This window comes from Thermobia domestica, chromosome 5 (assembly GCF_964235325.1).
Source record: "Thermobia domestica chromosome 5, izTheDome1.hap1.1, whole genome shotgun sequence".
NCBI lineage: Eukaryota > Metazoa > Arthropoda > Insecta > Zygentoma > Lepismatidae > Thermobia > Thermobia domestica.
Genome location: NC_137458.1, coordinates 19,250,870 through 19,372,765, shown reverse-complemented (window position 1 = coordinate 19,372,765; position 121,896 = coordinate 19,250,870). Strand labels below are relative to the sequence as shown.

At 35.2% G+C, this 121,896-nt stretch overlaps 1 protein-coding gene across 1 annotated transcript; it reads left to right on the top strand.

Annotated features, from left to right (window-relative positions):
* The first annotated feature begins 24,762 nt into the window (after positions 1–24,762).
* On the top strand, positions 24,763–62,235 carry LOC145684972 (glutamate receptor ionotropic, delta-2-like). Its single transcript, XM_081757320.1, has 7 exons — positions 24,763–24,927; positions 26,737–26,837; positions 38,381–38,530; positions 50,459–50,697; positions 54,740–54,957; positions 57,677–57,933; positions 61,334–62,235. The coding sequence occupies exons 1-7, from the start codon at positions 24,763–24,765 to the stop codon at positions 61,611–61,613; spliced, it is 1,410 nt and encodes a 469-aa protein (XP_081613446.1). The 3' UTR covers positions 61,614–62,235.
* Positions 62,236–121,896: the final 59,661 nt, after the last annotated feature.

Sequence of the window (121,896 nt, the reverse complement as noted above, 5' to 3'; positions counted from 1 at the left end):
GATACAGTAGCTGCTTGACTGAAAGTCTAAAAAATAGCCCAAAAAGCCAGGATCCCCAAAGGGTTAAAGGTGATTATTGTGCATCATATCAACAACTAGCTAATACTGATTGGTATAATATTTTGCTAAAACCAGATATAAATGAAACAGGTTTGGATCTTGAAAAAGTAATTGTATGAGCTATGGAAAAAAAATCCGAAATCTAGGCCTAGAATATCTAAACATCCTTGTTAGTGTTCCAAAGAATCTGTTTATATATATATATATATATATATATATATATATATATTAAAAGCTAAGAATTTAGCACATTAAAGGCATAAAATTGCACCAAATTATGAAGATTATTTATTATTTGTCAATTACCGTGAAGCCTTTACGACTCAACTAAAAGATGACAAACGTATTTACTATATTAAAATGAAAAATCAATTAAATAGTAATGCTGAGAAATTTTGTATATATATATCAGTGTTGGGAAGTAACGTAACGCAAGTAACACGTTACTTGTAACGCGTTACTTTTTAAGTAACGTTTCCTAGTAACGCGTTACATTTTTTCCAAAGTAACTGTAACGGTAACGCGTTACAAATTTTTAAGTAACCTATCTAGTTTGCGTTACTTTTTTCGCGTTACATTTCGGATGAGTAACTACAATATATGTATATTTTTTTTTCGGAAACAATCGAGCATGAACTACGTATATCAGTGACCGACAGTCACAACACACAGAGAAACAGATACGTTCGTAGTGTCACTTGCTGTTTTTTGAAGATGAGGACAGCCTTAAGGAAATCACGTGTACTGATTGCAAGCACCTGGAAGATTTTGTCGTAGATTTTGACAGCTCCAAATCAATACATTTAGTGAGTAAACTAGGAGTGCAATGATGCCGGTAGTTTATTTACTTTGATTGGTGTTGTTTTTATAAAGATGAAGAACGAAAATATTTTACCGTTCGAACATATTAATTAATACTTTTTTTTAATGTATCTCTCTCTCTTTCTCTCTCTCTCTCTTAAGAGCTGAGGATGATGGTAGACAGAATTTAAAAGTAAAGTGTCTGAAGTGCCCGGCGGAAAATATTTATCAACAACTAGGGTGCCATAATTAACGATATACAGTAAGGGGTTAATATGAATAAACTGTGTTTTGATGAGCAGGCCTACTTTATTACTAGAAAATAGTTTGCAGATGGTATGTAATATTGGAGTTCTTTCAGATCAGTTTGTTTATCCTAGAGTCCCGTTGATTATAGAGTAGTGTAATGTTTCTCTATATTCTTTATTTTTAATTTTACATAACAACATTGTTATTATTATATAATTAGTTTAGCAGAATAATAATAAGCAACCAGTTTTTCTAACGCATAGGGATGAACACGAGTCAAGCTAAAACTCGACTCGAATCGAATTCAAGTCGAATTTCGAGTCACGTCAAGGGTAATATCCTCGAGTCGAGTTCCGAGCCGATTCAGTTTTTCGCGTCGAGTTTCGAGTGCAGTCGAGTTTGATAAATGGCTCGTTCGTTTTAAGTCGTCTTGAAATCATGGCCTGATTACACTGGAAAACGAAAGCCATGGAATACTTTTAGTGTTGCTCACGAGAGAGGACACTGCTCGCATCTCGTCTCGTCTCGATAACGAGAACACAGGAGATTTTTTATAACAAGCTCAGCTCGTCTTGGCTCAACTGAAAAGATGGCTCGAGCCGGCTCACTTGGGGTAAACCATCGGCTCCAGCTGGCTTGGTAGGGATGAGCCATTTGCTCGGTTCGTCTCAACTGAGCCGAGGGCTCTAGCCGAGTCGGTTGGGTGAGCTGTTGGCTCGGCTCACTACTCGGTTCGGGTCTATAGTGAATGAGCTGTGAGCCGAGCTGCTCGAGTCGTTAAAATTCTAAACCCGGGCCGAGCAGTTTTGAAGACATTTGGCCAGTGCCCTATAACTTTTAACAGTGTTTGGCTCGAGTGCGAATACTCAACCTAGACCCTCAACCCAAATTCAGAAGCTCGTGAACAATGTCCTTGACTTCTAGACTTCACGACTACCGAGGTTGACAATCAACTAGGTTTTTAGTATTCAAATACAAACCGCCTATCTTTCTTTTTATATACAGTGTTGTTATAATTAATAATAATAATAATAATAATAATAATAATAATAATAATAATAATAATAATAATAATAATAATATAAGTTGTAGTAGCAGTAGTGTCATTGATAATAATTATACTGTCTATGTAATATACTTGAAGAATATCCTTGAAACTACACACCGCATTTGGCTGGAGTCGACTCGGAACTCGACCCCAATTCGAGTCGAGTTCTCGGGTCGAGCTCAAAGATGTCTGTTTCTAGTCGAATCGAGTGTCAAAGAAAACTCGCTTGAACTCGCTCGTGCTCATCCCTACGAGTAACTCAGTATGGCATTTTATCAATATTACATTATATGAAAATGTTCATATATCAAGTAAAAATTTGTCCTTGCATTTACATAAAGCGATTCAAAACGTGCAATAATAATAATAATAATAATAATAATAATAATAATAATAATAATAATAATAATAATAATAATAATAATAATAATAATAATAATAATAGCGGTAGTAATAGTAGTACGGAAAATTGAAGTCATAATTTTACTAACGCGTTACAAATTTTAAGAAAATGTAAAGTAACTTGTAACGCGTTACATTTTTACAAGTAACTTACCCAACACTGATATATATATATATAGGTTACAACAAAGTTGCATCTGGAATTGTTATAAATAATTTATTGATTACTGGCTGTGAGTTGTTGGCAAATTTATTTGCAGAGTACTTTACATCAGTTTATGAGACATTTCCAACTACTAGTAATATAAATAATTATTTAACATCACCAAAAACTTTCTGTGAGAGGAAAGCACTTCTTACTACAACTAAAAATGTAATAGATGCTATTAAATCCTTAGAAACCAAATCTGCGTCTGGCATAGATGGAATACCTGTTTTCATTATAAAAGGAGTGGCTGAGGTAATTTCACCAGTGTTAGCATCTTTGTTTAATTGGAATATAAATGAAAATATTTATCCTGAAGCTTGGAAAGTTGTAGCCATAACACCTATATCCAAGACTAAAGGTGACAAAATCAATGATTATAGACCAATTTCTAAAATGAATGTTATTCCTAAAAGATTTTAAAAAATAATGTACAACTACCTGTATAGCTCTGTCTGTGATCAGTTAGACACAAATCAACATGGGTTTATAAATGGTAAATCAATTATTACAAATTTGGCAAGCTTTGTTCATAGTCTGTTTTCTGTTATTCGATCTGGTGGTCGAACTGATGTTATTTACTTTGATTTTACAAAAGCTTTTGATAAATTTCTTCATCATTTATTAATAAGTAAGGTGTACAAGTACAAATTGTCAAATCATAAAATGGCTAGATTCATATTTAAGTAACAGGAAATTTAGAGTTTGGTATAATAGCTATACTTCTTCCATTTATAACATAACATCTGGTGTAAACCAAGGTTCCAATCTTGGTTCCTTGCTATTTTTACTATATATAAATGACCTACCTGAAAAGTTAACTTGTAAATATTTTATGTATGCTGATGATATAAAAATCTTTAATGAAATCAATACTGTTCAGGATCAAGTTACGTTGCAAGAAAATATTGAAACATTAGTTAAATAGTCAAAAAATAATTTTCTGCCTTTGAATATTACCAAAACTCAAGGTATAACTTTTTCAAGGAAAACTGATCATTTCTTTTATAATTACTCAATTGGAAATCAGGGAATTGAATTTGGAACTTATGTTAAAGATTTAGGGATAATATTAAACAACAAATTATTGTTCCAAAAACATTTGCAGGTAATGATATCTAAGGCCAGAAAAAACTTAGTAATGCTAAAATGGCTTTGCCGTAATTTTTCAAAATATTAATACTTGTAAAATTCTATACATTTGTAACGAGCGTTCTCATTTGGGGTATGGCACAGTAATTTGAAACTATGAAGCCAAGTACTTTGTAAATGCCATAAAATATATTCAGAATAACTTCCTAACCTGGTTACGGTGGAAATTCAAAGATTTTAAAGATATCAGCTTGTGTATCTAAATAACTCCAGCTGTTATCTTTAACTGATAGGCGTTATATTTTCGATCTGAAATTTTTTAATGTTTTTCTTTTATTGATGGCTTATTTTACATAAGAACTCCTTAACGTTACATTAGAAATGTTGTTCCTTTTGTTCGAATGTTTCTACTTTGAAATGTTATATGAATAAAACTAAAGGTACTGCAAACAAATATTACTCTGTTCTAGATATTTTCCAGACTAACTTTACCAAACTCCGTTCAGAACTTATTAAATTTCTAAAGGACCTTATAATGTTTAAATAGTAAACTTAGTAAGATGAAATTTGAAAAATTTTCTTTTTAAATCTTGTTAGGTTGCTATTTTATTCATTTATCTTTCATTTTCCTATCGTCTTTTCTTTTCTTCTATGCTTAAGTTATTTTTTTCTTCGGATACTTTCTTTTTTATCTTAGTTACGAGTTTTTATTTACATGTCATATGTAATCTTTTTACAGTTTTGGTATGTTCATTTTATTTTTTGTTATTATTACTAGTGTCTTATGAATGAGTGCTCAATTTAGGAATATTTATTTTCAATCTGTAAAAGCAACTACATATTGTTTTTAAGAAAACTATTTTTTTTCTTTTAATATTTTGTAAACTGCTTCAACTATACTGTGAATAATGATTTATTTTATATTTTATGCGGTATACCTATTCGATATGGTATACTTATTCTATGTGCATGTTATTTATGCTTATATTTTTTTACTATTATTTTTGTATTTCTCAGCTTGTAATAGATACTGCATGTTTTTATGTTATCTTTCTTGAACCAATTTTTTAAATCCATTTCACCTATTTTTGTATAATCAATTCTATGTTATTAATTCTATTTGCATGCGCCCTATGCTTGTAAAAACCCTTTTCTCTTTGGGACACTTAAAAGCTGTAATGCTGTTTGTTTCCAATAAACATGTTTCAACATTATTATTATTATTATTATTATTATTATTATTATTATTATTATTATTAATTTGATGTGCAAATTATCATTAATAGAGACTGTATATGTTTATGTCCCTACATGTCAATAAAAAAATTGAAAATTTTTAAATGTAATCCTATTCTCAGAGATGTCCCAGCATATAAATGTTTGACAAATGCTAACAATTACATTTTATTTATATTTTTACTACTGATTTTCTTTCTATTCAGACAATTTATAACCTATCACTTGTTATAAATTCATTCTCTTTTGCATGCATTGATTTGTATTGGTTCGTTTTTGCCTTACATTACTGTTTTCCGTGCATGACTCTTATCATCATTATGGCTGTATTTTTTATTCTGACTATCTCTATTCTGTATTACGTTTTACTTAATGTGTTTTTGTACCTTTAAATTTTTATGCTTTACGATCTCCTTTTTTTTTTTTAATTGCATGCTCTTTTGTTTGTATTGTTAATTCATATATTAGTACTTTTTGGAAATTATAATTGAACTTTGTGTCTGTAATTTCGTGACACCAATAAAGAAACTGATGCTATTATTATTATTATTATTATTATTATTATTATTATTATTATTATTATTATTATTATTATTATTATTATTATTATTATTATTATTCCTGCGAGCCGAGTATTAGCCTTTGAAATGATATGAATGGATAAGGTCATATGATACAATCCATTTGTGATCTCGTTTTGTCACTTGCTTCCCCTCCTCCTGTCCCCTGTATTGAAGTTCTTTTTTTATATTTACCCTGTCCTCTGGTAGTATTATCTACAATAAGATATTACCTCGAACAGGTGGTTCAAGATAGTTCAAGAGACGTTATCAATAATTTATCAATTTATCTACTTCTTTAGACAAAAACAAGCAGCCTCTACAGTGTACGTATAAAGCAAATTTTAGCGATGAAAAGACAAATGACAAACGACCAAAAGGAAACAAAACACAGTCGTTTTTGGAACATTATTTACTTAAAATATTCACTTGTGAATAAGTAATGTAGATACAATTTGTCAGAATCCTAAATTAGGAGTTTTGAAATTAATTTAAAGATGGAAATAAATTGTAAAATATTTTTTTTTCTTTTTTAATTCTGTCAAAGGTGATTAATATCTGTATAGAAGTTACTGGAACAATAATATTGCTTTCTGTTTCCCCTACATTCTCCCATTTTTTCTCGGTACACCTCGCAGACAGTTCAAATCGACGACGTCGGTTGTAAACACGCAAAGGTTTTGTTACTAATATAGTAATCATTATGGCATAAATCAATCATAAGGATAACAATCAAAATAATTCTCTAGTAACCTTCAGAGTGTATACAACTCTTTTGTTTATACTAAAGGCACTTGCTGCTGTTTGTCTATTAGATTAATTTTTCTTATATGAACATTATTATATTCGTGTCTTGTTGAGAACAAAATACAATAAAACGACGTGTTTCACCACTATGTCTGCGACATTCTATTTATTTGGAGTGATATTTCTCGTGTACAAAGTTGAATTTTCATGTTCAAACTTTCCACATCTGCATAAATTTATCTTAGATGTTTTCCAGTACTGGAAGATTCGACACTGTCAAATAATCGTTCCCGACTCTCAATCAAAAGGTAAGTTTTTTTTTTTTTTCAAAAACTAGAAGTACAATTCATACAAGTACAAAAACTTGAAGTACGAAGCAACGTTTATTTAAAAATAATAAATATGTGACGTCATTAGACTTCATCAGACTCTGTAGCTACTTTTTAAATAACATTATTATTTAATTTTGGCATTACTGCTGTATCGCCGGACCAATTTGAAAATCGAAAACAAGTACTAAAATGTACTGCATTCGATTATATTTGGTTGGATTACATTACGTTACGTTAGATTACGTTATTAGGTATGTAGTTTTACTATACGGATCCATAATATAAGTAGGAGTAGGAGTAGGAGTAGTAGCAGCAGCAGTAGTAGTAGTAGTAGTAATAGTAGTAGTAGTAGTAGTAGTAGTAGTAGTAGTAGTAGTAGTAGTAGTAGTAGTAGTAGTAGTAGTAGTAGTAGTAGTAGTAGGAACGAGTTAGAAGCCCCGCAGGGGTTGGTTGGGTTCTGTTCTCGATATGAAATGGGCAAATTAAAGACTTGCCTAAATTTTTCTGTACATTTTACAGTCTATGGATCCGTATAACAAAACAAGTGTACCTCTCCGCGAAATAGTCCATCCGCCTCCACATACAGTGCTGCTTACATCAAAAATAATCAGCAAATACAACCACTTTCTTAACTTTTATTAATTACCCTTACCTGACTTTTACTCATACTTCCTAACAAACTTAAATAAATTCTCCAATTGACCCGGTAAATTTCCTAAAACTTGTCCGGCGATACAGCAGTTAACCAAGGGCGCCGATTTCTCTGTAAATGGGGGGGGGGGGGCATTCAGATGCAGAAGGTATATATGCAAGGATTTTACGACAAATTGCATTCAAATTATGCCAAATATTGTATATTCATAAATACAATAAGGGGGGCCCACATGAGCTTTGGGGGGGGGGCTCGGGCCCCCCGGCCCCCAGGATCGGCGCCCTTGAAGTTAACCCTTAATTTTTATAACTGCATTTTAAAACTACTTCGTTTATTAGAAACTAAATACAACTATTATTCAAAAAGTAGTTTACAGGATTCCAAGACAACATGATAGGTAATCAAATGCAGTTGAGTTCGTTCCTCTAGTCTTTGCCTTAACTTAGATTTTGGGGAAAGGTTATTCTGACAACGCTGAAATTTCTATGGATGGCAACAGTGAAAGTTCTTCAGGTTCATATCTTCTGTTGTGAAATAACATTATCTATGATTGTGGTAAGTTGTATTTCATTATCTCCTTTCACTTATGAAAAACAAGCAAAAGAAAAATGGTAAATTTTGTATTATTTTTAGTACGTTAGGCTCTTAAACTTCTGAAACATAGTAATTGTAGCCGTTGTTGGACAAACTGAGCAACGAGAAAAGGACAAAATAATTATTACGTTATCAAAGTTCCTGCTATCCTCCTCGTTGTTTTTGTGCAGATTAGTACTTCCGTTTTTCTCATTCCGTTTCCTCCCAGTTATTTACGCGATATGAGGACATAGTAGAATCAATATGCAATTTGTAAGTGTGTGGGTGTTCAAAAACTGTATTGCAACGCTTCCCACTTCAAACAAATTATTTTGTAGTGTTGTCAGGAAACGAAAAAAAAGTAACCAAAAATGGTAATGAGAAATATAAATCCCTAAAAACCGTAAACTTGGCTACTTCTCTAAGTTGCCCATCTATCTAAGTTGCTCCTGTGTGTGTGTGTGTGTGTGTGTGTGTGTGGTCTGTATTTTTCCATAAGACTAGCATTAGGATTAGGCATTAGGTTTCTAAGCTTTCGGCATCTATGGCCATGTTAGCCCGTCACTACGATTAGGATTAGGAATTAGATTTCTGGGCTTTCAGCATCTACGACCATGTTAGCCCGTCACTAGGATTAGGATTAGGCATTAGGTTTCTAAGCTTTCGGCATCTATGACCATGTTAGCCCGTCACTAGGATTAGGATTAGGAATTAGATTTCTGGGCTTTCGGTATCTATGGCCATGTTAGTCCATCACTAGGATTAGGAATTAGATTTCTGGGCTTTCGGCATCTACGACCATGTTAGCCCGTCACTACGATTAGGATTAGGAATTCTATTTTTGGGCTTTCATCATCTACGACCATGTTAGCCCGTCATTAGGATTAGGCATTAGGTTTCTAGTCTTTCGGCATCTATGACCATGTTAGCCCGTCACTAGGATTAGGATTAGGAATTAGATTTTTGGGCTTTCAGCATCTATGGCCATGTTAGGCCAGCACTAGGATTAGGATTAGGAATTATATTTCTCGGCTTTCGGCATCTATGACCATGTTAGCCCGTCACTTACGATGGACGACGTCCCTCGGCGATCACACTATCCGAGGAAAGGGAAGGAGGAAAGGATTGGGGAAGGAAAGAAGCAACCTGGGACCTGTATGTTAGGTACCATCTCGGCATTTGCCTAGTGTGAATGAGGAAAAGCCAGGAAAACCTCATTCAGATGGCTGGTATAGAAAAACGTTTACGCTTTTTATACCGTCTCACCACTGGGAATCGAGCTCGGGAACGCTCGCACTTCCCAAACACGTATTACTCTGTAAGTTACCCATCTATCTATCTTGGCAATTTTTGGACAATATTTTAGTTATAAAGATTTAATGATAGTTTTAAGGCTATTTCTAATTAGCTATACAACAATATATTGTCATTTTTGTAAACGCTATAATGAAGAACATTTAAAAGTATCATTTCAGTAGCATGTCTTCGTACAACAACAATTTAAGAGTTTGCAGATTAATGTTGTTCATGCATTTTCTCGTAAACTACTCACTTACGGCTTTAACACTCATACATGTTACTTTCTTCAGTGCATTAAGATTAATCGATTGGTATATGTCTCATGTTTGGACTTTTTGTTTGTTTGTTTGTTTGTTAAACGCTAAGAATATGTAGAATTTACAAGGTACAAACTAATACTCAGCTCTAACTAGTTACTCTAATAGAAAAACGTTTGTTACAATCTATAATCGTTTCTTTAATTCTAAATACATTTATTTTCTGTTAGTTGGCTTACTTTGTAATGGAACCGAAAGTGGTTAACATAAAGAGTCCGCCAGAAAAATGTATCCACTCTTTGTCATTCTGTATCAGGATTTTGGCATTGACAATTGTTCTGAAATTTAAGTATGTTGTAGTATGGTTTTTCGCCCAACAGATGTCGGCATTGTTTTTTGTTAAAATTATGTTGTAGTACGGTTTTTCGCTCAACAGATGTCTATACTGTCAGCACGGTTAGTGAGATAAGAAAATGGCAGGAGCACGCTTGACGTTCGAGCACTGTAAGTACGTTTTGAAATGTTTTATCAGATTTGGGAATGCCATCGAAGTGCAACGTCAGTGGAGAGGTGACTTTGGTAGTGAACCACCAATCTGCCTAAGAATCGAACGTATTGTTGGCAAGTTTGAAGCACATGGAACGGCGAGCGGTTGCTGCAGTTACAGCAGTCAATGTATCAATAGAGACGGTTGCCTCTGTAATCTTGTGGCGAAGCAGTGTTGCCAACAAGTTAATACAAAAAGTCGCTAAATAGGAGATGAAATGACTCCAATTTTGGGTGAAAAGTCGCTAAAAAATTTGTCGTGGAATTTTGCCTCTTTCATACACACACACACATATATATATATATATATATATATATATATATATATATATATATATATATATATATATATATATATATATATATATGTGTGTGTGTGTGTGTGTGTGTGTAAAAGATACGTGATCAATTCAATTCAAACTATAGTACTATCTACGCCACAGGAACATATATGAAAGACATATATAATTAATAATCATTTCACTTTTATACATTTTTAACTTTATGATCAATTTTGCTTCAGCGAAATCAAAAATGAGTTTGGAAAAACGAACAAAATTAAAGGTCTAGAAAAAAATCTTACACACTTCACTTCTACTCTCGGTTCTACAGATAATGGGTAATATGCAGAGTCGTTTTGACGTATGATTAGCGTCATACTAAAGGCCTGACTACTGCAGGAAACATATGTTAGTCGAACTCTTCAGTATGGCACTAATAACGCGTCAAAACAACTCTGCATAAGGCCCATTCTGTTTGTTATCGGCAATGTATTATTTGTGCCTCTAAAGGAAGCTCTGTAAACTAAGGGGCATTAAAAGCTGGGATTGGTCCCCATGAGGAGGTTAGAGATAACAGCAATCAAAGTGGGAATATAGAGATAAATGTTATGCGCTTTCCCAGCTCGTCAACACCTGCAATTGATTCAAATAAGCAAAAGAAAATAAACATATAGGCCTATCTGAACTGATTCGAGCTAATAGTACTTATTTAGGACAAGTTGTTCGTAGCACGAAAGTCTCTAGATTTGTAGGTAAGTCGCCAAATCGTCATTTAAAAATCACCAAAAAAGTCGCTAATCGGAAAAAAATATTTTTTGTCGCTATCCTGGAAGGCGAATCCCCTAGATTTAGCGACTTTTCCCTCAAATTGGCAACACTGTGGCGAAGGTTCTCGAATAACCCAACTGAAAACATTGACAATGCTGACATCTGTTGGGCGAAAAACATTCTACAACATATGTACAGTGAATTTTAGAACAATTGTCAATGTCAGTATCCTAATACAGGACGACAAAGAGCGTATACACTTTTCTGGCGGCCTCTGTATATAGCGTTACGTCTGCATTTTTTAACGTTTACCCGTTTAAAGGGCTGCGCCCTTTCTTCGGGAAGAGGCCCAAGGGTATAGGAGCATTTATTGCATCATGAGAGGGTCTAGGTGTTGTTTAGTCATCTTTATTTAACATTTTATTCAGTTTACTCAGAGGGATGGGTAGCAATTAAGTGATGGCAATCTTCATGTTCAATCATAGGAATAGACGGCAGTCAAGACAGGAGGAGTGGTAGATGTCATGAGGGTGAAGTGCTACGACGCCACAACACATGGGTATTATTAGTAAGACGAATGCTGTTAGCTTCTGTTCCTGGTGCAACTCAGGAACTAATGAAGGCAAAGACAGCCCTGTTAGTGGGTGATTTACTGTGCATGAGATGGATAGATGAGTGGTGAAACTGTGCCAGAATGATAAATGTCGAAAACTTCCGGATCGACGTTCTCGCAGCCGATGTTCAAATGATACAAGGTCATCAAATGTTGTAAAGATGTCGGATAATAAAAATCAGGAGTATCAAAGTCTCTATCATAGCGGAGAATGTTCAGGAATACTGGATGAGCAGTTTCAATGTGTTTCTTAATGTAGTTTAATCGGAGAGCCTCAAGATGGGCTAAGACCAGTGGAAAATGAATAATCTCATAGAGTAGACGGGTTGGGTAGGGGAGCTGTATACGAAAGGCTAAACGAAAGGCATGGCGTTCGAGTATTGCTAACTTTTGGTAGTACTTAGGAAGAGCTGGCAACCAAGCTGTGAGACCATAAGTTAAGACTGGGCGCATGAAAACTTTGTGATTAGAAGGAGATGCGAATGTAGACCCCACGTGGTACCAACTAGTCGTTTGAGTAAGTTGAGTCTGTTTTTGGCTTTCTCGATGACAGTGAGAAGGTGCGGTGTCCAAGTAAGCTTGGAATCGAACACAATGCTTAGATACTTAAGAATGTTATGGATTGTGACTGCTGGGTTATCAACATAAAGTCGTAATAAATGAGGATTTCGGTGTACTCGAGATCGACGTCCAGATGGTAAGAAGACGATAGCTTGCGTTTTAGTAGCATCGATTGCCATACGCCAAACGTCGCACTGGTCAACAAAAGTGTCAATTGCCAGTTGAAGGTGATATTGGATACCAGTAATTGTCCGTCCGACAGCGAGAAATGCAGTATCGTCAGCCAATTGACAAAAGTTGTATGCCAGGAATGGTTGGTAAGTCGGAGACATATAGCAGATATAACATTGGAGAGAGACAGAAGATCCTTGAGGAACGCCAGAATTCAGGAAAATTGGAAATGACAGAGCATCATTGATCGATATGCAAGCAAGTCGGGCTGTGAGAAAGGAGTGGATAGTTCGTATGTAAGAGAGAGGAGGTTGGAAAGAGTATAACTTGTATATAAGATCCTGGTGCCAAACTTTATCAAATGCCTTTTCAAGATCGAACGTAACCAGACTTGTTGGATGACTCTGGTTGAATTGATTGTATATAGAGGTGCTAAAACGTAACAGGGGGGTCTAGAATGCTGAAATTGGTGCGAAACACAGCTTGATGAAGTGGAATAATAGCGTTAGTCTGGAAGTGATTGTGGAGACGACGCACTAATATACGTTCAAAGATTTTGCTGAACGTGGACGTCAATTGTATAGGTCGATAAGAGTTAGCGTCAGAGGATGGTTTATTAGGTTTAGGAAAGAGTAATACTTTTGAATACTTCCAAGTGATGGGGAAAAACAGTGCGGAGTATAAATGTATAAATAAAGCATAGGATGGTGAAGACAACATGAGGAGAGTTTTTAATGAGAGTATAGGTAAGCCATCAAAGCCTGGTGCTGTATTTCGTTTCTTAAGGAGAGTAGCCTGGATGTCTGGTTGTTGGATGGGCACTGTGAGTGCATTATTTAATTGCAGAGCGTGACTATGATGTGGTTGCAAGTGTGCTAAGTTAGGATCAGATAATCGATCGACTTCTGTAAGTAAACGTTATGGAGTATGCCAGCCAGGTAGGGGAGTAAAGATATTTTGGAAGTATGCGGCAAAGGTATTGGCCTTGTCCTGATCAGAAGAGAGTGCTTGCTGATTTACAACTAGTGGGTATGGTGTTCTTTGAAATTTGCCAACGAGTTGATTGAACTGTCGCCAATATTTGGTAGAATGGGATGTTTTGTTGAGCTTATTACAAGTTCTGGTCCAGTGAAGGCATTTGTATGCGATTATGTAGTTATGAGTGATGCGAAGATATTGTCTATGGAGGCGAAGTGCTTCTAAATTACGGCTGCGGGTATATTCTCTGTAGGTTTGTCGAGCTGTAGTTATGAGAGAAAGGTATCGTGGAGGAAGTTTCGGTTTGTGCGGAGTAATGTATGCGGTTGGAATGTGTTGATCAGCAGCCGTATGTAAGGTCCGAGTGAGATGGTGAAAGGCAGTGTCTAGGTCATGTTGTGATATTAGCTCTAAAATATCAGAAAGTGCTAAGGTGATGGTCGTTTGGTAGGCTGGCCAGTTGGCCTGATGATACACATGCACTTTTCTCTTTGATATGGTATGGTGGAGAAGTGTTGGTAGCAAGAGACAGCTTGATTGGAACATGATCGCTTCCCAAAGAATGTAAAACATCAATATTGATGTGAGAGTAGAGTGTTGTAGAGGATATAACGATATCAGGTGTGGTATTGCTAGAGGGGCGAGGAAGTACTGTCCCCTTCAGAGGAGAATACAAGTGCGGGGTGAGGAAGTGGGGAGCAGAGGGTATAGTTGTTGCCCTCTGAAAAGTTTTACGATAGTTTATTATTATCCAAAAGCAAACTTTTTTTCAGAGTTGCCAGGTATATGGTGAATGCCATGTTTGTGTAGAAATCCAAAGAAATGTTCCCTTCTGATCATTTGGAGGGAGGAGATGCTGTAAATCAAGCTTCAGTGACACCTGACACATGGCTAGCCAGCAGTTAAAGAGCAGAGAAATTCCGTCTTCCTGTTAGTCTTTAAAATGAAGGAGAAAAAAAAGCATTTGAAAAACATCAATGAATATATTGTATTTGAGAGTAAATATGCTACTCATTTCGCTAGTTTAATTTATTAGAGTACAGGGAGAGTCTGGAGAGATTGTTTGAAAAAATAAATACAAATTATTTGACACTTTTTTCAGTCTCGATACTTCCATAGTCAGAAAATAAAATTATAAATCAATTTACCTCGCATCACCATTGAATTTATACTTCTTGCAGCTAGCATTCATTATCGACTCGAACAACTTTATTATTATTATTATTATTATTATTATTATTATTATTATTATTATTATTATTATTATTATTATTATTATTATTATTATTATTATCTCATATTTTGGTTTAAAGTAGTTTTAAACTTAAAAATTTGACAGGATCTGTGATTACTGTCCTTCTTGGTGATTACCCGTTTGTTAATTTCGTAGCTTTCTTCCTGAAGAAGAATATCATCATGGTTTATTACCTAAAGGAATTAGCTGTTATTCTTACAGTTCCCAAAACTTTCTTACAGTACTTACGAACATTAATGATGGAAATGCAAATCGGGATACTTTATACAAAACTGAAGGGTAGTTACTGGGATACATATAGTATGTAGTTGAAACATGAATGCAAATGTTTGCTTTTGATTGGTCAAAACAGGAAATTGTCAACAAATGTTTATCTTGTCGGTGTAACAGCTGCCTACAGTTTTTAAAGGAAGTTTTTCCAAACATTTTTTTAAAAAAATAGTTTTAGTTTTGTTAACAAAATTTCACTAACTAATTGTCAATGGTTACTCAAAATATAACTTCCTTTCTTTTTTAGTATCGTATCGAGATACTTGTAATTACGGTTATGAAACAGCTATCCAACAACTTACCAACGTGAGCAATTTGATCCAAAATTATCCATTTCAATTCCAGTTATGCTTGGCTAATAAGGGCAAATTTAGGGGCACTTGATCAGATTTGACTCGGAATCTGAACAAATTTCACACTGATTAAAATCATATACATATTAATAGAAATACTTATCAGGCATACAAACAAGCAGTAGAATTTAGTAATAAACGGAGTGAGACATTCTGAAAGATTAGTGAAAAACAGAAATTAAAAAAACTCGAGCAGAAACAGAAAGGTAACAATCAAATGATATTTCTGTTCATACTCTAAATATATGCACTTTAACGTACAAACTATATATTTACAACATTCGCATATAAGAAATAAATTACAAATTAAGAGTACTTTTTAAAAATGCTCACTTTTTAAAGGATGAGCAAAGAAGGATTAAGAATGGAATACAATGCAAGCAATTACACACATTATAAACCACTCCACCCACAGCAATAAAAAAATCTTTCTTTAATTTCAGCCGTCATATCTTAAATATATGCCTCTTTATCTTAAATATAATATACACTACTTTTTTCGATTATGGAGTGGTGCTTTGATGATGATTAACGAAAAGTAATTAGAAAACTTTTTCGAGTTAATCTTTTTAGGTTATGTTGTTTCAATTTGCCGCTCACATAAAACCAAAGAGTTCTTCAACTCTAGACTAAATCATAACTAAAGGGAAAGGCCAGGCCGGTAGCCAGACCAAAAATGTAGGGGGGGGGCGGTAGAAATTACGGAGGCCCGACCCAACCATATTATAATTCATCTACATATTATAGTTCATTTGCAAACCTATCGTGAACATTTTAGGGGTCCGGCCCTCCTAGATCCCCTTGGATAAGTGTAAAATAACTAAGAAGAACTTACGATAGAGCAAAACCCGTGCAACAATCTGACGGACAGCTATGTCTAATAAGTGCAATAAAAAGAGTTCTCTAAAGAACTTTCTTACCACACGACCGGGATCAAGACATACTTTTTTTTTTTGGGGGGGGTCTTAGAAAATGTTTTGCATTTATCTATTTCAATTGCGTCATAATGCTTTTATGGATAATAGATTTAGCTGAGGACATTATTATTAATTAATATTCTTATGTATAAGTTCATATGTAGATAGGTGAGAAAACTTGCGATTGTTGGACATCAAAATGCCACTAGACTAAACTTCACATTGTTTCCTTTGTTGGCATCTTGCACGTATACTTTTATCTCAAGTCTAAATACCTGCTTGCATTTTATGACATAAAATGAGGAAGAAAGTGGTTCAAGCTTTTCTAAGTGTCGGTCCCAGTATTTGTCTGATATGAAAAAGGAAAACAGGAAGAGTTTGGGCATTTGGTATCCAACATAGAGGCGGGATCTCGGCCAAATGAAACGAAAAAGTTGCAGTTAGTATTCTTAGTTTTTTCTATATTGTAGGATACTTTCTATGGATGAATTGTCAATAAGTGAGAAGATAATCCTTTATCTTGAAGCACGAATGGATACACACTTAAAAAAGTTCACTGAGAGGACTTAAAACGAGTTCTAAATTATCGTGAAATGAGAGTATTCTTTACAAATGTGAACCAGTAGCCATGTGATAAATGTGAAACAGATTGTGTCAAGTGCCATGTTGAGAATGGACAATGCACACACCTAACACTATCTGCCCTTCCTTTGCTTCGTTTTCTCCAAGACCCTTCCATTTCAAGAAATAGAGTTAGTCGTGTGTTTGTATATATAAGACTGGCCACCCTGAAAAAAATCTTCACAGCCGGGAGTGGGTGGAGAAACTCAGCTGGAAGGGTCGCGAAGATCGAATTCCGTAGACTTGCAACCTCCTGAGATGCGGATATTACATGGAAGTGGCCGGTCGTATTAAGAGTGATGAAATTCAAAAATCGTTGTTTTTCGTGTTGAGGCCGGCTGTGAAAATTGATGTCTCCCATGATAATGAATTTACGATAGGTGTCAGAGAGGTATCGAAAAAACTGATATGGTATATCCTGTCTCGGCCTGACATAGATGGTTGCAAAGGCTATGGTATGATCTTTCAGATATAAGAGAACAACATTGTATTCGGACAACTGAAAAGCAGGAGTAGGATAAGAGACCGGTGGGGAATGCGAGATTGCAGGCCAATAGCTGTACCTCCATGGAGGCGAGCGCCGTTAGGTCCATCATGTCTGTGAAGAACGTATCGAGGAATATAGCAGGGTATATTGGGAGCCAGGAACGTTTTGTTGAGAGCAAAAGCGGTTATGTGTTCCTCCAGAAGAAGTTGTTGAAACTACTTGATACGTGATAAAAAATCTTATGTTCAAAAATAACAAATTGTAAGCCATAATGGTTTTGACCAAAAGCATGGAAATAGCACTGATACTTCTGAACATGTTAAAACAATCGTTTCAATGGGTTGTATTTGGAAATGGACGTTGTATCCACTGTATGTAGAGTGTAATGTGAGATTGTAAAGAAGTTTAGCGGAGTGAATGATTTGATTGAGGACGTGCTGGCGTTGAAATGGCAGGATGTTCTGTAAAGTAAGAGTTATGAATCGTAAGAGGTCTTCTACTGTGACAGGATGTGTCAGTGAGTTTGCAGGTGGGGTGCTATCATCAGAAGTTCTGACGGGTGCTACCAATTCTGTCTTAGGTGCAGGTGTGAGCTTGGCACAGTAGCGATAACTGTATGTAGGGTGATTTTCAGGACAAGTGGTGCATTGAGGAGGTGCGCTTGAATTTGCACAAGTACGGGTTAGATGATTTCCACTCCTGTGCCCGCATTTGACGGTATTTGTACAAGTATGGGTGTAATGATCGTTGTAAGTTTGGCATTTCTCGCATTATATTGTGAGAGGTGGAGGCGTGCGAGAAGGCTCTACCTTGTAGCGGCGGTGATATATGTAGGCACCGTTAGCCAAAGGATAATCAATTATTTGCTGCTGGTCGGTCAAAACACGCACAACGTAGATAGGGCCACTGTTGTTACAAATTCTAATACATTTCTTGATTTCTAGGCCCTCGTATCGCAGCTCATCAAAGATCTCATCGTCAGTGAGTTCGGGTTCAATGCCTCGGATAACTACTGATAGAAGTGGTGGACGACGAGGTGGCGGAGGTGTTTTCCGTTGGCTCGGATTAAGAGGTGTCAACACAGCCTGTGGTCCAAAAATTTCAAAGGTAGCTTTGTTTCTAACATGAATATGGAAGTTAGGATTAGGAGATTTCAAGATTATTCCATTCCTAGTAGGTATGATTTGATAGACATCAGCGCGCGGAATATATTTATTGAGTTGAATGAACATGGCGCTTGCAGTCCGGTGCTTAGTATCGAAGTTCTTTACGATGAAATTATACATTATTTCTTGGTTAGCCCAGTGCATCTCGGTGTTTCAAGCAGTCACTGAGGCAGTGGAACGTTCTCCACCAGAGCTAAAGTGCCTTGGTTTCTTAGCGTCTGATACCTTGGAGTTCCCAATTGGAGATCGTGAGCGAGACCGAGACTCAGCCTGTTTTGAGGTATTTGCTTTAGTGGTCTTCGTACCAGCAGAGTGACCCGGTTTCGTGGCTGTGCCCTTCGCTCCCGTCGGAGAGGGGGCCATGATGATGATTTAACCTAACAGAGTATGTAACTCAGATGAAAGTGTATGATGAAGTATGACAAGATGGAGATGAAGTATGATGCAATAACTAGCCTCTCTCGGGTGAAACCCTCTGCCTCGTTGCACCACTACCCCTGTAGCAATGACTGCCTGGTTGCGTCCACAACTCAGGGTCGGTCAAAGCCTAGACTTTATACGTATGTACACTCATGTCCAAAATTATTGTCGCATATCTATAAATATGTTGTTGTAGGAATATAATTTGATAATGAATTCGCCTGGTATTTCTTATGTTAATATGCGTATAATCGGCAAAGACATGTGTGGCAAGTTTCATGTCAAAAGAGCAGTAAATAAGAGCAATAAAACTTTCTTGTCCATTTAGCAACATTTTGTTTTACTCGTTCTAATTTTCGTATTTATAATTCTTTTCCTATGAAATTTACCACAAATATACATTTCCCGATTATACACATAGTATCAGTATTAAAAGTGCCCTGCAACATCGTTATCAAATTATAGTCTTACAAGAAGACAGTTATAGATATGCGACAATCATTTTGGACAGGAGTGTACCTCGGCCGGAGAGTTGAGAGCCAAGTGAAAGATGTAACGTTTGCATTGTTTCAAAGCAATAATGGCTTTGACGATATGAATCTTAACTAAGTGCGTCAAAATAATAATCAATTGTACGTTCATTATCGACAATAGAGGCTTTGTACTACTCTTTCCTTCTCTGTCTCTGATAAGGGGCTCCCCAATAGAGTATAAGTCCTTATTTATGTAGTATATACCGTAGATCGTTGTCTGGAGTATCCCATGCTTGGGCCTTTATCGCCATCTATCGACCAACAAATGAAACAGTTTCTTTTATTTATAGATTGGAAAAGTTTTCACGAGATGTGGACATTAATGAAAGACGTCATCGAAGGTGAAATGTTTACTTCTGTCTTAATTAATATCAATCATGTTAAGAAGAACAATTGTGCCAAAGGTATTTCCGGAATTGGAAATGTTATATTATCGAACAGAACAACATCAATACGAGATATACTTTTAAAGGTAAGTGACCATGTATATATTCATGTGCGCCCGCTACCTCCCCTTGGATTTTCAAAGGGTGTTCAGTTCTTAAAAGTATTTAGCAAGACATAATAATCTGCTTACTCATATAGTATGGTACTAACTAAATACATTTATATTAAATAATGCAGTATAATGTAACTATTATATTAAATAATATAACTATTACATTATAACTATTGCATTAGATTGAATAACATAACTACCTACAGCAAGTATAACGTTAAAATTTCGCTCAACTTCAATAATCAATTTATTGAAGCCAGTAGACTCGTTAAAGGAATTATTACTTGAGGACGTTTATTATGACTTCAATTGTGTTTATAATAATAATAATAATAATAATAATAATAATAATAATAATAATAATAATAATAATAATAATAATAATAATAATTATTATTATTATTATTATTATTATTATTATTATTATTATTATTATTATTATTATTATTATTATTATTATTATTATTATTATTATCACTTAACCTTTGCAATTTTTATAGTCTTCTTTGTTAAGTTTTCAGCCAATGTGAGTGAGCTCCTACACGGAGTCTAGTGATAAATTCGGCCCTGTGTTTGCAAATGGCAAGTGGATTTGCAACATTTTTAAACGCAATTGTATAATAACTAATTCCGAAAACTTAAGAAAGCGCTTTCGCTTGTTTTTTTTGGATTCATTGAATGCTTTTTTAATTAAAAGATAGATATTGTTGGCCAGTAGTGACAATAAAGGCTTCACAGTCCATCAGCAGAACCGGATGTGGGGGGTCTCTTTTAGTATGTGCAAAGTAAAAATGACTGTTAATTCAGCATAGTGGTTGTGTTACCCAAACTTGTTAAATTTTTACATACGTCTGGTGCTCCTTTGACTTCATATCGGATTTTGAAAAAAAAAAAAAAAAGTTAACATGGTACTGATTAAATCTTCTAAGGGATATGGTTACTCGGAGCATGGAATATTAGTGAAACATCATTGATATTTTGAGTATAGTTGGCAAACAACTGTTTACCAAAAAAAGTCTCCAATTCAACGGAAATGACTATTATAAGGGGTAATAAAGTACAGGGTGTCCAATATACAATACAACCCGGAGTTTGAGATAGTAGAACTTTTAAACCTGAAGAGATACACAAATAATGGTTACACCAAAATGAAGCTTTTTTCATGCATTTATTTTAAAACAAAGAAGCAACGATTGAAGTACACCAGGAACCACACAGTGTTACCAGATGTAACCGAAGGTGTAAATCTTTTCTCTCTTTTTTTTTTTTGCAAAAACTTTAAATTGACACATAACTCATACGTATGGATGTTCTCTGTCGTTAATTTTCAGTTTGTTTAGTTGGAATAGCTTGGAAATTAAATTATGGATCAGAAAAAGAATTTTTCATTTCCATCGATAACTAATCGGATTAGGCCTCTGTAAGGGGGAATTAGAGAAATCGTAGTTTTCATAATTTAATACTCTGAATTGGCAACCCTGCTGATGTTTCAGTGCCACAAAAGGTATGTTAAGAGTCTGTTTACATTATGCAATTCCTGAAAACAATGTAAAACAAACTTTCAAATTATCATGATAAAACTTTTACTTGCATGCACCCGGCAACACTGCTACTATCAGAAATGAGTTACTAGCTCTACAGCAGATGCTGGAAGTGTCCCCTGTTTTGATTCAAACACTGATTCACACGTTTCGCCAGGTTGGCAACAACTTTACGAAGATTAGAAGTGTTATTATTCTTAATGGCACTGCGAATTTTCGTTTCCAGGTCTCGAATAGTTCGAGAAATGTTCTTGTACACCTTTTGCTTTAAGTAGTCCCATAGAAATGAATAGCAGCGTTGCCGAGTGCATGTAAGTAAAAGTTTAATCATGATAATTTCAAAGGTTCTTCTCCATTGTTTTCAGGAATTGTATGATGTAGACACACCCTTAACACACCTTTTGAGGCACTGAAACATCAGCAGGGTTGCCAACTCAGAGTGTTAAATTATGAAAAGTACGATTTCCATAATTTCCCCTTACAGAGCCTCATCCGATTAGTTATCGATGGAAATGAAAAATTCTTTCTTCTGATCTATAGTTTCCAAACTACTCCAACTAAACAAGCTGAAAATTAACGACAGAACATCCATACGTATGAGTTATGAGTCAATTTACAGTTTTTGCAAAAAAAGAAAAAAAATATTTACACCTTCGGTTACATCAGGCAACACTATGTGATTCCTAGTGTACTTTAATCGTTGCTTCTGTAATCGCCTGGTTGCTGTTCGTGGTTCTGTCCTCCCTTGCCCTACCAGTGAGTATTTTCCGTAGACCTGGACTTACCTGGGTAAGACGTTGAAGGACATCTCCAAAAAGGGATTACAGAATTGTTTCCAAATTGCTCGTCGGTCTCAATGATAAGATGAGCATTAGGCACCGAGAGGTTCAGATGTCTCGTCTCGAAAACCTCACTGACAATCAGACTTCCATCCAGACCATAACGCACACAAACGTCACTCACACACACAACAAAGACACACTGAGTTAAATGACACTATACTTATTAGAATACTATTAAAAAGAAAAATAAACAAGAGAAACAATCACAACACTTAACACTATATATATATATATATATATATATATATATATATATATATATATATATATATATATATATATATATATATATATATAATTATTTCCATTAATAAAATCACGCTTTACTTTCTCACTGCATTATAGCCCTTGGTCACTTTGTATATTAGAATTGAAGATTATGATAATAATTTCACTAAATATGCTTTTCTGACACCATTAATGCACTTGGGGAATTAGCACTGGGGAAAGTGTCGCCGGGATAATCCTACGAAGTAAAATAATTGCTGCTCCAAACAATCCTGAAGAGTCGACACGAGACTTCAGTGAAATTCCGTAGTCTCCAAAGTGGAATGATAAAGTTGGAGGGCGCGTTATAACTGATACGCTACGCACAAGGTGTGTGAATCTGGGGTTTACTAATTGGGGCTAGCCGTAAGAAAATGTCCTTCAGAGGCTAATAGTTTTTTGCCCCTTAGCACAACATTATACTTGATGCTCGTCGCGACGTGCGTGGTTGCTGCCTTGAAACATGGAGTAACACTCCTCGAAATTAGAGGTTCGAGATACGAGCTGCATTCGTCGAAAAATCAATGTTGGCAGTTCATTTTCAGAAGCACTCTTGTTAAATCACCTGTATGTACATGTAAATAGAACATAAAAAGGAGTTAACGTTAATTTTAATCCACTGGCCACGACGCACAAGACATTGCTATAACTTGAATGTGGGAACATTCAGATAACGAACTGGTAAAGCGATGTGGCTGGCGACGTTCAAGCTGTCGAACATCTCTTTAACTAGTATTTTCATAAATGATTGAAAGATCCACTTAATTCAGTTCCAAATAGCCATAGAATATATGCTGTGCATATTAATAAGTCAGGTAGAAACACTGAGAAATTTCGTCGCTCACTGAAACGTTCTCACCACAAACTAACGTTTCGGATATATATATATATATATATGAAAAAACGATGAAAGACTTCTTTGTTCAATTGCGTGGGAAGAGAACAGTTCCCACCGAAGAAAGAACTTATTGGCGTCGCAGAATAACGTATAAATCGAAAAATAATTACTGTCTTTCCAAAATATACAAAGCGTCCACAAAAAATACTTCTATAACCTGGTGACGGTTATACTTCCTAATTTAAAAATATATGCATGAACAAAGCTTAATTTGGGTATAACCGTTATTTGTGTATCGCTTCAGGTTCGTAAGTTCTAATAATCCGAAGTCCTGATTGCATTGTATATTGGACACCCTGTATGTGCCATAAATATTTACGAACGAAATATTTTGTAAATATTCGTGAAATATTTATTTGTTTATTTATAAGGAACGAAATTAGTCGCCGAGGAAGAACATCACAAGTGAATCATAATGTTGAGACTTGGTAACCACACTTTTTAAATGAAAGAACATCGGGAAATGACCAATGAAGTAATCAAACGCGGTACCAAGTGTTCTTGGTTTAGCGCCATTTTCTAGAGTCTTTATAAGTTGGAATCCATCAAGAACAAGTAGAATATCATAAACAGATGGCAACACTTGAGTGAATGTAAACTCGGTCAGAGAAGAAAGAGACATGCTCTTACACACTTATTTTCGTGAAGATTACAGAAAATGTTACACGTTATTCGTTATTTTGTATAAATGTCAAATATACAAAACGTAAAACTTTGTCCACAGCTCAAACTAAGAACAAATACAAGTTCTTAATTTACTAAGATATTTTATGGCTCCTGCAAGACAGTGTGCACGTTAAAAATACGATATATATGCAACTGTCTAATACACAGAATTTTAAAACAAGTGCATAGAAATTACGTTATACGAGTAGATGTATCTGTCTGATACACAGAATTTTGAATCGTCTGTAATAACTTTACTAAGTCATCGTTTGTAACAAATAAAATGCTTGTCTGATCATTCAGGGATAATGGTAATTATCGGTACTTATACCTGAATGTAGTGTTCTAGGGTGTTAGTAACAACAAAGGGTATATATTGAGAGAATACTTATTTCCTTATTTTGTCATATTTGTTCACTGAATATATTTTATTTTCATAGATATCACAGGAAAATTTATTTTCAGAAGATATTATTTGGTTGATAGTTTTATTAGAAGAAGATATAAACATTAACGAACTATTCCATGGGTTGTGGTTACCATTTCAAAGTTCTATTGGTGTGGCAACCACTGGAAGTGCTCCAAATAACAGTGAAATGTTTAATGTTGTGGAAGTATATCAAGTTGATGAAGAGAGCGAAATTATTTCTTCACCTTTAGGACATTGGACTCCAGTTAAGGGTTGGGTGCAACCAAGACTTAAGAAATGGGAAAGAAGATCAAATCTAAATGGAATTTCAATCAGGATCACGTCTGCTTCTGTAAGATATTTATTTCTCTTGTCTCTGTAGCTTGTTCACTCTTTACTATTTGATATCAACTAAAGCAAACTAGATATATATTGTTTCTACGCATAATTAACGAAAATACATTGATCATTAGAACTTCAGTTCGTTATAATGCATCCCAATATGTTTAGATACACCATTTGGAATAGCGATTCATCCAGAACTAATTAATAAACGGAAGTTAATTATAGCACCATACGAGGTCTGTCTGATAAATAAGTAGTAGTAATTTAATATGTCGAACTATGTTATCTTCCCTTCAAAGTAATCTGCTTCAATCTAACAGCTCCATTTGTCTAGACTCTGCTGGAAGAAAACTACTTCATTGTTCCGAAGCTCCGTCATTACGGACTTTTTGATAGACTCCACGTCTTCAAATTGAGGAGTAAAGAATACAAGGGCAAGATCTAGTGAATTTCGGATTTGATCTAATTTGATTATGTTCTTCGCTAGAAACTCCTGAATGATAAGAACGTTGTGACTTGGCGCGTTGTCGTGATGCAGCAGCCACGATTTGTCTTGCCACAACTGTAGTCTCCTTACGCATACTAAGCAATGAAAACAATACAGGATTTCGTTTTAGACATCCTGATTGATCGTCTGACCATATTGCAAGATCTCGTGTTGAACGATAACTCACACGTCGAAGAAGGTGACCCATAAGATTTCGTCTTGGTTTCTTCGGTCTCGGCAACGGAGACTTCCCCTGACAACTCTAACGCTTGGATTCTAGGTCATACTCAAATACCCGTGTCTCTTCACTGGATTACTCTATGAGCCAAGTTTGAAGACGTGCGATAAGTTCTGACACACCTCCATGAGACACTTCCTTTGATTTTCATTCAGTAGCTGCTGCACTATTTCTGTGCAGATTTCCTGCATGTCCAAATATCAATGATGATGTTCTAAACACTGTTCCTTCTAATGCTCGGCTCACTGGCGATCATTCGAACGATCACCACAACACACCTCCGTACTCGTTTCATGTCAATGCCAGTGATAGGTATTGAAGACCTCCTGCTCCTGGGACAATCCTCCACTTCCTCGCGCTCCTCTTTGAACCTGTTATGTCACACAAAAAAACAATTGTCTCTGACATGGTGTTCTATGAAGACATTTGACGAATCATTTGAAGTGATTCTGATGGAGCTTCCTGCAACAGTATTAGAAATGTCAGGGTAATTCATTGCTGCACGTTCCTCAGTAATTACAGTTTAATAACCTGCAGAGAGAGGTGTAAACAAAAGCATCTTTAAAAAAACTGATTAATGGTTGCATACAACCGACGTTACATACACTACCAATACATCTTATTACATAATTAAATAATATTTTTTTTCTCCATTTCATCCACCGATACACGCCATTGGCGTGAAAACCATGGGTTCTCCCGCCGGAAGATCATGTGGTTTGGATACCAGGTTAAGTTGTAGGTCTATGTCTTATATAGCCTCGCTGCTGAAAGAGACGATAAATTCAAAAATCAACACTCAACCTACTGTATTTCGCCCATAACAGATCAAGTCCGAATATTTTAAAGACAGACCTCGTAGGAATAGCATCATATGTTTGATTAATAATAGACTATTTATTACAATATAGACCCTAATATTTTCCGCTCAATTAAAAAGGACTTTTTATGTTTGAGCTATTGTGGTAATTTCATCAAAAATTTTTGACGTTTTAAGAACAAGTCCTTCATTATTTTTTAGTTCGCCGAATAAAATTATTCTAGTGTTTTAATATTTTTTATTCTGTTACATGTTTAAATTTTAAACACAGGATCCTCCAATGAGTGATGTAGATGTTGTCAATGATACATTCCGAGTAACGGGATATTTTGGAAGAATATGGAACACTTTGGAAAAGAGGTTAAACTTCACGTAAGTTAAAGGTATTTTGGATTTCGAAAAAAAAAATATATGAATTTTTCGATTGTTAGTTTCTCCTTCTAGCATCAGAAATTAACGGTGAGGGGTACCTTCGCCATATTTATTTCTTAGTTCATTGATTTATATGGGGAATTACCTTTTTTTTTTTCTTTTCTTTGAAATCAAAAGGAATTTTAATGGAAATGATGGAAATAAACGGCATTTATTCCAAAGTTGGGCGTCCGCTTTCGTCAAGTTTTTTCGCTGTTATCTCCTTTCCAAACTTTCTGCAACTTGTTATTAGGTTCATTAATCCGTGCTCTTCACAAACTTTTAAAAGATTTTGCTCGTTATCAACGTATTGCTTCACAAATGTTAAAACTGTTAGTTAGTTCACAGCCCTTGTATATACATCCGCCATGTTGATAACATAAAAGCTCGTGACGTTCCCACAATGCAACTGTTCGGTTACCTTGCGCCAAGTATTTCCCTCCGCTCGCCGTATAGTCCCATGTTTATAACCGCTTATATATAACAAATAAACAGATTTTTCGAGACTCTTATATGTTATCAAGCACACAAACGATCAAATTATCCATATCTTTCCTGTAAATTTTAAAAAATTCGCTGGAAACGGACGCCCAACTTTGGAACTTAAGCCATATAAACTCTAGTTAAACGTACTTTGGTTTGTCAAACTGAATTCCCAACATTGTGTATACACTTAATATGAAAGGGTGTCCCATAAGGAACACAACTTTTAAAATGTCCGCCATTTCTGTTCTAGTAATTTGGGGAGCACTGAACGTCACACGATTTTTATCTGTTGTCCTTGTGGTTAATTGTCACGAATGATTGTCATCTGTTTCCTGTACGGATAGGAACAGTGTTGTCAGATCTGAAGTTATAAAAAGTAGCAAGGTTGTGCTCCAAAAGTAGCGGATTTGAACTAATTGTAGCCCAAACAAAAATAAATTATTTTGCAGCTATACACTTTTACTTATATGCTATAGATTTAATGGAAATACCTGAGTTGGATGTCTGCGTTCGCAACAGTCGGGCGGCGAATAGGGCCAACTCCATACTACGTCAGTAGCAATAGAACTGCAAATCTACAATGAACTGTGCTGACGGTGATAGTATAAAATGGACGACCTTTCTGATTTTCAAGGAGATTTCTGATTCGCTTAAGTCAGTTTTGGAATACACTTTACAATATTTATAGAGTTTTCTTTGCCATTTCTCACTTCTTTAACTAGTTCGCTATTTTTATTTTTATCTGGGAGCCATGAATTCTGGAACTTTTTGCTGTAACTCATGTAATTCGGATTCCACATCAAGTTGTAGGTACACGTTTCATATAGCCTCGCTGCTGAAAGCGAAGCTAAACTAAAAATCAAATCAAATGTGGATAATACAAAACACAATTAAATTTGTTATGTTCACGTTCACACAGCTCCGTACAACTAGTTTAGATCTACACATTAACTGAGAGCAGCAACACGGTCTGTCATACTGCAATAGCGCAAACTCAACGGAAGTCTAGTGTTTTCAGTCCTAAAACAAGAATTGAACTAGTATCGATCATATTAGTTTTATTAAAACTGCCGTAGCCCTACTTTCTGAATGGAATACTCAACAAATACTTTTATTGTATAATATAAAACTTTTGTGATTTCATATATGAAAATATGAAAGTAGCTTATTCTAAAGACTTATAGCCTGCAAATAATTGAAAATAGCCCTAAAAGTAGCGTCTCGCCCAATTTAAAATTTTGCTACCGAGAACACTAAAAATGTCACCGAATTCGTTACTTGTAGCTCAATTTGGCACTCGCAACGGTGACGTGAATTAGCCAGCCAGATCTTGTGATTTGACATAATGTGATTTCTTTGTGCCAGAGTATTTGAAATCTCGTGTATACGTCAACAAACCACAATCAAGCTCAAGGCCGAGATTCAGCATGCAATTTGAGAACTAGAGGTGCTGCAAGTATGCCGAAAAATTGCGAGAAATCATCCGGCCATAGACCTCTCTCTATTCCCATCGGTACAGAAAACAGATGACGATCATTCGCTAATCGGCTTCGTGACTTCTCACCACAAAGCTAACATGTGAAAATGGTGTAATATTCAGTGCTGCCAACTTACTGGAATAGAAATGGCGGACATTTCAAAAGTTGCGTTATTCATGGGACACCCTTTATTTAAAAATTAATTTGATTATTAATATTAAAGTAATAACAACATTTATTTTCGCGAAGTAAGGGACATACATTTAAATAAATTTGAGGAAGAAATTAATAAAATTAAACCACTAACATTCCAGTTTATTTCAAAGAATACGGAAAAGTAGATCCCCGTTTCAATCAATGGTCTAAAATCAAAGATGGCGCAGGTATTTGACACCGTTAAACAAGTTAGAAGTAATAAAATTTAAATAGAAAATAATGTCTTACATAGGGCTGATGAGACGAAATTTTGTTAAAAGCAGCCGTCCGGCTTTTCTCCAGACATGTGTAAATACCTGATTTCTTACAAACTTCTTAGTGCAAAGTAACCAAAAAAGTCCTTGTCGTTTTTGACATCCTATTAATCATGTCCTCATACAGAGGAAACGAAATGACGCATGTGCCGGCCATGCGATCAACCTTTAGTAATACAGGCACGTTGCGCACATACAGGACAGCAGTCATAGTTCGTCCAGTGTCGAAGAGAAATGGAGGTATCCAAGCAGTTTGGTCTCGTGTGTTTGTTATATGACTTTAAAGTGGGCCTGCCAGCTGCCGCATATGCCAGGCATTTGGGAAGAATGCCGTGAACGAAGGCACCGCCAGGCATTGATTCTAGAAATTCCTTTTGGGAGATGTGAGCTTTTCGCACGAACCTCGCATGTATTGGATGTATTGGATGACGAGGCCCTGAAAGCAGCCATCGAGAAGACAGTGGTCTAATGTGTGATGAACTTGCAAAAACGTTCTATGTTTCCGCTGAAACAATCAGATTGCACCTGCATGGAAAGGAAAGTGATACAACTTAAGCAAGTGGGTACCCCATACATTATTGGCAGCCAGCAAGGAACAGCTACTAACAGCCTGTTTGTCTATGCTCACTCGGCACCTGAACACACCATTGTTGGTCGCTTGCTCACTGGTAATGAAAAGTGGGTCCTCTATGACATTCCCAAGCGCACCAGACATGGTTGTTGCCACGTGACCCTCCATACAAGTATTGCATTACGAGCTCCTTTCACCTGGTCAGACCATCATTGCTCACCTTTACCTGTCAGCAATTGCAAAGGCTGCACCCTGCATTACGGAAGAAGGAGCTGACAATGGTGAATCACAAGGGTATGGTGTTCCTGCTCGACAATGCCAAGCCACATGTGGCAAAGAGTACCCGGAAGACCCTTCAGCAACTTGACTGGGAGACACTGTGCCATGCACCATATTCAGCGGACCTTGCGCCAACAGATTACCACCTATTTCATTGCCTTGACAACCACTTCCGTAGGAGATCTTTTGCAAATGACGGAGACCTGCGGAACGCACTCACGGACTTTTTTGTATCCACGACCGCCAAGTTTTATCACCAGGGTATTGTTGAGCTGCAAAAATGTTGGCACAAGATGTTGGATGCTAATGAATATTACTTCGAAGCCTAAAGGTACGTACTGTTCACTGTATTGGTCTTTGTTTATCATTGCTCGAGAACAGCAAGAACTTTTCTTGTTACCCTGTAGTACTGCTTGGTCGAGGCTAAACTATAATTGAAAAACATGTTACACTTTTGTTTTGAGTTAATAGTTTTCAAATACTTACAAAAATATGAAGAAATAGATCAATGAGTCACAAATGTCTGGCAATTTCTTTCTTTTTTTCTTTTTTTTAAGTGAAACAATACTGATTGTACTCGTCTTATAAAGGTATACTACTTTGGAGCAGGCAAAAATCAGGCAGTAAAATAACTATGCTGTATCACTGTGAAAAACACTATATGCACATTCATGAACAAAAGTTCGTTCCTTGGTTCATAAAACCGTAGTTCACAGTGTTGTGGATCTAGATTTTTGACTAACACTTATTTGTGCATTTCAAATTGACTACGTTGACTCATATTCTTGGGTGCCCGAAGGGGGGGCAGAGGGGGCCCGGGACCCCCCTTTGGCTCACGAAAATGTATACGTTGCATAGCAAACCACGTATATTAAATACCAGACGTAATATAGCAACCACGGAGATAGGCCCCTCCCTAGAAAATTTTCTTCGGGCGCCCCTGCTAATATTGCTTATTACTTCTATTACACAAGTATTAGGCCAACTGTTTACATAAACATTTAAGATTATAGATAAGATTAGGTCATATGTAATAAAATATTTCAAGGGGTTTATTTTCGATGTTTATATTTGTCATAATATCTATTCTGCTTAAGTATGTCAGTGGTGCGGGGGTCTGTTTTGTAAACCCGACACTCTTCAAATACGTAAACAAATAGTCTCTGTATATCAACATATACTACGTACAAGTTAGAATACAGGGCAAGTCAAAATGATGGACCCGATTTCAGAAATTTGTCCTGTGAAATCTAATACAATTGAAGAAAATGTTATTATGAGACATGTACTATGAAAGGTAAACTGTCGAAGTCACCTTCAAACATATCAGAAGTGTTCTTTGTAAGCACCTCGCGTAACACGGCACACGCCAAGCTAATAGTCTATCTCCTGCCAGACCTTCTGTAGTATGTTCTTCAGTCAACGCCATTTTCCTTAACTGCTCCCTGCTGACTCGTAGCGGTAGAAAGTGGAAATACTGCGTGGAAACTAAACTTTGATAGTTAACATTTCGAAGCGTTTGAGTTGAGTTGATTTTAGTTTAGCATCCCTTTCAGCAGCAAGGCTATATAAGACCTACTGACCAACTGATTAACGTGGAATACGAACCACATGAGCTCCCGCCGGGAATCGAACCCAGGTCTCCCATGCCAAAGGTGCATACTCTAACCGCTTAGCCACGAAGAAGCTCAACGTTTCGAAGCGTGTCTCGCAATAACAATTTTTTGTTAGATTTCACAGAATAAATTTCCTGAAATCGGTTTCATCATTTAGACTTGTCTTGTATATGATTTGGCAGAATATAGACTCTAGTTTACAAGATGAACATAGTTTATTCCAAGCTAAAAGAAAAATGTTATGTTGGTTCGGTACTTTTTCTCTATTTCATTGCGTGCTTTGCACACTTTCTTGATGAAAACTTTTAAAAATATATGTGAACCGACTTAAGAAAAGAACTTAAAAAAAGAGCAAATAATAATAAATCACTTAAAAGCAGAAACATATTTTTATTTTGAAGTTTCAAAGTTTATTTAAAAAAAAATAGAATTAACATAGTAGGCCTACAAATTACAATAGTGCATCGGAAATTCCAGATGTACAGAAATTTAGGAGGAATATAGCTAAATTATAAAATTGCAGTACAATTACACAAAAATGTTTTTACAAAATACCAGAGAAAATAAAATAAGATATGACTAAATCGAAATTTCCTTTATTTCGATTATTCTTCATCCTTTTCTAAAGGAATTTGGAATTTCAGACTTCTTATACTCTATGAACATACTCGGTATTTCAAGGTTGATAGGGCTTTGGATTTCCAGAAATCCCATGTTACGGTCCCGGGCAATGTAACTCGCCATACACTAATACGAAAATGTATTTTTCTGTATAAGACAAATGCAGTAGGAGCCTTCACATACGGCGAACCAGTCAACCGTCCGAAGCCCCGCGGTTCATAGTACTACTTTTGGTTTTATAAAACAATTATGGGCAAAAATTATGCGACGTTTCATAAAATTCTTAAGGTTAGCAAAGAATTTTTATTTGAAGTTTTTGAGCCCTCAGATTTTAGCAGTAAACATGCCAACTATTTCGGACACATGAAGAATCACTGCTGTTGAAGGCTATTTGCATTTCGTAGCGTTGACACATAGTAGCGGTCGTTTACTTTTCTTTATGAAAAATGGAACATATAACAATTCTTTTATTTGCTAAGAGATGTTTGTGTTTTAGGTGTTTAAACTAATAGATGATATCGTGGAAACCAGAAGGATATTTTAGCTTGAACTTCAGAAAATAAAAATTACAGCAAATTTTGCATCGATAATTTGTTTACCTCCACTAAACGCCGTAAAAATAATAATAATACAAAATCGACATTGAATTACTTATTCACAATATAAAATAATTGCGTGCAATAAATATCGACACCATATAATAAATACGTATCTGTCATTATATTTTTTAAAGTCACCATTCTACTTACCTCGAAGGCACTATACTACATTCAGTGGCGTACACAAGGGTGTTCCGGGGAATAAACTCCCCTTGAGTAAGATATTATATCAAAATAAACATTTAGCATGTTAAAATACGATACACTTACCCTGAAAGGAAATTAGATCGAGTACTTGAACCCCCCCCCCCTCTTTGATAAAGTTCTGCGAACGTCACTGAGCATATTCTTTAGTGACAGGTGCTTCATTTCTTCTGTGTAGAATGATAGATTCAAGCATATCATAGTTTGCGTCATGAACCATTTGTTAATAGTCTGCTCCAAGTGTTCCTCACAAGGAAAATGAATTCAATACTTGAAGCAAATAAAGGCATTGGTTGCTCAATAAATCCGTACAGACATCTTGTTTACGCGAAATATTAAAAAGAAGAAGAAGAAATAAGAAAAAGAAAAAGAAAATGAGTGTGAAGATCTCCATTGAGAACAGTTCGTTGATCTGTTTATACACTTACAGGAACAAGTAATAGACAGCATTTTGCAGATTTTTATAAGTAACTTCCAATTGAAAAAAAATCTTTCCTCTTTTGTCACGTTGGGCTTGGGTTTATTGACTTTTAAAATAGAATTGCAATGTATGTTGTGAATGAATTTCCCAGAAGTGAAACGCAAATAGCTAATTTAAATCCTTTATATAGTTGCACTATGCAATCATTACATAAAATTTGTCTCATTAGTATCCATATTGTTCCGATTCATTTGCTTTTATAAGCTATTTCTATTGAGTAATGTCCGTAGGTGTCCATATTGTATGTAATTTAATATGAAATATTGCATATAGAGAGCTGGGTGATTTTAAAATAATTTAATAATTTTTTGGTTGATATATTGGTACTAAAACACTACATAACCACTTCCTTGTTGGTTCATTTATATCTGTGCAGGCTTATATCTAATCTATACACAAATAATGCCTATTTAAAAAGTCGACGAGACACATATGAACATTAAATGTTATCATTGTTAAATATGTTGTCATCATTATATATCAATCGGAAATTCCATCTATCCAGTTACCTTTCTCGACACATAACTTCTATCCTCCTCACTGGTCTAGTGACTAGCTCGTGCATCTTTGATACACCTGGTCGTGGGTTCGATTTCCAATGGGACATTATTAAAATTTGAGTGCAGATTCCATGTTCTTAAACTTTAGGTTCATATATCAGCCTCGATGCTAAAGCAGGACGGTTAACTTAAATAAACAAACCTAACTTTTGTAGTGCCACAAACAATTCCTAGGTTCGACCAGTAAAGCGTAAAATTGATGGGAAAATAAAGAGCCCAAAATTGCAAAATAAAATCCCAAAATGGCAGGTAAAAATAACAAAATAAAATAAATAAACAAACAAACAACCAAAGACTTTTGAAAAAAGTACTACTAAAATATTTAAAAACTATAATAGCCTATAATTGGTTCACTAATCAAAATAGAAAATCTGGTTCCTAACAAATAAAATGTTTCATTTTGCAGTTAGTACTCACAATTTAAACTTTCTGGAAACTTGTTAAATTGTGCAACTCGTAAGGGAAGACATGGTACAATGTATTCATCATTCTTCAGTAGTAACAGTGAAACAAAATGATAAATGTAAAAACACTATCACACTCAGTTCCGTTAGGAAAACATTCAAAGCACAAACAATACTAAAATTAAGTTTTTATGCGACATTAGCGTTTATTTGCACTTAAGAAAGTTATTTTATACTTTTATTCTCTGAAATTATCAACAACTTAAGATTTTCAAACAAAAGATTTTGTCTCCTGTCAGAAAGAATTCGATTTAGATGTAAATATTATGTTTCCAAATCTACAGATGTCAGTTACTGAGGTGGGAGAGAAATTTTGAAGGTTAATTCACGAAAGGCGAGGAAGCTATTAGAAATACCTTTTTCGCATTTGACACGAGAAGATCGTCAGGAAAATGAGAACGTATTCCTCCGCAACTGTATGTAATGTTAATGATGTCAACCTGAAACCTTATAAAATTCCATTTTCAAAAAGCAGACATTCCCATTTTACTCTTAAATTTCTCAAGCGTTATACTAATTACAAAATCTTCAAAATTTATAAAATGTGACAATTGAAACTCCTTTATGTCACTTACTTTCTTCAATATTTCAGAAAATTGTTCATAAATTTCGATCTTCCAAATTCTTAATAGATATTTTCCTTAATTGTAAGAAAAAAACTATTGAAATTGTTGACGAAAACAAGTGCATTTCGTTATCAGAATTTAGTATTTCATCACGCTTTTGTGCCACTATCACTACTAAATATAGTAAAACCAGACAAACTTCATTTTCCAATTATTTCGTATAAGACCTTTTAGAAATTGACTATTCGTAGTTTCATAATTTACCTCCCTCTGTTCATGATTTTTGAAAACTGCAGAGTATATATATATTTTAGATTCAAACCCAATCAGGAAGTCGCAGTCGGAAAGACTGATTGCCGCCGGCAGCCGGCACCCGTCCGTGGTGGCACGACGATCTACTTGTGCAAAGTTGCCGACCTTTTGCCGAGGCGGCAAGCGGTCGAAAATCGTAAAATAAAATGCCATTTGCCGACTCTTTGCTGACTGTTCCCGACCGTCAGAGCCGGCAAAACAGTCGAAAAGGCCTCTTTCCGACCCTCTGCAGACTCCTTATGCCGGCCTCTTTTCGACGGCGGCGCGGGCGCATTTACTGCGCCTTTACGGCTGTTTGCCGACTGCTCGGTAAGGCAACTATTCGTCGCGGTCGAAGATCCCGCGAAAAGACGCCGATGTCCGGTGCCGGCAATTCGACTGCGGCATCTGGTCGACATGGACAAATTGTCCGACTGTAGGCGGCAGGATCCTGATGGGGAAAGTTCCTGCATAAATCACTTTCACACTAGCATTCACTTTCCAATAACAAAATTTAACAATTACCACTGATTTCATGTTTATTTATTTAAGAAAAACACAACAGGTAATTCTACCCAATTACAGTGTTCATATCAGAGTTACATAGAATATCTGTAATATATTTGCGAAATCTACAGTATTCTGACTGCATATCCAGAACTTTTTCACATTTACTCAGTTTGTTGTACACTGCATCCATCCTTCACGTCGGTGACTGTTTTGTTGCATTTGTTCGAGATTTCTTACAATAAAATAAATTTCCATTGCCCACACGTATGTTTTCATTGGGTACCCTGAGATGAAAGGCAGAGACCAAATCTTTACTATTTAATTTGTTATTTAATATTTTGTACAAGAATATCATGTAATTTAACACTCTTCTGTGATTGAGAGACATTGTGTTAAAATTTTCATGTTTATTCAAACGTCATTAGCTTATTTTACGCTCATGGAGAATTTTGTTGGCATCGACGAAATAAATATATGAAAAATCCCATATACTTTGCCAATTATGACGAAAATAGCTTTATTCCTATTAGAAAAATTACTATCAAAAAATCCCCAAAATGAGATTTTTCTCATGGGTTGGCATCAGGGATGTAATGGGGCGTATACGGGAGTATACGGCGTATACCCACTTAATATTTTTATAGTCCGGCGTATACTTACCTTAAAGTTACGAAGGAATGAGCTTATATTAGAGTGCGTATACTCCAAGTAGTCTTGCGTATACGCTGTATTTTTGAAAATGATCGAGCGTATTCCTACCAAAAATTATAGCATTACAGCACTGGTTGGCATCACTGTCTAGTGCGTGAGCCTTACATGTGACATCCAGCATACTTGCGAATAGAACCTTAAGGAATTTTGCTACGCTTTGCTTTATTGATCAGTCTATCTAAAAACTTTCACATTACTTGAAACTAGACGTAAACTTTGCAAACTGATAGAAAATAAACGCAACAACTCTTTCTATATAATAAACACAAATAAGAAAATACATCTTACACAATTCATCTCTATCTAACCTCCTCGTTATAGAGTAATAAGTATTAGATGTCTTATAGAAAATTGTTGGTTCCACCAAAGCAGTGGCGTAGACAGGAAATCACCATAGGAGGGATTAATAATTGAGGTGTCGAATAAGCACATAAGCACATACACACGTATGTAATTATATACAAGTACATATATAAGCATGTATAAGCAGTATGTGGCATAACTTTTACAGCATTATTATGTAAGGTTGAGGTTAGAGATTGTGGGAAAGAAATTTGCTGAACACGACTATACAATACTTTTTTTTTTTTTTTTACTATAGAAAGTCATAATCTCAGAAATCGCAATTGGAACATACTTAATATAAGCATAATTCATTTTCAATATCAGGCCAATCGATATCAAGTCAATCTGTACTAAGGGAGTGTTTGAGTCAGGTGAGCCCCTTATCTACGCCACTGCACAAAACTGAGGGCAGACCAATTTAATAGGTTTTGCTGTATTGCAGCGTTTCCCAACCGGTGTGCCGCGGCACACTGGTGTGCCGTGAATGGGCCGCTGGTGTGCCGCGAGTAAATCGAAACAAAATTATTAATTCTATAGCAATTAAATTGCAGGACATAGGGGGAAATGTATATTTGTATTTCACATTACTATGGACCTCTAATATGAATCTACAATTTTAAGTTTCATAATGCGTTACTTTTCTGTACATTTTTAATATTGAAAAAGGTATTTGTTATCATTGTTATGACGTTATGACCATTATTGCTTCTTTATTGTTGCAGACTATTTCGTAACTTCAAATTTTAAAGTATTCAATCCTTTCGACAAAACAATCATGCATACGAGTTACCTACATTTGTCTTCTAAAAGTAAGAGAGATTAGTTTGTTCGTTCATTATTTAGTGATCTTTCTTGTTAGTGAAAGTTTGGATGCAGTTTTCGAAAAAGAAAGCGTATTTTTAAAAACCTAAGTCCAATATTTCATTGCAATTGTTTTTCTATTTCTAAATTAGAATGAAAAATAAGCATAATAATTTACCATGGTGGAAAACCAGTGATCGAGCTTTCTTCTCTGTGAGAGATCAGTAATCACAGAAAAAGATGCCATGGTATTTTATATTTAAATATAATAAATAAAATCTATGAGTGTGCCGCGAGAATTCAAGTTACACACATAGTGTGCCGGAAGATGAAAAAGGTTGGGAAACGCTGCTGTATTGTAATGTAGTGTATCTTGATATTTGTCTCGATATCTGTACTGAGAGAATTTTCTAAGTACTTCGTTTACTAAACAAATCATTTCTTTCCTTAGGTCAGAATTTGTACCAATGGCACATGATAATTGGACAGAACTTATAGAAATGTTAAAAAGACGTGATGTAGATGTCACTGTGGTAGCAATGACGATTACAAAAGACAGAAGTAAATTCGTAGATTTTACTATTCCTATCATTATTACCAGGTAGTGTAAGATATATATATATATATATATATATATATATATATATATATATATATATATATATATATATATATATATATATATATATATATATATATAATTTTATTTTTATTTATGTATTGAATTAGTGCTGTAGTTGAGATAAGACCAATGGAACTGTTTCTCATTCTTACAAAGCAAATCTAAAACTGTACATTAAACATTTTTCCTTCATTAAATGGTTGGCAAAACTCAACCAGACAGCTAAAATGAGTCGTTCTTCATTAAAAAGTTTATCCTCCCATGATTTATTCTTTGAGGCTGATCCGAAAGATGGTGCTGATGGTAGTGAATGAAATGGTGGAATGAAGAAGTGGAAATAAGCGGCAGAACCAAAGAAAATCCACGCTCATGGTGTTTATGTGTGATTCTTACTGTTACACAAGGGCGCCGATCCTGAGGGGGCCTGGGCGCCCCCAAAGCTCATGTGGGCCCCCCGCATTGTTTTTATGAATATACAATATTTGGCTTAATTCTAAAACAATTTGTCTTAAAATCCTCGTATATGCCTTCTGCATCTACATGGACCTCCTAAATTTACAGAGAACTCGACACCCTTGCTGTTACACATGCACTGGGTTTAGGCATATGCGTAAGATTGTATTGTTGTTATACACAGAGAAATAGTCTGCTGGAAATGGAGAAATAAAAAAGTGAAAAAGGAATGTCAATAGACTTACTAAAATGTAAAAAGGACAATGACAGATGATGTATCCTTAAAATGATACGTTACATCCCAATCTAAGCATATGAGATTGTGTGCTTGAACCCCCTTAATATTATTTCATGTACGCCACTGAACTGGTAAAAAATGATGACTCAGTAGTAGAGCATGTTTACCTCTCATTCATGGGGTCATTGCTTCAATCCCCGCAAAAATACATTTGTTTATGGTGGACAACATTGTGTCCGCGGGATTCTCGAAGTACTCCAGTTTCCTCCTACATTCTCATTCCACCAAATTCTTCCATCATCATTTATTTGCCTTAATCATCGTCTTCTTTTAGCCTAAATGGCTAAACGTGGGACGTTAAACTGAAAGATTTCATTTTTTTTCATTTTGTTTTGCCACTGAAGTGTTCCTTGTTTTGTGAAAATTAAATTCTGTGATGTATTTAATTTTAATATTTTTGAGTCGAATCTATTTTTATAATTCGATTTATTTGCCGCCCTAGGCAATTTGCAAATTTGGCAAATAATTAGGGATGCATTCGAGTCGAGTCGAGTCGAGATTTAAGCCTGTCTCGACTCATCTCGAGAAAATGTTGTCTCGACTCGTGTCTCGACTCGTGTCTCGACTCGACAGTCTCTGTCTCGACTCGACTCGAATTCGAGTCGAGACAAAATGTACGAGTTAAAATATACGCACACATCAGCCAGACCATCATGACTACCTACCTAATTGTCAGTATGTCGACTTTTGGCATACACGCAATGATCCTTGGTAGGTCGCTTGAGAGAGCTGGCACCACATGTGCTCACTCAGGTCACCTAATTCCCGTAAATTCCGGGAACGGGGGCGATGTGTTCTGACGTCACATTCAATCACATTCCACAAGGGACATCACTCAAATGTCCGGCTCCAATTTCAATGAAACTTTTTTTGCTGATAGAAGGCATGTATGCATCATTACTTGTGATGACAAATTTTTGCCATGGTGCATGTTTTCTATTTTTTTAAAATAATTTTTAAGAAATGTGATGTGGCTATTAGAGATTACTACAGAAGTCCCTTACTACCCTTTGTAAACGGAGCGTTAATGAAGAAAAGTGAAGAAAAACCATGTGGATACATATAAGTCCTGGGGGGAAGTCGTATGGTAGATATGACCTTGATGGCAGCCATCTTGAAATCCACCATTTTGAATTAAGGTCAAGTTTTCAAAATGGGAATAGGGTAATATGATACATAATTTCGGGCTAGAATTTAATTAGAAAAATAATGGTGAGGTTAGTTTTAAGATACACCCATTTGGGGGAAAGTTACAAGCATATTAATTGTTTTTACTTACTGTGTGCGTAAGTCCCTTCTTACTTTCGTCTCAAGACCTGTAAATCGATCGCAACGGCAGAGCCCGGTTTCGCACTAGTGTTTAGAAATCTTTAAACTCACTTGAGGCAATATTTGTGGATTATTGTATTGTATTTTGCCTTTAATTAAATTTGAACCCACTTCATGATCTTGTGTAAAGTATCACTAAAAGAGAATTTCTGTTTTTATGGAGAACGTAAGCATGGCAATTATAAAAGGTGAGTAAGGTGCGTATGTATTTATAAGAAAGTCTTTTGTGGTTCCGCCAACCTATTCTTTAGTTGTTTTTTTTTTCAAAATACTCATATCTCATAAATAAAAGAGCTATTATAAAATCTCTTACCACTATTCTTTAATACTTATAAAATTTTATTTATTGTAAAAGCACTAGCGAGATATTTCTTAACGCTTACTAAAATTGTGGTGGAGCTCCTTCGTGGCTAACGGTTAGCATACTTGCCTTTGGCGTGGGAAACCTGGGCTTGATTCCCGGTGGGAGTTCATGTGGTTCGGATTCCACATTAATCAGTAGGTCCACGTCTCACATAGCCTCGCTGCTGAACGGGACGTTAAACTCAGAATCAATTCAACTCAAATTTATGGTTTTGACTTTATTATGATGTCATTAGTTTAAACGCCCAACTGCTCAATAATTATAAACATTGACTACATTCTAAAATTGTAATTTGTGACGACTAAAATATCAGAAATTAAAGATTATTCTTTGGGTTTGGAACATTTTGAAAAATGTGAAAAACTGGTACTGCACCGATACAACACACCTTTTGGATTTGTCATAACATGTCTTACATAGCTTTGGTTCGATTCTCAACACGGACTGCAACTACCCGTTAAATTGTGCATCCGAAAGACACTCTTTGTTAAACCTCGCTTAATAATATATATAACTTCACCGCGAAGCAAATGTTGCATTTCTGTCTTTCATCCTAACACAAAACAAAACTAACCACAGCTGTGACACGAAGGAGCTATTTCGAAAAGAAACAAGCTGTGCTTCATAGAGATGTGTACCAAATGATAGAAGTATAAAGTATTGTTTTCTTTAATGTTTATTGATATCAGTTGGTGTTCTTAATGAGTTTACTCATTAGTTTAGAAAGAGTATATATGGAATTTGGACATATGTTGTACGTATTCTCCTGAGAAATTGATGAGACCAGAAAAGTTATAAGGACAGATGGAATAGGTTTAAGCGCATCTACGTGACTTTATCAAATATTTATTCTCCGTAATGGTACCACGCGGAAAACTTGGTATAGGCCTACTTTTATCTTTGCCTCCTTCTGTTAGCTGTTTCGTATCATATATATCGGATGGTTTTGATATTTCTTCTGATCATTAAAACAACAATGGTACCTGTGTGCGTGCAGAAATGCAAAAGCACAAGGTAACTTCCTATTTGTTTTGGAAACAACAAACCCATTTCACGTGTGCGAGAGAAATTGAGCACAGCGAGATCGGGTGTTTACTCACGGTCAGTTCGCAGCAGGAGTCCATGGTAAAAGATTTGGCTATCTCGAAAACACTCGCAAAACCTTACAAATACAAAAGACTGCGCTTCAAAGAAAGTTTAGACACAGATCTTTCAATTTTCTTTTAGCATCTTTCTTCAGCAAAAGAGTCGGTTCATTGTATTCGAAAAAGGGAAGGGAGAAAGAGTGAATTTATATTTTATGTGGGGGGTAACGTTGTAAGTAGTATAAACAATACATACCGCTTCCGACTCTGTACTGAAGCACTTCCTTTAGCGGTATATCACTAGATCTATCCTGACCCTCATCCCACCTCAAGTTGTAAAGTAGAAAGGGACAGAAGTATTCAACATGACTGCGCACTTGAGTTTCAGTTCACAATACGAAAACCAGTGAGCAAGTAAACAGTCTTTTGTAGGATCGTGTTTTACTTCTTGAATTTATTTTTGAACATTTCTGTGAATTCAACAACAGAACGCAGTAGAAATCCGGACTAGTTTTTACTCCAACCATTACTTTCGCTCCAACCGAGGGATGCCACATTTATGATTTCGTACTAGATTTAGTGATTTTACTATTGAACTAGTGATCTAGTACGTACTTTGGGTAAATAGGCACATTCTAGTGATTTTTTTGCATTTTTTTTCTGATGCAGACAAATGAGAAGGAAATGGTTCTTAAAATAAAAGGAAGAAGTATATTGCAGTTCAAAACAAATGTAGAAACCTTAAATTATTTTTTCTTTTCCCTCTGACTGAATGAAACCCCTGCTGTGTAACGACCTTAGGTAAACAACGGCTATCTTTGGTCCGCTACCTCCTTTTGCTAGCCGACATGAGATGGGTAATTTTTTTTCTGGAAGAAAGTGAAGAAATAATTATCCAGTACATTTACGTTTTGTCTGGCACACAGGCGCAGTCTGTACTTGTTTCCTAACGAATTTTAGCAACATAACACAAATGAAACATATGTACCAGAAAATAGAGGCAGTACAAACGGAAATTTTCATCTGTGACACATTTGATGAGAAATATAGTTAGATGTTACAACGAGATACTTTGTATCGATTGATAATTACCTGTATTTTTGGGCAGAAAGTGCTTCTACATAAGCACTATACCTGATATAATGTTAATTTATAAATAACAAAAGAAGAATGTTTTTAATATATGTAGGAAATATACATTATTGTATAATTGGTTGCTAGGTAGTTGTTTATAGATACATAATTAACATGTTTGATTCCAAAACAGTTTGTGTGAATATACGTTAAAAGAGAATCAACGAATAAATTATTTACTACTCATCATCGACTTGTAATTTTAGTATAAAAGGTGAGAATACTAGTGGATATAATTACGGAAAATATTTTAAGGTGTGAACAATTACGGCCACTAAAGATTTACTTATGTTATTAGCCGAACCAGGGTTGGCGACCACCTTTGGTGAGTCGTTGTAAAATTTTGGTTTACCTCACCCGGGAGCTTTGTAAATTCATATCCTGAAGTACAAAGTAAGGGGTGAATTTACTTCAGTAATAAGGTTCATGTCTACGAACTTAACTATACTTAGAAGTGGTAAAATAATCACAAGAAAAATTATGCTCGGTGAGGCAATGGAGAAAGAAACTGGTGACAGTGGTAACGACGAACAAAATACAGCTCCTGTTGTACCTGAAGTGTTGACATTTGAAGACAAAATCTTAATGGCTTTACAGCGACAAGAACAAAAGTTAGCCCAGATGTCGGAAGAATTAAAGCATACGGTTCAGCAGAAATCCGAGGAATCCAGTAAACAGTACGAGGAATTAAGTAGACAATTGGAGCAGAAATCCGAGGAATCCAGTAAACAGTACGAGGAATTAAGTAGACGGTTGGAGCAAATAGACCAAAATTCAGAAGATACGAAACAATCTGTGATCCAGGCGGTAAAAGACCTTACATTACAATTTGATGAAAAGTTAAAAAGAGTATCAGAAGATTGCCAGGATAATTACAACCATGTAATCCAAGAAGTCAATTGTGTAAAAAAGGATTTGGAAGTAATAGAATCTTCTGTACGGCAACAAAAGATTCAGGTTACGGATAATTCTAACCAAATACGTGCAAATACTCAGTTGATATCTACATTACAAGAGGATATTAGGATGTTACAAATTAAGGACAACGCATACCACAACAACATGGTTAATGATCATTTGGAGTTCCCTTGTTCACAAGAGATGACCTCGCATTCACCCGTAACAGATCAACGTGGACCTCATATTATCTCATCTTCAAGTAATCCATCCGATGAGGACATTATTTTGGAAGGAATTCATTCAAGGAATAAAGATGGGCGGAAAAGAGATGGTGGAACCACAGATAATGCAGTAGGTAAAAATTGTCACTCAACACGAACACGAAATGGTGAAAGGAAGGTAAAGTTAAGTGTAAAGATGAGTGAAATACGTGCTATGAGTAAGTTTAGTGGTAAATGTAATGAAAATGCTACCTCTTTCTTAGAAAAATTTCAAGATGAGTGCAATATAATGTGTATAGATAAATCGCAATATATGAAACTAATCCCTCATTTATTACTCCCACCATGTTCTTTATGGTTTAAAGCAGTACGAGATCACATCAATACATATGAGGAATTCAAAGCAGCGCTGATTGCAAATTACGAAAACGACTTTTTGCTTGCAAACAGAGATGCCACGATTAGAAACCAACCTTTTAATCCTCGTTTGCACAAATCTGTTGTCGATTTTGTCGTAAATACATATAACGAATTAAAAGTCGTAAATCCGTTGCAATCGGAATCCAGAGTAATTGCATCAATTCGAAATTTGCTACCGTTTAAACTACAACAGATCCTGTTTTCTACCCAGTGTATGAGTCTTAATCACCTATTAACGCTTGTCCAATGTTATAAAACTCAATACCACGCTCAGAATCATCAAGCAGGATTAGGCAAAATTAAAAACAATTCAGATCACCTGGTACCTGTTCGGAATCTAAATATCCGTAATGCAGACAATACGGAATATAACCTAAGTCGAGCAAATTTCAACAATCAGAACGGACAAAGTAGGCGAAGATATGTTGGGAATACACCTAACCTAATTAATCGTGACAATAATTATGTTAGATCACTTAATCGAAGTAGACTCAAAAATAGTCGAAATACATGGCGAAATTCTAGAAATACCGTAAATCCTATGGATAGACGTAACCATAGTTCAAGAGATGGCACTTCATATCAAAATCAAGATAATGACGCAATCCATGTACAAAATAACAACGCGGAACATAATCACGATTGTGCAGTACAATGTACTTTATTAGAATCATATGCAGGTACGAATTTAAATTGACTGCAATTGATGAAGTAAGGGTTGAGCCCATATCAGCTATAGATTCTTATCAACATTTATCTTCAAATTTATGTGTTAATGTTAATAATGAAAACAACCCTTATGACTTTTAGATACTTTATCATGTCTGTTTCAACAAATGATAATTTTCAAATGATTTTAATTCTTTCTTGTTAATGTGAAGAATTATAATTCGATTCGTAATTGATTAAAAGCAAAGGTTATTTATATTATATTGATTTGTGTTGAAACTTTGTTGTCAAAGATTATGTTAAATATAAGATTGATTCTATTAAGCTAATTATTCGACGGCTGTCTTTATGAGCTACCTTATATGTTATTCGAATAAGATCCTTTTGTATCATGACGCCTTATTGATATAATGTATATTTTAAAATATCATTTAACATAATTACTATATAATGCGCCCTGGAAAGATCAAACATCTTTTTCTTAATATGATCGTTTTTAATAATGATTGAAACTATTGATCATTGTGATTTATGTTTTAAAATGTAATTGACTTTTACAATTTTTGACTTCGCACCCTTCAGTGATTAGATTAATAAGCGACGACGTTTCTATAATAAAAGATAAATATTAATGAAATAAAAGATTTATTATAAATGTATTTCTATAAAGGAAGCTTAATAAAGTTATATACGAGGGTCGATCAAAATGTAAAAGGACGTAATTAATAGAATATCATTATTATAAACGGACCAGTGGTTCTTAAATATAAAAGCCAAGCTCGCTTGTAACTTTTATATTCAGTCCCGTCGTCGGGCGACATTTTATACAACGAGATACTTTGTATCGATTGATAATTACCTGTATTTTTGGGCAGAAAGTGCTTCTACATAAGCACTATACCTGATATAATGTTAATTTAAAAATAACAAAAGAAGAATGTTTTTAATATATGTAGGAAATATACATTATTGTATAATTGGTTGCTAGGTAGTTGTTTATAGATACATAATTAACATGTTTGATTGCAAAACAGTTTGTGTGAATATACGTTAAAAGAGAATCAACGAACAAATTATTTACTACTCATCATCGACTTGTAATTTTAGTATAAAAGGTGAGAATACTAGTGGATATAATTACGGAAGATATTTTAAGGTGTGAACAATTACGGCCACTAAAGATTTACTTATGTTATTAGCCGAACCAGGGTTGGCGACCACCTTTGGTGAGTCGTTGTAATGTCACGTGCAAGCAATCTAAACATGTCCTATCCTGTAATTCTATTCGTATGTTTATGTAGGTGAGACTGAGAAATCAAGAAACAATAATAACTGGTTTTCTTCCAGGGGAAAAATCTAAATGTGAAGGGGTGTTACACTGGGACTTTAATTGCGTCCTTTGTACAAGATTAACAAGTAATAGCAATTTTTTAATTTATTTTAGTTCTTGGGGAGAGGAAGATGGAAGCGAACCCTCGTAAGGACCTCTGCAAGGAAACATGAATACTATCCGCCACTGTTTGTTATATTACACAAAATAGTTATATATATATATATAGTTTTAGTCAGGGTTTTCATTCTGCTGGAGAGGGGGGGATAGTAATACCTGACGAACATTTTCTATTCTCAGAGTGTTGCAATGATAGCATTTCCTCCATTATAACTTGGCCAAGCTAGTTGCATTATATGTAAGGATTAAGTTAGCCTAAAAAGCTTAAATTTCTATGGCTGTTTTACTCTGTACCCATGTTTCTCATTTTTGGTCTACGGGACTCTGTGTCCGGAAATTTTCGATGGCTTCCAAGTCGGAAAATAAGTGTATCAAAGGCATATATATTATATCTATGGTTATATGAGGCATGGATCTACAGTTTAAAGTGGGATACCGGTAACAACTTCATGAGCTTCCACCGTAAATCGAACCAGAGTCTCCCGCGATCAAGGCGTATGTGTTAACCATACAGCCACGAGGAAATTCACATAAGCACACACACACATATATTGTTGAGTTGATTTTGACTTTACCGTCTCTTTCAGCAGGGAGGATATATGAAATGTAGACCTACTGATTAACGTGGAATCCGAACTACATGAGCTCGCGCCGGGAATTGAACCCGAGTCTTCCACGGCAAAGACGCGTACACTAGCCGCGGAGTTCACACACACACATAGAATCAGAGTCCTCACACACCAAGGGTGAGAGCTGTGCCACTGAGTCACAGCGGCCACGGGGCTAGGTCGAGTCCACTTTACGTTCATAGTTTCTTAGTACATAAATGGTACGATTATGAAATAGATTTTCCTTAATGAGCTGCATAAAAACAAAAGCTTTCGAAATGCATTAAACAATTAGCTCGATTTGAGTGTGAACTTAAAGTTATATCAGAGTGTAAATACGGATACGCACCAAAGCTCGAAAACTTAATACACTATTTCTCCTATATAGTCAGCATGTATCAAGCAATCATTCAGCTTTCATTTGAGAGGATGGAAATCGAAGGCCCCTGAACAACTATGTTACTAATGTGCGGAATGTATTTATCTTACAGTGAACTGCTTTGATGCCAAGTGGCCTAACTCCAAAATTGAAATTTTCCAGGAGTGAAAGTTGAAGTTCAATATCTCATGAACAATCCATATTTCTTTTATGTTGGGAACCAAAACCATAACTACTGTATGTAGTTCATTGTTTTATAACTTAGTGTTTACAAAAATCCTTTAAAAAAATACCTATTCATAGAAGTGAATGGTACTTATCTGTACTAGTTCTTGGCATCCAAGCAGTCCATTTATTGTAATACTAGCTTAATATACCCATTCTTTGCATGGGGGCTGTATTTGGAAGTCAACACCTGTGGAAGTATCACCATTCATTTCAGTGACCGCGAAAACTATGGATTTGACACTAGTATCAATCAATATGGGCTATTTATACATGTCTCGGTATTCCTCACCCGCTGACACCCGGCCCGCATACAGTAGTAGCTGAATTTGCAAGTCATCGCTGATGGAAGTGTCACCATTGATCTCAGCGACCGTGAAAACTATGGATTTGACACTAATGTCGATCAATTTGGATTACTTTTACTACATGTCTCGCTAAACGCCCCCCTGAGACCCCTGGTTCCAATTTTGACAAAAACGCTTAGCCTTAGACTGGGACCTGGACCAAGGTATCCGTGACCAAAATTTGGTAACTCTCGGTCAACTTGTCTGGTCCCCAGGTCAGTCCCAATAAACGTCCCCCCCCCCCGAGACCCCCCTGGTTCGAAATTTAAAAAAAACGCTTCGTCTTGATCTGGGGCCTGGACTAAGGTACCAGTGACCAAATTTTGTGAACTCTCGGTCCAATCGTCTGGTCCCCAGGTCGCACACAGACAGACAGACAAACACACAAACAAACTCTATTTTATTTATATTAGATAAGATATACTATGTAAAATAGTCTCGTATCATAATATGTGATTTACAACAAATGTTACATTATATATTATCCGTAGCTCGTGATATGCTGCAACATATTAAAGCCTCAGAATAGTTGGGCAAGCGAATAATCCAGAAGTTACGTAACCCTATTGCGTTCATGGGAACGAAAACACAATAATTATAACTATGCTAAATTACTATAGACTACCAACTGCTCATTCAGAGAATTTATGAAGTTCACTTTATCGCAATAGTTTTATACAAACTAGATTTAGACTACGGATAATAGTTTTATACAAACTAGATAATCAATTATTATTATTATTATCATTATATTTGCAGTACAACCAAATACAACGACATTAATTATTAGTTCTAATTAACTGAATTGAGCTGAAAATTAAATCTTGATCTTTAAAGATTAACTATTAATTTTATGCGTTCTGTACCTTTCTGAAGGAATAAAAGCTGGAATTGGTTTCAAGGCTGTTTCTGAGTGAATACTTTCTTCAAAATAATATTAAAAATTATAGAAAGATTTTCGAGACATTCGAGTCGAGTCGAGATTTTTAAGAGCCGTCTCGACTCGACTCGTGTCTCGACTCGAAAATTCGAGTCGAGAAATACGTTTGTCTCGACTCGTCTCGAATTTTACAAAGTGTGTCTCGACTCGAGCGCATCCCTACAAATAATATTGTCAATATTTATTTATAAGGCAAATGCATTTTGACAAAGCAGGGATATTTTTCTAGAATTGAAGAAATCAATGTATTCAAAACATCAAAATATATGTTTATGGATCACCACCCGGAAGTCAGTACATATATTAGCTTATTCCCTTAACTACTGCGCAATGAAATGTTACATATTATAAATATTGTGCTTTAAGATAGAGTAATGTTTCAGCTACAGCACAAGACACTGATTCTATTCGTTATGTCTCCTGATATTGAAAAATGTAACAAATAAAAGTAAATATCTGATTCGTTTTATAATGAGCACACAAGATGGCACTTGCTGTTAGATCTTACTAGAAGTTCTTTGTTTTATGAAATGTTCATTTGTATGTGTAAAGTATTTTAAAGTAACGATCTTATTACGAAATAGATATATTGTTTTACCGTTTCTCGTGTTATGTTTCACATTTTATTTAAATATTAATTTACATTTAAGGAAATAGATTTTGAGACGAAATTTGCGCAGAACGCCATAATGCATTGTTGCCAAATTTGTACTTTTACTGTGGTAGTCACAAGAAGAAAATTCATGGATTCTAGCGTTGCAGTTCGAGAAGCGAGATTGCAGTAAGGATCGAAGACTAATTTCTCCATTAAGTATCCAAGCAGAATTCCATGATTACTCCCTTTATTATCTGGCATCAGTTAACAGTCGACACTATCTGGCAACGCCGCACTATTCAAGCACGGTTTAGTATAGCACCGAGAACACCTAGTGACCCACCTTAAGAGAAAACTAAAATTACTTTCCCATGTAAATCAATAGGCTAAAAGATAAGGTACAGGTATTCAACACCTTAATCTATTCGGTTGAATTTGCATCAAAGCATTTTACTCAAACTAAATATTAACTTTTTTTTTCCTTTCATAGTCACCGAATGTTTATGCGTAAAGATGATAGTTTACTGAAGAACCACTGGGATGTCTTCACAGCGCCATTTTGTTTAGAATTATGGATTGTTGTGGCTGCTTCACTAATTGTATTAGCAATTATGTTTCTTCTCACCCAAGTGAAAACACGGATATATTTTAAATGGAGCTGTCATGAACCACTTTCAGTTTCCATAGCAAACGCATTTCTATTCATTTATGCAGCCTTTTGTCAACAAGGTAAGTCTATGTATTAACTATAAGTTAGTCTATAATAGACACTAACATTAAAGTCCACTAATTTATACTCTACTTTTGACTGACTTTTTTTTTAATCAGTTTCTCACGGGGCTGGCTCTACCATATGTACAACACGTGCACGTACAACACGGGCGGCGAAGTCTGTCATAACTAGGGTCCGGATTTTTATGTGCTAACAAACTGTAAAATATTTATTTTTTGTGTGCTAAAAATGAAAAAAAATATTTGCTAAACATTAAAAAATATTTAACAAAATGTAACAAGGAAAAGTACAGGAAAAGGCCCAACGTAAGAAAAATAGAAACTGGTACTCATCAATAGTTCCTATTCATCAAATGTCGAAATTCCATGAGCATTGCAGTGAGTAACTAACTTCTTTTCGAAATTGTCCATCGTAAACCCATGCCTATTGTCAGAGAATAATGTCTTATATTGAGAAAAGGAACGTTCTATACCAAACAATATTAACCTCGCGTATTTGAAAAGGGGCATATCACGAATATTCACATCATCAACTTCACTTGCGTTTTGACTTTCCAATACTTCAGACATTTTATATAGGATTTTATAGTCAATGTTTTTCTCGAACAAATCTTTATTTTTCTTCTTACGACTTCAGGTTTCGAAGCAGAAAGAACATCCAGCTTTCTTTCAATGTACTTGTACTTCCTTACGTCTTTAACGAAAGTACTTAATAAATCTCCCGTAGTTTCTCATATAGAGTGGGTGAGAATGAATCAAAAATCTTTGTTTTACGTCCCACGGTTATGCCGGTTAGGCTAAAGGAGACGGTGATGATGAGAGATGAGTGAAATGAAGAAAGTGGGAAGAAACGGGAGAACCCGAGAAAACCCACGAGCACGGTGTTTGTCCACCACAAAGTTCACTTGGCGGGGGCTGGGATCGAACCCGGGACCCCAAGCACCAGAGGTGAACGCTCTACCACTGAGCCACCGCGCCCCTCTGAGAATGAATCAAGAAACCGAAATTGTCAGATATGAAAGTCAAGTCACATTTCAAGTTACTGTCACTGTCACTTCCTAAATTTTAAACAATTTCAATGGATGAAGCATCGTCTGGTTTTAGTTTAGTTACTACAGATACAAATGCTTCAAATTTCTCCACATAACATAGTACTGCATTAAGCCAGGTACCCAACCTCGTGGTTACGGGTGTTGGAGGAAGTGAAAGAACGGGATTTGCTTCTTTGAAAAGTTCAATTCTACTTCGCGATTTTACGGGGGGAAAAAAATCCCATTTAACACCAACTTGTTCACTTTAGTAAAAGCTCTCCTTTAGAAGCTCTTTATTTGGCACAAGTTACGCCAGCGTTGATAAGCAGAATTTATGATGACGATTTCTGCAAGTGGGAAATTGCTTGTAAATATGATGGTTTAGATTTATGTAGCCTATTCCTTTCTCGATGTTAGATTCTTTCCAAGAAAAGGAAAAACAATTCGTTGTGAAATTTAGGACAGAATTACGAAAAATTATTAAAAATATTTATTTATCGCCAAAATATCCAAAACATTTATTTACATAACTTTTTTCAGAAAATATATATTTTTATGTGAAATAAAATTTGTAATTTACACTTGCAGACTCGTAATTGGGATGATAAACTTTGTTTTGGGCTTGTACGTGTTTGAAAAAAAAGGTTTTTACATACAAATCTGGGCCTTAGTCATAACTATATTATTTAAAATAAATATTTCTTGCTGGAAACAGACTTCATGATGATGCCAGTTAAATGTACTAAGCTGATCTTCTATTTAAATACTACATTCATAAATCATGTTTAGGTCTCATTAGTGTAAGATCACATTCACAGTGCTAAAGCAAATGGTCAAACAAATCCCAGTATGAATTGCTTGATTGTTCTCAAATACAAAAACTCAATTCTCGAACAGTAGCGAACACATGTTCCATTTATTTAGTTATCATAGTTTTGATACCAAAACTAGTCTTGTCTTTGTCACAAACAAGTTTCTTATCACTGAAGGTGAAAATAAGTTTTTTTTAAAAAAATTAAAGGAAAATCAAGAAATAAAGATAAAAGAGCTAGTTGCAATGGAATTGCAAACTGATATATTGAGATTGAAGCTCGATATGGAATTCTATAAAAAGGATTACCATGTTTCCTCTGAAGTTGTTTTTGCTTTATCTTTCACTAACATAATACATTATTATTTAAAGAAGAAAACAGATACAAGACTGTAGTGTTTAGACTTTTCTGAGTGCAAGTGCACTTTGCCTCCCCTTCGTTGTTCATGATGGAGTAGTATGTTTAAAATCGTGGCTTTTAAGATTTGTTCCTTCTGAAGAAAGAAAGGGGCGGTAAATAATGCCATTACACGGAGCGGCAAATTGCCTAGGGCAACCTGATTTGTCAATTCGAACCGTTGATTTGATACACAAGGACGGAATAAAATGTAATGGCAACATTGTTATAATTCTTACCTAGCATTATATATAGAAGAGCACCTATTGCAATCCTTCAATGTGATCGGCTCCCATTTCTTATCACCATCTCTCATACGTGTGAAAGCAGTGGTGCCAATCTGAAACCTTATAAAATCCCATTTTGAAAGGCTAAAATTCTTATTTTGCTCATAAACTTCCCACGCGCTAAACTAATTACAAAATTTTCAAAATTTATAAAACAAGAAAATTTAAACGAGTACTGTACATGTCACTTACCATACTTTTATCAATACCTGAGTAAATTATTCGTAAATTCCGATTTTCTAAATTCCTAATACAAATTTTCCTTAATTAAAGGAGACAATTAAAATTGTTGATAAAAACGAGCACATTTTCTTGTCAGAATTTAATATTTCCATCACGCTCTTGTACCATAGAGCTCCTCCGTGGCTAAGCGGTTAGCGTAGGCGCCTTTGGCGTGGGAGACCCGGGTTCGATTCCCGGCGGGAGCTCATGTGGTTCGGATTAGACGTTAATCAGTAGGTCCACGTCTCATATAGCCTCGCTGCTGAAAGGGACGCTAAACTAAAATCTACTCTACTCTTGTACCATAATGGTCTTCTGGATCTAATGAAACTATGCAAACTCATTCTCCAATTATTCTGTGTGGGACGTTTTAGCTGTTTCTCGTTTGGTAATTTACTTTCTTTCGTTATTATTATTTTTTTTCTCCAGAATAGTACAATTTGCGCAACTTCCTGTATAAATCACTTTCACCCTAACATGCACTTTTCAATAACAAAATTTGACAACACTGATTTCACGTTTATTCAAGCGCCATTAGTCCACTTGCCGCTCATAGGGAATTTTGCTAACGTTGATGAAATATATGAAAAATCTCATATATCCTGTTGATTTTGACGAAAATTCCCTTTATCCGTGTTCGAAAAATTAATGTAAAAAAATCCCACAAAATTTGAAGAAGAATATAAGAAAGTTTTGTATTGTATAACAGCAGTGCCGTGCCGTACAAAATCAGCGCCTGGGCGAGAGTATACGACGGCGCCCCCACACATATATTCCAAGTATTTTTTCGTTTCTTTTGCCCCTTTTCCTCCCGATTTCCCTCCCCTTACTTCGGCGCCCGGGGCCGTCGCCCCGCTCGCCCCCCCCCCCCCGCGGCACGGCCCTGTATAACAGCGGTAATGGCGATAGAGAGAAATACTTATTTTCCACTATGAACGTATTTTCTGTTTTCTCGTTAACTTCCTGGTGGGGGCAATCGGTGAAAAAAAAGTGTACATTTTTTAGGCTAGTTATCCGGAGTAAGATTTTCCTAGGTTTTCCTCATTCACACCAGATAAATGCCGGGATGGTTACCTAATATAATAGTCCCAGACTACTTCCTTTCTTTCTCACTCCTTTCTTGCTCCGTGATTCCCTTGCAGTGGATCACTGTGGGACGCCATCCCTTATACGTGACGGGCTAACATGACCATAGTTGCCAGAAGTCCAGAAATCTAAATCCTCATCGATTTAATTGTTGTAATAGAATATGAATAATAGGTAGACTAATAATCTTTTGACTATCTTTCAGGTACTGAAATTTCTATAAGCACCGTATCAACACGAATGGTTCACCTCGTCGCATATTTAACAGGAGTTATTCTTTATTCAGCCTATTCGGCAGCGCTAGTATCGTTTCTGGCTGTTGACAAATTCGTTCCTCCATTTCATTCATTTGAAGGGCTTTTACAGCACGGTGGCTATCAATTGGGACTTCTTGCAGATTCTGCTGAACAAGAAGAAATACAGGTAACATGATTTCATCGCTAAATATCTCTTATTCTTAAATAAGCGCAAGATTTTACACTTACTGTACTTTTTACATTTAAAAATATTGTAGTTCAAGGGTGTAGCCATGCAGAGGAAGGGGGCGGCAAATGATAGACTTCCAAACAGGCGCGCACCCAGGAACTTTTGTTGGAAAGGATTTAAGCTTTGAGGGGAAGAGGAGGTCCATTACTACAAGCCACTACGCTAGGGCGCCGATCCCAGGGGCCATGGGGAACCGGGCCCCCCAAAGCTCATGTGAGCCCCCGCATTGTATTTGTGGATATTCAATATTTGACATAATTTGATTGCAATTTGTCTTAAAAATCCTCATATATGCCTTCTGCATCTGAATGCCTCCCCCCCCCCCAATTTACAGAGAAATTGGCGCCTTTGCCACTACGTGTATGTAGTATTGAACGGATATTACTCTGCGACCGAAAAGACGATTAGTAATTGTAAAATACTTCTACCTGTATTTTCAGGGGGGGGATGATATAACTAGATTGTTTTTATAAGAGAAAGAGTACAGATGAAGTGTATGATCAAATTTTCATGCTACATCAATCATTTCCCTACTAAACAAGTATATTTTTATTGAGAAAGTGTACAAATGTATGTTGACTAAGGAGGTTTGGGGGGCGGACCCGGGGTTCTGTCCCCCTTCTCCCAAACCATTTCCTGATTTAAAGTGGAGTTTATCTGAAAGAAGACTTTTGTTTTTCTTTTAGTGTGTAAGAAGTCCAGTCACCCCGCAAAACCAATGTTTCTCTCCCTCCTGTAAGAGCAAGTTGGTGGCTACATCGCTGACGTACGTCATACTTTTATGTAATTGCTGAGTAACATTATGTACTTTATGATCTTGAAGTTTTGCTGGCGTCTACTATTAATCCAATGTTCTCGGGATTGCTGCCAGAGTAGGTGTTGCTGTGCTGAGCTTTCGTTACCATACAGCGGCAACATCTTTAGAGCTATGTGAAGATCACATAGCTCTGAAGATGTTGCCGCTGTATGGTAACGAAAGCTCAGCACAGCAACACCTACTCTGGCAGCAATCCCGAGAACATTGGATTAATTATGTACTTTGTTATGGACAAATAACTATCGTGGCATTGAAAGATTCCGATAGCTTTTAGGTGAAATTAAGAAAACAATAAGATACGAATTCTGTACATAAAGTTACAAACGAAACGCGACAAGAAAAGTGTTTTTGAATCGAAACGAGACACACAATTTACGAGACGAGCAAAAAAATCTTTATTTCTCATTTCGTGGGCTACAGTACATGCTGTAAGCACCATGGTTTGTCCTTTCTGTGTTACATTTCAATATTGCCACCAGAAAGCTCAAAACTTTGTGTTAAAAATTGTAAACTTTTCTGCTGCTGATTTGTTCAAGGTATTACTGTATTTTAAGATTTGTCTTTGAAACTATAATCTTTATCATTCTTAAATAATTCCAATATGCCTATGTATACCCACGCACTCTTAGTAGTATACATGAAATTCTGTGATCATATCCCAATTTAGTCATTTAATTTCCGATTTTGATGGAGCATCATAAGATTATTACTGTTCGGGGTTATTTGTGTTTTCAACAGTGTGCTTTTTTAGCTGACAACAGTGTTTAAGTGTCTTCGTTCTTTTGTTTTTGTTTTCTACAGATGTATATGTGGAGCAAGGATGTTATAAACTAGAGGATCTGCCCATACAACAGAATCGTGAAGCCATACGTCACAGCTTCGCCACACCTACTCTGGCCACTCCGCGCCACTAAGATCACAATGTTTCGAGCCAACAATCATGGCGGAAACGAGAGTAGCCAACCAGACGTGCCGGCTCAGACGATGCTCGGTTTTTTTTTTTTTTTTTTTTTGGCTTCCTTGAGTTCATATAATGAAGACACGTTTGAGCAGATCCTCTACTTTATAACATCCTTGATGTGGAGGCCAGAATCAAGGATGTTATAAAATGGAGGCACCTCAATGAAGCCAAAAAAGCAACAGAGTATCGACAGAACAACCGAGTTTGATTGGCTACTCTCGTTTCCGCCATGGATGTTGGCTCAATACGTTGCGATCTTATTGGGCGGGGTGCGCAAAGTGGGCTGGCGAAACCGTGTCGTATGGCTTCACGATTTTGTTGTATAGGCAGATCCTTTATTTTATAATATCCTTGGCTAGAATTGAGGTTTTTGGGTGGATCACATTTCATGGTCGAAGATCATACAATATACATCGAACAATTAACCATCGTATCACAAGCAGTTACAACTGAAGACGTGATTATGTTCATTACTGTGTTATATTAATGTGTGCAAATTGAACTTATAATCATTTAAATATAGAGCATTTTATATTAGCTGCACTCGTGTAGTGATACGAATCAAACATCATTACAGTCCATTATGAACATTGTTTCTAGTATTTTAATCTCATTTAACATCATACATCTGTCTTTTCTCAATGTCTGATGAAGAGGACTTTAGGTCCTTGAAACTGTAACAAAAATCGTATAATTATTAAATAATTCATTTTGTTCTGGTCAGAAAAATGTTTAAAAATGTTATTGTGATTATCCAGAACCATGGAGTATATTTATTATAATTTCATTTAGTGAAAGTATTTCAAATATACACATTTACATTGTACAATTACGATTACTGTTACAAAATTAATATTGTACTTATTTTTCTGTTATAGTATTCCGAAAAGCCATTATATCGTAAACTGTGGCAGAAGAGAATTGCTGTTGATCCCAACAATTTAGTTCCGGAAGTGAATACAGGCTTTGAGAGGATGTGTGAAAAGAATTATGTTTTCTTAACGCCCAATGAATATAAATACATGGGTGATTTTGTGAAATGTCCATTCGTCGCTTTGGAATCCAGCTATTTTCTCAGTCGCCTTTCCTTCGCCACTGTTAAAGGATTTCAGTACACTGAACTGTTTAACTATTAGTAAGTTTTTTTTTTTTTTTTTAATTACTGCTAATAGACGATTTCTAATCAAGTATTGCTAATTTCTTATTTCCACTGGTAGAGTATAGCGGATACTTTGCAGGCAATGTTGTCAACTTAGTCTATTTCCTAGTAACTTGAGAACGCTGAATCTACTGAGATTACTTTTTAAGCTTATCTGTTGATGGGGTTACGAGAAAAATGACCTCAAAGTTGGGGTCTTTCAAGTACCGCTGATGCAAATGGTAAACGAGCTCACGCTTGCATACATTTCTAATTGAACTTTTTAAAACATTTTTTATACTTTTTATTAAGAAAAAAGTTTCTTTGGGATAATTGTGGAATCAGGTAAATCAGGTAAAATTACCATGTTTACAGGAGAAATGAGTTGATGTTACGTAAGTGTAATTACTAAGTACTAACATAACCTAAGCTAAACTAAACTAACCTAGCCACAGAAAATATAGGAAGAAAGTACGAATTTTAAGCAAAGAATTCTGCCGCCAAAATCCAAATATCATAATCTAAACTAACCTAAGCCATCAAAAAATACAGAAAATGTAGCAAGAATGCATGAAATTTAAGCAAAATATTCTGGCCCCTCAGTTCTAAAAATATGCCGTTTCTTTATGTAAATAAGTGATTATGGTAGGTAAAGCGTTGAGCACACGGGATGAGGTTTCCTCGCACAACCTTTTATGATAAAAGTCTTGTTATGTACAAATATAACATATAAGATCATTATAATTGTGGTTCAAAGATCAATACAATGTTTTCTTATGTAGTTTGTCTGGGTAAATAGTAGTCCCAAGAGCCAGGCAGTCAAGGATAGCATGTGACATTTTCATGAAGTATTAAAATCTAGTCTCCGAAGCACATGAGCTTTTATCCGGAATCGAACCTCGATCTCTCACGCTTATAGCAGGCCTGGCATACTAAAAATAATACAAAATTTACTTTTTTGCTTTTGCTTCTTTTTCGTAAGTGAAAGAAGATAATGAAATGCAACTTACCACAATCATAGATAATGTTATTCTGCAACAGAAAATATGAACCTCAGTGTTACAATCCATAGAAATTACAATGTTGCCAAAACAACATTTCCCCCCCCCCCAAAATCTAAGTTAAGACAGCGACTAGGGGAACGAACTCAATTACATTTGATTACGTATCATGTTGTTTTGGTATCATATGAACTACTTTTCAAATAACATTATTATTTAATTTTAATAACTGTATGTTAAAAACTCTTTTGTTTGTTACAAACTAAACACAACTATTATTTAAAAAGTAGTTCATAGGATAGCAAAACAACATGATACGTAATCAAATGCAGTTAAGTTCGTTCCTCTAGTTGCTGCCTTAACTTAGATTTTGGGGGAAGTGTTATTCTGGCAACACTGTAATTTCTATAGATGGCCGCACCGCAATATCTATAATTGTGGTAAGTTGCATTTTATTATTTCCTTTCACTTATGAAAAACAAACAATTGGGAAATTTTGTGTTATTTTTAGTATGTAAGGCTCTTAACCATAAAACCACAAACGAGTTTATCCATATTTTGTTCAATTCAATTTAATTCATTTGTTTTATCCTTTGATATTTCTTTCAGGTATACCTAGACTACACTTCATTTAATACAACTTCTCCTTTCTGACAGTTGCTTTCCTCTGTTTTTTCCTTCCTGCACGTGGTCATAACAATCAGGCAAGAAGAACTGTTTTATGGGAACAGCACGTTCAACCAATTATACGAGGGTCATTACAAAAGTTTTGAGATGTGAAATAACTTACATACTTAAAATCAGTTTAACACTTACATTTTCTCAACGTATTCACCATTACACTGTACACAATTTTGCATCCTCGAAAAGCACTTTTGGAAGCAGTGTTGCCAGTCTTTTTCTCCAAGTGTTGAAACTTCATTCTCGTAAGCCACTACAGCTTCTTCAGGGCTGCAAAATCTCTCCCCACGCATGCGATCTTTGATCCTAGGGAACAGAAAAAATCACACGCGGCCAAGTAGGGGTATACGGCGGATAAGTCATAAGTTTGACCTCCGTAGATTCTAAAAACTGAATTGTGATGTTGGCCGTGTGTGCGGACGCGTTGTCATGATGAAGCAGGATCCTACGCAATCCAGTTCTTGGACGCCGTTCCCGAAGCTTCTGAAACACTTTTGTTAGGCAAACAGTGGTGTGCCACTGAGCAGTAACAGTCCTTTGTTCTTCAAGTGGAACAGTTGCAACATGGTCAGATTTGGAGAAGAAAGTTGCGACCATCTTCTTCCCCACACTTCGCGGTCGCTTCACTTTCGTGGGTGAATTTTCGTCTGGAAAGATCCAAACTGTAGACTGACGTTTATTTTCAGTCAAATTGATAGATCCAAGTCTCATCACCAGTAACAGTGTCAGAGACGCGTCGAGAATTGCCTCCATCAAATCTTGCAAGAATTTCTTCACACCATTCCACACGCATACGCTTCTGCTGTTCAGGCAAAGTGTGAGGCACCCAACGAGATGAAACCTTCCTGAGCCGAAGATAATCATGAAGAATTTTTGTTATTGCAGGTGATCCAATGTTCACTGTAGATTCAATGTCCTTGAAAGTTGTTCGAGAATTTTCTCGAATCATTTGTTCCACAGCGACAATGTTTTCATCTGACACAGCTGTTGCCGGACGTCCAGCTCTCTCTTCATCTTTAAGCGATGTCCGGCCTCTTCTGAATTCACCAAACCACCGAAAAATTGTAGCACCGGAAGGTCCTCAAATGCCCCCTGCAAACGGTCAAGGCTTTGTGTCTCGTTCAAACCACTTTTGAAATCGTAAAGGATCATTGCCCAAAAATGTCCTCTTTCGAGCTCCATTCTAGACAGCCGAATACTGCTCACATCAACAAACAAGTGAAGGCAATACGGGCACGCCGATAAGCGAGGCGAGTTGAAACTTGCTTCGCTTCTTCGCTCTGGATACCACTACCGAACGCAATTGTTGGAATTCAAATACTGTGCCACAACAATGCGTATCTCAAAGTTTTCGTAGTGACCCTCGTAGTTACTTATTTCTCTCACTCTGCAATGGCAAACATTCCACCCTTTCCGCAAGTTGCAAATTTGAATATAAACAAATGCATATTATTTTAGTCGAAGGTCAACTTGAGTAGTGGACCTTCTGGTTATCAGAATATTGCTTTTACTTCTCTTCTGTGTCATTTAATTTTATAAAACTGAGATTTACTTGCAGTAAATAGTTCCATGTTTCAATACCCGATGCAAAAGCTGGCAACACGGCATTGAGCACTACGTGCACGCAGCAAGCTGTCAGAAAGGGCAAGTAATATCAATTATAGTATAATAATATTGTGTAGAAATTTTCATTAATGATGTGTGTCTTGTTTCAGTTTGCAGACAATGAAGGAAGGAGGGCCAATGCAACGAGAGAAGGAAAGAAATCTGGAAATGACTCATGATGAGGCTCCAGACTTTTCCAGTGTTGATTTTCCTCGAGTGATTCCAGCTCTGGCGGTTCTATCTTTTGGTATCCTCATTTCTATTACTGTGTTAGTGCTGGAACATTTATTTATTATTAAAACTGGAAAACCAATGAGGACAAAGATAGAACCGAGGACACCTCCTCCAACTCCAACGACTACTCCACCTCCAAGCTTGGAGTTAGAATAATAGGGCATCGCAACGAAAGAATTTTTTTAAAAAAACCCAGAACTGCTTTTTATACTCTTCATCAACATTTTTTTTTTAAATTTATGCTGGCAGTGATGACCCAAAGGCAACTCCTGAACTTGCCAAAACACATACAATATGTATAATAGAAGCTAAACAACAGTAGCTCGACATTTGCATGCAATGAGTACAAAAAACTAACAAGACCCAAAAAAAAAACAAAGAAAAGGAAAAGGATGAAGAAGAAGAGAAAAGATAGTCATGTAGACAAGAAAAACGTCTAGACTATATGCAGGTAACTACACGAAGCAAGTGCTATCATAACAGTATCAGCTGTAGGAGTATCTTTCATAACATATTGACACCCCTAACTAAATCTACATTGGTACCAAAACCACTCACACCTTCATGGAATAATGTCACATACATACGGTTGAAATAGAAGTAACAAGGGACCATTCCGCTTTGGTGAATTCAATTGCTGAAAATGATTGCTAGCACTGGATTCAGCACCAAAAGGAACAGAGCAAAAGAAGGTGTTTAGTGGCAGACTGTATATAGGATGGAAGGTGGAACATAGAGCGATGGATGGTCAGATTGTATACAGCATATGAGGGCAAAGTGGGATGATAGAACGTGAAAAATGTCTAGAAATGCCATGTTAATTTCGAAACAAGTAGAGGGATTGAGGTCAAATGTTAGCTATGAGGTCCACTGAATAGGCGTAATGTGAACAGTGTTTTAACTGCCAATTGTATGTAAGTGGTTGTGAGAAGGGTCACCAGTGTTACAACTAGCACCTTTTGTTGGATGGGTCATTAATATATCAGAACCCTAAATAGAACAGGTGTCTTTTTGCAAGGTACCACTCCAGCATTCATCTAGTGAAACTACTTCTCATTTCGTTACACGTTGCAAACATTCTTCTTGATATTCCAGGATTCGATTCTTATCTTTCTACCCCTCGTGCACTCAATGTGCTCATGGATCGTACTACAGCGCCTCTAGTTCCTCATTAACGTCACCTTTATATGTGTCACATGACCCCTTTCCCGTATATTCTTCTTACGCTAAGTTCAACATGGAGGCTTTCCAGATATTTCCCATGATTCAAATTACGCCTGTTCAGTGGAGCTCTACATACATTCCTCATATCCAACATTTGACCTTAATCCCTCTACTTGTTTCAAAATTAGCATGGTATTTCTACACATTTTCTGCGTTCTATCTAGGAAATTTGCCCTCATTTGTATCCCACCCTGTATACGGTCTGCCACTAAACACCTTCTTTTTCTCTATTTCTTTAGGTGTTGAATCCAGTGCTAGCAATCTTTCAGCAATTGAGTTCACCAACTGGGAATGGTCCCTTGTAAGTACTAATTACACTAAAAAAAAAAATAAAATTAATACATCAGAAAATGGGATACAGAGTAAGAAACCCTTGGGAAAAGAAGTAATGACAGAATTAGGTTACAAAACACAGAAGAGAAAGAGAAGTAAATTTTATCAAATCAAAGTCATACGTAAAAGGTAAAATCGAGGCAAAGAATAACAGTTGGATTTCATGCTGCAGAGAAAAAATGGTACTAAAATGACAGTTGAAAGTTGTTTATTAAACAAAGGAGATCAATGACTAATAAATATTGATAATAAATAATAATAACATCTCATTTGAATACAACTAGTACATATACTATTTTGAAATTACATATAGTGTAAACCAGTGATATTCAACCTTTTTTTCTCGCGTACCCGTAGACATAGTAGCCCTGAAGCTGTTTAAAACAAATTAAATCGAATTGAACTTGATGGGATGGTGGGATGATGGTTTCCAAAACTATGGGATGATTTACAGAGGTGTAAAAAAGGATTCATACTTGTGCGAAAAAATCTAAGACTGTATGCAATAAATGTTAACCGATTACTTGGATATATTAGACGGGCTTGACGTCATCTCGATAATCATCCATTAGAAAGAAGAAATTTTCTTCAACTATGATCATTCAATAAATATTGGAAATATGCTTACCTTAGGGTTACGTACCCTAGAAACATCGGGTACCCCCACGGGTACGCGTACCTCCGGTTGAATAGCACTGGTGTAGACTGTTTCATTTCTCAGTCGAGTATAATTTAAATTACCCGAACTTCAATCATCCTGATCAATGTCACGAAATAAAAAAAATTAAAAAAAACATTTAAAAGACTTATTGAAATTCGAACCGTATATGTTCGTTCGTAAAAATACAATTTCTTCAAAGTTCCTACTTAACCTAACTAAAAAATGTAAATTTGATTGAAATTTTCTGTGTTTTTTTAATTGTTTGTAGTAAAACTGATTTTATTTTGAACATAAATTATAGTATCTTGGGTAAAGATGCCTCACTGAGTAAACACGCCCCTGCTCGAATTACTCAAAGTCTCTGACTCGCGGTCACAGCACTTACCATGCGCGTGAAAGGGTACGCAGTCTTGAGTAAATATATGTGGAAGTTGCATTCGACAAAGAAGTTGCCTTTGTTCAGGCCTGATCACAAAGTTGAGTTACTCTTATTTCAGTGTCTATAATTTGAGAGAGCGTGTCGTAGTAACGCTCTTGACGGTAGTTAAATAGAAATAAACGAATAAAACATAACTGCTTAAGAATTTCAGTCTTTTGCAAATGCTAATATGTTTTGTTGTGTTTCTTCGTCCATGAGTATGTCTCGTGATCGACTGTCCATGAGTATGTCTTTGCTTCAAAATTGGGAAAGTTGCCCCAGTGAAATCGAAGCAAAGATGCCCCACTTTATAATACTAAAAGTTTACGTTTTCTGTTTGGGACAACCAGTTTATGAGGTGTTGGAATGATTTGTACGTTGGTTATGTTTTAAACAATGTTTGGTTTGAATATGAAACACTAAAATTGTTTTATAATAATCTGTTATTAAATGTTCATTTAGAAGCAAATGGGAAATTCCCGTTTAGAGTAGTGGCTTGGTTTCCTGGCTGTGTTGCTGCTTTCAATGATGTAAATTACTATACATAGAGATGCAAAAAAGCCGGCTTTTTTGAATCGATGGTTTTTTTCACATAAAAAGCCGGTTTTTTTGGGAAAAAAACGAGAATTTTGGAAATTTTGGCTTTTTTTCATTTTCATGATTTTTCTATCTAAATAGCTCTCTTATAGTATATTCTATAGTTAGATAAGAATTCCATGACCTGAATGCCATATTTCGCTCTAAAATTCACCATCAAGATGGATGGAGCACATGTTTTACGAATTAAAGCTAACATGAAGAATGTAGTATTTGAGGGCAATTTTAGAGGCTATTTAATTTTATTTTAACTTTTGAGTTATCGACACTTTTTTCTTCTTGGGATCATTTCAGTTTGTCGTCTGTGTTTCATTTCTAAAAGCTTAGTACTCTAGCTTCTAGCGCAAAAGTTAAACTTATGTTTTTCTATATATTCGTCAAAGCGTACTATAACGAAATACTTTAGTTTGTATAATATTTACCTGTACCGTGGGCAAAAAGTGCTCATAAATATGTAATATACTTAGTAGAATGTTCATTTTAAATTAACAGAAAAGAAGAATGTTTTTAATATATGTAAGAGATTATTATGGGATAGTTGTGGCTATGTACATGTTATGTGTTGACCTAGTCAAGTGAATTTATGTATTTCACGTTTTTAAAAAGGGATATTTAAGACATATCAAGCAATAAAGGTGAGGCTAATGATCTTTGAATATCTGAGTTGATTCTTGCATAAAGAAAAGTTATTATCGCTTCGTAACTTATATTTTACCAGACGGACCAGGTTGACGACGCTTTTCTATAGAGTCGTTATAAAAATTTGGTTTACCAAACCCGGGACCTTTTGAAAATTCAGTTCCCGAAGAAGGAAAGTAGGGCTGAATTTACTTGGATATTACCATTTATGAATACGAACTTAACCGTATTACGAAGCGGTAAGGTCATCAAAAGAAAAATGGATAGTGAAATAGTGCAACAGGAATCTAATACCAGTAATCCAGGTGAAATTAGTGCAACACCAAGTTTGTCATCTGAGGATCGACTTTTGTTAGCTGTGCAGCGACAAATTATGCAAATGACGACTGAGATAAAACAAACCATGGAACAGAAGCTCAATGAATCTAACACAAACATGGAACAGAAGTTCTATGAAGCTAACCAGACCATGGAACAGAAGATAGAATTGAAATTCAACGAAGCTAACAAGACCATGGAACAGAAGTTCTATGAAGCTAACCAGATCATGGAAAAGAAGATAGAACTGAAATTTAATGAAGCTAGCAAGCAGTATGAAGAATTAAGTAAACGAATAGAACGGATAGAACTGAAATCAGACGATACGAAACAAACAATCGTCCAGGTGATGAACGACATATCCTCGCAGTTTGAAGAGAAGTTAAAAAGGTTAGCCGATGAGTGTCAAGAAAAGCACGATCATCAAAATCATGAAATCTGTGCTGTAAAAAAGGATTTAACGTTAATAGAATCTTCCGTTAAACATCAAAAGATCCAGTTGGCTACTATGCAGGAAGAAATTAAAACGTTACAGGCTAGAGACACCATTCATCGCAATAATCTGGGCAGTGATCGCTTCGAGTTTCCCCAATCACCGGATATAAATACGCCTTCGCCGGAATCTGAGGAGGATATTATATTAGAGGAAAATTGTCCGAAGATAACTGATGAACGAAATATAAATGGTATCATGACACAGCACGCTACGGACCGGAACAATCACACCACAAGAACAAGGAGTGAGAAAAGAAAGGTAAAGCTAAGTGTCAAGATGAGCGAAATCAAAGCCATGAGTAAATTTAGTGGTAAGTGCAATGAAAATGCTAGTTCTTTCTTAGAGAAATTCCAAGACGAATGTAATATAATGTCTATCGACCGATCACAATACATGAAATTAATACCCCATGTATTACTCCCACCTTGTTCCTTATGGTTTAAGGCAATACGTGATCACATCAGTACATATGAGGAATTTAAAGCGGCATTGATCGCGAATTACGAAAATGACTTTTTGCTGGCAAACAGAGATGCCACTCTTAGAAATCAACATTTCAATCCTCGATTGCACAAATCTATTGTAGAGTTTGTTATAAATGTCTATAATGAATTAAAGGTTGTTAATCCCTTGCAATCGGAATCAAGAATAATTGCATCGATTCGCAATTTGCTTCCATTTAAATTACAGCAGATCTTATTTTCCACACAGTGTATGAGTTTCAGTCATTTATTAATGCTTGTACAATGCTACGAAACTCAATACCATGCTATGAATCTAACACAATCAGGAATGGGTAAAAATAAGAATAATTCAGATCATTTGGTCCCTGTTCGGAATTTGAATATCCGAAGTGTGAATAATAATGAACCGAACCTAAGACGAGTATACTCTAGCAATCAAAATGAACAAAATAGACAAGGTTATGTAGGGAATCCGCCTAACCTAATTAATCGTAATAATTCCTATGTTAGACCATATAGTCAAAATAGGTTTAAAAATAGACGAAATGTATGGAGAAATTCCACCAACGCAGCGAACTACGTGGATAGAAGTAATGGAAGGATAAGAGATGGCACTTCACATCAAGATCCAGGTATTGAAGTAATTTCTGTACAAAACAATAATACAGGACATAATCATGATTGTGCTGTACAGTGTACCCTATTGGAACCCTACTCGAGTATGAATTTAAACTAATTGCGGCTGATATGGTAGGGGTTATACCCATGTCAGCTGTAGGTTCTCATGAGCATTTATCCAAAAATTTAAGCGATAATTTCTATGAACATTTATCTTCCAATTTACCGGTTCATGCTAATTATGAAAATGATCTTTCCTATGACGTTTCTGTAAAATAAATTTATTTACTTCCATTTGATTATTCAAACGTAGGTTATGTTTAATTTTTATTCTTTCTTATTAATGTGAAGAATCATAATTCAATTTATAATTAGTTAAAGGCAAAAAAATTACTTTATATCAGATTGATTTGTGTTTAATTGTCAAAGATTATGTTAAGAATAAGATCCATTCTATAAAATCAATTATTCAATAACTACCTTGAATGAAATTCTTCTTTATTTATGACATCTTAGTGCTACTATGTATACATTACAATTGCAACATCTAACTTATTTGTTATACAATGCGCCCGAAAAGAATAAATATTATTTGTCACATCATCGTTTGTAATAATGATCGAAACTAGTAATCTTGATAATTTGTGTTTCACCCTCGTTAATTATATTTCTAAGCGACGATGTTTTTAATGATAAAGAATAAATAATAATGTAATAAAAGAGAAATATTAATGAAATCAAAGATTTATTGTAAATGTATTTATGTGAATGATAATAACTAATATTTTATATATATATGAGGGTTAACCAAAAAATAATGAAGATATATACGAGGTGTGATCAAAATATAAAGAACATATGTAATGTACGAACATTAATCTAATCAGACCAGTGGTTCTTGAATATAAAAGCCAAGCCTACTCATGACTTTTATATTCAGTCCCTTTGTCGGGCGACATTTTCTATAACGAAATACTTTAGTTTGTATAATATTTACCTGTACCGTGGGCAAAAAGTGCTCATAAATATGTAATATACTTAGTAGAATGTTCATTTTAAATTAACAGAAAAGAAGAATGTTTTTAATATATGTAAGAGATTATTATGGGATAGTTGTGGCTATGTACATGTTATGTGTTGACCTAGTCAAGTGAATTTATGTATTTCACGTTTTTAAAAAGGGATATTTAAGACATATCAAGCAATAAAGGTGAGGCTAATGATCTTTGAATATCTGAGTTGATTCTTGCATAAAGAAAAGTTATTATCGCTTCGTAACTTATATTTTACCAGACGGACCAGGTTGACGACGCTTTTCTATAGAGTCGTTATAGTACGTTTTTCAGTATATCCATCTACCCGTACTTCTATATTTCTGTTACACTGCAGCTGTGCAACGATTTAACAATAATTTTCCGGATACAACCTTGAATACTAATTTATACAAATAATCAGTAGCGGATTTAGAAACGTACTTTGGGACGGGTTTCTCTGATTGTTTCATTTTCTAAAATGTCCTAATTTTATTTGGGAGGAGCTTGAAGTTTATGAGTACAGGCATAACTAATACTGTATTTCGTTTTGTTTATATATTTAGCGATAATCTTCCGGATACAACCTTGAAGATCATTTTATACTGAGAATCAGTGGCGGATTTAGAAAAGTATTTTGGGAGGGTTTTTTTTTTTTTTTACTAATGTTTAGTTTTTCTAAACATTAGTAATTTTTATTTGACGGCAGCTTAAAGTTTATGAGCAAAGGCATAACTAATAGGTATTTCGTTTGTTTTAGACATTCCGTAATTTTGGGGAATAGGCTTCAGTCCGAAAGACCGCCCCCCTAACCTTCGGAAAACCGTCACTGCTGGTAATTAGTAATAATAACGATTTAAAAACAATAAGAAATGAAGTCGGCCAACTCACAGTACACGCACTATTTCTATTTCATAGATGGAATGAAGAAAAGTTTTGTCAGAATGGTCGAATGCTGAGTTGAATCCCGGACTTCCCGATAGAAGCGCAAAAGCTCCACTCAGTCATGTTTGTTGTGCAGTTGTATTTATCTTAACTTAAATATATTCCGTAGGTTTTTTTTTTGTGTGTTGGTGGGGTGGGGAGAGTTCCATAATGATATGAAGGGTGTGAGTCAAGAACATGATAACTAACAAATTTTCAATTGCTGAGTTATACAGCACCAGATAGACAGCAACGCATACCGCTTCGTTTAATCCCTCATGTATAGTCTTATGTGAAAAATCAGCTTTCCGACTTTTTCTAATTTCTTAAAATAGTAAAATTGTGGGTTACCATGTTCTTACCTCACACCCTTCATATTGAATTGAATTGAATTTTCTCTTTATTTCAGCGGGCGAGGTTCAGCCGGAGGCTGCTCTGCCACCTAACCCTTGTCATCATTACAAAGAAAAGAAAGAAAAAAAATAAAGACACAAATAAGATACAAGATACAAATAACAACATAACATGATACATTCAATAATACTAATGATAAATAAAACACTCAGTAAATGTAAATAAAAAAAAAAACTATACTCATACTGCTAGTCCAATTTCAAACTGTAGTAAACCTGTCATGTGTGCCAATGCTTTGTCTCTGATCTCTAAATAATAATGTTTGGAGTGATGATTTAAATAGATTATACGGTTTGTCAGTGATTGACTTTGGTAGGGAGTTCCAGATTCTTACTGCCGAGATTGAAAATGCCTTCTCCGTTATTTTTAAAGAATGCCGTGGCATATTCAGCTTATTGCTTCCTCGGGTATTGTAACGGTGAATTTCTGATCTACATGTTAATTTATGATGCAAGTAAGGTGGTGCTTTATGTGAATTTATTTTGTATAGTAAACAACAGTATCGGAGATATCGTCTTCGGGACATGGTTAGGATATTGTTTTCATTAAGTACCGGCAGAATATGCTGAGACTTCCTGTAATTGAGAGAGAAGCGTATAGAGTAATTCTGTATTTTCTGAATTGCTCTAGTATTTTGAGTGGAGAGAGAACTACCATATATTGAATCGCAGTAATCGAACAGAGGCATAATCAGAGTGTTAACAAGATATAGTCTTGTTTCTTGCGATAAATAGCCTTTCAGTTTATAAAGCTGTCGTAAGATGCGCTTAGCTTTAATACACTGTTCAGAAATGTGTTTATTCCAGCTAAGCCCTTGGTCTATTATTAAGCCTAGATCTTTAACAAAGGGAGAAAATGGAATACTGGAATTCACTACAGTTACTTTTAGGTCATCAGGGTTGATTTTGCTCAACTGATGTGATGTTCCTAATACAGTGAAAACACATTTTAATGGATTAAGTAAAAGACCATTCTTAAGACACCAGTTGCTAACAGCTGAAAGATCCGTATTAAGTAACTCTATTGTGTCCATAATATTTTCAGGTGTGCTACTGATGAAGATCTGGGTATCATCCGCATAGAAGTGAACTGATGAATGTTTTATGACTGTAGAAAGATCTGCTGAAAAGAGTGAAAATAATAGGGGACCTAATATTGAACCTTGCGGAACTCCTGCCTTTATCAGGGATGGGGTAGATACCTGAGTCTTTTCTCCTCTTAGTATTACTTGTTGCTGTCTACAAGAGAGATAGCTGTGGAACCATTTAATAACTGATTCCGAGAAGTTGTAATATTTCATTTTGGCCAGTAGGAGTTCATGATTTACTAGATCAAAAGCCTTCGAAAGATCCAACAAGACCAAAACTGTTACCATTGAATTTTCTATTGAATTCAAAATTGAATCTGTAATTTCTAAAAGGGCTGTGGTTGTGCTATGTTCTTTACGGAAGCCGGATTGAGTAACAGGCAATACTTCATTTTTATTGATAAAAGATGTTAATTGCTGAAATGCTACCTTTTCTAGTACTTTGGAGATAATTGGAAGTATACTGATGGGACGAAGCTCATCAAGCGACTGTACAACTGTCTTCTTGGGCAGTGGAACCACCTTCGCTCGCTTCCACAGTTCTGGAAAACAACCTTGAGTTAATGAATAATTTACTATGTGAGTAAGTGGAGTTAAAATAAACGGAACAGACAGTCGAAGCATTTTTCCTGTTATTCCATCAAATGCACATGTGTTGGATTTAATACTGTGTATTGCAGTTTTAACTTCTGTTTCGTTTACAGTGTGAAACTTAAACGTTTCAATATTGCTATTTAGTTTATGCGATGAAAGCCAATGCGTTTGTTGATCAAGTACTTCAGTGCTTGTCTCAGACATTTTATAGACACTTGTGAAATGTGAATTTATAGCTTCAATGTCATTTACATCATCTGGAAGAATCAAGCATGAATCGCTTTTACCTACACCAAGATCACGCAAAGTTTTCCAAATGTTACGTACATCATTAGTAGATCTCATGCGATCAGAAAAATACGCAGTCTTTTCTTGTCGCACAACAGTAGTTGTGAAGTTACGCAAACGTCTGTAATCCTCCCAATGCAACTGATTCTTCGTTCTTTTATATTTTCTGTAAGCACGGTCACGCAACTTCATTAAAAGTTTTGTGTTACTTGAACCCTCATATGTTGAATCCCTCTTGTTAAAAATGCAGAAAACTTGAGGACTGAGAAAACTGTGATGGTGCTTATATAAAACTGTAGAATTTCAAGAATATACAAAACCAAAGGCTCTAGATGTGCAGCCTTTAAGTGTATCATATAAATCTAAGTATTTTTCTTATGTTTTATTTTAATTTTATTTTGTTCCAAAAAGAGGGTATGGAATATTTTGAAGTAAAAATACTACATAGAATTTTGCTACTTATTTGAGTATTTTTTAAAAAAGAAGTATTTACTTGTAGGGTTGGCTGGTTTACACCAGCTGTTTTTCTTCTTTTTTTAAAATAAACAACTGGTTTAAACAGAAAAAAAATAAAAAGAACGAAAAATGCGAATCATGTGAACTTCATGGTGACGTTTCCATACATCAAACCATCTGCATTAGTTTTATTTCCTTTTCACCTTTTAATCAAGGTGTCCCATGTTCAATTCTCGGTCGAACCACAACCCTTCTTTCATGCGTAAACAAAGTAGCGGTTCGGATGTAACTTTAAGCGAAATTCTTCTCCTTGATAACCTCGGTATTACGTAAGTATGTTAAGCCTGAACATACGAAACGAAACTAAATTGTATATTTCTGCATGCCTGAATGCCTGTTGTTTTATAAAGAAGCCAAGGTTGCTTAAATATATTGATAGAAATTGACAAAATTTATCGATTGCCTACGTAGCTTCCAACATTAGCATGGATTGTACTTTCAATGATATGTATGTACTAAATTTGTAATTTAATACCTCAGTTTTAGCGTACTGATTATGATACGTTGACCTTTAAATTTTACATGCAAAGCAATAACAGGATTTTTTCCGTTATTGTTTTACATTTAGAGTAATGACGGGATTTTCCCGATGGCTAGGGCGGGAGTTTCTCAATTTAAGAAATTTACTGACCGGACTTCTTTAAGCTTATGTGACCTCTTCCAGCATAACCCCGTTGTTGCATAATAACACCAAGGCGAAACAAATTTATTTCTGTCAATATGTAATATAAATACATAAAGCAAAATATCTAAACCCAAAAAACCTGGTTTAAACAAAAAAAAAGCCTAGTTTAAACTCCCCCTCCCCCAAAAAAAACGGGTTTTTGGCATTTTCAAAAACAACCATGGTTCTTACCAACCCTGCTTACTTTTGTATGTAGGAGGTTAAAAAAAATCTTATTATATACATTGGCTAATCCTTTGGAATTCATAATGTAAATATGTTGAGAAGTAAAACTGTTTGAAATATCTCTTCGAAATTCATGGTTTATTTTCGAGGTTTTACATTATTATCGGCATCAACCACTAATTAAATGACTTTTTGTGTTGTAGAGAAGCGAAACAAAATCTGGTTTATCAATTTAAAGCAGATTTTTTTTAAAAGCCCAAAATTTCCCAAGCAAAAAAGCGAAGCAGAAAAAACCTAGTTTTTTTTCCAAAAATGCCGTTTTTTTCCGAGCCCTTACATCTCTAACTATACATGATGTAATATTCTATTTGTAAGCTTTTTTCTTTTCACTCCTTACATGATCAACATTGGATTGAATGGACTTCACATATATGTATATGACATTAGTTGGCTAGCAAGCTGACTCAAAAGAATGTGCATGGATTGAGTTTTAAGGCATTTGTGCGAGCTGAATATGTATGAGTGTTGTTCAAAATACTAAAAATATCCTTGGGGGAGGGGTCCTGTGATACACTTGTTTGTCACAACTTCCTTTAGCTGGTTAAATTATTTAAAAAGGGTAAATCTCTGGGTGAATCAAATACCCCTTCATTGTAAAGTGAAGAGCATTTCTACTAATCCACCAGATATCATCATAGGTATACCAGTGTTGTAGTCAGCAAGTTGTTATAAGGGGAGGCATTACTTTTTCAGGGAACAGCTTTTTACATATTAAAAGAAAGCCGTCCTCCCCTCTGATCTAGTGGCTAGTACGTGTCCCTTTGTTGCACGAAGCCCCGGCTTCGATTCCCGGTGTGAACGCCTTGGAAAATTTGAACATTACGCGTATACGGTAGTTTGGATTTAAACTGTAAATTCACTGCATGCCACTGCATTAATTGTGGTTGCAAAAATCCAAATTTGAAAAAAAAATGAACAAATGATAATAATGTCTAATCCCTACAATCCCTTTTTTCTCCTTTATTTTTATCCATTATTTACAAACGGATTTAGAAAATACACATGGAGAATATTTGTCATTTTGTTGAAAATTTTCTTTATAATTAGATAGATAGTTATTAGAAATTACAGTTAGTAATATTAGTGGTACAAAAGCATAATTATCTGTTTCCATGATGTTTTAAACACATTTCGGAAAATTGTGAAACTGGGGCATCTTTCCCCAACATGTATGTCGAAGACGCCCCACTTGAAGGTTTTAATAAATGGTTTATTTTAAGTTCTTAAATTTACTGAAATAAAATTGTCTTTCGATACATGTCTTCTAATTGATCATAAATTCAACAACCTCACCTCAATTGCAGGAGTGAAAAATGGGTAATAATGAAAAAGTGGGGCATCTTCACCCAAGTTACTCTAAGCCTACCTTTTTTGTAAATAAAAGCTATTTTAGAATACCTGACTGTATACCTTTTCTTGAGGATTTCATCAATTATTCGGTTTTCTTCATATCTGGATTAGGTCCAGAATTCAATAACCTAGATAATTAGAGTTTACTGTATTTGGAACTAGTCAATTTAAATCAATATAAACAAGCAACTTCCAAAAAATAAATTAGACAATAAAAATATAAATATGCACACACAAACACACACACACGAAGAAAGTAGTGACACTCCAATTAACCCAAGAGCACTTGCTTCAATGAAGACCATTATTCCTTTATTTGGATAATAACACATTAATGTAGGTGCATTGACAATTGCTTCTTTTTATTTATTTATTTATTTTTAATCTTTAACTGATCACTTTTCTAGTGAAGGGGAATGTCTTTCATTAATTGAAGCAGATTCTGCGATCTAGGAATAATCATTGGTGTACCTTCTACACGTAGCATAGAACGAAAGCTCAAAAAAAGATTTAATTATCTTTTACACCGTGAACCTTACAACTACGAATTTAGTCCGTAATTTTCCGAAAAATAGATATAACATCTTTAGAACCTCTATGCCTAACAGTTGTTGAAGTACGATGAGCTTAGTTTCCTCCGCTGAGAATTTAACCATCAGTTTCTGAACTTTTGAAAAGTTGACGTGCAGTGTTTAATATTTCAAAGAAACTTTGTTCCTTGTCAAAAAAAAAGGAGGGGGATATGTTTAAAAAATATTAACAACCATATAATTTAGATACGTTACATACCTAGTGAAACTTATTTGAATATTATGAACGTATCAGTCTGAACTGATATGAACATTAAAATATGAATAATTGTTCAAGATCAGTTTATTGTTAACTTTGATTTCTTTTAAAATAATGTATATTTCCATTCGCTTCCAGACACAAAAGAATCTCTTTGCTATGTTAATTCGATCTTTTCTTTCTCCATTTTATAATAAAAATAAACCAACAAATTGTTTACCCTCTTTTCCGCATTCTCAATATCACCTTACATAATGTATCTACATATAGTACAATTATATTAGGACATCATCAAATCAAAAAACAGAATTCAATATCCGAAAGAAATTAAAACTCACTAGTTAAAGACACATATAAACAAAAAAAGATTACACCACGATTCTTCGACATGTAAAGAAGTCTCCATATTTCATTAAAGTAACCCAAGTTGCGATTTCACAAGGTATATAAAATAACAGATAGCCCCAGTTTGCATTTAGCGTTTTGATTGGCTCCCTATCCATGACGTCCTGTGTAGTGAAGTAACAATGAGCGTTGCAAGCGGTGCAACGCACCGAGGACCCCAAGCCTAGGGGGCCCAGTTGAACCCGTTAATTACTTAGAAGGCTATTGATTTTATTATTAATTTCTTATGTGCAAGAGAAAATCATTAATTAATAATTTTAAAATTGCCAGTAATTTTAGTAATTTTTCTGTTTTTGGGGCCCCCGATCCTAGAGGTCTCTAGTACTGAATACTTATATTGATATTCACTTCTTATATATGTCAATGTTAAAATTGCCAACAATTTTAGTAACAATTTTTGGGGGCTGCCCCCAATCCTATAGGGCCACTTCTTATGCATGAGAAATAATCATTGCGGTGAAATACTAGATTCCTAGTAACTTTCGTAACATTTTTTTCGTTCTTGGAGATCCCAAACCCAAGGGGTTCCGCTAAACCCATTTATTACTCGGTACTGAATATTTATACTCTGTTATTTATTTCTTATGTGGAAGAAGTAATCATGAAGTTATTTTTGAACATGTTCGAATTTTTTTTTAACAATAATCGTGGATACAACATTGGACATAGCTAAAACTGATCAGGTTATTGTCATTCTTCACGTTGTGAACTATGAAGAGGCGATAATAGAAATTAAAGCAAGTTTCGTAGGATTTTATGCATTAGATAAGATTAGTGCCGAGAATTATAAACATCTTACTCAGCAACCAATCGACTACAACGGTGCAGAGGGCAGAGATATGATGGAGCATCAGTAATGAGCGGAGTTTATAGTGGTTTACAAACAAGAATTAGTAATACCACTTCAAACGCTCCGTACGTTTACTGCTGTGTGCATATTCTGAATCTTGTTATTGCCGATGCTGCAAAAGTCTCCACATACGTTTCAAATTTTTTATGTTCTTCAAGACATTTTCCTTTTTTTCTTTTAGCTCTAGTTTCCCTAGATGATCACTTTTAGTTCTTGGTGATGAAGTGGCTTCAAAATTAAAGAAGGAAACTCTTAAGTGGGGGACAAAACATACTGCTGTTAGCAGCAGGGAAACAAAACATACTGCTGTTAGCAGCATGAAAGAGAGAATTGCTGATGTTCAAAAAAAATCGTTACTGCGATTTGTCTGACAAGTAAGAAACCAGACGAGTTGAGAGTAGTAGAGGCATTAAAGAAGATAGACACATTTGTATTTGTGTTGATCCTAGTCATTTGTCCATGTATGTAAAATGGTCCATGTATAAACTGGTTAATGTCCATGTATGTAACTTCCAAAAGTTTGTAGTCTTTTGTTATTGATCTGCAAATAGCAAGGAAAAATCTGAAGAAATCACTTCAGCAAATGAAAGATCTTCGGGGAAAGTATGTCGAGCTTGTAAAATCCACAAAATACCTGTGCTCGAAATTGAGTATTTCAGAAACATTTCCAGAGAAACGAAAACCGTTTGCATATAAATATTTTGATGAACTGGCTACGGAATAGTAGACTAGATGTATCGGAAGATGCATTTCGTGTCACTGTATTTTATTCTGTCACAACTTAGCACCCGTTTCCACGGAATGACTGAAGTGTTCAATAGCTTTTCTTTTCTCACTCCAGCAAAATTGTTGCCTGTGTCTGAGGGAAACGTTCAGAAATCTGGATATGACTTTCCTACAAAGTACAGTAGTGATGCAAGCTCAGATTTTCCATGGTAAATACTGGTATTCAGAGATTATAATAGGGCTGAAATAGGTAACTTTTGAACAATTAGGAAAATAGCTGTATTCTTAATGGAAAATGGGTATTCTACGTCTTTTCCTGATGTGCTTACCGCTTTTTTTTAAAAAAAATACCAATAACAGTAAATGTGACTTGTGCTGAATGCTTGTTCTCGAAATTAAAGCTTATAAAGAACTACGTGAGAAGTAGTACCTCACAACAAACATTAACATATATTGCTGTATTAACCGTAGAACGAAAACAAACTTCAAGACTAAACATAGTCAAGATTATTTCAGATTCTACTGACACTAAAACTAGGAGAAAAAGCTTTTTGAAACGACATTAAATTTTTGTTGTATTTTATGGTATTGAATCCATTAAAATAAGTTTATTTTGAAATTGTTTCAGCAGTTGTGCAACATCCCTGAGCGTAAATTGTGAAACGCTGTAGTATATAAATATACCCTTTCTATCTTATGTTATTCCATTATTTAGACTTACTTTGGAGGAAAGTATGTCTGTGTATGTATGTGTGTGTGTGTAATATCGTGTTTGCTGCTTTTACTATTGAAAAATACGTTCGCTTGTGAGGCCCCCAAATATTCTCTTGCACCGGGGCTCCGAAGAGTTTTGTTACGGCACTGGTCTTGTGGAGGAACTTTTTGCCCCTCTTGAAACAGTATTCCAACTAGCGTAATTGCGTATGCAATATTTCACTTGTTCTCTTGAATCATACCTCGTGATACCCAAGGATGCTATAAAATAGAGAATCTCCCCATATCTATCTTCATCCTATTAAGTAACTGAATGACCGCCATATATATTGGCTCAAAACATTGCTATCTTCATATGTAGACATGTAGAGTGACTGTCGTTTATTTTTATTTAAGTCATTGCTTCATATTTATATTGTAATGTTTTGGTAGAGTCAAATGATAGACCGGGTGTCTTTTCCGCTTCACCAAGTTTTATTACAAAATATAATATAATAATAAATACAAGTGTCTCTAATTCAATGTCTCTTCCTCAATAACCAAGTGAAGGAATAATAAATGTTTTGCCGGGTGCCCCTTCCACTCATGGCAGTTTCCAGAACACTTTGGCAGGTTGTAGGTTAGACTTGGATTATAAGTTTAAGATGGATCCCTAGCCCAGTGCGACATAGGGTAAGGAAGAGGTGCTCCTAGTCCACAGCGACATAGGAAGGTAAAGGTTAGGCGATCAGTTGGTCGACTGATGCTGGGTCCCTCGGTGGTCCTCCTTTTATTTGTCCTCCCCGGGTCCTTCCATGAGGTCCGTCTGCTTTCGGTGTTCCTCGATGTCTTCCGTGTTGTCTGTTAGGTTGTTTGTAATCATTAGCACGTGTTCAGCTGGCACGTGCATCTGTTGTGATGTGGGGATCCTTGCAATATTATACAATGGTTATATGCAGCACATATGGGTGTACAAATAGGAGTGAGAAAAAATTACCCGAAATAACCTTTCACAGGTAAGAAAATCACCAATCATAGGATACATATGACTGTGTGACGTATGGCTTCATGATTTTGTGGTATGGGCAGATCCTCTATTTTATAACATCCTTGCTGATACCTCCACGTGACATCACCGATCGCAAAGTATCCTGGGAAAATGAGAGCAGAAAGGTTTACTTGAGAATCCCCTGCGATTTCAGTACCACAGTTCTAAATGTTTGTTATTCAAAATCCTGGAATGGTTTTGTTGGATGAAATCTCCAAATTTAGTATTATTTCCTAAGCTACAGAGCTCATATTCCCATATTGTGCAAAATGATCTAGTAAATGATGTGAAGGGTATCATAGTAGAAGACAAGATAATATGCTGGAAACATTCAGTATTATATAAATCTAAACATTCATTTATGGGTCGATCTAAACGTTCAGAAATATATCAAAATTATAAAACTGACATAAACCTTAAATGTACATTGAAATCTAGAATCTAGCTTACTCACTAAATTTAATTTATAAAGATATCTTTAAATCTTGCAAACCTAACCATACCAAGCTTACTAGAGTAGAAATCCAGTTTATCTCGTCCATATAAAGATTTGTTAATTCTTCACTAGCCTCGAAACCAATAGTACTGGAAATGAGCTCTATTCGAAATACAAGCGTCGTTCAGTATTTTAAGCGTACTGGGATTGCTATTCCTGACGGCAGAATTCTCATAACTTTTCAATAATGACAGAATTGAAATGAAAGTGGTTATGGTGCAAGGTCCAAGGTAAAATCGAGAGTCGGATACCTGCAATACGATTACCATCCTGTTGGAGAACTTCTGCTATCCTCAGTCTTAGACCTGTCATCTGGTTCCAAAAAGGTATTTGGACGTTTGATCTGGCCTCTCTTGGAACTCTTGATAAGCAACAGTGGTCTGTTGTCTCTGGTTTTTCCTGCCTTGGCTCTTAATGGAAAAAAGATGAAGACCGTCTCATCGCCTTTGTCCTTTCTTCTACCTGGGCTGTGGCTAGTATTCTATTGGCTGCCAACGTTATCTAGGACTTATACTTGTATATGAAACGAAGAAATGGTGTCATCCATAGCTTATTGACGAACAAATTTCCAATGATTTAACTTACAAACACTGTAGGTTTCAGACAAGTGTTTGGTTTTGAATACTTGCTATGAAAGGTGAAGAGAAAAAATCTCTCTCTTTCCATTACATACTTGTAAGTGATGTCATATATTTGTAGACAAAAGGGTGTATAAAAATTAATATTCGGGCATGAGATTTAAAAGTTTTTTATTTTGTTGTTGAAGAAATTGTGGAAAATTTCAGACATCATCTTTACAAAGTTAAACACAGTTCTGCGTTCTATGCCCCAAAGCATGCGTACATACAAGACCTACCTTACTATATATTATTTCATAACTTAACCTTTTGTTGATAATTTCTCTAATTACTCGGATTTCTGCATATCCGGAGTAAGTCTTGAAGTCACTAAATTTCATGACTGGAGTTTCGCTCTATTTAAATGACAAAAATACGATACGCGTTCGGAAAGTAACCTCCAATTGGTCACTCTGTGTGAAGTAGTAAAACTAGCGCTACCATCTTTGCAGACGTGCACGGTAGATCAGTCTGCATCCAGCCGTGTTAAAGTGAAGATTGTCTGGTCACTAACTCCTCTTTTGTAGTTTCTCAAAATGTGTGCTGTGATAGAAAACCCGCCAAGTGCGAGGTTCGAATTCTTATACGTTTTCTTGACTGCAAAACAATATCCGGCAGCAGTTACTCATTGAGAACTTTGTGTCGTGTATAGACCAAGTGTGATAAGTGAAGGAATTGTTCGTGAGTGGGTACGTTCATTTAAAAGTGGTGGAGAGATGAGTGCTAGGCCATCAGTGATCATTGATGAACTCGTTCTGAAAATTGATGGAAAAGTTAGTGAAAATCAATGTTTCACAATCTCCCTCCGATTTCCGATGAATTTCCAGAAATTTCCAGGATTGTGTTAAATGATCTCAGCGCGCGGACACAGACTGGCTCAAGGCACAGGGGGAGTTGTTTATGCTGATGGAATTTTTAAGCTAGTGCAGAGATATGATAATTGCTTGAATGTTTATGGAAACTATGTTGAGAAATAGAGCAAAGTAGTAGTTTTAGATGATTATAGTAAGTTCTTATTTTCTTTGGTGTTTCCTTTTTAACCAATTGAAGGTTACTTCCCAAACGGCCCTCGTAATACACACATGATGTAAAACTAGACTACATAAATATAAAATGTGCAAACTCACAATGATATACTATACAGGGCTTATGTATGTAGATATACTATACAGGGCTTATGGCCTTAAGTGGAACATGTAAATAAAAATAATGCAAAGATAACTATAGTGTAAGGAAGAAGTGCAGGAAAGGATATAAAGATAGCAAGAAAGCCATCCCTTCTGGTACACTGGATAGAGCGCGCGCCCGGTGGGAAAGCATTGCAATTTGAACGCATTACGGTGGTTCGAATTCCATCTTAAACTGTAAGTTCATGTCTCATATAGCCTTGATCCTGAAAAGGGATCCTTAATTTCAATAAACAAGCAAAAACTACACGAAAAGGTGCAAAAAAAGTGGTACATTTTGTGCACAGAATCAGAGTCGTAGCTAGAAATTTGGGCGCCCCTTCACTCACCAAGCTTTTTTTTTCATATAAGAAAAGCAGCTTTTGTTATTATGCTACGCTGAACTTTCATTACGCCTCTTGGACAGACCATTGCAACAACAAAAGGCGATCATTATGTATTCCTTTACAAATAAGAGCTCATTTTGAACTTTTTGTTAAACTTCACAAAACTACATTTGCTTGTATACAAATCTACTTGGAGAACAGTTATGAACATTTACAACTATTTACAACATTTCATACTTTCGATAAGAAATGCAATTTCAATACATTAGAAACTATTCGAAATGGGAGATATACCTGCACGGGAAGGGAAATGGGGGCTCAGCCACAAAATAATTTTCTCGCCCCTCAAATGGAGTGCGTCTGTTAGGAATGTTTGCAAATAAAGCATTTCAATGCGTTAAAATAATTAAATCATAAGGATATATATATATATATATATATATATATATATATATATATATATGTGTGTGTGTGTGTGTGTGTGTGTGTGTGTGTGTGTGTGTACACTCATGTCCAAAATTATTGTCGCTTGTAAATGTGTTGTTGTAGGAATATATGATAACAAATTCGCCTGGTATTTCTTATAACGTTAGTATATGTATAATCGGCAAAGACATGTATGTGGCAAATTTCAGGTCAAAACAGCAGTAAATAAGAACAATAAAATGAAAATAAAACTTTCTTGTCCATTTAGCAACATTTTGTTTTACTCATTCTAATTTTCGTATTAATAATTTAATCCCTATGAAATTTACCACAAACATATATTTCCCGATTACACGCATAGTATCAGTATTAAAAGTACTCTACAAAATCATTATCAAGTTATATTCTTACAAGAAGACAATTATTGATATGAGACAATTATTTTGGACATGAGTGTACATATACACATGCATGTATGGTGAGTTATTAAAGCTTTCATATCCTTAATAAAAGGTTTGATTTGCTTTCAGTCTGTAAAAGCGCACCCCTGGAAAAAAAGTAGAGCCCCTCCTCTAGAAAAAGTTGAGGGGGCGCCGTGGTAGAGCGTTCACTTCCGGTGCAGGTCCCTGGTTCGATCCCAGCTCGCGCCATGTGGACTTTGTGTTGGACAAACATCGTGCTTGTGGGTTTTCTTTGGTTCTCCCGTTTCCTCCCACTTTCTTCATTCCGCCATTTCACTCATCTCTCATCATCACCGTCTCCTTTAGCCTAACCGGCATAACCGTGGGACGTAAAACTTAAAGATTTCATTTATTTTTTTTTTCTAAAAAATTGCTGGCTGTACGTTATGCTAGTTGACATCATTCTATCTCGAGAAGTTTCAAGTCTCGCATTGTGGCTATTTTCTCATGAATAGGATACAGCTTAATGAATCCTGGATGCTGCTGTTTTAATGACCTCCTCCGTCGCCTGAGTCCAGATTCAGTGTATTGCTCTCTGTAGTGAAGACAGCACGTTTCTGGTGATGGACAGTGGTCTTGGTCTTCCGATTGATCTTCCGTTTTTAGGTCTCGCGATTTCGTATAGGATCCTTTGATGCGTTTCTTGGCCATCTTTTCTGCCATAAATACACCAAGGGACAACAGAACACCAAACACAAGCATCACTAACAATGGAGCAACTTCAAGGATTCCTACGGTGTCTAGCTTGTCATCTCCACAATCGATGGTATCATGCCGCCACCATTTCTGCTGAAGGCGACGCAGTTGCCCTGTTTCCTCCAGTCTCTGTAAACTAAGAAGAATGAATACATGAGATCAATTAGTGAAATTATATATAACTTAGACGAACAATCGTTGTTCGGACAGCTACTGTATGTACAAGCTTCTAATAATTTATAGAATCGATATAAGAATGGCATTAATATAAAAGTATAGTTAGACTTGCCAGACGTCCCAGTTTCACCGGAACAGTCCCGGTTTTGAGGGATCGTCTTGGCGTCCCGGACGGTTTTTGTTTTTAATCTCGATCAAATGGAGAAACTTAGTTTCTGGTAGCAAAATTATTGAACAAAGAGTAATGGAAGAGTTAACAGTGAGAGGACTAATGATCTACAAAATGAACTTGGTAATGACTTGAAGTGAATTCTCTGATAAAATAAAGAACAATAAATGTTTTTTTGAGAAAGGTTGATTTAAGAGTCTTCATCCCGGCGAAATTAAAATACCGCTAATTTTACAGTAATTATGTGATATCTTCGAATAGATAAAATATAATTGAAATATGGAACAAGAGCGTCCTAGACAATATTATTTTGCGTGACGTACCGTTATCACAAGTCACCTAGTGGCTTTCGGTTTTCAGCTGTTTAGAAACGCGAAAATAAATGCCGATTTTCAAAATGGCTCGAAATCGAAAGCAGATAAGTGAGTCGTGATAACGGTTTCTTATGTAAAATAATATTGTCTAGGGCGCTCTTGTTCCACATTTCGATTATCTTTTATCTATTTGAAGATGTCACATAATTACTGTAAAATTAACGGTATTTTAATTTCGCCGGAATGAAGACTCTTAAGTGAAAAGCCTTAATAATGTGCAGTAGTTCCTCCTTTCCTCCTCATTTTGCGGATGTTAAGTAGTTAGTTAAATTTTGTCTTGCTAAATATTATTTATATACGAGGTGTGATTGGAAAGTTTTAAGACTGGTCTTGTAATTTAAAAATTATAGTACTTACAGGCTATTATGATGGACCTCCTTCAAAGTAGTCCCCTGCTGAATGAGCACACCGATTCTAACGGTGTTTCCACTTCTGGAATCATTCCTGAAAATGATTTTCCGTGATGGTGTAAAGCACTCTCTCCATATTTGCTTGAAGTCCTCAATTGAGTCAAATCTCTTCCGTTTCAATGACAATATTAATTTAGTAAAACGGTAGAAGTCGGCCGGGGCCAAATCTGGGGAATACGGGGTTTGCGGAAGAAATCTGAGTCAATTTCGGCTCGATTAAACAGGTCTTGGGACACTGCAAGTCTGTGTTGTTTCTGCTTGTGTGGCAACACTTTTGGAATGAATTTCGCGGATACTCGACACATGTTCAAATCATCAGTGAAAATTGACTGAACCGCATAGATACTTAAATTCAGGTCTTCACCCACCTCCCTAATTGTAAGTCTACGGTTCGAGCGCACTAAATCGCGAACTTTCGCAATGTTTTCGTCAGTTTTGATGTTGAAGGTGGCCATCTTTGAATCTGTGAAACCAGATAAACACGTTTGACTTGCTCAAACATTTGTCTCCAAAAGCTGCTTTTAAGAGTTCGTAAGTCTCCGAAGCAGATTTCCCACTTTTAAAACAAAATTTGATACAAACGCGTTGTTCCAAGTTTTCATCCATTTTGCGCACTAAAAAATCCGCCAAGACACACACACACTCACCCGCACTCAAATGGTTGCTACGCCGTACTGAATAATGATATCTCGGTGCATGTCTCAAGGACACACCACGCCACCGCTTCCATGCTAACGGACGATTATATCTACTCCTCTTGAGCAGTGTTGCCAACTGTCTTAAAACTTTTCCAATCACACCACGTATTTTAACAGAAACAAGTCGAGAGAATTTGAACTGCTAGAGAAATTAGAGCACCAAATCTGACCTACTGAACAGCAAATTTTGAGACTAAAGTACCTCAGATTGACTTCTGTATTATTATGATTATTATTATTATTATTATTATTATTATTTGGTACTACAAATCAAAATATTGTCTTCTTCTTGCATACTACAGTTTCAGGGGCGTCATTTAGGGGGGCAGGGAGGGGCAATTGCCCCCCCCTGAGTTTGAGATTTTTATAGATTTTATCAATAAAATAGTAGTAAATCAGTGAAATACGCGAAATTTTATTTATATCAAGAGGTTTTGTCCCCCCCCCCAAGCAAAATCTGAAATGACGCTCCTGTACAGTTTATGTAGTAAACTTGTTTGAATTCTGTGTGTGTAAGAATAAATCTTATATTAGAATTTTGAAAAAAACGTGCACTACGAATTTTTATTGTGCATGTGTCTTGCTAAGTTGAGAATTTTGATAACATATTGGCATTAACAATGTTCCGGTTCTAAGCTTCAGAAATCTGGCAAGCCTAAATATAGAAATAATGGTGAGATCATAAATAGAAAACATTATTTTCAGAAATGTTTGTGTAGTTCCAATATTTTTAAAGCATCTTTACGTGCTCTAAGAATGTAAAAAAAATTGCGGGAGCTGGAATCGAACCAGGAACACCAAGCACCAGAGATGAGTGCTCTGCCACTGAGCTACCGCGGCCCCAAAATGTGTTTATGACTTCGTAATTTTATTGTGTTGTTTGTTAATGCAGCACAAGAATTCCCTCATGAGTACAGAGATTTTCTTGTCATCATATTAGGTGAGATGGAAATAGATAAGATGGGAAATCCTATCTCACCTAATATGGTGGAAATGCTTAGCTTGGAGAAATCAGTGGATAATAAACCGTTAGGCAAGATGGGATTGAACCAACATAACCCTTATAAGATCCCCATTTTTTGAGGTAAATTTTGGGCTTTCAGTCAAGCAGGTACTGCTGCATTGCTATTTATTGTAGGATCATGATTCATACTTCATTCTCTTCAGAATAAAGCAACTTTTCAAAAGATACCATTCTTATGTCCATTATCATACACTAGAAACGGGAAATTAGGGAAAATCCGGGAAATTTTCCGATAAAATCCCTCTTTCGAAACCTTTGAGCCCCTCGGGGCGAGTCTGGCTTGACGTAGAGATCTCAAAATCACTGAAAAATACGTAGTTACGTAGACAATACGAGTGCAAAATTTCAATGTGATATATTGAAAACTAAGGGCGAGAAAAAAATTTTTGAAAATCTTAAGATGACTTATACTGTATATATACAACGTGATGTGAACACTTCTAAAACAATATTATTTGTCCCTGAATCATGGTTCATACCTTATTCTTTTCAGAATAAAGCACCCTTTCGAAGGTATCACTCGCGTGCCCATATCATACACCAGAAAGGGGAAAATAGGAAAAATCCGGGAAATTTTCCGAAAAATCTTTTTGAAACCTTTGGGCCCCTCGGGCGCGGGTAGACGTAGAGATCTGAAAACAATTGATAATTAGTTAAAGGTGTATATAATGCGTAAGAAAAATTTCAATATATTTTGAAAGCTAAGGGCGGAAAAAAATTTTTGAAACTTGTCATGCCTCCCGCCCCCGTTTTGCGCCAGCAAGTTGACCATCTGATTCCAAAACACATCTTGGGTGTTCTTTGGTCCATGTCTGACTTGACGAATGAAAAAAAAAAAACCGCCTAAAATGCCTGTTATAGGACCTAAATAAGCGGTTAAAGACATCAATGTATTATGGTACAAAAACGTGCCATGGATCTTACAAGAAATATGATCAGGGGTAAAAGTGCGGATTAACGTGGGGTGACGCCGTCCCCTCACCTCCAAAGAATAACTAAGTCTAACTAAGAATAACTAAGAATAAGTGACGCCGTCCCCAGTTCCTAAAAGAAATACAATAGGCAGAGATAGGCAGAGGGAACGGCATGACGTCATGCCGCTACCTACCGTCCCCCATCTTTTCAGATCCACTTTTACCCCTGGATATGATTATTGATTATTTATGATTATTTACATGGTATATGATGGTATATGAGTATTTACACAACTTACTTATAATTGATTACGTGCCGGTATGGAAACCCTTTAGTCACGACGAAGGCGTTGCTACTTTTGATGTAGTCTGTGGGAATGTCCTCCAGCATGCAGGGCATCTGAGCCAAATATGGTGGTGCAGCTTCATAGCGAGTGAAGAAGGCGAAATTATGGGAGATGGCTCTCTCGAAACCTTTCAGAGGAGACTCTACGAAGTTTCTTTCGTCCGTTTGCATTGACTTCTTCCAGACTTCATGAAGAACTCCAGATTTCGCTTCCTGTTAACATAAAAACATGGAAGACTCTGATATGTATTCATTTAATTAAAGCTTTTACTTGAGGTAATTGATAACACTTCGATATATATTATAATAGATTAGCCCACAGAATAGGGTTCTTACAGGTAAAACATACGAGGGCGGTTCCGAAAGTAATGATAACGAGTATGTAGTACAACAGTTATAATTTAAAATTGCTTTTCTGTCTAGTCTTACTGAAAGGTCGCACACTTACTGAAACGTGCCCACCCTTCAGACTACATAGAGGTACATTGTATCCATTCCCTTCCATCATCTTTATATACCTATTATCACCATCTGATGAATTGTCAGTGCCCTCACGGTGCGATTATTTCTGTCCTGCTTCTCTTCTTGAGAAACTTTCCTGCTTCTCCTCTGGGTGTGCCCCCTGGTTTCTTCAAGATTTTTATGTTTAACTTCTCTTTATCTACTGTGAATCATCCGCTCAAGACAGTCAAGATTAAATAGTAGGCCTATAGTATGTAACCTATTGATTATGATTATGATTATGATGATGATGATTATTATTATTATTATTATTATTATTATTATTAGTAGTAGTAGTAGTAGTAGTAGTAGTAGTAGTAGTAGTAGTAGTAGCAGTAGTAGTAGTAGGCCTATTGTCTTTCAGTATCTAATTTTCTAAAAGCTTATAAGCAACAATCATTTTATTCACTGCAATGTTCTAAAACCAAGCATCATTACGTTTAAAGGTACATTAGTAATTGAATTAAGCTTTAGATCAGCGCTTCTCAATCTTTTTACCTTTGGGGTACACCAAAATACGTTTCAAACTTTCGCAACACCCCTGCATGTGATTTTCTCCTTAGATACTGAAAAGAAAACACATACAGTACATTTTATTTTATTATGGGACGACTATGAGATACAAATCTCACAAGCAAATTACGTAAGACTCTTGAATAGAAACACATTAACATAGAAAGAAACTTATGACTCTTAAGCAGAAATATGAGAAAGAATTACCATCAGAAATATAATAATTTCTTCTAGAGATAATTTCTTTACGGAAAAAAACCTAGAAGACACTAAAAATCTCGCGATACACCTGACATGTATTCGCGACACAGCAGTTGAGAAACCCTGCTTTAGGTCATAAAATACAATAATTACTTTCTATGGTGAGTGTAACACTGCTATATGAAAATAATACTTTAATAAAACAATTCATAATTTTGTTTCACTGTACCGGGACATGTTGGAACATCTGTTTCAACTCACCTTTACCTACTTCACTTAAGAAAAGGATGAAAATGTCTCCAACATGAATCTCAATGTAAACATGGCTGGTATTCTTTTACAGATGAAAGTATATGTGTTTCACTAAAACACCGTAATCAACGACACTTACTTGTACTAGTCGCCAGTCACACACAATAAATTCTTCTAATGTTACTCACTTGATCTCAAAACAACGATTTGTCTTTTCTGTGACTGGGACCAGCTCGTGTGCATCAACAATCTCTTTCTCCACAAGATATGTATGCGTAAAAACTAAGGTCTGTGACAAACATCTTGGCTTTTCAGCTAAACCAATAAAACGCAAGCTCTGGCGTGACGTTGCCAAGTGGTAAAGGGGTGTGACTATGTGTAAGCAGACAAACTACAGCGCGATCAGGTGACAGGGGATAGACGTGGATGTGTGCAAAATAAACGTGGCAATACCGCTGGCCTCTCATTTGCTAGCAGTAAGGGAACTTGAAGCGCCGCCTTCAAATGCCAAGATGTTTGTCACGCCGTTTACTTTCAGTCTAGAACTCTTCGCATTCAGGGGAAATTAAGAGTATTGCAACCTACCCCTGCTGCAACTAGCCCCCATCTTCCCTATATGTCACAATACACAAATTCTAAAAGATACTGGCCATTTTCATTAAAAGGATTTTTCTTCTAAGAGTATGGGTTTTCCTGTCAGAGCTCCAGAGTTAGGTATCGTACTACACGAGACTTTCTACATGTCCTAAGCTATATTTTCTTTCATTTATAGTTAATAGGTATAAAGGAATAGGAGGCTTTCGAACAAAAAAAAAAAAAAAAAAAGTCCATTTTTGATAGATATATCACTTTTTGAGAGAGAAGTGGACAGAACGTACATTCTCATATGTAAATGATGATATTTCGAAATCTTAGGTTTAAGAGAGGTTACAACCTTCACATTTATTGTGTATTTAGGTGTACATGTGAATATCAGTCGAATAACAATACATTTCTGACACCACAAGTTCGGTCTAATCTTAAAAGGCTTAAAGATCGTGTATGCTGTACGAGTTGCTGCAGCGGGGCGGAAGAAATGCCAGGTCTTTGGTGAGGGTGTCATGACTACGCGGACAGTGCAGCGGTGGTTTAACAAGTTTAGGGATGGTGACGAAACACTCGAAGACGCACCACGTGCCGGAAGACCAACACGTGTACAAAATGAAGATCTTCAGGCAGTAATTGAGGTGAACAGTGGCCAGATATGAGAAACTGGGGCTACAATTCAGTGTGAGTGGAGAAACCATTCGGCAGCATATCCATCAACTTGGGAAACACTACAAGTTGGTCGATGGATCCCACATGATTTGACTCCGGGCCAGAAGGCAACGTAAGCAGACACTTGTGTTTCTTTGCTGTCTCGTCTGAGGAAGGAGCCATTTCTGAACAAGACGTTGATATGTGATGAGAAGTGGGTCCTGAACGAAGCTCCACGGCGCCGTCATCATTACTTAGCATCCCATGAACCGGTTCCAAAACAGCCGAAATCAGCACTGCACCCGAAGAAGGTCCTCCTGTGTGTTTGGTGGATTGCTCGCGGCATCGTGCATCGAGAACTACTACCAGCTGGTCAGAGCATCAATGCATCTGTGTACTGTCAGCAACTGAGCCGTATTTAAGAAACACTCAAAAGTCTGGAGCCAGCACTTCTGAATCACAAAGGGGTATTCCTGTTACAGAACAACACTAGCATGATTCGGGACACCATTCTACGCCTTGGATGGGAAACACTATTGCATCCGCCATACTCCCCGGACATTGCACCGTGCGATTGTCACCTGTTCCATTCCTTGGACAATCATCGTAGACGATGCCATTTTAAATCCCTAGTAGAGGTGCAAAACGTACTTGATACCGCCCACCAAGCTCTACCGCGATGGAATCCATGGCCTTCGAGAACGTTGGCAGAAAGTCGTGGATGCTGATGGTAACTATTTTTGATCTTCCAGGTACATCTTAGGTGATATATCGATGTTCAAATGATGTGGGTGAAAAAGCGACAGAACTTTCTTGGTTACCTTTATAATTATTAATTCTACTCCACCCTGTTCCGGAAATTCAACGAATAATTAGTTTGTATTATTTACCTTAAAGTAATCCATTTCGGCTGAATTGGCTTCAACGCCGAGCTTCGTGTCAGTTTTCAGTAACTCCCACATGTTGTTAAATGGAAGATGACGCTTCTGAACTGCCAGCCGTGCTGTTAAAGTACCGGAGTACGCTTCAAGTAGCATCATAAAGGTAAGGACTGAGACGAAAAAGGTTATCCTTGCAGATCCTGATGTCGGTGTTACATCCGCTCCTAAAGAATGAAAACTTATTTTATTTGTTTATTTATCCAAAGTCAAATCCAATGAAGTTGTACATTGAAGTGTGCACCTTTAGCAATTTTTCTATCCTAATTTTTATCATTTCGATGTTTGGAGTCCTCTTTTCTGGTGGGTTTTGGTTATAGATAAATAGAGGCAAAGTATGAAAAAAAAAAAAACTACGAAAATATGAACATCAAAAATCCGAAATATGAAATTTTAATGATACTCTTTTCTGAAAGATGAACTAGAGATGTATATATCACCTTACATTGATGTCACATATTCATAACCTCTTTAAAACCTATCAGGCATAGGTTTAAACTGTAATTTTAATGATAAAACCTTACGATTAACAAATAGCATTATTAATATGCGCGATACCTTAAAGGATAACAAGAAGAATAAAACAAAGGCGTACATGCCTGGGAAAATATAAACGCGTTCGTAAAATTAATATGCTCCAAGATGAATCCCGGATTTAAGAGGGTTGAGAATCACTAAGGCAGATTATATTTTTAGACTTAATGGTAACATACCTTGAGAACATAATGCAGCAAATGTAGCCATTATCCAATCGTAGAAGCGTACACTCTCAGCTCGGGACAACACACGTCTCTCACACCATAGAGTGAAGTGCAAGATGGATGGAATTAGAGCCAATGTGAACAAGATGACAATCCACAGTTTGAAGTTAAAAGTTTCCACATAACGCGTCCAGTGCACTGTCTTCTCTTGTCGACGAATAAACATCCGGTATCTATGGAGAGTGTATCAGAACATAATAAATCAACGGTGGCGGCTCATAATCAACATAAGTACAACGTTACATTGTAAATTTTCCTAAGCATTATTACGATTATCAGTTCATATCGACAGCATACTGATAAAATTGTATTAGCATGTTATATCCTAAAGGGAATCAATAAGAATGCAACGTTTGAAGTGCTCGCCATTTCTGTTCTAGTAAGTTGGCAATGTTACACGATTTTCATCTGTTACTTTTGTGGTTAGCAGTGATGAAAATTTTCCGGAAAATTTTCCGATTCATAAAAACATACTCCACTTATTTCTACATCCGTGTATAGCCGTGATGTGAGGTGGAAAATTTTTTTCTATACTTTTCCGGAAAATTTTCCGTTCTTAACAAATATCAGTGATCAAGTAACAATTCCTAAGTATTCATAAATTGATTAAATTCATGTATAAAAATGTTAAAAATTGAAAGATTGTTTAAAGAAACTGAAAATTTTCATGGCTCAGACAATTTTCAGTACTATGTAGGAACAAGTGAAACAATTTTTCATGAATCGAAGAATTGTCTGTCCTGTACAGTGATGAAAATTTTCCGGAAAATTTTGAAACGGAAAATTTTCAGATTCATAAAAACATACTTCACTAATTCGTACATCGTTGTTTAGCCGTGATGTGAGGTGGAAAATTTTCTTCTATATTTTTCCGGAACATTTTCCGCTCTTAACAAATATCAGTGATCAAGTAACAGTTCCTCAGTATTCATAAAATTGATTGAAATCATGAATAAAAGTGTTAAAAAGTGAAGATCGTTTAAATAATCTGAAAATTTTTATGGCTCACACAATTTTCAGTACTATGTAGGAACAAGTGAAACAATGTTTCATAAATGGAAATATTTTGTGTTTTATATGGAAAAATTAAAGAACTTTTTATGAGTCGGAAAATTTTCATCATTTTGAAGCAAAAAGTAAAACAACTTTTTGTGAATCGGAAAGTTTTATTGCTCTGTAGAAACAAATGTAAGGAATTTTCATGAATCGGAAAATTTTCATCACGATGTAGAAACAAGTTAAAACGCTTTTAATAATCCAGACAGTTTTGGATATTATGTATAGTGATGTTAGGTGGAAAGTTTTCCACTATATTTGACTGCACATTGAGATATACAATTCCTGTAGAGGAAAATTAGACAGCAACAAATTATAATTTTCTAATTAGATTTCGGGAACCAGAAAATTTTCTAATATTTCAAGTTGGGAAGTAAAAATTTACATAGTGTTTCTCCTCCCCCCTCTCTTTCTCTATTATATCTACTTTGTCGCCATCCGACAACTCATAATTATATATTTAATCAAAGACCTATATAAAATAATTATTTTGTGACATTTTGATAAAAACACTTCTCTTGGCAACACTAGATAGCTACTCTAAATTTCTTGTATTAATAGGAATAGTATAAAAAAAAAAAAAAACAGAATAGCGTTGGCGGGTAGATTGAGAGAAGGACGGAAGGGACCAAACTCCTTTTAAATGTGTGATTCACGTAAAAATATAAGTTTCGTATGATAGTTGCATTAATAAAGGAGAATAAAGAGAGAGAAAGGTAAGATGGTCTGTAAAATGAATGCAAGAAGTATCAATGTGCAGCGTTAATAGCCTTAGCATATCCAGAAGTGTATACTACGCTCAGAAAAGTGAAAATAAAAGAATCATCCTTCAAACTAATTGTGTGTTCCTAGGTAATTGTGTGGTGAAAGATTACTATACTGCATATTTGTCTGACAACAAAATCAGTGTTTTGGGGCAACTTATCCTACGGCTAGCGGGGTGTTGATCGTCATAATTTAAAAATAGTCTGTTCTTTTATTCCTACCGTGAAATTTTATATTTATGACGATAACTAACGGCCTATCGGTTTACGGTGCCAACATCAATGTCAAATTCAGTGTCGCCAGAGTGTGCACATTGTATATGAATAAAAGGTATATAATGTGTGATCATTACGAACATAGCGACAACTTATTTATAAATGTTGCAGAATGTAAATCTATAAAAGTAGTAAAGCTATGAGAAAACCGCCTTATGCGTATTAAACTGACGAAATCTAATATTGTAAGATCAAAGGTGGATTCTGAAGGAAGAACGCATTGAAGTTTTTCAAACATTCTTGAAATGAAGAATCGTTAGATTTTCACTTCATGAAACTTTCTAAGACAATATTTATCACCAATAAACTTTACGGCTAAACAACGATGTAGGAATAAGTAGAGTATGTTTTTATGAATCGGAAAACATTAATGACTTTTAACAAATTGAAATTTTAAATAATAGAATGGGATATTTGTACTCTACGAACGCATGTCCTCTGCACTTTGCATACACACACACACACACACACACACACACACACACACACACACACACACACACACACACACACACACACACACACACACACACAGAGAGAGAGAGAGAGAGAGAGAGAGAAAAGGAGTTGAATTGAGTTGATTTTGAGTTTAACGTCCCTTTCAGAAGCGAGACTATATAAGACGGGACCAACTGATGAACGTGAAATCCGAACTACATGAGCTCCCGCTGGGAATCTAAGCCAGGTCTTCCATGCCAAAGGCGCGTATGCTAACCGCTTAGCAACGAAGGAGCTCGTAGATGAAGAGAGAGAGAAAAACTGTCCAAAAGTTTACTTCCCAACTTGAAATATTAGTAAATTTTCCGGTTCCCGAAAGCTAATTGGAAAATTATAATTTGTTGTTGACTAACTTTCCTCTACAGAAATTCAATTTTGTAGCTGAATGTGCAGTTAAATATAGTGGAAAATTTTCCACCTAACACCACTATACATAATATCCAAAATTGTCCAGCTTATGAAAAGTTTTTTCCACCTGTTTCTACATCGTGATGAAAATTTTCCGATCTATGAAAATCCTTTCACTTTTTTTCTACAGAGCAATAAAACTTTCCGATGCACAAAAAGATGTTTTACTTTTTGCTTCAAAATGATGAAAATTTTCCGACTCATAAAAAGTTCTTCAATTTTTTCATATAAGACTGGAAATATTTCGATTCAGAAAAAATTGTTTAGCTTGTTCCTACATAGTACTGAAAATTGTCTGAGCCATGAAAATTTTCAGATTCTTTAAACGATCTTTCACTTTTTTACATTTCTGTATATGAATTCAACCAATTTTTTGATTGCTGAGGAATTATTGCTTGATTACTGATATTTTTTTAAAACGGAAAATTTTCCGGAAAAATATAGCGGAAAATTTTCCTGAAAATTTTCCGAAATGGAAAATTTTCCGCGGAAAATTTTCCACCTCACATCACTAGTGGTTAGTAATCACAGAGCAGCGAGTAGAAGGATGTTATAAAATAGAGGTCTGCCTATACAACAAAATCTTGAAGCCATACGTCACAGTTCAGCCACTCCCACTCTGCCCACTCCGCCAAATAAGATCGCAATGTTTTGAGCCAACATTCAGGGCAGAAACGAGAGTAGCCAATCAGACGTGCCGATGTTCGGTTTTTTTGGGCTTCATTGAGTTAATATGGGCAAATCCTCTATTTTATAATATCGTTGGCCAAACAGCACATGATCGTCATTTGTTTTCTGTACGGGGTAGAAATGGAGAGAGGCTCCCTAGCCTGGTGATTTCTCACAAGCGTGACGTAAATTTGCCACCCATGCGATTTCTTTCTGTGAAGGTATTTGAAATCCCGCGTATGCACCAACAAACCACGATCACTTTCTGAGTTTAAGGCCGAGATTGAGCGTGTTACTTCTGAACTACAGGTGCAAGTTTGCCTTAAAGTTGCGAAAATTTTCATCGAAAGAACGAGAGTATGCCTGCAGAGTCGTGGAGGGCATTTGAGTGACGTATTCCATACATAATCACAGGTAGCATACATTGCTAAAATATGTAATATGTAAATGACTCGATAAATTTGTATTATTATGCACTCAAAAATTACTTTCTTTATGGAAAGGACATCCTTATCAGAAATAATACGATAAAATTTCATGTTTATTTTTATCCAAATATTCCGCTCAGCTATAAAATGCTTACTTCAATGTGGTAAGTAGGAAAGAGTGAACAAGATGGGGTGTATCAAATTTGATTATAAACAAACCTTCATTTTTGTTTTTGTTTCTTTTAGTTTGCGAAATATTGAAAAACTACAAAGATCTTGAAAATGAAATTTTCCACTATCTTACACACGATTTAGAATTATAAGGACATAAACTTTAGTTTAAAGATTATAAATCAACACCACTTTACTAAAGCTATAAAATTTGCCTTACCCAATCAACTGATAGATGTCGTATGTATTGTGTCATAATCCACATCTTCAATTCCTGTGATACTGCAATGACGAGCCCATTTTCTTCATCTTGTAATTTATCCATTCTTCCATTTAACTTTCAATATGTACCTAATTGACTAATTAGAATTAATTTGAATACTATATCTTTACCTTTTCACAAATTACTCTATTTTGTCCGTTTGGGTGACGGCACATAGAAAGTCAAATATCAGAAATTATATAGGCCTAGTTGTCGGGCAATCAACCAGGTGAATTCCACGTTGTCCAATGTTTCGAGAATTAATAACACTGTTCTTGCCTTCAGGGTGAAGTATGAGAAACCAAAAAACAGAAGCCTTTATTATACAGATGTTGGCAGGAAGGTAGCGGAGTTTGAATGGTCAATGGCGACGTCTAATCAATGTAAGTTTGTGGATCGTCATAAGTCGAATTTCTCTTGATGTGACCTCGATAACTCAAAGCTGTAGCTCTATGCCTTTACATAATAATCATTGTTGCAACTGTGTACTGTAATTGTGTTTTAGCCATATCTAGACATTAAAGCCCCCTTCAAAACAATACACATGCAGTACTTCATTTTTACTAGTGATCTTATTTAATTTAAGGAACTTTCACAACTTCGAGTTCTAAAAGTTCAACAATTAAAAACTTCGAGTTATAGAGATTATATAGTCACTCTTAATGAGGAACGCAGAACCTCAATATCTCGAATTTTTGTTGTGTTCACCTTGACAACTCGAACCTTGATTACTCAATAACTCCAATTCTTATCTACTCCCTTCAGCTTTGAGTTATCGAGGTCCCACTGTATTATAAGAATGAAATCTGAGAATACCTAGTGATTATGACAGAGGCTGTGTAATCCACCACCAGCTTCCTCTGATTGGAAATTATGAAGGAAGCCACTCCGACGTCCACTTCCCCTCTTTTAACCATACCAATCATCCCCGTCCATTGACCATCCACCAATGCACCCCATTCGCCTTTTTCCTCCGGGTGAATGGTGTATCTACAACGTAAAATGTCTTATTATACATCAATATACTGAATAACAAACATCTAATAAAGGGATTGTCAACCCTTTCCACTGGTGTATTACCATAAGTCTACGTATTACTCAACAGTTGCTTGTGTATCACCAGTGGTATATGTACAGTCCGCAGCCAAAAATCTGCAGCATGAGCATGTAAGTTCATTATGAAACTACGCCTAACAGTCAAGGGAATCAACATAACGTCTAAGTGACACGAATCACGCCAGGAGAAACCTCGGCGTCCTCCACTGCACACTTATTTTGGACAAAAAGACTTCGTCGTTTCACAATAAACTTACATGCTCATGTTGCAGGTTTTTTGCTGCGGACTGTACACTCATGTCCAAAATGATTGTTGCATGTCTATAACTGTCTTCTTGTAAGAATAGAATTTGATAATGATTTTGCAGGGTACTTTTAATACTGATACTATGTATATAATCGGGAAATGTATATTTGTGGTAGATTTCATAGGAAAAATACGAAAATTAGAATGAGTAAAACAAAATATTGTTAAATGCACAAGAAAGTTTTATTTTCGTTTTATTGTTCTTACTTACTGCTCTTTTGACCTGAAATTTGCCACATCCATGTCTTTGCCGATTATACACATACTAACATTATAAGAAATACCGGGCGAATTCATTATCAAATTATATTCCTACAAAGACATATTTATCCCACAAAAATCTAAACATTGTTCAAGTAAGAATTTTTGAGCAAAACTTTCATGGTTCACTAAATGAGGGTCTTGGATAACAGAAATGTCCAAAAAAATGTTTTTGAATGAATTGCAAACCCAATGTGACACATGTGACTCAGCGAGAAACAGACGTAGTTTACAACTTTAATTTAGTAAATGAACAATTACTATTTTACCAGAGTAATTACTGACACTTTTAGATACAGGAAAAATAAATTATTATGAGTTAAATACTTACTTATCATAGGAATAAATAAAATATATCCGGAAGCTGAAAGGCGCTCAAGAACTCCATGAGCCACATGCAGCTACTGACAAGAAAAGTTTAATAAAATTGCTAAAACCTGAAGAAAAGGAACGAAAGAAAGCTTGCTACAAAGATTTATGTCTGGCTTATAACAAAATACTTTGGTTTGAGTAATATTTACCTGTACCTTGGGCAGAAAGTACTCATACATGTGCACTATACTTAGTAGAATGTTCATTTCATATTAACAAAAGAAGAATGTTTTTAATATATGTAAGGGATTATTATGGGATAGTTGTTGCTATGGACATGTTTTATGGTTACCTAGTCAGTGAGTTTGTGTACTTAACAGTTTTAAGAAAAGGATATTATAAGTTATATCAAATAATAAACCAGTTTAGCACCGTTTATAGACGTTGTCATTTTTATTAAAAAGGTGAGATTAATGGTATTTAAATATCGAAGCTAATATTTTCATGCCAAAGAAATACTACCACTTCGAATTTTTATCTCAGCAAACGAACCAGGTTTACGACTATCTTTTTGATAAGTCGTTGTAAAAATTTTGGTTTACCTCACCCGGGAGTTTGTAAATTCAATTCCCGAAGAAGAGTAAGGTTGAATTTACTTTTATACTACAGTTAATGAATACGAACTGGACCATATTGCGAAGTGGTAAAGTAATTATAAGAAAAATGGACAACGTAACAATGCAGCATGAATCAAATAATAGTGACAGCGATGAGACTAGTGTAACACCAGGATTGACATCGGAGGATCGAATCTTGTTAGCTTTACAGCGACAATTAATGCAGATGTCTACCGAGATAAAGCAGACCATAGAGCAGAAGTCTGACGAAGCTAACAAACGAAATGAAGAATTAAGTAGACGAATGGAACAGAAATTCAACGAATTTAACAAGACCATGGAACAGAAGTTCAACGAATCTAACCAGACCATGGAACAGAAGTTTAACGAATCTAACAAGACCATGGAACAGAAGATAGAACTGAGGTTTGACGAAGCTAACAAGCAATATGAAGAATTAAGTAGACGGATAGAACAGAAATCAGATGAAACGAAACAGACGATTGTCCAGGTGGTGAATGACATATCCTCACAGTTCGAGGAAAAGTTAAAAAGGATATCCGATGATTGTCAAGAAAAGCACAATCACCAAAACCAAGAAATTAGTGCTGTAAAAAAAGATTTAGAAGTAATAGAATCTTCCATTAAACAGCAAAAGATCCAGGTCAGCAACAATTCTAATAACATACGTGTAAATACACAGTTGTTAGCTACTATTCAGGAAGAGATTAGAACGTTACAGGCTAAAGACAACATTTACCGTAATAACTTGGGTAGTGATCGCTTTGAGTTGCCACACTCACCAGAGATGAACTCGCCTTCGCCGGGGTCTGATGAGGATATTATACTAGAAGAAAGTTGTCCGAAGAGTACTGATGAGCGAAACGTAGATGGTGCGACGACACAGCACGTCATGGATAGGAACTATCACTTAACAAGAACAAGGAATGAGAAAAAGAAGGTAAAATTAAGTGTTAAGATGAGTGAAATTCGAGCTATGAGCAAATTCAGTGGTAAGTGTAATGAGAATGCTACTTCTTTCTTAGAGAAATTCCAAGACGAATGCAATATAATGTGTATCGATCGATCACAATACATGAAATTAATACCCCATGTATTACTCCCACCTTGTTCCTTATGGTTTAAAGCAATACGTGATCACATTAGTACATATGAGGAATTCAAAGCGGCATTGATCGCAAATTATGAAAATGACTTTTTGCTGGCAAAAAGAGATGCCACCCTTAGAAATCAACACTTCAATCCTCGATTGCATAAATCTATTGTAGAGTTTGTTGTAAATGTCTACAACGAATTAAAGGTCGTTAATCCTTTGCAATCGGAATCGAGAATAATAGCATCGATTCGAAATTTGCTTCCATTTAAATTGCAACAGATCTTATTTTCCACACAGTGTATGAGTTTCAGCCATTTATTGATGCTTGTCCAATGCTACGAAACTCAATACCATGCCATGAATCCACAATCAGGAATGGGTAAAAATAAGAATAATTCAGATCATTTGGTGCCAGTTCGGAATTTAGATATCCGAAGTGTGAATGATATGAAACCTAACCTAAGCCGAGTATACTCTAGCAATCAAAATGAGCAAAATAGACAAGGTTATGTAGGGAATCCGCCTAACCTAATTAATCGTAGCAATTCATATGTTAGACCATATAGTCAAAATAGGTTTAAAAATAGACGTAATGTATGGCGAAATTCCAGAAATACAGCGAACTACGTGGATAGACATAATGAAAGGACAAGAGATGGCACTTCGTATCAAGATCCAGGCATTGAAGTAATTTCTGTACAGAACAATAATACGGGACATAATCATGATTGTGCTGTACAGTGTACCTTATTGGAACCATACACGAGTATGAATTTAAACTAATCGCGGCTGATGTGGTAGGGGTTAAACCCATGTCAGCTGTAGATTCTCATGAATATTTATCTAAGAATTTAAACGATAATTTTTATGAACATTTATCTTCCAATTTGCATGTTCATGTTAATGACGAAAATGATCTTTCACATGACGTCACTGTAAATAATTATTCTGAAATAGCAATTAATAGGTGTCAGTACCAATTTATACCTGTTGTAAATCGTTGTTGGTTTGAAGATGATACTGTCAATGATGGTTTTAATATTGAAGAAAATTTTGTATTTTTAAAGTCATATAGTACAGCTAAAATACCTATTAATGTCAATGGGTTAAGTACCGAAGCTTTACTCGATACGGGAGCAAATGCCTCTCTATTATCGTATTCATTGTGGAAAGCAATTACTAGCAATTATTCGAATCCTAAGCTACAAAAGGCTGAGAACCTTATTATAGTTGATTTTACCGGTAAACATAAAAAGAGGGTAGCAGGAATTACTCGTGTGACAATATCTATTCAAGATTTTGAAATATCAATTCCTATTCTGGTAATAAAGGATCTTAACGAGAAATTAATTATGGGCTTAGATTTATTATCCCAATTACGTGTCATGCTTGATTTTAAAAACCAAACGTTGACGATACCGGGTATACCTCAGGAAATCGTTCAGAAATTGCTTCCAAAATTAGATAATCTTGCTTGTCAATATAATGACATTTCTCCTGTAGTGAATAATGTTTCTATTAGTGCAGGAAGTGATAAATTAAATGATCCACGATTGGAAGACAAACAAAATTTGGTGAATATAAAGGACGATGTATTATTTTCTGAACATGTTAAATCACTCGAAAGCAGCCTTGATTTTGCTGATAATACAGTAATAGCCGACTTTAAGAACATCTTATATAAACATAGAAATGTCTTTTCAGAACGTCCTGGATGCTGCAAGGATTTTGTTTATTCTTTTAAAGTTAAAACAGATAAACCCATAGTAACCAAGCCCTATATAATTCCATATAGATACAGGGAGAATGTACGTCAACAAATAGCAGATATGTTAAGAGATGGGATCATTAGGCCTTCAAGAAGCGTACACCTTAATCCACTACATGTTGTTCCAAAGAAAAATGGTTCTCTACGTGTGGTATTAGATTTGAGACGCACTAACAGTCACATTGATCTGGAACAAGTGAGGTATCCTCCAGTAGAAGAAATACTAGCTTCTTTACAAGGGAACACTGTATTCGGAAATCTAGATCTTGTGATGGCGTATAATCAGGTCGAGTTACATGAAGATTCAAAACCATACACAGCATTTAGTTTTGAAGGTCACTTGTACGAATACAATCGTGTAGTCTTTGGGCTTATCAATGGTAGTGCAGCATTAGCATCCTGCTTGAACAAAGTTCTAGGTCAAGACTTACGTAGCAACGTGATAACGTATGCTGATGACATCTTAATCATGGGGAAAAATCCACATGAATACCTGAAGTACTTAGATATAGTTTTAGACAGATTGGAAAGTTCAGGCCTTACTATCAATCTACAGAAATCCAAATTTCTGCAGAATTCTATAGAATTTCTTGGGTATCAAATTGATGCCTCTGGTTTACAATTCAGTCAATCTAAAGTTCAAGCCATAGAAGATCTACCTGCGCCAGTAAATGTGAAACAGACACGACAAATATTAGGACTCTTCAATTGGTTTCGCAAAGCCATCCCGCGATTCGCTGAGATAGCCCAGCCTTTATTTATGATCATAAAGAAAGGGGTACCATGGCAATGGGGTCCGATTCAAGAACACAGTTTTAATAAGTTGAAGGAGTGCGTAAAACGAAACATCCATTTGAACCACCCCAGATACGACGTTCCTTTCTATGTACAGTGTGACGGTTCTCAACTTGGAATCTCTGCAGTACTCTGGCAACCTAACCCAACTATTCAGGAACCAGCTGTTATACATTGCGCTAGCCGTACTCTAAAGAAAGCTGAAAAGGGATACACCACGACAGAAATTGAACTTTTGGCGATACGTTTTGCAATACAAAAATTCGCTCCATATCTTAGCGGATGTCATTTCATAGTACTTACCGACCATAATTCATTGCGATATCTTAATAGCGTACAAGGATATAATAACAGATTACTTCGCTGGTCGTTAGATCTTCAAGCTTATGATTTCGAAGTACAACACATTAAAGGGGTAGATAATGGACCCGTAGATACCTTATCACGTCTGTTTCCTGGAGAAGAGCAACATATTTTGTCCATTAACGAATTTAAGATCTTACAGGATGAAATAGCTACCATTTCAATAGAAGATTTAAGAGAACATCAAATGAAGTATCATGAATACAAACAAATCATGGAACATTTATCTTCATGTGGCGAGGGATGTAGTTGTCCCAAACACTGGAATTCCAGATTTAAATTAAATAACGGAATTTTACTTATTAAAGATTTCAAATTCAAATCTAGGAACAAAATTTGCATTCCACCTACGTTAACAGCACGCATATTAAAGGCCTACCATGACGATTTCGGACATTTTGGGTATGTGAAGGTATGTGCCTTGGTTAATAAATCTTTTTACTGGAAGGGAATGAGAGCTCAAGTCAAAAATTATATCAATGACTGCATTGAGTGCATGCGAATTAAGCATAATTACCAGGCTATACAAAAACCAATGCTCTCAATAACGCCTGAGAGACCACATTCATTTCTATCGATCGATTTGTATGGACCTTTACCAAGAGCAGCTACTGGAGAAATTTATTTGTTAACAACTATGGATATCTTTTCACGATATGTGGTAGCCTATCCCTTGCGTAAAGCAACCTCCGCTGCTATCGTGAATAAAATTCTGAATGTATATATTCCACATTGTGGCCCTATCGAACATATATTATGCGATAACGGTTCACAATTCAAAAGTGATGTGTTTCTCAAAGCCATGAACAAGGCCAACATTAAAATTCATTTTGTGACTCCGTACCATCCAAGTAGCTCCGTGGTAGAAAATGTACATCGCAATTTTGGTATGTTGTTTCGGCACTTTTGTAAGGATAAACATGCTGAATGGATTAAGCATGTCAACCAAATTACGTACCTTTTGAACCATTCTATATCAGATACTTTAGGTGTGTCTCCTGCTAACGTGCATAATGGCTCTGATTTGATTTTCCCTGTGGAACAACATTTTGATGTCAAATTAGAAGATTCGACAATTATAGATTCATCCAGTTTAGTGAATATGGTGAAGATCCGAAGACATAACAAGTTTTTGAAACGTAATTCCCAAGTAGAGTCTTTGCAAGAAGGAAAATATCGGATCAAGGTCAATGACTTAGTTTTTGTTAAACAACATCCACAAAGTAATATGTTGTTAAAGAAGATTTATAAATTTTGTGACATTTTCTCAGGTCCCTATTTATGTTTTAAGGAAATAAATCCTAAAGTTTTCGAATTGTTGAACGCTAAAACGGGGATGTCAATTGGACTTCGCAATATAGATGAGTTAAAGGTTTGGAAACCTACTCCGTATACAAAGGAAAAATGGATGCATCTAGTGAAAGAGTTAGTAGCACCTGACATTCTTGCTCAAATAAATAGGAATGAAAAATAATAATAATAATAATAAAAATGTATTTATATAATAACAAAAGGGTGTCTTTTGTTTCTGTAAAAATAGATTTATTTACTTACATGTGCTTATTCAAACGTAGATTGTGTTTAATTTTTGATTTTTGTTCAATTATATTTTCTTTGATTTTCATTCATCAACGATAAGTTTTCAATAACTTGAATTCTTTCTTATTAACGTTAAGGATTATAATTTAATGCATGATTAATCAAGCACAAAATTGTTTTCATTATATTAATTTGTGTTAAAACTTTATTGTTAAAAATAAGTATTGATGAAGTGTAAAATTTGTTTAAAATATATGTGAAATGTAATGAAGTGATATACAAGGTGCGATCAAAATATGATGGACATATGCTATGTAAGAACACTAATGTAAACGGACCAGTGGTTCTTGAAGATAAAAGCCAAGCCTACTCATGACTTTTATATTCAGTCCCTTTGTCGAGCGACATTTTTATATAACAAAATACTTTGGTTTGAGTAATATTTACCTGTACCTTGGGCAGAAAGTACTCATACATGTGCACTATACTTAGTAGAATGTTCATTTCATATTAACAAAAGAAGAATGTTTTTAATATATGTAAGGGATTATTATGGGATAGTTGTTGCTATGGACATGTTTTATGGTTACCTAGTCAGTGAGTTTGTGTACTTAACAGTTTTAAGAAAAGGATATTATAAGTTATATCAAATAATAAACCAGTTTAGCACCGTTTATAGACGTTGTCATTTTTATTAAAAAGGTGAGATTAATGGTATTTAAATATCGAAGCTAATATTTTCATGCCAAAGAAATACTACCACTTCGAATTTTTATCTCAGCAAACGAACCAGGTTTACGACTATCTTTTTGATAAGTCGTTGTAGGCTTATAAAGTACAATGGATATTTATGTAAAACGTTTGAAACTAACTTTATAAGGTCAACAGAAAATCGATGTGACACCTGTGATACACTGGAGATTTGTGGGTTATAGACATGCGGCAATAATTTTGGACATGAGTCTACCTTTATAAGATTAAATACATTTTGAGATCGATCAAATATAAAAATTCCGTTTTCACGGCTGTAGATCTATATAAATTCATATAACATCCATTATAAAAATATCCCTTAGAACATAGTTTCAGCACCGACCTTTTGAACCATATATAACAGTATTTATAAATTTAGACCTATCCTGCTTATTAAATTATAATTCACACTGGGAAAGAGGGAGGAAAAATATATCGAGTGATGAATGAGAATGGGAGATGGGAAAACTCACGTGAAATTCAAACTTTGATGCAGCACTTCCCACACGTCATGCAAGTAGCCTCGCATTTTGCATGTGTTATCTTCCTTTTCCAATATTACAAATGGTATCTCCTGCAACAAAATATATCATAAAATACTGGACTGAAAGCAAAAACTAAATAAATAAAAGCAGGACAATTGAATACGAAAGAGTAAATTACGTAAATACCTTTGTGCACACCAATATGGAAAGTTTTGCTTTAATTATATTTGTGCACAGCAATGTGAAAAGTTCTGTTTTAAATACCTTTGTGCACACCAATATGGAAAGTTCTGTTTTTATTACCTTTGTTCACACCAATATGGAAAGTTTTGATTTAATTAGCTTTGTGCACACACATATGAAAAGTTTTGCTTTAATAAGCTCTGTGCACACATATATGTAAAGTTCTGCTTTAATTTTCTTTGTGCACACCAATATGTAAAGTTTTGCTTTAATTAGCTTTGTGGACACTAATATGTAAAGTTCTGCTTTTATTACCTTTCTGCACACCAATATGCAAAGTTCATCTTTAGTTTTCTTTGTGCACACCAATATGTAAAGTTTTGTTCAATTATCTTTGTGCACACACATATGAAAAGTTTTGCTTTAATTACCTTTGTGCACACTAATATGGAGTTTTGGATTAATTATCTTTGTGCACACCCATATGAAAAGTTTTGTTTTAATTACCTTCGTGCACACCAATATGAAAAGTTTTGCTTTAATTAGCTTTGTGGGAACCAATATGTTAAGTTTTGCTTTAATTAACGTTGCACACACACAATTTTGCTTTAATTATCTTTGTGCACACGATATGAAAAGTTTTGCTTTTATCTCCTTTTGTGCATGTCCGCATAAAAAACCGTTGTTTTAATTACCTTTGCCCACCCCAATATGAAAAGTTTTGCTTTGATTAGCTTTGTGCACGCCATATTTAAAGCTTTACTTTAGTTTCCTTTGTGCACACGTGTATGAAAATCTTTATTTAACTTCGTGCACACAAATATGAAGAATTTTGCTGTAATTTCCTTTTGTCCACACCCATTTGGAAAAAAAAAATTTGCTTTAATTGCGATTGTGCACATCATATGAAAAGTATTGATTTAATATCCTTTTGTGCATACCTGTATCAAAAATGTTGCTTTAGTTACCTTTATGCACACGATATGAAAGGTTTTGCTCTAATTTTCGTTTTAAAATTAAGTTATTACAGAAACATTTATTTATGAGATATGAACAAATTATTAAAAACGTTCTCGGAAAAGTAACTCTAAGAGTAAACTATTTATTGTGGATTTTTCATCTGAAATACTATATGCTAAATTATACAGTTGTCATTGAAATACGAGATAGTATCAAAAAGTTTCGAAACTAGCTCTGCAACACAACAACAGAGTAGCGCCACAAGGCTGTACTCATAGGCACGGTGAGCACCGACCTTCATAAGTTACCGTGTCAAGAGACATCATCCTATGTACACTCATATCCAAAATTATTGTCGCATGTCTATAAATATGTTGTAGGAATATAATTTGACAACGAATACGTCCGGTATTTCTTATAATGCTAGTATGTATATAATCGGCAAAGATACAGTGAAACCTGTTAACTTGGCCACCTCTCTAACTTGGCCACCTGCTTATCTTGGCCTAGTTCGTCTTGAACCTGCATTTTCCCATAAGACATTCCTTACTTACTACTCTGTAAGTTGGCCACCTGTCTATCTTGGAAGTTGGCCACACTGAAGCAATGTTTAGCCTATGATGATAATGATAAATTTACCTGCGTATCTTGGCCACGAAAAATACAGTTTTGTTATTTTTCTTAACTCTTTCGAATTCCCATATGAGAGGCAGATGTTCTGTATTTGTGACTGGACACAAAGAAACATAGATTCGCACGATTTGTTCTTGGAGGTCAATGGCCAGAACACTACCCTCATAAAAGGGTGGTGAAGGAAGATGTGAATAAGAAAAAGCACGTACAGGAATTCAGGAAATGGTTGTACGTATTTGTTTACCCTGTCTGTTTTGGTAAAACCATTAGCTATATCGGCTCCTTTCATCAGTGGGAAGCTTTAGTAATTCCGGAAAATTCTCAAGGTTAAAGCTCAATTGTCCTTTATTGGCATCTGACTGCATGTCAAAAGGTAGCGGAGGTTTTGAGATATGAATTCCCTCAAGATTTTCAAAAAACATCTTTTGCTCCGAGGGAATTACTTCTAGCTAATTAACAAGAGGTAGTTAACTACAATATTAGAATGAGCATATCTGCCAAAAAGAATAAAGCAAATATGTCTAGAATGAACCACATTCAGTAACAACTGAAAAGAAGTCATATAAATTGCATATGAATTTCTCAATTTATAATTTAGCTTTTCTTGTTTTCAATCTGAATAACTTAGTGTGCTATAATATCAATTTCAATAAACTGCGTACATACACTTCTATTTCATGGTTGTTTGTGTTATTGTGGTTTCAATCCGAATAATCCAATGTACCAGACTAGTTTTCAGGAAGAGAAAAGTATGTATATATATTAAACATACTATGAAGAGCGCCGATCCTGGGGAGACCGAGGGGGACCGGGCTCCCCAAAGCTTATGTAGCTCCTATTTTATATGGCTGAGTATACAATATTTGGTATAATTTTAATGCAATTTGTCTTAAGATCTTCATATATATACCTTCTGCATTTGAATGCCCCCCCCCCCAAAGAGAGAAATCAGTGCTCTTGCATAGTATAGCAATATTTTCTAGTACTGTATATTTTTATGATTACTCTATATACATTATTTATAAGTAGTTGTCGTGCCACTGCTTATTAAAATTTTAAAATTAAATAATACTAGAAATCCTATTCTAAAAATACACAAATCACACTTATTTTCTCTAAGTTGGCCACCTGTCTAAGTTGGCCACTTTTCGATGGAACCGATGGTGGCCAACATATACAGGTTTCACTGTATGTATGTGGCAAATTTCATGTCAAAAGAGCAGTAAATAAGAACAATAAAACGAAAATAAAATTTCCTTGTCCATTAGCAACATTTTATTTTACTCATTCTAATTTTCTTATTTATAATTCTTTCCCTATCAAATTTACAACAAATATAGATTTCCCGATTATACACATACTATCAGTATTAAAAGTACCCTGCAAAATAATTACCAAATTATATTCTTACAAGAAGACAGTTATAGATATGCGACAATAATTTTGGACATGAGTGTACATCGTGAACTGCGCAGCTTTTTTTATTTTGACCACGTGCGTTAATACCTCTGCGATTTCATCATGGACAGCAAGTTTAGAACAACGACAGAACGTAGAATTCTGTGTAAAATTCACCACAGAGGCGCTTCACATTGTTCTGAAAGTGTACGACGATCCTCCGAGCCGTTCGTCGGAAGTCCTACCTCAGACGCCTTAAAACGTGGTAGTAGAACTCGCTATTGATGGGTTGGCCCCTGAGGACAAATTCGTGATGCACAATGCTATGAATGTAGAAAAATATTTTGAGCATGCACTTGGCCGAGCTGCAGGCCTACCTCGCCTTTTTTGATCATGGAAGTGATGGGTTTCTCCACTGTGAAGAGTGCTGGTATGTCTCAGGGTCATACCCGTACCTCCAAGTTTAGCCACCGTAATGATCCTTGACATGAAGGGTAGGTCATCCACGGCACGCTGAGGAGTTCTTGGTAAACTTTGACATGGTGTTTCTTTCGCCCCTGGGTCAGCAGCCTGGGAACGAACTTGGCAATAACACGCCGCATGTTCAAATCACACGTGATGATTGCCTACACTGTTCCATATAACACACTGACAGTGGCAGTAATGTTGTGTATTGTTCTCCGACAATCCTCGTGTAGAAGTTATCGAATGGTTTCAACACTTTTGGGTATTGTGCTCACTGAAGGTCGTCCTGATCTTTTGTGCTCTTGCAGTGATGTTCTTCCGCTCTTGAAGCTCGCGTGCTACTCAAAATACTTCTAACAACTCATCGGAGCATCACCGTACATTTGACGAATCATGTCAAATGTCTCCTTGGTGGATTTGTCCAGTTTCGAACAGAATTTCACGATAGCTCGTTGCTCTAACTTGTTGTCCATCATGAAATCGCAGATATAGTTACGCACGTGGTCAGAATATCACCAGTTGCACAGCCCAAGATGTACATAGGATGATGCTTCTTGGCACACTGATTTACGAAGATCGGTTCTCCCTGTATTTGTGCGTGCAGCCTTGCACTAGCATCTGTTGGCGTGTTACAGAACTAGTCCCGAAACTTTTTGGTGCCACATCGTATTCGTTCTATAAAATACTAAAATAAAACAGCATGAGTAATTTTTAAGAAAATCGTCTGAAAAAATCATCCCAAGAATACATTACCCCTTGTGGATATTTATGTATGACCAGTACGACCAGAGAGTAGACGAAGAAGATAAAGACCTTCGAGAAGTAGGATTTATCAATCTCGATCGGATTAGTTTGAAACGGGATGAGATTCCAACGGCATTCCTTTTTCCTGCAGTAACTAACCACAATTCCTTATTGCATATAGTTTGTTGTTACACTCACCTGAATCGTGGTAATTCGGATTGGAACTCCTTTGAGATTCGATCGCCGCTTCCAGATATTAGCAATGTTAGCCTTGAAGTGGCTTCTGTGAGAATCCCAGTCTCCAATCAGATTCACCTCCAAAGGATGATCTTCAACAATCTGATAAACTTCCAACACTTTATGCCCATGAACTACGAACACTTGACTGTCCAAAGGTATGTAGATGCCCTTGAGGAAACTCTCGTACTTATCTGTAAGCTCCATAACCAGAATCCATAAGCTTTCCGACATAAACAACTTCTTGGATGAAATCTACAAATCAGTAATAATAATTAATTTTGTATAGTCAGAGTGTTTTATTATTAATGTACAGGGTAAATTAGAAATAACTACGTATTGAAATTTTGTTTTAAATTTATATAAGGGTTATTCAATAAGCGCGCCGATTTTGGATCGTTTGGCAAATTTTTGTTTCTCGGTTGCCAACATTGTTTTGTGTTGTACTCTACCCACAAACGTTCCGACTGTCACCTTAGTCTGAATTTCTCCCATTTCTTCGGTCTGTGTCTAGACATGGAGTAGTTTACTATAGAGCAACGTGTGCTAATTGTGAAAACTTTTTATCAGAACGGAGAAAAATATGCAACAACTGTCAGGCGACTTCGCGCTGTTCTAAGGCAAAATAAGGCACCGAATGAATCAATAGTTCGCAGACTTATGAAAAAGTTCACTGAAACGGGTTCAACAATGAACATTAAAAGTCCTCGTCGTCATCGTAGTGATTGTGGTGGTTCATGACGGTGTGGCTGTTAGTCTGATGAAATTGGTTCCTTGCAAGCGCAGTGTATGTCTAATGTCATTCACCATACCTGAAATCGGAATGTGTGATGAACATGTTTATGAATTTTGTTAGTGTGTTTTGAAAAATGAAGTAACAAAATCGGCGCGTTTTTCGAATAACCCTATATCATCAGTGAAATTTCGTGTATAAACATACATTATTGAATAAACTTACCTGCTTATGAATTTTACAATACATTTTAAAAATATATTTTCAGTAAAATTATCATCCACTTGACTGTCTATCAGCAAGTGCATATTGCAGCAGCTACGAGGTGTTGAATTCAGTGGTTATTGTACACGAGTGGAAACAAATATTTCGTCCATTGTATCTCACTGAGAAAGAAATACCGATATACTTGTTTTCAGGCCAAACGTACTCCTTCGCCTCTTCACAGTAACCACTGTATTCTACACCTCGTAGTTGTCGTTGTCTGCCATTATTTTACACTGTGTAGTTGAAGTTTCTCACATTCTAAAAGAATCCACAACAATTTTGTCAAATATGTCAACATTGTGTATCTATTAGATTAATAATATTATCTCATAGGAGGGATGTACAGAGGAATATAAATTCAATTTGAGGATAAATTATATTAAAATTTGTAAAAAGGCGAAATTTACAGAAAAGTCTGGATATCTGGAAGTTCGGACCCCCAAGATCTACCGGTATCAGGACATTCGCGGTACAATTAGTAAACCAATTTTTCTGACATTTGCGGTACTCTTCAAAACTTTCCCTTAAACAGTGGAACATTTGCGGCACACACCGTGGAACGTGTGTATATTCTGACGATAGATGATGAGACAAACTTCTTGCTTTCAGATGACACCACAGAGGAAGAAATGATGCTAATATTTTGCACTGCGAAGGGAAAACAGTCTAGAACTGAGCATGCTACGTTTGTTTATGGACAGCACATTCAAGTGTTGTAGGAGCAGTTTGTCCAATTATAGACAACACAAGCAGAACTAGTAACTTGGAGGAAGCAAACAATGTATCTTTTATCTTCAGCCTCTTACCAGCAAGAGATAATAAGATGTATCAAAGGTTTTGCAGTTTGGTGAAGGTTAATATTAATGATTGGAATCCGAAATTAATCAAATTGAATTTCGATCAATCTGTGATAACATCTCTAAGAACACTGTCTCTGGAAACGCACATTAGTGGGTGTAATTACATTTTAATCAGTGCTTGTGGAGTGAGGTTCTGGAATTAGGACTCACAAATGACTATAAATCAGTTCCAGAGATGAGGCTCTCCTCATAATGTGTCCTGTTTTATCATTTCTCCTTGTAGGTGATGTTGATGTTTGGTGGCTGTCCTTATGGAAGATGCACCACATCGCGAAAGACTTGAGAGGTTTTTAATTTTTTTTGTAGAACTGTAGTTAAACATTCCCAGTATTGACATCTCCATGTGCAACTGCTCGAATCAACAGCACAGAACGAACAATGTTAAACGGAGAAACCACAGACTCAAATTATTAAGTAAAGCAACTCCTAATGTGTACTGCTTCGTTAAGTATCTAAAACATGAGGCTATGTACAACGGTTAAATATATGAAAGCAGAACTTTAAACATTGAATTCATGTATAGATGACGTCAGTACACATAAGATGGGCAGAAGAATAGAAAACGTATTAACTGAATCTGTAGCCTCTGAAGATGTCAAGAATTTTTTTTTAGGAAAATGGCAAACATTCAAAAGTTGGAGTAATTTTTGTTTATTCCAGAAGTTATCTACTAGTGTACTAACTGAACTCTATTATAAATCAGAAAAATAAAATACTAATTCATCGAAAGTTGATTTTGGCTATGCATCTTATACTGATTCCGATCTAGACCTGACAGAAAGTCCCTAAATATGCTCATAACAATGGACAACTCTTGTAACAAATCACTCAGCTAGCAAGTTGTTCTCCGGATTATCCCGTAATACTTACGCGTAATTACAAATATCTCAATATGTTAAAAATGATAAAAAAAGGAATATTATATTTCAACTCGGAATAACCATTGACAAGTACTTACTGGAAAACTGCTAAGGAAACTATAAAAGAAAACAAATAAATATAAATATTTGTAGGTTTCCTTTTTAAATATTCAAGTCAGGCATTCGATCAATCAGAGATAAGGATTTACTAACATTTTCCAGTTTTAGCCAATCATAAACAAGTATTTATTTATATATTTCAGATATATTTTCCATGTATCGTAGTAATTGTTCTCTCCGTTTTCTGTAAAGTTGATTCTTATATTTGAATTTTATATTCTTAGGAGCTTTGAGAAAGGTTTGTTTGTATGTATGTAAGTTGAGGATAAATGTAGGTTCTGAGCCATCCCTTCCCCATTCCTTCACTCACTGCAGTACACTAGTAACATTGCCCAATACGCCACTGACATTGCTAATATAAAAAATAAACTGCTCCATACCTAGGTAGCATATTGTTAAGGATAGCTTTTGTGATATAACCATAAAAACTTACTTCCTAGATTGTATGTGTTATATGTTTACATAATTACAAGTTTGAATACTGATAATGAAATATCCTGCTTATCTTGTTCTCTATGGGGAACAATGACGTCTTAAACTCAGTCAATTGCTCATAGTTTAAAGAAAATAAGCAGCCATCACCTCAAAAAGGATTTCAGTATGGTCCTGAACGTTCTTAATGATTACATTGAATGTGTTGGTAAAAATAAACTTCTTTTAAGGTTCCATACTAGTAACTCACTTTTCCCTTGTAGATTTTTTTAAAAAAATCATTTTAATACTCTATTCTTGAAAAATATTTGATGCATAGAATAGCCATTATTTAACTGTTTCATACCTTCATAACGCATAAATAGTTTATATTTTCACATATCCTGCAACACTTGCTCTGTATCTTCATTATATCTTTGTGGCAATAATGTTTTATATTTCCCATCTAAATATACTAAAACTCTCTCGCCTGTATATTTTGTTTGAATCAATTTCCATAATGTGATTTCGTAAGCTTTGCCTTTCTCTAAATCCTGGAATTTTACAGGTCTTAAAATAGCAATATAATTTTTCTTGTTTAAATAGGATGCCATTTCTTATTTATTATATAGAAAATCTTTTGACTCAAACACAGAATACAACAGTTGAGTAATTATCTTTTAGCCCAGTATATTTAAGCTTTTATCCATCTTTAACTATATCACTTATCATTTTTTCAGTAAAGTGCTTCGTAAATATAGGTGGAAGAAATACCTTACAGTTATCACACTCAACTAAAACATTTCCACCGAACTTAGCCTTTATTTTGTCCATTTTTAGAATCTGATGTTCTACGTCTAACTCTAATTCTCGTAAACCTATAACTGGTTTCTGTTGTAAGTTTCCAAGATTGTTCAAAAGTTCAATGTGTTCTGCCATATTTATTTAATAGAAAATCTTTATTTTAAAAATTCATTTTTATCTATCCTTATAAGATATATCTCAAATTTTATGAAAAATATAATCATGAAAGTTCTGAAAACAAAATCTAAAAACAAATAATCTAATCTAATCTAAAACTCTTCTACTTCTTTCTCATTCTTAGGTTCATAAATAAAGTTCTTTTGACCAAATAAAATCGTATAACAAATTGTATTTTAGCTATTGCTTCTGCAAAATTTACTACTATTTTATATTAGTTCTCTCACTTATACATACATTCTTTCTCTTACTACAATTAATCACATACACTGGTCTATTTTTAATGAACTCACCTGGATTGTAGTACATTTCTGTATTTCCACAAGTTATTCTCTTAAATGCAGTATAATATTCACATATCTTAAAATAATCATTATTAACAATATCCAAATTAATATTTTCTTTTGGAAAGACCTCCTGTCTGCCATTGTTCAAGTAGATTCCTAACTTTACAATGATCAAATTTACTAGAATCTGCAGTCAGTTTATTGTTTTTATCAGTTTGAAAAGTTACAATTACAAAATCAGGCATCTCAAATTGTCTAGAATTAAATTGAGTAGTTATATCGAATTCTAAGAAAGAACCTTCTACATTCTTTTGTACACATTGATAAGTGTGAAATGAAATCAATTTTAGGTTTTTTAACTTTTAACATTTAACTTTAACTTGTTTTCATAATTTGGTTCATACTCTACAATTGGCATTTTTATCTCCATACTCTTTATTGTTATTTTACCATCATAAGGCGCCGTTGCACCCCATTTATATAAAACATCATTATTATTATTACCAGCCTTTATAAATACATCTTTTCACATAACCTCTATAATCACTTAAAAAGCCTGAAATTAATTTTAGCGGATATAAATTGTAAAATCTTTTCTCAATACAAGTTTATCATCTGTTTCGAAATCTGCTTGTTTCAAGTACTCAACTTCTGGTTTAGAAATCTTCAAAGTTCCGATAGCTGTACATGTTATTCCAGGTAGATCAATCATATCTATAATTACTCAATGTTTTCTAATTTCTATGCTAGAAAAGAAGAATGGAAAGAAATTATTTACAAGTTCTATTTTATTATTAGCTTTACACGTTCCTCCAGCTTGAGCACCTACAACTTCAAATTTCATAAAATAGTCTGCTCTGTGAGGATGAATAAATCCATCTCCTACATCAAAGTCAAATTCAATATCTTTGTTACGTTCATTCAAATTATTATATGTTCTTCTATTTGTTGTAAAACTTCGCATCTCATAACTCTCAATGTTCTCCATACTATTTATTATAAAGAAAATCATAAAGACCTCACCCTAACTTTAGCATTCATAGCAGTACCAACTCCAAAAGCTGCGAATCTTTCACCAATTGGCGCATCTTTACTAACTATTCTTTTCTAAGCTTGATTTTCTAATTCTTTATCAGCAATATGTCTTGAAGCTGTTTCTTTATTATCTCTGTAGTATACATCGTGTTCTCTAAAAGCTTCATCTAATGGGTTAATACCCTTATCTCCTCTTTCTAATCTTTCTTGTAGCTTCGTAAAGGGTCCGCAGTATGAGTCGCCTGGTAAATGTAACTCTGTAATTTCTTTCATATTTACAATTTTATTCATTAACCCTTTACCAAGTTTCTCATCATTCCAAAATCTTGGTGGCAATGAGTTTAATATCTTTATCAAATAACCTATATCTTTTGAATCGTTAGAAATAAATTGAGAAAGCTTGTTATTAATCGTACTTACTATACCTACTTTCTCATTGTAATAATTATTACTACTAGCTTTTCTTCTCAATCTATAAAAATTAATCTATCTATTAACTTTCGAACATCATCCATCCATAAATATTCTTTAGGCAGTTTAGTATACTGTTTAATTCCTTCTCCAGACTTAGATTTAGGAGTTAGAGGTAAGTCTGGTTTAATCTGTCTCCCAAATAGGTTTTATAATATTTTTGTATTTCGCACTTGTACTAGACGCAACTTTTTACTATCTGGATCATAATTTTGAAACGCTGCATCTGATTTTATTATTATTTCTTTATAATTTTTAAATTCATCCTTATTATAATCCTAAATCTTTTTATTAGTAATCATTGTTAACAGCTCCCATAAACCTTTTCTTCCTTTATAAATCACCATTAACTTTAACATTTGAATTTCCTATTTTACTTATTATTTTACTACTTTCCTCAACACTTATTCCAAATACATCATTTCTTTTTGCATAATACCTGGTTGCAATGTACCAAAATGAGTTACTAAAGGTACTGCCTCTTCTACTTGATCTTTAATTTGTTTTCTCATTTGTTTTATCTTCTTAGTTACTGATGAATCATCTTCCTCTACAGAACTGGAATACATTGAAGGTGATTCAAAATATTCCGAATCTACTCTCGCACTCTTATTTACAGGTGAAACAAGTTCTGTTATTAAGTTTTTGTTCTGTTCCACTACTTCTTTAATCTCATTCCCTAAATTCTCAATAGCATCAATTAAAGGTTGTTCTTGCTTTTTGTACTTGTCATATATTCCTGCTCTTTCTTTTTTCCAATTTTTGAAACCTTTAATAAGGAACTCCTTTAACTTAAGGTTCCTCACAATTTCTGTTTCATCCCTTTATTATAAAGAAAACGAACGAACGTCTAGGAAACGTCTAGAAAACAAAAAACGTCCATAAACGTTTGGGAAACGTCAAAAAACGTCGATAAACGTCTAGGAAACGTCAGAAACGTCTACAAAACGTCTAGAAAACGTCAAGAAACGTCTTCAAAATGTCTAGAAACGTCAAAAAACATGAAGAAACGTTAAACGTTTATAAATGTTTTATCTTGTTTCTATACTTGCCATTATTTACTTTCCTTGTCATATCGATAACTATAAAACCATAATCATCTTTTCAACAAGTAGAACATATCTCTTTAAATATATGGTAAGACATATCTCCTACAAACTCACTGTACACGTGCTTTAAATGAGTATCATCTTCACGAAATAAACGTAAGAAGTTAGCATTATCTCTTACTAGCTCTTTCGGTACTTTGGAATATGTTTTTGCAAGATACAAACAATCTAAATGCTTATGCCTTCTTTTTGTAAAGTAATTTCTAATACTATCTTGATTCTCTAAAAAGTAATCATCAAATACAACAATAGTGTATTTTTCACATTCATCAATAGGCACAATCGACTCATTACCACTTAGAAATGTGCTACTTGTTTCTTAAATGTTAATTCCGCTTCTTCAAATCGTTCTTGTTCCTGATACTTCGGCTGATTCATGCTTTTAGAATAAATGTAGTAATAATTATTGTTTAACCAACTTGGCTGTACTAAAAAGTTAAATAAGAGAAACATGTTCCACAAGCAGATGGACCTACAATAAAACAACGTATATCATCAGGTATAAGTTCTCAATTTCTCTTTTTAGACGTTTTTTCTTTAATCATCTCTTGTACATCCCAGGCGCGGGAGACCCGGGTTCGATTCCCGGCGGGAGCTCATGTGGTTCGGATTCCACTTTAATCAGTAGGTCCACGTCTCATATGGCCTCGCTGCTGAAAAGGGACGTTAAACTCAAAATCAACTCAACTCTTGTACATTCCAATTAACAGTTTTCTTACCTCTACTCATTTATTATATAACAAATCTTAATTAGGGGTCCTTATGTTTTATATTTTTAAGTGTTTGATCTTATAAACAGTATCCTTAATATATTTTTCATCCATTTCGCCATTCAATGTTATTATCATCCCTAATTGTTCTTTAAAGGAGTTGATACAATTTACAATAGTGTTATATTCATCCTTCTTCCTACTAATATTAAGTTTAGAAGACAACCCTGTAATAACTGCACTAGCTGTAGCTAAAGATGTTATAATTAAATAAACTGTCACAGGGATAAATACATTAATAAAACCAATTGTTGGTATGAAGAATTTAGATAATAATATGGATAAAGTGATTAAGCTGTAATACGCATATTTAACATAACGTAACTTCTTCTTTTTCTTCTTTAAGCTATGTTCTAATTTTCGAATGATATCTTCTATTAACTTGATTACATTTTCTCTTGGAATATCTTTAGGCAAATCAAATTCCTTCATTTATTATTAATAAATGGCCAAGGTATTCAAGTTAAGTGGTGATACTTCTATTTTATAAAAGAAACTACATTACGAATTAGATAACAGTAATAACGATTTAAATATAGAACTAGCTGCATTTTATAGCACTTATTTAACTCCAATAATGCATTAGTTATATATGGAAATAATCGAGTACTTATACCAGGCGGACAATACAGTTTAAAGAGCCTTAACGAGTATTTAAATCTCAATCTGTAAATATAACATTAACAGAAGATCAGATAAGAAAGAGTAAAAATAGAAACATGCAATAGTGATTTTGGAATAGGAAATTTAAATAATGTTCTTGGATTTGAGCATTTACCAGTATTAGCAAAGAACGAAACATATGTTGGAAGTAAATTACCAAAGTTTCATCCTCCCGATACAATTAATGTTCACTGTAATATAGCTGATGACATGATCGTTAAAGGTGCTGATTATACTCATAGAAAAACAGGAGTAATATCAACATTTAAAACAAATGCTGAATTTAAACATAGTATTATATATCAAACCGCTTATCCTTTATTTTTATTTAACAAGAAACAAGATGGATGAATTTGAAATAAAATACAAGATGAGAATGATACTTTCATTGATTTTAGGGCAGCAACCACAACCATACCTTTACAAAGATTTCCTATTAAATAAATAGGAAGTATGTGTTCTACCAAAGTTTGTACTTTTTTATTCCTCAAAATGAACTTGAGAATTTAAAGATTGATCATATATTAACGAAACAAATAAGTGATAAAGCTAAGAAGATGAAATAAGGAAAAGGTATGAATTTAACTCTAACCACTACGCAAATGAAAAAGATTAAGAGTTCACCTAAAGAACACATTGGTGGATTTATATTTACGATACCAGCTATTCTCTCAGCAGTTGGATCTTTAGGTTCATTAGCAGAAGGATCAGCAGCTATAGCTAAAACTGTTATTGATGCGAAAAAGAACAAGCAAGAATTAGAAGAACAAAAAGACATAATTTAGCAATAGAAGCAAAACAAGGCGGTGGCAGAAAGTCAAAAAACTAAAACCAGTAACCAACTTCGACATAGAGAGGTTGTAAAAAAATTAAAGCCAAAGCACTTTCGAGGAGTGTTTGAGTGATGAATTACCTAGAAAACCTAAGGAAAATGAGTGTGGTGTTGTTAATTTAGATAAATCAGAAAACATTGGCACACATTGGATATGTTATTGGAAAGATAAAGATGTTAAGTACGTTTTTGATTCTTATAGAGGAGTACCACCTAAACCGTTAATACAATATCTTGGAAATCAAAATCTTTTTTTATAATGACGATCGAATACAAGATTTTAATTCTGTTATTTGCGGACATTTATGTGTTAAGCTTTTAAAACTATTAAGTGTTATATATTCTTTTAGCTATGCAGTGTATTTAATAAGAATGAATAAAAAATATATATTTAATGGCTTTTATGAATATCTCCATAAAGGTTTGTTTAAAATAAATATGGAGGTTATACATAATAGAATTAAAGATTATTTTGAAAAGTGTGATGACATTAAGAGAGATTATTTTCATAAATATTTAATATAAGTGTGTTAAAAATATAGACTTTAAAGATAAATATTATATTTATTATGTCATTGATATCTGGAAAGCGCTTATTCCTAAGTTTTTATATACAGATGAAAGAGTTGGAAAAGTTAATACCGACAATTACCTTATAAGATTTGAAAAGAAAATTAATAGCTAATCATCATGTCTCCAACTATATAGATGAAAGAACAAATGCTTATTATAGTGCTGGTATGAGGAAACCATGGTGTAATACTATAAAATGATTTAAGTTAAAATTATCTCGTTTACAAGCTTTTCAAGATAGAGTTATCCCAAAAGAAGTGTTAACTATGTTAGACAAGAATTTAAAAATATATCGAAAGATCAAATATCATTGCAAGATATATAAAAATACTAAAGAAACATAAATACTCAAAATATAATGATGATGTTTATTTAATACACCTTGACTTTGCAGATCAAACATCAATAAACTTACAACATGTGAGAGATAGACTTGCATATGAGTTTGAAGAATTATATTACCCCTTTTGCGAACTTTATTATGGTAAACGAAGCGCCTTTATAAATGTGAATCATGTTTTGTATTAGCTATTAAGGAAACATGGTATAGATATTGATATTGATATTGATATTGAGTTTAAAAGGTCGAAAAAGACTGACGTTGAAAACATGTTTCGAGAAGTTAGGTTGGGAATTACCATTTTCTATATAATAAATAATGGATATCTTTGGTAATGTCATAAGTAAGAAAGGTGATGTTAACATTAGTGAGCAGAATTTAGATGATTTTGTTAAGAAAGAAGTTCATAAATATAAAATTCCTAGCGCTTACATGCGTGGTCTTAATGTGAATAGACATCGATTAGATAAAATTTTTACATCAAGTAATACATGGGTCGATTTCAAAAACAAAAGACTTGTTAATGTAGCTGATGCCATTGACCAACAAGATGCTGTAACTTTTCATCAGCTTGAATCAATAAATAGTCAATTAGAAAGTGGAAGAAACAAATTTGAAGATGTATTAAAACATTACAAGGCACATACTTAAGGAAAGACGGATTAGATACAAGATCAGAATTATCAACTAAATTATATTTTATCACAAGAGATGAATGTATAAAGATCGGAAATGTCCGAATAAGTTTTTTTTACGTGATTCAATTGCAAATGATGATTCTGTAACATTAGGCCAGCTTGAGTCAGCGCTAGATAAATTTGTTACAATAGAAGACTTCCAAACATCAAACAAGGAAGCAAATATGTTCATTATGAAGAAAGAAACTATAAATTTATTATTTTGTTTGAAAAGTAAAGGTGTTAAAGATCCAATGTTCAGAATATTCAATCTATCTAATAGTCACAGATTTCTCTACAATGGTAAACTAATGCAAATAGAATCATATCCTGATAAATCCCATCTAAATATATATTTAGGTGATGATAATTTGATTGAAAGTTTACCTTTGAGCTTTAACAAGGATAATATAATTACGATTAAACCAAAAGAGAACGCTGTTATGGAAGAGGAACAATTACTATTTGTTATATTGTATATAGAAAGAGAACTTAAATGATTTTCTATACAATAAATAGGATGTATTGTGTTAAATGTAAGAAATCAACAGATACAGAGAAAGATACCATTAGAATAGAGCAAACAAAGAAGGGAAGATATATTAAGAAAGATGTTTGTTCTGTATGTGGTATTAATACAACTCAATTCGTTAAAAAGAAAGATTGACTAGAAGAAGGTAAAGGTATTAGAGAAGACATAGAGGAAGTTGACAAGCCAGCAAGAAAAAACTATCCTAGGCTAGAAGTTATTATAAAAGGTATCGATGATCTTTGGCAAGCTGATCTTGTATAAATGGATAGTGGAGTAT

What these genes read in the sequence shown, in the direction of transcription:
- LOC145684972 (XM_081757320.1), top strand. Translation starts at nt 24,763, where the DNA reads ATGTTTAATGTTGTGGAAGTATATCAAGTTGATGAAGAGAGCGAAATT. An exon ending in GAAAAGAGGTTAAACTTCAC is followed by an intron (nt 26,838 to 38,380) that starts GTAAGTTAAAGG and finishes TTCTTTCCTTAG; the next exon opens with GTCAGAATTTGTACCAATGG. An exon ending in CTGAACAAGAAGAAATACAG is followed by an intron (nt 54,958 to 57,676) that starts GTAACATGATTT and finishes TTTCTGTTATAG; the next exon opens with TATTCCGAAAAGCCATTATA.